At 38.0% G+C, this 125,239-nt stretch overlaps 1 protein-coding gene across 3 annotated transcripts; it reads left to right on the top strand.

The window, feature by feature from the left end:
- Positions 1-34,833: 34,833 nt before the first annotated feature.
- RET (ret proto-oncogene) lies at positions 34,834-120,093 on the top strand. Of its 3 annotated transcripts, none has more exons than XM_065843248.2 (21): positions 34,834-34,908; positions 36,577-36,919; positions 81,290-81,541; positions 83,135-83,428; positions 83,909-84,150; positions 85,882-86,083; positions 86,543-86,742; positions 91,077-91,335; positions 92,785-92,910; positions 93,805-93,915; positions 97,666-97,785; positions 99,349-99,605; positions 100,736-100,883; positions 104,014-104,121; positions 105,644-105,858; positions 105,967-106,089; positions 108,981-109,051; positions 113,055-113,192; positions 114,875-114,974; positions 116,472-116,619; positions 118,533-120,093. In XM_065843248.2, the coding sequence occupies exons 2-21, from the start codon at positions 36,874-36,876 to the stop codon at positions 118,688-118,690; spliced, it is 3,318 nt and encodes a 1,105-aa protein (XP_065699320.1). In that variant the 5' UTR covers positions 34,834-34,908; positions 36,577-36,873; the 3' UTR covers positions 118,691-120,093. The 3 variants fall into 3 exon arrangements, with proteins under 3 accessions (XP_065699320.1, XP_071667848.1, XP_071667849.1); XM_071811747.1 differs by lacking the exon at positions 34,834-34,908 and adding an exon at positions 36,126-36,140; XM_071811748.1 differs by lacking the exons at positions 34,834-34,908; positions 93,805-93,915 and having other exon boundaries at positions 36,467-36,919.
- Positions 120,094-125,239: the final 5,146 nt, after the last annotated feature.

The following is a 125,239-nucleotide window of genomic DNA, read 5'->3' on the forward strand; positions in this document are numbered from 1 at the left end:
GAAATTGTAATACCGCAGTCTCTTCTCTACCTATGGAGGAGAAAGTGATGGCTGGTCAGACACTGTCTGCACTTTTATGTTTTTGCAATCCTCTTCAAGTTTGGGAGGTTATCTTTTGTATTACATGCTGCTCTTCTACCATAGCCATTTAGAAAATGAAGTTCAACATTTTAGTGCTTAACCAGGGCACACTAAAACCAGTTTCTCAAGCATTGGGCCAATGCAGTTTGTGTCTAAAGTTTGGTCTCAAAAGCAAATATTGCTGTTTCATTAAAATTAAGAATTTTTTTTAATTAAAAAAAAAAAAAAAAGACATTAGGGAAAAAGTTGAGAAAATATCCTTTAAATATACTCATTCAACTACAGAATTTCTGTTTTAATGTATGTTAAATTAAGAAAAGGAGAAAGACTCTTTGGTGAGGAAAGTTGTGATGTTTCCTTCCTTACATTGAGTATCAGTTGTACTTGTACTATTTTACACATGGAGGGAGAAAGACTGTGGTTCCAAATCGATTTACTGCAGATAGAAAATCAACTAGATACCAAAGGAATTCCTTATAATTATTTTATTTAAACTCTATCTTCTAACTTTTTTTTTATATCTAAGCTGAAACTTATTTGTGCACATTTCTAGCCTGTAGCCTTCAGTGCTCCCATACAGATTAGTTTTAGTATTATCTCTGTGTTTACAGTATTGCTGTTCACATGGCAATTTATGCTTTTTATAAATGACATAATTTTATTACAGATAAGTAGATTTGCCTGGATATTAAAATGTTCAAATGTTGCTAGAGAAGTTAAGAGATCATAGTAATTTTTATTATTTATCCACTTCTCAAGAATTATCAGATATTTTGCAGATGCAGAGTAAAACTGCTCCTTGCCTCAAATATCTTATAACTTGGGTGACTTTGTTTCCAGATGTAAGCTTCTCTAGAAAACGTTGACATTGTTTTTCCAAGACAAAGTATTTTAAACTTGTGTTGCAAATTCAGCTAAGGGCTTTCTCAGAGCTAGCTCATTTCTAACACTAAAAAGAAGAGGCAGCACAGGAACACGTTCAGCTTTTGTGTGTGTTTTATCATATTATCTATCTGAATAACACTTCTGTTCAGATGGTTAACAGGACCTGTTGAGGCTTTATTGATGGTTTAATATATGTATTTATTGTATCCTCCTTGTATCCCATGGGGTTTCTCCTTGAAGGGCAGAGGGAGTCAAATTCCAGCAATTTTACATGAAGAGCATCTAATATACGTGAGAAGTCAGATAGAGGAGAGAGGCATGGGGGACCCTCACTAAGATACTCATTTTTTGTTGTTGCGATGATTCATAGATCTGTGCGATCTCGTCCTTCTAGAGTACATGTCATTAATGAACATTGTCATGACACAAAATCAAAACTAATTTCATTTTGTAAGAGACACCCAGCTGTGACTCTTGCTGTAAATATGATCATGTTGTTTTTCTGTCATAATGATGAGTAGATGTGTGTAATGTTAATAAGATAGTTAGCATTTCTAGCAATGATATGCGAGAAAAAGTTCAAGCTGTATTGTGTAAAGCTAGGAGTTGATATAAATAGACTGATAGAGATATTTTTAGTTATTCATATTAAGACAGTTCACAAATCAGGTGCAGTGTTCTCTGCTTAATTTGAAACTGTTGGATTCACTATTTAAAAAACCTAAAATCAATATTATAGATCATTAAGAAAGCCTACTATAAAGCTTTTCTACATGTAGAAGGACATGTAGAGTAGGAGGACAGCTCTGGAACGAAAGTTCTGCACAAGATTTACCAGTTCACATCAGTTATTTTTTCAGTACTGTTGTAAAATAAAGACAGTGCTCTCTGATTGCCATCTGTCACAATGGCAGGACAAGCAACTGAAAGGTTTAGAGGGACAAATCTCATATCGCCTACTACACTTGCATAAAATCACCAGTGAAATATGATAAAGCTAATTTATCCCCCCAGTTCTCAAGGCATTTTGCCCATTTCTGAAATCTGCTGTCATCAATGGACATATTATTATGTCATAGTGTAGACTATGGAGACACAGAAAGTTAAAAATGAGCGACTGCTCCCAGGAAACCACAGTCACAGCTGGCCATCACTTTTTTGTTTGTTTTGGTTTGGTTTTTTTGTGATAAATCTACATGGGAAAATCTTGTTGTTGCTGTGCAAAACTTGTTCTCACATGCTGCATGACAGTTGTTAATAGTAACTAAGTAATTTAGAGATTAATATAACACAGTCAAATCTGAATCTCTCTGTTCTTTCACTGTTGCTTTTTGATGACTAGTCTTGAACTCATACCTAAATTAGGCTATTTGGACATACATTTTTCCTGCTTGTTTCCTTGAAGATGATGACTTTATTAATTTTTGGGGGTATTATTTTAATTGTTCTTTTTGGTTTTATTATTGTGATATATACTTCTGGCCCTGCAAATCAATGGCTTGGCACGTAGATAGGTCAGCTGTTAACTTTGCATTGTTTTGAATGTGTGTGCATTGCTGGCATATCCACACAGTACTCAGCCAAGTCAGAAAGATTTTTTTTGTTCACTCAAGCACCTTATGGCTTTGTGCCATGATATTTCATTTTTTTAATAACAATACCGGCACTAGCTGAGCTATTCCATATTGTACCTCTAGAGTAATTCAGTTTGTCCCTGTGATGTGATCTCAAGTTTCAGTTTAGGAAGGCATGATCAGGAGTTTGCTCTGTATTTAAATATTTAATTTTTAACCAAATTGTGACCTACATACTAAGAGCGTAATGCATTGAGAACCACATTTAGCCTACTTGAATATTACATGTTTCTACTAAAAATAAGGTCATTTTCAGAAAGATTTTTTTTCCATATTAGAAAAGAGCTTACTTTAATTGACATTTAAAAATAAAGAATAATAGCAGGGGGAGGGGAAGCCAAAAAAGAACCCCCAAAACAACCCAACAGCAGCAAAGAAAACCCTCATTTTACCTCTTCAGTAAATTAGTCACCTTTTTGGTCCTTATGTGCTTTCTCATTTGCAGGTTTGTTTCTGTTCATTATCTAATTACAGAACATTTGTCCTCTTCCCTTAGTTGCATTCCACCCAAAAGGTTTAATTTCAAAACCATTGTAACCATTCTCAGAACATGAAAATATGTCATTTCAACAGGCCAGTATCAGCCGTTTCAATCACAACCCCTTCATATTTTCAGGCTATTGATGCAAATAAAAACTAGCAATGGTCTTCCCCGCCCCCACCCCCATAAAAAAGAAAAAAAATACTGGAAAGGAAAATTTTTATTGCATTTTCCTGAAACTGGTAAAGTTTAGAATTCTGTAATATAATAGAAGCAATCATTAAGGTCTTTTATCTAGACCTCATAACATGGTTTTGTTGAGCAGTTTCACTTTCTCTTGAATGTGCTATGATGATCTTATTGACAAACAGGCTGCTGACTACCAGGATTTAAGAGAAACAAAGTAACTATTCAACTTCCAATATAAATAGGCTGCAATTATCCAGTAAGTTTGTGAGATCTGAAAATTAACATTAACGCAAATGTTCTGGATCTGAGATTGTCATGTTAGTGTCAATTAAAACGCACTCTTGATCTTTAAGTTCTTAAGAATTGGTTTTATAAGTCTAAGCTTTCAAATATGCCTAACAAATCACAGAGTAGGAAGAAAGAATGATAAGCTAATGAGTGGCAGGCAAAATGGTGTACAGAATTCTTAAACTTTCAAAATCAAGTTTAAAAGTATGGTAGATGATGAAATGTGGAGGTAGAGTAACGTGTAACTTTTTCAGCTCTGTACTGACCCTGTTCTATTAGACTGGCTTCTGGAAACTCTTAAATTTGAAGCCTGACTCCAATCATTATTATTGTTCATCTCAGGATAGATGCATTACCTGTCTTCACATGTTGCTGCCTATAAACCACAAGGATGCAGACTGGGCAGCTGGGAAGCACAGTATAGTTACCATGTCCAGGCACCTCAGTGGAAAAAGAGATGCTTATCTCCTCCCACAGCTTGATCATTATTATTGTCCATGCACTACACAACCACTGAGCAGCATTCTCAGTAAAATAAGGGTGGTTTTCTATGCCTTTTATTGTCTTTAGTAGTTAGTGTTTGGGCAGATGCTCCTGAGAATGTTTAATATATTACCACTGTTTATCCTCATTTCCAAGGCCAGCTTTTAGTGAGAAGGGGAGATAAGTCCCAACCTTCTAGTGGACTCAACCCGTACTCTACGGGAATCACTCCCATTTGTCAGAGCATGGTATCTAGATATGGGCATTTTGCAGATTCCCTGGTCTTTCTTTCCCATCTGATTCATGTTTTGGAGATTACCTTTGCTACTCATCAGAGACTGATAGCAATTTTCAGAGAGAATTGAAAAAACCTTAAATCCAGCAAAGCATGTGGAAAGATTAGTATTGCCTTCAGCACACTTTTGGGTGAGACTACAAGTTGCTACAAATCAACCCAATTTGATACTTAAGCATTACTGTCCCTCCCCAGGACAGGGAGCAACAGCACGCTGGCTTCCTCTGACGAGGATAATAAACATCTCTCTGCATTCTGCCAGTTTTTTTCCCTGGGAACCTGAAGATGAAAGTAGAGACCAAGAGCTGCCTATCACTCTCCCGTTTTCCCACATTGCTGTGTCATGACCTAAGGAATAAAGCGTGGAGCAAAGCAGCTCTGGCAGTTTCCAGCAAGCTGCCAGCGCCTCTGCCTGCAGTGTGCAGCCCCGTCTGCAGCAAAATCGCTTGTGCGGGCTCCTGGCCACAGTGGCCATCCTGCTCCTGGGAGCCTGGCTGGCAGCCCCATCTTACGCAAAGCTACAAATTGTTCCTGAAACAGTGCCCAAGTCACTCCTGTTTTCATTCGGGACATATTGGCTATTCAAAATTATTTTAATTTAGTATTTTCTTTTCCTCCTTGTTCGCTTTGCGTGGTGTAAAGGTGAATGAAGAAGTTTCAGTTCTAGCTAGCCTCAAGCACGTAGTGCTCTGTTTGAGGTGCTGCCTGCTCTGAGCCAAATGCACATTGCTTGTTGGTACTGGAGCTTGAACTTCAGAGGAAACAATTACCCTTGTTAAAAGAACTCTGTTTAATGTACAGTGCATAATGGGAGGACAACAGGGAGGATCATTTCACTTGTTAATGGACTACAATTAAAGCCAATTTTTGTCCTCACTTCAACCAGTCTAATACAGGCCAGGATTTTACTCCTATGAATGAGCGAAATGTGAAAGGTACAGTTCTGCAGCTGCTTTGTTTTCGTGGGAAGTTTCCTCACAGTGAAGTACTGTGCAAGAAGCAGCTGCAGAATCAGGCCCTTTGCACTTGTAGTGATCTTAAAAGAAATAGAATAGGACCAGCAAAATGGCACTTGAGCTCAAAGAAAAATCCAGCGTCTTCCATCTGCTCCCTATTCTTGCAGCTGCAGTGAATTATGATGTGCTGTCACATTTATAGGGTGATTTCATCAACAGATTTATTTAATTAATTTAGATTTAACATTGTACAAAGGGAACGTGATAAAGTGGTGTAACTCTTTCCTCAGCCGCTGCATCAGTCAAGATTTATTTTAAGTATCCTCTGCCTCACTGTGTCCTCCCTTGTTCTTTTCAAGCTGCAGCCAAGAGGGAGTTTGAAATAGCTGATTGGATCTAAACCTGGTAACTACCAGTGCTGCCATGGAGCAGAACTGGCAACTTCAATCTTGCGTTGCGATGCTAGAGTTAAAACAGCCATATATTCTCTCAACCAAAAGAAATCTATCGTATTGATGCGTCCCTAGTGACCCGTGAATCTGCACAATGTTTCATGTAGAAGTATGGATGCATCTGTGGTCAAATTGTTATGTGGGGTGTTAAAAATTTTAAGAATATGCTTCTTGAATACCCTTCTTAGATATGAACTTGAAATGACATAGACCATTCTCTTTTACTTTGTGTGGAACAATGAAGTCTGTGGGTACTAATAGATAAAACTGATAATAATACAAATCCACACTTGTCTTGTGATTCAGTATCATGCTAGTTGCAAAAATAAGAAGCTCTTTCCGGGTGATGGTTTCAATAATAATAGTAAATTTGCATTATGCTAATATATAGTGCCAAAACAGGAAAATTAGGGCCTGTTTTTTGGTAGCAGCTGTATGCAGTCATGATTCTTGTGGTGAAAAACTCCATATCAAATAGATAAGACAAGTTAATAGAACAGAAGCATTGCAAATGGAATATATTCTAATATATATATATGTGTGTGCACATGACAAAAAGTGCAAGAGAAAGATGTTTAATTATGCTTCTTGGCTGAGTGGACATAACTCTGAGAATCCAGAGGAAGTCACAGTTTCAAACTTTTTTCTCTTTATGTTTCTCCAGGGCTTGCTTAAAATGGAGGCAAGGGTTATATTAAGCAAATCCCAGTGAAAGACCAAGCACAGTTTAAGTAAGTCAATGTAAAATATCTACATTTGCAATGCTTACTTTGTAGTGTTGATCATGCCACAGTTAGGAGCCATAAGAATTTGGTGATTCTTGTTTATGAGGAAATAAAAACAATTATTTTCAGTGGAAGAGAGAATGCAAGCAGTCAAAAAAGACTGAATATTTATTACAATGTGTACAGAGAAGTGATCTGACAATCTTTTGTATGCCCTTCGATAATGGACTAGGCTTTATGAAGCCAGAGATGGTGGAAATATTTTCTGTGTTTAATTTTTGTTCATCTTGCTGTGTTTTTCATAGTTCTGAAAAACATTCAGTCTTCTGAACTGTATTTTCTTGTTTTACTATCCACTAAATAAATATTTACTAAAAACATAGCCTGTTTCTATGGAGTGAGACCACAGAAATATAAGGTTTTTCGCTAGTAGCAAAAATAAAAGCTCCGTTAAAAATACATGTGCTTTATCTGAAGAGCTTCAATGTTCTATACTGTTGGCTACTCTAATTTTCACAATAATGAATAAAATCAATACAATGGGAAAAACGTTATTACAGAGACTAGGCTATTATTGTGATCCTAGAATTCCAGGCAACATTTGAAAAACCAAAAATTAAGCAAAATTCCATAATTTAATGTGTTAGATAACCATAAAAGGAATATTCACATGGTAGTTTGGAAAAAAATAAACAGTCAAGAAAGCATAGGAACTATCTTAATTTCAAAAGCAACTTAGGTAATTAGAAGCTGAAAATATCATTGAGATACAGGCTCACTTAGGCTTTTTGGTAGTTTATTAACTTCAGAATCAAAAGATAGAGACAGGAGGGGAAAACAGCATATACTGTTCAGTAGTACAGGATCATGGGCAAAGATTAAATTACACAGAAGATCTGTTTTTGTAATAACACCCATTTCTAAATAATTTTTACCTAATGTCTACAGCTAAATATACATATTTGTGCCACAATCAAATAAGATTTGCTTTCTACATTAGTGTAGTTTGTTTATCTGATTTGAGTAAAATTTCCCCACAAAGAGAGTTTTTGTAATTCTTATGTTGCAATAGAACCACATCTAAAACCAGAGTTGGTTCCTTGTCAATACTCTGTAGATTAACTGCTGTTCTTGTTGAGCAATTCACCTTTCAATTACCCAATAAGAACACTTACAGCTTGGTATGCATGCTGGTGCCTTCCTTCTTCCCTCACTGTTTTCTGTGGCTTCTACACTAGATATTGCTTGTCATGGACCTATGTTCTGGTTCTCCTCCCTAAGGGGATCATTTTGGCTACCCTAGCTGCGTGCATGTGAAGTCAAGGGTTCATTGTTGTCAAAAAAAAGATTTGTAAGTGCTCCCAAATCCAAAGCAGCATGCATGTGAGTTAACAGTTACGAGTAAATATAGTAGAAAATATTACATTTAGCGAGACATTGCATCTATTAGTATTGAATGGGGGTTGATTTTTCTGATCATATCATGTTTACCAGATTCCTTCAGGGCTGTGTTTAGTCTTTTTTTCAGTTTTGTGGGGTGTTGTTGTTGTGGGTTTGGTGGGGTTTTGTTTGTTGGGGGGGGGAGGGGGCGGGGATGGGGGTTGGTGTGTTTGTTTGTTTGTTTTCCCTTTTCTTGTTCCTGCTGATGTTAAAGTTGAAAAGTAGCACCACCCACATCAATCCCAGACAAAACTGTGGTTTGCCTAGGAAGTGAAAATGAAATGCTTCTGAATCAGAAGTCTGATCTCCATATGAATTCTCTCAACATTACTAAGAAGCTAACAAAAAATTATCCCCTCCTGTCAAAATTGGAATGTTCATAACCACTTTTTAGCTAGAGAAACATACACGAACTTGTGAGAACACACTATTCACACACGTCAAGCTAATCCATCAGAGGCCTAACAAATAAACCTTTAAAAATAGACTCAATACTATCCTTTAGTCTCTAACGAACTTTATATGATTATAAATTTATTATTACTGTGCTTTTACCACTAGCAAGAATAGTAAACTGATATGTCTTCATCAAACTGGACATGATTTGGTTGATGAGGTAATGGTGTGAAATACATTATTGCCCCTTGCCAGCAGAAAAGAAAGTGGCTAAATATTGTTTATTTATGCAATTCAAAATGGTCATGAGGCTTCTTGTGGACAAATCAAAAGTTCTCTGTTAGACATGTTTACAGATTCCAGTTTTTTTATACTAAACCACTGGAGGACCTTACAGAGAAAAACTCCTTCAAAGATTTCTCTATAGGGTTCATTGCTTACCGTTTGATGGGGAAGGAATAATAAATTGCTTCCGCTTCAAACCGGAATGTTAGTGTAGCTATTCCAGCAGAAGACTAGACATACACATAGCTAAGAAAAATATCTAGAATTACTGCAGTGAATATTACTGAGAATCAGAAAATGTTTTAAACCACTGCTCATTCATGAGTGTCAGCATCTAATTAGGTGGCAGATTGAGACCTTGGTCACAGTAAGATCTAAGTTGAAGTAAATGACGCAATGTGTGCATACTATGTAACTTCTTGCCACCCTCCTCCAAAGCACATGTTGAAGAAAATGTTCTTGTGGATTACTGCTTGAGCCCTCTACTTCGCCTTTTCTAGTAGTACTTATCTCTTCAGAATCATTGTTTGTGGTCATTCTCAACACCTGGGTTAGATTCCTTTTTCTACTACCAGAATTTTACTGTCTCGGGTAGTGTTTATCATGGTCTTTCTACACCTCCTGCATTTTATGCCCCATAGCTTTCTCTTCAGTGTTTGCCCCTGCATTGTCTGATCATTCCATTTTCTTTCTGTGCTCAAAAATCTCATCTCCTGTGCCATACATTTTAATTCCATATCTGGTTATACATCAGTGGTGAAGGGGCTATCATCTTCCCTGAGAAAAGTACAGCTTTAATGCCCTGTGGCCATCTGAAATAGTAATATCCTTCTGTGCACTTGCCTAGGCTGTATGCATGCTGTACTTAAGCAAAAGGAGTCTGTGCAACACATGGATAACAGAAGCTTGCACTAACGATTTTGGTCATTTGAAGCAGATGAACAGGAGACCACAAGCAAAAATGCCCCTTAACCAAAGTCTAGAGTAAATGCTGTGAAAATTGCAAACTATACATTATTGGTAACTCTTGAACTTTCCAGCTGTATAAATCCTTGTACTTGTTTTTTAAAAGTTTTTGTTTCTAGTGATTCATGCAGTCTTTGTCTTCCTTTACTTTCCCTGGCCTTCCTTTGACTTTTGTGTTTGAACCTTTGGAAGAGTACAGAATAAAAGTCATCCAAAATTGTTAAGATTTGCCTGGTTTCACATTAAATGATACAAAACTTTTGAGTTCAGCATCATTTCCACTCAAAATCATAAATCTGCTCACAGTCACTCAGCCTGGGATCATGGAGAAAGATCTTAAAGAGCCCAAGTGTAGGTTTCATATTAAAACCTGTCAGCAGGTTTGGATTCCATTACAAACAATCTGTATGTTTTTTCTTTGTTTTGTTTGTGTGGGGTTTTTGTTTTTTTGTTTGTATGTTTTTCCAAAAGCATGCATGAAACTGGGAAACTAGCTAAAAGATAAATCATAACTGAATCATGAAGTCACCAGAATAAGGACCTGAATTTTGCCACTGATCATAGAAAAAAAATACATGTAATGTTCACCACTGTTCTTTTTTTGGGCAGAGCAAGTCATCTTGTGGCGCTCAAGGTTAGAATTATAGCAGTCTACATAGTCTATCAATACAAAAAAAGTAGACAATTTCAAAGCTTTCAGAAAGTAACCAAATACACACGGTATATTGTAATGTAAAAAGTTGCCTAGTCTGCCAGGTGGTCAGAAATGCACCATGAGATATCAAATCAGGAGCCGTTGCCTGATAACTGAAAGAAGGTAGCAGGTTAATGTTGTGTGTTGGAGAAATACCCACCTATAGAATTATTAGAAGGCATAAAAGCTGGAGTTCTTCTGTCTGAATGTTCATGTCTCTCAGATCAGTATTGAGATAAGCATTAAAGAAAGCATAACTCTAAAGATTTCTGTTTGCTAAGAGTCATGCTGTCATTTTTAAAAATTAACTTTTTAATAAAATGACAGGACTCTGAAGGCCAAAATAGCTGATACCTTTTAAAAATGGGGAAAATATTAAACCCATGAATAGAATTTGAGAAATTGTCATGAAACTACAGCATTCTTACAGACATATGATCCATGCTCAAGATATATGACAGGACTCTGGGCACCTATGTGTAATATATCTTAAATGGCTTGATAGAAAGGTCTTGCTAAAAATACTGCTGTCTGTCTTCATAATTGAATGGTTCTAATATGTGCCTTTTAAAATGCTTATGTCCAGAAATTGTAGTAAGGCTACTGTACTTTTACAAGTTCCTTAAATGAGAAAAAAAATCAACTATTTTTAAGTGATATTGATTATAACATGATATATTAATTCACAATGTCCTCCAGAATTTTTACTTCTTTAATTAATAAAGGGGATTTCATTTAAGATATTGAATTTATTTTATATTCTTTATGAAACATAAGGGAATGCATTTCTTTTAATGGAGAGTTAACTAGTCTTAAGATTTTATGAGTTTATTTGCAAAACTGTGTGTCTATGGACTATCTTCCAGTCCTTTATACTGGGTGTTTAAGAAAAATATTGGAAGAAGCTGGTTTTAAAGGTGAAGCAAAAATCAATAGGCAGCTACTTAGAGTATTGCAGTATGCAGATAAGCAACTTCGCTAAGGCTGAACTTTGCACACCAACATCAATACAACTTGTAGAACAATGAACTTCAATACAAATGCTGTGGAGGGAGAGAGGAAAAATACTCCTTATAAACGAAGCAGTAAAAGGTGTTAATGCGTGTTGACAAGAAACTGATTGAGTTATTTACTGCATTCAAATACTTTGCAAATGAATTCCTAGCAATAACTGCTTCAGAGAAGTAAGGAATTGATGTGGTCTGTTTGTGAGAAATGCAAACTTCTACCAACACAAAACGAAGATGTTGTGGAAGGCTTCATTTCCACATGCTGTATCAAGACAATAATAGATTATTATTTTTTTAATTGTATAGAACCTAAATGTCTGCATACAAATAAATATTTTTACATGTGTATAAATAATATTGAAATGTAAAATATTTGAAATATTTTGTGCATCATAGTTTCTTCAGTGTGCACTATTAGGATTATGTTGGCATGTGTCCTGAATAACTGCATTACACTTTTGAGTGCTGAAGGCATGAATAAGTTATTGGTTATACTAAAGAAAGGATGTGGTGAGGTGTAAGAGTTTTAAGCACCCACTCCTTATGCCTCAAGAAAATAATTCATTGCATACCTGGCTATTTATTCAGCTTTCTAAAATGGAGTGGTGATAACGATCTAGCCTTCAGATTTTCCAAGAACTGAGTGGGGCCTAAATCGTAATTCCAGATGTAAAAGACAAATGCTTTTGTGAAAATCCTGGCTTTTCTGGGAAGACTGCCTTCTAGCAAGTTCTTGGGCAATCCTTTGAAGAACTACAAGTGATTGTCTTTATGCCTGTGTCTATGAGGTCTAATAGTCTGCCAGACTTCTGGTTTCTTATTTTTCAGGAGTATCTGATTGCTGCCTTACTGAGTTTTTCCTGTCTCTTAACATGCATATGGAGGATGTATATAATGCTGGAGACTGATCTGGGTCAGTCAAAAAAAGTTGTTAACATAACCAGTGGCCCCTGAACCAGTTGTCCAAAAATTTGTCTTCAAAAAACCTTTTAGGGTCCTTGTGGCTGCTGCCTCCTTTTTCTGCACCTTGGACTGCATGTGTGGTGTTAGGTGGGTGCTACAGGAGTTGTTGGTTTGACCTTCCCTAATGCATACATTGAAGATTTATTTTTAGTAACAGCTGCCCACAAAGGTTTAGGTCCATACACTGAGGCACCTCTTAATAATAAGATTTCTCCTTGTCCCCACATTCTCCTGCTGCTTTATAACACAAGTACACATTAAGCATCCAGTTTCAAAATCAAATGAGAAATCAGCCACAGCTTATAATTACAAAAATGTATTTAGATCATAGGAAATCCTGGACATTTTGGTAATGATGACATTTAAAATGTATAACTAGAAAATCTAAGGGAAAAAGTTAGAATCATGAAACAGACAATATAAGCATGGGAAGCAATTACCTGGAGAGTACACATCTTGCTTTGATTCCCAAAGTATTACAGACCCTAAAAGAGAAAATGTACCTTCTCAACTGTTACCTAGATCAATTACAAGCAGAAGAATTACATGTGTTCTTTTCCCTGAAAATGTAACAGTTGAATGTTTTTGCTGTTTATCAATTTCTACCTTTTAAGACTGTGAATACTACAGCAATGGGGAAAAAGTCAAATTGAATGTTCTTTTAACTAAAAACATAATGAAAAGTGACACTTCATTTTGGCATGAACAATTTCAGATACTCACATTTAAATGTTCAGAACAATTTAATCTAATATCTCATTTATAGATAATTGTAACTTTCTAAAGATTGCAGAATTTCATGCATTCATCTTGGCCCAGAACAGGAAAAAATCTTTTAGCAAGTAGTCTTCAGTATACAAGAGAAAACAAAAGGCTATGTTGCTGTAAGAAGCCTGAGATCACCTTTGTCAGTCCTTGCAGATCCTATAATGTCCCACGGCCTCAGAGAGCATGACAGACTTAGGGCTTTGTGTCCTGGTGCCTCCTGAATGTCACCTGAAAGTTGTGCTTTGCCCAAAGTACTTTAATTATGCAAGCCCCAATCCAAAATAGTGGGTTTTTTTTCTTCTTTTATTGTCTGGAACAATTCCACATAAGACCTTTAAGATAACATGACAACATTACAAAACAGCCAGCTACAATTTCAGGTATATATTTTGGGAAATGATTAGAATACTGTGATGCTTCTGAATCCCACACATTAATCCTGCATGAAAGTCAGCAAGAATCGAACTGTTCTTGTTGCCGTTCTGCCTTTGGTGGATACTGAAATGTCTGTCCAAACTTCAATGTATTGAAGCTTACCTTGTTTTGTGATTGTGTATAAAATTATGGACTTATCAAGATCTGAAAGATCTGATATGGTTAAAATAGGCACCAAATTCCCTCCTGCATTGGAAAAAGTAAATCTAGAAGTTCACTGTAAATGGCTGTGGCTTATCAGCATTTTCTGCTATCAATCCGATGGGATTTTTTTTTGTTGTTTGTCATATCTCTGCCCCCTGTGACTAAAGTGATTTGTTTATTTTCTGTCCTTCTGAGACTAATGTTATATGATGTTGATTTGAAAAACAAGTGGAGTGGCCAGCCTTTCATTTACCTCAGGAAGGATGCTGGTACTAAATCGTTACTCTGTTGTTGAAGTAAAGGAATTATGCAGGAGTTGCTCAGCAGTGAGGATTCTAAACTTGTTCCCAGAACAGTTTGGTTTACTGAAAAATAACTAACTGCTGCGTGAATAACCCCTGTTCCTCATCTAATATGCCACAATATCTACCCAAATAAGCGAAAGGCTGTTCTTTGGTGTATTTTAAGCGCTTATTAACACGAACCACTTAGAGAATAGGTTGTAGATTTCCAAGGGAAGTCAGGAATAAATCACTCATCATTTTTGCTTAACCCAAAATCTCCTCTGGACACACTTGGAAAAACTCTACTTAATTGTATATTTGTTCAGGGATATCAACTTGTAATTTATGAAGCTGGGATGCCAAATGTGCTGTTTCTGCAGTAGATCATAACTCAAGACTCTGAGTACACAGCAGCGTATACTGTCAATGCTCAGCCCCAAGAGAGGGAGTGGGCAAAACATTTGCAAATCTGATTTCCGGGACAGATTTCAGCAAAGAGGAATTACAATAATCTATCAGTTTTCACGTCTTTTACAATAAGGATTTCTTCCCTTTTAATTCCCATATTCCTACAAGGGAAATGGGGCTTTATCTGCAAATTGCTGTGTTCCATCCTTTCAAATTTCAATTTCTAAAGATATTTTTCCTTTCAGATTTTTCATCTATGATGTTTGCATCTGCAAAGTGGTTGATTTTCGTAGTTTTAAGGTATGAATGTTGTTGTTTTGGGGCATCTACTTAACTTTTGACTAGCAAATGAAATTTCCAAACTTTACATGCTCAACTCCTCTTTCTAAACTTACTGGGCAAATCTCTCTCAAATGCAGTTATATTTTGAATAACTACTTCACCCTACAGGTGAGAATAAACAGCAAATACCCAATGATTTATTTTGCCTTATTAGGCTTTAGTGTTTGAAACCATTTGCTGTATGGAAACAATGACTCAGGTAATGTAACAGGAATTGCTAGTGGGTTATAGATGATGGTAAGCTCTTTTTATTCTATATTAATAAGAACTCAAATGACCTGTGAGGCCTTTAACAAATGTATAAGCACAAGTTTAATGCTCTTAGCTTCATGAAGAGTGGTCATTCGCATTTCACATATGAAGAAAACATTGAAATTGGGGGTTTCAGTGTCAGAGGATTAAAATTACTGCTTTTAATCGTGGAATATCTCCTCAGCTGTTTGGAAAATGGAAATATAAATATCTTAAATGTATTTTAAATACGTGGTGCACATATTGAAAAGATGTGTTGTACAGTTTTATAATTAAATGCAAACCTAATACACAGACTTGGTTCACAAATATTGGTTTTTGTATATATCATCAAGCTGAGTCAGATTTTGGAGAGATTTAACTAATTTATGCTTACATGTTTGAGGTTTTGAGGGTTGGTTTGGGGGAAGGAGTCAGAATATACTATCTGTTCATTCTGTTACAATATGTGGTTTGAATACTTAAAATGTTTTAGGATGTAGGGCAAGTAATTTTAATTTTACTTTACAGATTGCACTAAATGGCCTTTTCCATACCGTATTTGCTAAGTAAATTCTATCTGTGGTAAATGTAGGCAACGTGGAATGGAAAAATGCTCAGAATTTGAAACTTGTTCTGCAGTGATTTCCCACCTAATCACCATTATGTTTTTTTTGAGAACTGTCTCTAAAATGGAACTCCCTATATAGACAATCACTCATATGCAAGACTAACTCTTATGTTACTTGTTTTCTGTGATTTTTGCAAGATAAGCAACTGGGGCAGGGCCATTGATGCTTGAATTTTATTCAAACCAATCAGGAGACAAAATGAAGGCATTATTAACATTCAAACTACATTTTCACTGCCCACAGAAATGTTTTTTATTATTATAGCTAACTGTGTCAGCAGTCAGACTAGACATAGACTCATTGCCAATTAATATAAAAATCCCTTTATTTGATTTACTAGGAGAGATTGAGGGAACAGAATTGTTTTATTTCATGCATTTCCTTTACCCAGGCTTCACCTGATTGAGGTATTGGCTCTCTGTGGGTCCCTGTACTTTAAAGTTATTAATTATTTTGCTTCAATCTATAACACTTAATTAAAGCTTAAAACAAAAATAAATTGGTTGTGTTTGGTAATAATGTTGTCAGCCAGATGGGATTTTAGCAACATAATAGAGCCAATACGTTTATTTTGTTCGTAGCGATACTGGATGACCTTGAAGTGTTCGTCTGGCCAATGTGGACTCTTTAAGATAAGAACCCAATCTCTTTTCTTCTCTTTACCTAGGTTAGGATTAACAGTTTGCATTATCAAAAGGATATTGGTACATGACAAGCCTACAGATATTTCTTACATTATTTTGCTTGCTGTCACTTGGAGCCAGCATGAAAGCACTGTCAGCAGAACTCGGGCATATTTTACTGCAGCTCTGGCTGTACAGAGAAGAACATAGCTTTATATTCACCCTCCAAGATTTGCTGTTGCATTTCTTAAAGTCTCCTTTTGTGATTGAGCAAAGAACACTGTTGTTTTGTTGTTCTGAGAGGCAGAATTTAGAAATGGAAGAGTTATTAGATTGGAAGAGCCATTTCCTTGCATCCTTAGAACAGAAAGCAACTAGATTAAGAGCTAGGTATTAAACTCTTCCAACCCTTCTCTCCTTTGCTGGAATGATTAAAGTCCAAAGGACTTTGGTATCATTTAAAACCAGCTGGGCAAGAAAAGCCTTTTCAAAATGCCACAAAATATTCTGCCCTACTCCAGACATCAGTGATAGCTGCTCTGCTGTTTCTATACTTTTCAGTTGCCAGTCAGGACTAGCAGCACGTGTTCTTTCCATAATAAAACCAAAAATCTTTTCAGTAATTAACTCTTGCATTTTTATCCCAGATTTCACATGTATGCAACATACCATGATGCCCTCGCTTACATCCAGCTATTTCTTTAAGATCAATTATCTGTTAAAAGAACCCGCTTTTGATATCCTAGAGAGTTTTTTTTTTACACCTTTTAAATAACATAGATGCTCTATTTTCTTTTGAATAACAACTGTGGCCTTGTGAGGTGCCTCCTCCCATCGTTCTCCCTTCTGTACTACAAAGGCACTCCTTTAAAGGCAGCAGCTGGGCTGAAGTTTTCTCCCACTTATATGAAACCAAATGTTAAAAATGAATTTTAAAAAGGTCATTGTATAGGCTATGAGTGCCAATCTGATATAGATGTTACTCAAAACTGAATATAGACAAGTGCCCTTTTGGCTAGGATCAAATTTAGCTCTGGTTTGATATCTGATATATTTTACATCTAGCATTTTCAAGGGTCATGCTTTAAAAAAATGGTATGTAATTTCCATTAACTTTTTGTTTTGCAATTGTATACTCTTAAAGACATAGGATCCCATTTTTGTAATGTCTTTAGGTGTCCTTATTCACTGGAAGTGGGACACTTTTACAGTACACTCAAAATTTTGCCCCAAACTACTCCAGCAGTCATCAGTCCTTAAAAAGTTGCTTAGTAATATAGTTTGCTATCCTGCCGACTCTGAAAGACAAACCTTCTCCTTCTACCTTGCTATTTTCAGTGTGTATAATCTTCACACCCAGAGCACTGTGAAGATTTGGATTGTCAATATGTACTTTGCTGGTTGGAAAATGCTGTCTCCTGTTTCCTGGGATTGCTGATGCTCAGGAAGCAGGCTGAGCTGAGGTGCTAATAGGCACAGAGGAAATAAAAGGGAATAACAGGAGTTTAAAGAGGAAATGTACAGAGAGACAGAAAATGCATTAAAAACTCTTCTCATCCTCCAAGTCTCATGCTTCTGTCATGTGGAGCCTTTGCTGCGTGGATTTGGCAGCCCCTTTAGTGGAACCTGTAGCTATCTGGAGAGAGGCATAACATCGATTTATCTCAGTCAAAAAAAGAACCAGAGTTTACTGATGCATGAATTTGCAGTGTACCTGAAAGGGTAGGCATCGATATACAAGCAGAATTTCATGTTTATATTCCCATCGCATAAGAGAGATTTTCACGAAATTTTTTCTTGGATATTTTTTTCTACAAACAATGTAATATTCAGCAGACATTATTAACATGGTGAAGACCTACACAAGGAATGCAAGTCCATGCCTTCCTTGAACACCTGGCTAAGTTACTGAATATTAAATCTTGTCTGTGTACAAGGAAGCACTGAGAGAAGATGCACAGAGGAACATAAACTTAGATACACATTTTTTGCTTCTGCAAATTTTTGTTCGGGGCTGAGTATGCAGTCAGCTTCATTTTTCTAGAAAATACAAAGTTGGGAAATAATATAAACATCATATACAAATCAAAGACAAACAGCATGCAGCCAGTCTAGAAAAATGAAACTCCTGATAATGATCATTTTTTTTTAATTGAGATATTTGTGGTGGTTTAGCCTGTGCAAAATAGATCAACAAATTGAAAAGATGTTGTTCAGAGAAAGCTTAATCAGGTCAGATTTGCAATTGCCTTTGACTCTATAGTTACATAACTCTGGATCCCTTCTCCCTGTTACATCCCCTCACAATTACTTTATTTCCCTTTAGTGTCACCATGTCATATCTTAAATTAGTTGATAATGACTTTTGTAGGGTCATATCTTGCATTTTATTACCTGGTACCGATTTTGCATCGCAAGTGTGGACGTCATGGTACTGTGTAACGTTAATAAATTCACTTTGAATTTAGAATCTTTAGCTGTTGAATACTTGGCTTAAACAAAAGAGGAATTGCTGATCTGTTGGTTAGACTATGCTGCTCTTCTTGACTGTCATAACCTGAGTCATGAGGTAGCAGCAAAACAGATACTGAGGCTATAAATAACTTGGTTTTGTTTAACATCTTGAATGCTTTTTTTTTTAATTATTTGATGCAAGATCTTTCCAACAGCTTACTTTAATATGCACGTAGGTGAATTTTCTTAGTTGTATTCATTTTCCCCATGTCCATGCAGACAGTATTTTAACTTTCAAATACACCTCAACCAGGGAAAGAGCGATAAGCTAATGGAGAATATTATCCTCAGCCCATCTGAGAGTAGCAGAGGGCTTTGGTTATTTTAAGCCAATACTTTTGTTTGGAAATATTAAACCTGCTGTGAGAAAGTTGGTTATTCCAGCAACTGAATGCCAGCACAGTGGCCAGCAATGTGGATCAAGGTGTCAGCAGAGCTACATGACCAATTGCTACCGGTGTGACCGGAGCCCAGCGGCAGTGCTGCGGCTGACCGACAGCTCGGGCTGACGCTGATGTTACTCGTATTCTGGTTCCTGGCACTATACATCACACTGTATCGACAGAGGGATCAGTCCTCTGAAGGTGTTATCATACAATAGGGGATGCTGACATTATCGGTGTTCCCCTAGCAGAAGGCAATATGTGGGTGTGAAGAAGGCTTAGAGAACATAAGCTTTGTACAAACATCGTGCTCTTTCTGCAGGTTAATCAGGTCTTTAATAAAAGACCATGGAAATGTCAGCACTCTGAACAAATAAACCAGAATTGTAACTGAATGGTCATTCAAACAAAGAAATATAAACCTTTTTTTTATTAATGTTCTTCATACAGAGATGAAATGGATTAGAATTATAATTAGGAAACATATATTCTTCTAAATATTGCCTATAAGATTCAGTACATACTTGAATATGCATTATACTTTAATCTTACAGATGTGATCACACTTCAAGGCCTGCAGTCCAAATTTTTTTAAATGAAAAATGCTGCTTGGTAAATAGATTAAATAAATGGAAGAATTAACTAATTAAGCAACCCTTTCTATTGGATTAATTAAGATATGATAATGACAGGAAGAAATAAAATATATTTTTCGTATCAAGGCAAAAAGCCAATCATGTGCCACTTTGGTCAGAAATATAAAATGCTCTTTACCAAACCTTTTCTTGCAGATAGTGGTGAAATACATCTATCTAGGGAAATATATTTTTCTGAATACTGGATGATGAGACTGAAGGACGACTAATAATATCTGCTCTTGAAGATCCCATTATTGTATCTTGAATCCTAGATTAGATATAACCTATTATCTTTCTGGGTTGTATTATTCCTATGACAACCTCGAGGAGGGTTGGGGGGAGGCGGGTTATCTGTGTTGGGTTTTGTGGGGATTTTTAAACTTGAAAACTGCTGACGAGTTGGTTTGCTTACTCGCTCTTCTGATTACAGTTCTCTCTCTACTCTTAAAATACTGAAGTAAATTTTTCTCTGTTCTTTTTACCTGCAAAATACGTTCAAAATAATGACAGATCTCCTAATCAGCGCAATGTAGATACTATACAAAGGAAAACTGTACCTTTTGCCTACTGCAGGTAAGTGTGAATACAGTTGGTAAAGCAAGACAGATGAAGCTGCATCAAGGAAAATTTATATTTGGTGTGAGGAAAAAAAGTCTTCTGTCTTCCAGTATTGAGGATATAAAACATTGGAACAGAAAGCCTAGCCAGGTTCTGGAATTTCAATTTTTAAAGGAATAGTTAGTTAGAAATGATAGTCATGTCTGATCTTTCTCTGAAACAGGGGAACAGACTGCGTAACCTTTGTAGAAGAATGAGTGTGGAAGGAATTGTGCATTACCTATGAAAAAGACTGATGAGAAAGTCAGTATGCACCTCATCCTTTTTCACTATATGGAATAGTTTCTGCATTTTTTTTTTCCTCTTTTGTTTCATTGTTTCCAGGTGAAATGGAACAGGTTTTCCTGAAAGCATACCATGGGTTTTGCCAACATTTGATCATCATACCTGCAGAACCATGACCGCAGCCTTTGGATCCTCCCTGTACTCTCAGATTTGTGGTTCCCAGCTGGAGAGAAGGTTAAAATAAAGATTTATACTTAGTGATGCAAGGTAAATTCTAGCTGACATTTAGTTTTGGCGAGGTTTCTCCTCTCTCTTATGCTGAGCAATAAACTCTGGTGTTTGGGCAGTTTTTGATGCAGGTGTGGAGCAATGTCATCGTGTGGATTCAGGATAGGTAGAGGGAGGAGATAAGCTTGAAAGATAAAATAGGTGTGGGGCAGGTGTGCAGGTAGTTCACATCACCACAGCCAGAGAAATCAAGCTGTTGCTCCAGATTATCAGCTTCTATACAGTCAGTCCTCCAGATTTCTTGGATACTGAACATCATTTAATCCAGACATTTGAAGAAGTAATAAAAGTATTTAATTGTAATCCAATTTTTGTTTTCACAAGCAAAACAATAGTAAAGAACAAAGCTGACTGCATTCTTCTCTTTTCCTAGATGCCTTTTTTTTTCTTGTTTATCTATCGTGCTTATTGCAAATGCCAGTGCATGTTGGTCTACTTGCAAGAAATTTTTGGTCTAACCATGGTAGTCATCTAACTAAGCTCAGTAGCAAGAGTAGTGTTGATGATGCCGCGACAGTGGAATCCATAATGGGATAGAAAAATACAGATACACAGAACAAACTGTAGTATGAATATGGCTATGGCCGTAGGACTATAAACTGTTGTATATATGGAAGAAACTAAAGCTGTAGTGAGGCTTTTCAAGGAGTCATCCAAACTAGACCATATTTTGGAGTCACTACTAAAGAGAAATACATAGATGAGATCACCAAGTGGGATCTGAATTAAAATATAATGTGATGTATGGTGTTGCAATTGCCCATAGAAGACAAATACTTTATTGTTTGCTATGTAGAAAATAATAGTGCGTATTTTGAAAATATGTAATGAGTAAAAATAATAATTTGGATTTCATGCCAAAACAGATTAAAACCCCATAATGACTACATTGTTGGAACGGTATTTTACTATTGGGTAGCTGATCCAGCTTACCGATTTTAGACTAAAGCTTATTGAGCAGCATAAGAAAACTTTCATCATCATTAGTCTTTGCAGAAAGGTGTTAGTGTCTAACAGAGTTCCTACTGGTTACTGTCCTTGTCGCTGAACATATTATCCAGACATTAATGCTGATAGCTTTGCCAGTGTGTTTATGAGAAAGGCCAAAATCTGAAGAGGCACAGACTAAACTAAATCCTTCCTTCCTTCCTTCCTTGTCAAGGCCTTGATACTGTATGTGGATAGGAAACCTAATATTACCTCTGCAGTGCCTGTCTCATGGATTAATAGCAGAATTTAGTCTCCCTGCATGTTAACATGCACTATTCTCTCAGCAGCAATAAATTCACACAAAAATATCAGCAGTTCACCAAAAACATTGAGTTCTGTGCTCTCTTGATTCACCTCAGGTGCACTATGCCTGAGATTTCACATGAGTAAGTCTGCTTGATGACTAGTGCATGAGAAAAAGTATATTATTGCTTTAATTACTTATAACGAAGGATCATGGGATGGTGATGTCATCATTTTAAGACTTGCTACATCTAAGTGCACTGCCAGGAAAAGGAAAGATAAATTATGATTTATGTACCTTGGACAAAATTCAGATAAGAACCACTTCAAAAATGTTAATTATTTGAGGTCATTTTCTATTACATAGGATCTGTTCTTTAGAATTTCTTACAGGTTAATAGAGATGATTCAGGAGTGTTCACCCTGAGTTGGTTTGACAAGAAAAAGCAGCAACTGTGTGGGGGAGGGAAAAGAAAGAGACAAAGAGTGTGATTTATCGATGTGCACTTTGCTATTTGTGACTAACAAAGAGATGGTTCACAAATGTCTTAAGACTCAAAGCTGTGATCTGTCAGAACTGCTGAGCTCGGGAAAGACTACCACTAAGTAAAAACACATTGGTCAGCAGTTCCAGACTTATCTGTAAGCAGGTCACCCCATGCTATCTATGTGCAACAGACAGATCATTTTGCTGGGTTAGGAGTAAGATAACTTTGTTTCAGTGTTGTCTGTTATCAGTCAATGGTTTTAATTATTTACATGATTGACTAATAAAAATCCTCACTGATTTTTTTAACCTGCTAACACTTTATTACGAGGTGATTTTTCATTTGAACTAAAAAGTTTATTATCAAAACGCAGAGGGTTTTTATAATTTCTGAGAGAGTGAAGGAGTAAAAGGGTGCAGAGGGAAAAAAGATATTAAAGGTACTACTGATAACATGATAAAAATTATTTGGAGGCTCTGTGAAATAGGTGTGAGGGTCCACACATTTCTTTGAAACCTACAGCCATTTGCCACAAAGCAACATTTTTGTAATGATGAAAGAGATAAGGTTTAATATTATAATGCTTCTCTTATGCTTATGTAATAACACTGATCGTGTCATCATCCATACTCTTATGTGTACTAAATAATAATGCTAGCGCTTATTTACAGTTTTCTTAGCACCTCAACTCAAACAGTTATACATACGCACAAACATTCTCGCTGTTTTGAATAGGTGAATTGTGTTATCGAGGGTAGTTATGTGCATGTGAATTTGCACATATTCTATCTGAGGCAGGCTTTGCTGCAGCTAGCAGGACCCATCACAGTGAAGAACTGATGACACTGACTTGGCCCACAAGATCCTGATTAACCACACATGTATGTCATATCTTGTGGCAGTGTATGGAGTGTCAAGTACATGTATATATATACATATATAGATGTGTGTGTATATATATTTATATTTATATCTATCTCAGAAACAAGTTTGCAGAATGCCTGGAAATACTGAAAGAGCAACAACCCATCTTGTATGGAGTAGTTAAGGTGCCATTAATATTAGCAATCTAAATGCATACTTAGAAAGTAACCTGTTAAACTAAGCCTTCCAGAGGGAAGGGATTGAGCTGTGCTACATGTAGACTTGTAGCACTCTTGGATGGTAGGCTTTAAAGAGCGAGCCTTGAATAAAACAGAATCTAAGTAAATCAGATAAGCAAAGCAGTTTCTCCTGGCATATGGACCAGGATTCAATCTTATTTTTCTTCATCTCGGTGGCTTATGCTGTTCTAACATTGAACACCTTTTTATTTTATATTCCAGTGCCTGTCACTGGCCATGTTAGATGTTCCTTGTGATTGAGAAAATGATCATGCTTACTTGTTTCTGTCTTGAGACATGCATTTTATTAGACTAGTGACCCAGACCATTAACACAGTAATTGTGACTGAGGTCCTCTAAAGATTATTGTCAGTTCATTCACAGGCCTAGCAATTTGATTAACTCCTGCAGCATCAGAAGGAATTACATCTTTATGATTTTCAAGGGAAGGAGGCTTAAGGAGAAGACATCAAACTGACTCAAGATGAAGCAGCCTGATAACTGATTTTCAGCCATATCGAGTAGTGGGTGATTTTTGAGGACTGTAAGTCGCAGGGAAGGAGGAATGTAGACAGCAAACTTAACCTGGGGCTCCCTGCCACCTTCCAGCAGACAGGTGAAAGTTTCCTTTGTCTCCTCCTGCCTGCCAAATACTGTGGTCTACTCAACAGGTCTGTAGATAGTGACTTTGAGCTCTGTTCCCAGCTATGCTACTGAGTCTGGGCAACTCATTTTATATCACAGTCCTCCTTTGTGGTTTCTAATAGTAAATGTCTTTTTGACTGAATCCATTTTGAGGTGGGAATATAATTCTGTGAAGAGTAATGTGGTTAATGTTCATGAAACACTAAAAGCAATGGACATGTGAGTTATTTCCATGAAAAATACTGTATTTGTATTACAGAAAGATAAATTATACGCTTTTTCACTTAGTAACAAAAGCAAAATACGTTGTTCTAATACCTGTAGTGAGCTCTTTTTCTGGCATCTAGATAGGAAGTAGTAGAAATGTTTTTGCCACAGCAACTATGTAAATGAGAAGTACTCTGCCCTTGCTAAAGCATTTGAACAGGTGAAACCTTCTGTTTGGGAAACAAATTTCTTGACTCTGTTTCCTTTGTGTTTAAACTTGATTGTCACTCCTATCCCAAGTGCTGCAGGCTCTAACACCTGTGGCTGGTTTTAGATCCTGATTATGTGGATTGCAGGCTGATGTGAGCCATATGTGAGCTGCTTGCCAATTTGTACTGGGACAGGGATGGCAGCAAAACCACTTTCCCTGGCTTGCTGAGCAGCTTGGAGCAATAAGGCCACTCTTGTGGGCTCTGTCAGCAGGCTCTGGGCTGCTCTGTCACAGCTCTGTGACTTGCAGTTGGTCTGTAGCCACCCAGTTCTACAGTCCAGGAGACAACTTGGACTTGGGACTCTAACTTATCAGGATGGCGGGCCCTATCAGGAAAGAAGCCTTAAGTCAGTCCTGATGTTTCACTCAAAATTGGTGCTAGGAATGTGGCTGTTGGACAGGATGTTGGCAAGGACCGAGCTCATCCAGTTGAATGACGTTCACCATTTCATTATTCCACAGTGCATATCCTTAGTTCAGGTCCTTTCATTGTGCCTCACATCAGCCTTAGTGGCCTTGTGTTTGTGGTATGCAGTTCTCAGGCAAGCATTTGAACAGTTGTTAGCAGAAGACTCATAAAGTGAAGAGGTACAATAACATGTAGACAAGCAGAAAGAGTATCTTGAAGTTCAGGGAGGAAGCTGGGAGTATGAAAAAGAAAAGTTCAGAGGACAATCTTTTAGTGTGATCACACAGTAGAGATATTTTGAATTCCTATTCATGTAGGCTTTCCTAGCGACATTAAGTCACACTGCCAAAGCTAAGGCCTGAATCATCTTTATGAAGTCACTGCAGGTTTCCCACGGCAGTAATCAATAGAAACTTATTTTCAGTCTTGTTTCAAGCATTTCCTGGGGAGAAAACTATTCTCAGGAGTTTTATCTTATATGTATTCACAGAAAGTTGAAAGGCATAGACATGTTTCTGACCCAGGGACAATGGCATTTCAGGATGTATTTAAAAAGACTGGATTGGATTCACAATGAATACAGAGCACACAATAACTTTGTCTGAAAACATCTAGTAGATAGTTTGATTCTTATTCTAGAGCAAGACTCCTAAACTAACACAAATTCAGGATCTGTGGAACACTATTAAGTGATGTTAAAGCCTTGAAATCCAAGATGGAAGATATTCAAGGCAGTAGATCTTTTAAGATGATTTCTGGTTTGTGATTTTGTTGTTGTTGTTTTAATAGCTTAGAAGAAGCTATTAAACAGAAACTCATCAGCGCCGAATATTATGTACCTCATGCTCTGATAGTATGGTTCCAGTTCATTTGTGCTAGAGCTTTTTGTCATTTTCTGTCTATTTAAACTTCTTCAAGTCCCCAGTGACTTGGAAATTACTTCTGACAGAGCAGGCATTTTTGTTTTCAGTTTTCTGCTTAACAAAATGTCAGCAGGTAACAACCGGTGTTACCATCGTGTAGTTAACAAGGTCAAAGGGTCTTAATCTATGGCCTTTTCTTGTGAATGTCTTATTATTCTGTTTCCTACTAGCCTCTCAGACAGTGGGTATTGAGGACTCTCAGCTTCATGTCTAATGTTCTACTTCTATGGGAACTGCTTAGTTTTGTGTCTTCTTATCTGTGGAATCTCCTGAAGAATTATTGTGAATTATTGTGTTAAAATAACAAAAGTGGATTCACCAAAGGCATTTTCCCATTTGTCTCCTTAGAAGATCCTATCAAGCCAGTCTCAGGTGCACTAGCCCGTGCTCTTCTGTGTTTCCTGGCCAACGGTATAGAAAGGCATGTAAGCTTTGTTTCAGATTGGTAGTTTTTCTGCGTGCCATCGATATGTAATATTTTGTTTAATTTGGTTTGACATTAAGCATCTTTTCAATATAGACATACAGTATCCTTTGAAAAAAAGCAAGTACAACACCTCTACAATTTTCCTGATAGAACTGGGATTGTGGTCAGCAGAGTGCAATTAAAACTCCATTCAAAAAAATATTAAAATAGTTACTACTATACAGGGAGTCAATCTGTATTATATAGGGAGTCCTTGTCAGTTCAGGCTGCTTCTGTGGCCCCACTGCAACTTGGGGCCTCCCCCAGAAGAAGGAGCCTGCCAGTGTGACAGGGTTTGCATTCCCCGTCTGCCAAAGTCTACATTCTGCATGTCAACATACCTACAACTCTGCTCTAGGATTTTATTTCTTACAGTTTCCATCATCAGTAATTAAAGGGATTGCAGCTTTTTCTTTTGTAAACCAGACATCCCTCTCATTCAGAGATGCCTTATGCAAAGCATTTGCTGAGGAACCAACATAAAAAAAAATTAAGACAAAACCACCTTCCCCATGGGAGCACTTCCTCAGTACATGTTGATGAAACATGTCAAGACTCTCTAAATTGACTTCTTAGGTTCACTGAATGGTTTCTCTTTCAATTGCAATCTTGTCCTGTCTATGCCTTAGTTGTACATATTGTGTTACTCCTTCAACAATTGATTTATTGGGGGAGAGACCAGCTGTGGCTAGTTTACATGAGATGTATTGTAGGAGGGCTGAAAAGGTCTGGTTTAACTTAGAAATATTAGAGCTGTAAAAATGTTGATTGCAAGTTGATAGAGGATTGATTTACCTGATTTCTGTTTACCTGGATCAGTCAAACCAGTTTCTCCCAGGTGTTAACTGAGTAATGTTCCAGTGTGGTAAGTGTAATGGAAAAAAAAAAGATAATTTCAGATCGTAACTCATTAATTTTGTTTGTTAGAGTTTAAGGAACTATAGCCAATATTCAAAAAATTTCTCTTCCAATTAATGAGTGGTGCGCCTGCTCCATAACTATTGTGCTGCATCAAACACCGCATGTGTGGCCTCATTCGTGTTCACTGAGCTCTTAGTTAAATGTTGCTGTGCCTGGTGTGTTGATTGCTCTGAGTTACCATGTAGTTGTGAGGTAGAAACAAGAAACTATTTCCTTCGTATATGCCGCTTCAGTGTCATTCCGAGCAAGGCAAATTTCTCTGACCTAAAATACAGGATGGTCCACAGCCCAAACAAATAGACTTTAAGTAGATGGACTGACTGTGCTAACTAACAAAGAGAAGCTGCCTAACCATTGATAATAGGAAACATATATGACTGTCATCTCATCTTGTAATATGCATAAATTAAAAATGTGAAGGTAACCTACTTTTGGTTATCTGCTTTAGGCATTGAAAGTTCCTCTTGTCTGTCTCCCCTGGGCTCTGATTCCTGCTCTTTAAGTTCACGGAAGTCAAGACACAAAGGAATAGTAGAATGAACTTCTAAGGGCTTACATTATTTCTACACATGTGTGTAAAGGTAGGCATAATTTCACTAAACCAGGAACATTTTCTATCTGAAAACAGGAAGAATAAATGTGAAACTGTCCTCGGTGATTTGATTTGCAACACCAAGACAAAAATACTTACAGTTTTATAATATTTTTATCATACATGTATTACAGACAGAGTCTAGTTTAAAGTTATCTTGTGCTGTTGCTGCTGTTTGTACTAGAGAAACTGCAGTCAGAGCCTTGTGCTAGATAATGGGTCACTGTGATGAAGACCCTGTCAAAACCACAACTTGGGCAGTATTTTGTACTATTATATACATGTGGCTTTTCTAAAAGAAATGGTATTAAATGCTCTTCCAGTAAATACTCTGAAAACCTATCATGACTTGGCATTTTGAGTAGGGACCTGAGGGAAGAGAGGACTGGGTTTTTCTCATGTCCTTGAAAATCAATCCACATCTGCCTGTATGTTAAGCCTCTAACTAAAGGAACTTGCACACTCAGCACTTTCTGAAGACTTTCTGCTAAAATCCCAGAGTGGTCCATTTGTCTGTAATGTGTTCTTCACTCTACAGAGCCTTAGGGACATGCAGGATGTCAGAGGGTCAGGGACCTCTTGTCTTGAGGTGAATCTCTACTGGGCTGGCCATGACTTGGCATCTGTTTCTCCTTTCATTGGTCACGATGATTTTAAGAACTTTCTAGTCCTTTTTAAGCTCAAATTATGATCAAATTCCAAAGTTCAGTGGCAGACATAAATCATAGCACTTTCTTGTTCCTTTTATGGTAGTTGTTGTTTTGGGGGCTACTTTGTTTTTAAGGAAAGCTAGGTTATACTAATATACTCAGCATATTGCATATTCATAATATGGAATGTTTAGCTACAGTAACTGGTCCAACAGATGGCTATTTTCCTTTGAAATGGTTGTTTTCAGCCATTTAAACCCTTGTAGTAACTTACACAGCACTCAGTGTGGCTTATATGATGCAATCCTGGAACTTTGATTTTTAAAAAATATTTTAGGAAATTACATACTGCAAAAGATTGAACTCAAAGACAGTGTTGCAGTATTAAGCACTCAAAATAGGAACAAAACTTAACTTTTCAATCTGAGTTCACCACCTTTGTGCAAAGTATTTGTTAGAGTATGTGTCATTGTATATTATTGCATTTACAGGATTCAGGCCCTACTCAGTGCACAGGAAAACCAAAGCAGAGTCCTCCATTCATCACTGGTATATTATTTTGAGGTTACATCTTTGGGTTGGACCACAGGAATTTACAAGTTCCGGCACTACTTCTGACGCTGATTTCTAGCTGTTCCTGAATGAGACTGAGAAGGCATATTAGTGAGCAAATAAAAAATGTATGGGGCAATCTCCCTTCTCACATTTCCTCACAGGCAAGATCTTGATTTCATTTTTAATGTAATGTTCTTTAAATGTACAGACTGTGTACACTGTAATAGAAAAATACATCCTGTTAGATCGATAGAATGCAGGGGCCAACGTGCCTCTATAAACCATGGTGTGAATGAAGATGTGTGACCTGATTATCTGAGTGCTTTCTTTTATGACTGTGATACCATATATTTAAAGATACATTTTAGTATTAATCCAGATCTCTTGAATTAGCCTAAGATCATATTTCCTGGTTTCTAATTATTACAATTTAGTAACATATGGTGCTGAAAGTAAATCAGATTATGTAGATCATTTAACCCAATACAGGTTAACTTAGAGGTGAAGTCCCTTATAAGTCCTGAATCTGATATTTTTATACTAATTCCTATAGTGACAAAATTAATTGTTATTCCATTGAATGTGATGTTCTCTTCATTAACTTTATTGTGCCTTCATGCTTATATTCATAACTGAATAATGATCGTGAATTGTCATCTCTTCTCTGGCAGAATTAGACCTGATGATGTAAGAGACTGAAAACTAGCAGGTCACTGTTCCTCCTTGCAGTATTGGGGCAAATCCCCAAGTAACCTAAGTTATTGTAGCTTTACTCTGAACCTCTGAATGTTTACAACAACGGAGGACCTTACCTGTGATTACCATATAAAAGATGTGCCTTTTTAATTTTTTTTTTTTCTTCTGATCATACATAGGAACAGCAGAGTCTAGCACTTCTGCTGCCAGTGGCTTCTTTTGTGGAAGACAGAATGATTTGAGCATACATGCCTCGCACCCTTGGCCCTGGGCTCTGTAGAAGCTCTGTCATGGATTTTGTTCAATTTGTATGGGAACTCTGTAAGGTGCTGAGCCAGCAGCCACCATGCTTTTCCAAGCGTCTGGTTCACACTGGTGTATCCTGTGAGGACTGAAGAATGCTGACTCTTGCAGAACCCCATCTGTGACTGCGGGTGACATTGCCAATGGCGCTGTGGCATGTACCAAAACCTACTGTGGGTTGCAGGAAGAGTAGCATGGCTAGAAACTCTCTCTTAACTCCCCCATGCAGAGATGTCTATGCAAGGAGGGTGAGGCCTCTTCTCAGGAGCAGTGTGGTAAGTGTAAAACTGAAAAGATTTCAGAGGTTTGTTAATGAACTTAAAGCAAATCAGATTTTATACTGCTCAAGGAAGGTATGGTTTTGTCAGTCCATTTTAATTACATTTCATATTGAACTCCAATAATTTGCATATTTTGGGATAGTTTTTCTACATTATTAGTTATTTTATAAATTATCGCATTTGAAACTCCTTGGATTTGTTTTTCAGGTTTTAAACCTTTAGGGCATGCTGTGGTCATATTTTCAAGTTCTCAGCAGGCAAGTGCACTATTTAATGAAGAAATTAAAAAAAGCTGAGGTTCACAAATATTTATGGACATTTAGAAAGTTATCATAGCTTTATCTGGCTGTTACTATTTTTATTCAAGTTGGTAATGGAGTATTTTTTAGGGTCATTTACATACTTCAGACATGGTTTTGGTGAGCTGTAAAACATGGTGGGTGGATCTGACTGTACATATAACAGAATCACTCTCTAACACATTCACATCCCACAGGTCACTGTAGGGGTACTTTAGCCAGGCAGTGAGCAGGAAGCCTTGGCTGTGTAAGTTCTTTATGAATAAGTAGGGAATTGAGGTTTCACATCTCTCAGGTGGACTATTATATTTGACACCAAATTCTAAGAAACAAGGATGAAAATAACCTTTTTATCATTATGATCATAGTAGTACATTATCTACTGGAAATGGACCTGGAGAAGAGTCAACAAAGGATGTTTTATATTTTGTTAGCTGGTTTTAATTTATCAGCTGCCAGTTTCAATATAATTCTCTAACTAGTTGTACTGTAACTTCTGGAAAAATATCTACCCCCTACCACTCCAGTTCTGATGGGGGATGTGTAAACGTGCTTGTGTGTGTTCATAATGTTTCCAGGCAGATTCAAAATGTTTGTTTAAAAGCTAGAAAAATCTGGTCTTCAAAGTTCAGAAGAACTGTACTGCTCATACTGATGTGGAGAGATTTATCATACGCATGTCTGTTAATACCTCAGGGAAATTATTGCTTCTTGAATAATGGAATAAATATTGAGCCTCAATGCCAAGGTGCCTGTTGGTTACAACTGTTGGGATTATATTATAGTATGGGTCCAGGCAAAAAGGATTGTCTGTGCAAATGAGTTAGTACTGAGTCATCAGCCCTGATGCTGTCCCTGATGCTAGCTGGGGGACATTCCTGCAGTGACGGAATGGCAGCAGCTGGCATAGCTCTGATGGATGCCTTGCACCATGCACATCACCCTGGCGATGCTGTGGGCTCTCTTGCATGGGGCAGCGCACATCATTGCAGTGAGAAGTTCACATCCTGTTTTAATCACACTCCTGTAACCCAGCTGGTCCACAACAGTATACAAAATGAAGATCTGGATTTGTCTCTGAGTTTGGAAACTTATGGCTACCGGAAGTACAACAGTTGAGCGTCAGCGTGTATCATGGCGAACACATAATCTACATGCCTTTTAATGGGGAGCATCCACGGCACTCCCAGGACTACCCTTAGAACAATGATAAAAGAACTGAGCTGTAGTTCTTAGTCAGTTTTGAGGGCTAAAGTAAACAGACAGGTGCAAGACAACATGACCTTCTTAGTGGAAATGAAACAAGAAAACACCTGCTGTTCCCGAGTATTGGGAGAACTTGTTTCCTCTTTGCATGGAAACATTCTAGCATTGTCATCCCATGCTTCACATCAACCTGAAGCAATAAAATCAAGCAGGTGAAAATTTCAGATAGATCAATGATTTGATGGTATCAGTCATGGAGGTCTGTTCTGCCCCCCAAAAAACAGATAATTATAATTTACGATTTCATGATGGTTTTGATACTTAAGTTTACGCTTTCAGTGAAATAATCCAATGGCCATTAATCAGGCGTTGCCTGGATTAATATATTTTCAAAAGCTCTGTATTATACTTTACAGTGACACAAGCTACCCTTTTTTGGAGGAACTTAGAATCTTATTGCCAAGAAGCAGCACTGGGTCTGATGAGGGCAGTACCTGTGGCAGTCGCCTCACAGGAGGGGCAGATTTGCCAGGTCGTCAAAGGATTTTGGTTCTTCCTGGTCTTGCCTTGGCTCGTGATCTGCTGTTCTGCTTTCCCTTGCACAGCATCTTCACTTATGTCAGTTCCTTGTCACTGTTATTGCAGTAATCCTGTTTTTGCCATGGATTCTATGTATTGGACAATGCTGAGCCCTTGTTCAAACTTATTGTGATCAGGACATTTAGTGGCATTCTTTCTCCACAAGAATGATTTATTTCCTCCTGACATGAAAGCAATATCTTCTTGGTTCTCTTATCTTGGTGCTGTGATGTAGATGTCCCTAACATAGTTTTGCTGCTTTCTCATAGTAACAGGTGTTTCTGACCATTTCATAGCACTTTTGGACGAGTAATTCAGGAAAACATGCTGCTCTTAGCTCTTTCAATGCTCTCAAATGGACAAAAATTAAATAGATTATGTGGATATTGTGCAGTTTAAATGTTAGCTTGTATGTAACAAGCAGGGAAGAAAGGAGCAGCCAAAAGGATAAGAAAATAAAGCCCATGGGTTGTGGAAAACCATGTATATAACAACTTGAATCAAGTATGCCAAACACATAAATTCTCTGTAATTGTCTTTGATCAGTCCTTCTACCATTAGATCTACCTCAGAAAGAATATCTATTCAGTGTCATCCTAGTCATAACTATGACTCGACAATTTGATCACAAAGTAGTGTTAAGTGTTAATAAGCAATTTTTATGATTTTAAAATCAATTTTCCTAACGTGATCATCAATAGCACTTCAGATTCTGAGACTCTATGACAACCAGTCTCATAGCATGCAGAAAAAAGTGTGTAAGTCCTGGACTGATCAACAATTGGATTTCAATCACAATGTTCTAGGAGGAGTTTTATCTATGAAAATATTTTAGCATTCGTGTGTGAATGTCTGGAAAACATGGGAAGGTGAAACAGTCCTTAAGTGTCCTGCCCTGATGCTAAATTAGCATGACCTAAGACTTCTGATGAAACCAAGAAACATTTATCAATTAGCATCAGTTTCAGGAAGCATTATCATATCAAGACATCTCACGGTGCGTTTATAAAAGAGAAAAAATACAATAATTTAATAGCTCAGTCTGCTGTGCCAAATGAATGACTCAAAGCAGAAAAAAAAAAAAAGAAAAAAAAAGAAAAAAAAAGAGTATGAGCTATAGCTTCACAATTGCACCAGCCTACAGGAAAGCGTCAATTAATTTCTAAAGCATTTTGCTAGGAGAGTGATGGGACATGTCACCACAAAGCTTGAACTTGTCTGGAGAATTAAGGACACCTAGTTTTTTTTTCCCCATTTACTAGCACTGATTTTCATTCAGTTTTCAGAAGGCCTTCACACAAAGAAACCAAGTGAATGACATGAGCATGTGTTTTATGCGTATTGGAGCAGAAGTTAGCTGTTGGAAAGAGGAGGTGGTAGTAGGCTTGTATTCCTCTAGTAACTCAAGGGCAGATGCTTCACAGTCTGTGTGAGGCCTCTTTAGGGGTGTGGAACAGGGCAGGAAGTGTTTCTGGTTTTCCCCCTAAATTTTGAATTCTGAATGAAAATTTGAAATATCTCCATTTTTATTGGCTTTTGTGGGGTTTCATGAGATGCTGCAGTTATTTTTGTCTTCCGTATGGTAGGCTATGTTCCTGTATGAACAACATTTCCTCAGTATACCATCACTTTTCCTTCGTGAAGGCTTACAGTACACTGGAGACTATAAAGGAGAACAGCTTCAGGAAGGATGGTGACTACATTAACATTAGAGTGATGATCAGAGCAGCTGGAACACCAAAGACACCAGTATTTAGTTCCTTTCCCATCCAAGTTGGCAACTTTTTTCCATGTGTGCTGTGCATAAGCTATAATCCCCTGAAAACATATAAATCTGCTTAACTTAAAAGCCAGGAAATCAAATGAAAAAAATTATTCTGGTGACCTTACTTCTGCTCCTTGTATGATGAACACGATGGCATCTAAAACCAGTTTTAATGCACTGGAGCAGAGCCTGAAGTTGGCAGAAGAGTACAGCTTTGGCTTCAGTTCTTGAGATGCCAGAAGAGATTGGAAGTCCTTGAAATTCTTCCAAGAAGTCACTTTGTCCTGGATGGAAACTGGCATTTATCAGTGCAGATGATAGTGGTGTATAGATGGCATCAATATTGATTTGTATACTGTGCGAGCTTTTAAATATGATTTAAGCTAAAGCTCAGCTTAACGTTAAGACATTTCTCCACACAGCATTGATTTAATGTTAATGTTTTTTATGTTCCTTTCTTTGCTGTAGCCTTTCCCTTGGTTTATGGAGACATCCCAAATATGCGTCTCGGTTCTCTCTATTATCAGGCATTTGTGAAAGCCCCACAAACACTTGTGAATGTAAGTATTCAAACGTTTAATTTATATTATCTGTCAGGCAGCTTCAAACGCAGTCAGTTTATGGTGGTTGCTAGTGTTCATCTCAAATTCATTATTACCCCTTCAGGTGCTTGCACTTGGCTTATTGTTTTCCTAAGCCTGATGAAGAACATAGGAATGCTTGATGGAGATCTAACAGAAAAGTTAAAACAGCCTGGCTCTTTTTATCAGTTCTGTAAGGTCACTTCTTTTATGTTGCCTCTTACAGTGTTGGGTATTTTAAGCGGAGTACTTACTGGACTAGAGAGAGAATTTCCTATTTGATCTGTATTGAAGTAATCTATGGCAGTTCTTGCTAAGTGAACTTGCACTGAGTATCATTCTACTGTGTGTGTCTCCTTGCTCTCGCTTGGGCGTTTCAAAGTGGCTGAGCAAGATCAGAGCTGTAGCTGCTGATCTGTGTCTGAATCCTGACGTCCAGATCGCCAGAGCAGCGCGGCTGTGTGGAGGTGACACCTGCTTTGGGGAGGGAGGGGGAGCAACTACATCCCTAGCAGGTCGAAGTGGCCTGGGAAGAGAGGTGAAGAGAGGGGTACAGGGTTTTCCCTCAGCGGAGAGGTCGGTGTGCCCCCGCGGGCGGGCGGAGGCCGCTGTCTGGCGCTGGGCAGCGCGGAGCTTGCGCGGGCGCGGTGGCGGCGGGGGCTGGGGGGCTGTGCCCGCCCCGTCCCGGGGCTTCGCGGCGGGGTCCTCCCGGCGGCTGCGGCCGGGCAGAGCGGAGCTGGGGAACGCGGCGAGGGGCGAGTGCCGGCCCTGCGGCGAGGGTTTGCCGGGCGGAGGCAGGTCCGGCAGCGCCGCACCAAATGCACTGGGCGGTGTTTGTTAGCGGCGGCTTTTTCGGACGGCTTTTCTCAGCGAGCCTGACCTGTTGTTAAAGCGTAGTTTTGGTCTGCCTTGGTTAGATTGCTATATTTCTCTTTTTTTTTTTTTAAATATTTTTTTTATTTTCTTCCCCTGCTTGCGGTTTAGAAGTGGCGCTTCGCGCTAAGCGGGATGCTTGCGTTCCGGGTTACTTTGGTTGCTTGCCAGGTAGAGCTCATCTCTTACAGCATCCTCCTACCATCAAGCAAAAATCGTCTCCTCTCCCAAGGATTAATTATTCAACACGTTTAATGTGTTTGGGGCGGGGGGGCGGAGGAGGCCACTTGGATACATCCTGGTGCCGCAGCGCCTGTTCCTGCTTTGTCTCGCACCTGGTGTGTTTGCGCGGCTCGCGGGTCTTCCTTCCCCCCAGCCGCCTCCTCCTCCTCCTCCCGCCCGCACCCCGCTACCTCCCTGCGGGGGCTGGGGGACTCGGGCCGCTGCACCGGCACCCCGCTGGAGGTGGCTCCGCGCTGGTGCTCCGAGCCGCCCGGCGTCCCGCACCTTGTCCGCCGGGATGCTCGGGGCGGAGCCGCCGCCGCGCCCCCTCCGCTCCCCTGCGCGGCGGCTTTGCGGGCGGGGCGGGGGCTGCCGCCGGGCGGGGCGGCCCCGAGTGGCCCGGGTAGCGCGCACCGGCGGCCGGGCGCGGAGGAGGGGCCGGGGGCTGGCCCGAGCCGGGTGGTGCCGCCGCCCGGGTAGCGCGGGGGGCTTAGCGGCAGGCGCGGCGCGGCAGAGCGGGGCTTCGCCTGTGACTTCGGCTTCTCCCCGCAGAGCCCGAGGGGCGCCGGCACCGCTGAGAGCACAAGGGCGCGTTCTCCCGGCCGGTGGCAACGGGGCGGGACCTGGGAGGACCGACGGAAGAAGCGGGCGGAGCGGCATCCCGAAGAAGCATCCCGGCGCCGTCCGTCCCGTCCCTGCTCGGTGTGGTGCGTCCCATCGCGGCCCGCTGCCGCCGCCCTGGGCCATGGGCCGGCCTGACTGAGAGCCCGCTGGACCCGCAGCGCGCCCGGTGCTGCCCGAAGAGCCGGCGGCCGAGGCGGGGCCGCAGGAGTCCCGGCGCGGGGGAAGATGCCCTCGGCGGGGCGGGCGGCGGGATTTCTCCTCCTCTGCGGGGGTAAGTACCGCCGACACCGGCCTTGCGGGACATTTGCCGGGCTTCGGTGATCGATGGCACCGGCGGCTGGGTCCGGCTTCGAAAACCTTTCTCAAAACACAAACAAGATATAAATAACCTTAATACTTTTTCTTTGCTTTTTAAGTTCTAAGGTTAAGTCAGAACAGATGTGAGTTTCCTTGTTCTTTAAATTTATGATGTGAAAGGGAAGACTACATTCAAGCGTATTCCTATTTTAAGTTTCTAAAACATTATTCCTTCTCCGTTGTCCCCCTCCCAGAGATTTTTGTATCATCAAATTAAATGGGGTCTGGATTGATAAATGAAAATGACCAAAAATATGAAAAGTTATTGGATCATAACTTAGATGATGCTATCCACAGATGTCAAGTTTCTAAAGCAAACAGAAAATCCATTCTATCTCTTTCTTCCATATGGCTTTGTTTGCCAATGCATTTCTGATGTTTACATGAATAAATCAAAGTTGTTGTTTGCTTGAGAATGCAGTACAACCTTGCACGCCAAAAATGTATTTATGAAAAAAGCAAGTCCCAAACCAGTCCAGTAGTTCATTAGTTTGTATAAGAGTAAAGTGCAATATTAATTCTGTACTCACGGTTCTCTGTAGACAGTGCAACTTGTTCCTTCTCGTTATTGTTTCAATTTAATTGTTATTAGTTCACACTGGCTTAAACTACTCTCTAAGTTGCAGAGACTATAAAGCGTCTAATACAATAGTGTTTTTTCTTTAGTATGCTAAAATACTTCAAGTTGCCCTTATTGTTTCTCTTCCCCGTACATTATTGTTAAGGCCTGATCTTCATTAAAACTCACTGGTACTCAAACCTAGGATGTTTGAGAATAAAATATGTGGATTATACTACATCTAACCATTTATTTAAAAAACAAGCAAACAAAACTCCCCAAACAACAAAAACAACAAAAAACGAACACACAAAACCCATAATGCATTGTATCCCAGTTCATTTCACTGTCCAGAAGAATTAGCCATACTTTTATTGCTAATGGATGATCTATCACACCTACTTTGCTTTTATCTTTGGCAAATCCATTTCCTTTAATGTTTTTGGCAGAATTGGGAGAAATGTAATTTACCTAAGTTCTTCAGTTTGAGGATTATGTTTTCATTAGCCCAAATGAGTCACATGCATTTGCTTGAAAATTATTTTCAGTGATTTCCATTTAAGCTGGACAGATGCTTACTGCTATTAATGCTGTGATGCCCCAGAATATTGTGTGTACTGAAGTAACGGGTGCTTGGAAATCCTGAGCAGCTTTCTTGTACTTTTTTTCCTTCATTGTTTCTGTTTCAGTTGGACTATTATTTGATTTTACTTTTAATTGTACAACTTTATATGAATTCCACTCTGAAAGTAATGTATGGGAAAGGGAATTGTCTGTGTGTTCTCCCCACTCAAGATAGGTATCTATCTAAAGCCTCCTTCTTTAAGTATCAGACCTGGGCAGTTGGAAATCAGTTTGAAAGACTTTTTATTATTAAATGTGACCATAAATTGTTAACTCTTGGATCTGTCCATAGCTTGGAGGAATATTATAGAAGTTGATTTATTTGAGCAGCATAGACTGCCAAGTAGACTTTTATTTTTTTTTTAATACCACTTGCTTATACTTATAATTGCAAATAGTAATTTTGTTTATGTTCTCAGCTTTGACTGGTGAGCTTAACATTTGATTTCCTTTAATTTTTACTAAAACTATGGGGAAGAAAAGTTGTATACATTTAGGATCACACTTTAGGGTAATTGTATTCATAGTTATTTCAAGAAGTCTAGCGTATTAACAATGTCATATGGGTGACTGTTGCTGGAGAATCACTGTTTCACATTGTTTAGATGTGTGATACTAATTCCTATTTATGTAATAAAAGCTGAGTTGATAACAGGGGTAAGGTGAGTCATTATGTCTTGGAGGTACTAGCAAAATCCCAGCGTGCTTAGAGTCCCTGTTTAGAAACAGAACTACCTGATGTGTGATGCTGCGGTGCGCTGGCAGGAGGAGGAACGCAGTGAAACTTCAGTGGGGCTCCATCCCAGGGGAAAGCCAGAGATTGTTCAATGGGAACTGTGTCAAGCTCTTGCTGGGTGTTGTGAAGGAGTCTCTCACACCCGGGCAAGACCTTGCCATAGAGGATTCACCACTCGAAGTTAACATGCAGTGATATGCTCCTGTTGGTTGATTTATCTAATGGTGGGTTTTGAAAGCTTAAAATTGCAGTGGTTCTTGAAACACGTGCTCAGAACTAACCCAAATGTTATCTCTAACTTAGAAAGAGATTGCCTTTTACCAAGTGAGCTGTGTTAATCAATCTTGTGAGTGTGCTGTTAGCTCAAGGGGTTAGATCTGGTTCTTTTGTATTGGTAGGCTTCCAAAAGCACACTGGAGCATTTGTTCTGGAGCAGAAAGGCTGCAGTCTTGCTGCTTTTGCACCATAAGCAGTGCATGAATCTCCTGCAGGCACTGGTATCAACATGCTGCAACCTAGAAATAGAGAAAGTAAAAGGAATGTTTCTTCTCAAATGAAACATTATTTTTCATTAATATCAATTAAAAGAAATGCAGATTTTTATTATGGAGTGTGCACATGTATTTTCCAAAAGTTTTGCATCTTGTCAGTTGTAGAGATTCAGGGTGTTTACTTGCACTCCATGCTGCATGGCTGTTTGACACTGGAGTTTTGATTCATTTCTGAAAGCTCATTGGTATAGGAGAACAACATTGTTCAGTTAAGTATAGAAAAGCATGCCTATGGGAAAAAATTGGGAGGATTGTCTTATCTGGAAAGTAATTTTTGTTATTAAAGGGAATACTTTTGAAGAGATAATAGATTTTCAGTTAATAAAATAAATTTTATAAGTATCACAGCATGCATATTTTGTAAAATCAGAGAGAAACCTGCTTCTACATGGAAATAATAAGAGATGCTACTTTAACAAATGTGCTCTTGAATATAGACTATTCAAACCACCTTCTTTTTTTATTGGCTGTGGCATGAAACTAGTGATGAACATAGTAGTTCTGATATTCATTTAAGCAGGGTATCAATTCTTACGGTGCATTTTCCTGCTGCTATGGTTACTGTTAATATTTTATTTTCACTAGTTACAATTTACAAGTCCTGGCTCAACTCATGCATCCAGATCAAAGACAGAGTTCAGAAACCAACTGTGTAAATATTAACATTCTTCTCAAAGTTTATGTATTTTGTGTAATATTTGTATTTCGTGATAGAAAATGGATGTTTTCCCTAGGAAAAGAACACCTATGTGATTCTTCCAAAAAAAGATCCCCTGTACAAAAACGTCTTTAGATTAAAACAGTGCTAATGAGATCAAATGGTGGGGCACAGACCATTGACTTGAGTCAGGGACCTGGCTAAAGACAGACATAATTTTTTTGTGTTTACCTGTCATTTTGGCAGCATTCTGGTTCCACAACAAGTGATTTTCATTTTATTTCATTAGATTATAACCCTGGCTGTAGGGCAAGGGCAAAGGGAATCTGTGGAGACACGTGAGAGGCACTTCATTAGATCCAATGTGTCTTGTTTAGGGAGGGTCTGAGTGTTATTCTGAGGTAAAATTGAAATCTCACTGCTCCTATTGGTCGTAAAAAGAGTATTAATTACGACAGTTTGGTTCTGTCCTACGTTGTTGGTTTTCTCTGCCCAGAGGTTCAGCATCTCATGCACTGGCTCTTCCCCAGGCAGCTCACAGCCCTGCTGGGGCCAGCGCTTTCCCTCGCACCGCCCACCTGCTCCCTCCTGGACTGGGACGCAGCCGCTCTACTGGTGCAGACCCATCACGGGGCTCATCCCAGCGCTCCTGCAAACTCCTAGGGAAGGTGCCTGGACCCTCTGGGGCCCTCCAGGCTCATTGTCTCTCCTCACTTTATTCCTATTCCCAGGTCCTTCCCCTTCCAGTTCCTCAACAAATGAACTTTTGTACTGAAGTTCACAACCTGCAGCGTTTTCCATTTCACAAAAAGTAATGTACCATGTTGGGTTTTCTTAACTTGTGCCCATAGCATCTGTATTTGTGTTATATTTAATTCCCTTTACTTCTCATCGTTATTTTTGCTGTATCTTCCATATCTTGGATGCCTGTATTTGCCTGTCTGCCTGTCTTCTCAGGGTATGTGTCAGGGCAGTGCTCAGTATTGGCTTGATTAGTTCTGCCAGTCAGTTTGTTGGTCTTCAGCTTCATTCAGGGGTTTTGTTACTATCGTACATTATAAAGGAAATTTATATGAAGATTACAAAAAGCCAGCATTTTAATGCTTAAAAATGCATGCATTAGGCTTTGATTAATAGACAAGATTTCTTGTAATATTAACATAAGCAGTCAGTTTGTATGACAGCATTGGTTCAGCACCTGTAAACAAGATGTACATTCGGTAGCATGCCAATGTTTAGTTTTCCATCTATATGTCATATTATAGTTTTTGAGTGTTTCGTTTTTTTATTTTTTTTAACGTAACTGAAACAACAGACATGAGTAGTGTGAAAACCTGTATTTTATTAATCTCAGTTTCTTCCCCTCTCCCCCACTTTGGCCCCTGGCAGGAGGGAGAGGATTTCCTTGCTTGCTGCTGTACTTGCATTCTTGGCACCGCCGCTCAGGCTGGTAACGAGGCGAGTACTAATTCTGGGCTTTTTAGAATTTGAACTGAGGTAACTGGTTTGAAGGAAACCAAATAGTATCTCTCTCCTCAGTACCTCATTTGGTAACTGTGCTGTTTCATGCATGCTGTGTATTTAAAGGAGATATACTAACAGTAAACAAGAATTCATAGCTCCTGCTCTTTCTAGGTTGCTGTCTTCCCCATGATGCAAACTAGCAAACACAAATATGCCATGGGTTGGCAAAAATCCATGCTATAGGAGCTCAGTGATTTTTAGAGAGCCTTTTTGTGTAAAGGTCACTTAGAGCCCGTCTGCGGTGAGAAGGTTTGCTTTATTCACGCGTTGGCATCCTTCAGCTTTCCCGCAGAACTGAGAGTGGTGCCAGCGGGTGATTGACTGGAATTGTCTCTTGATTTTGAAATGTAATGAACTGCCCGACACTTCTTATTGGTGTCTGTGTTTCTGTTAGTGATGTTTCAAAACTTTACCACAAGTGCTGATTCTGTATCTGAACAAGGCGTATGTTAAGAACATGCCCATTCGGGACTGAGGCACGTTCATGGTGCAGAGTCTGTTCTTGGCTCTTTTTACTTTTGCTTGGTTTGGCAGAAGCAGAGCTTAAAAATTCACCAAATTATTCAAAAGAAACTTTGGAATTGTTTATTCTCCAGATGATTTTTTTTTAACTGTCTATTACATTTTTGGAAAGCGAACAACTGAAGCATTGCAAGGATAAATAAAGCAATTACTACAGGAGAAGGATAGATTTGAGGCTTGCATATTAGTTTGGTTAGATCAGGATTCAAGTTCAGTTAACAGCTGTGCTACAGATTTGCTCACTGTCTCACACTCTCTCTTAGTTTTCTGTAAAATAGTACCATCAGGAACATTCTCCTTTGCATGTCATATGTTGGTTGCATATCACATAACCCCATACTGGAGCCGACACAAAGTGGGAAAATACACTGGAAAACTTTACCGAATCTCTAGAGTGATGACACATCAAGAAAAAAACCAATCATCAGAGAAGCTGTAGGTAGCTGTAGAACAAGGTCTGTTTACAGGCTTTATTTTTCCAATGGTATCTTGCCCTTCATCAGTAAGAGATATTGGCCACTTCCACAATGTTTTGACAACTTTTATGTAGATATGTTGCTACTTTATAACATTATTAAGAAATTTTATGTTAATAAAATAGTCAGATGAATTTTGCTCCTTTTGGAGCTCTGTTGTTTTTAAAAGGACAAAAAGGGTACCTAAAGCCATCTTATTCATCAGATGTTTTATCTTCCCCCCGCCTCCCGCCCAGGAGAACACAAAGCTTCTCTTAAAGATTACTTCATAAAAACAACTGAATAGTTTCAGATTTCTGGATCTTGACGTGGGACCATAAATATAGCAGGCACATTTTTACCTAAAAGAGGTGCTCTGTAAATCTGCGGAAATGAAGGTGATCATCAGCGCTTTAGAGCTTACGGGAAAATTACAGCGATCGCAGTGAAAAAGGGAAATTGGAAACTTTACTGGGATAAGACTGCCAAAAATGTTTTTTGACTGAATTACATTAGAAATTTGCCTAACAAAATCAGGTGATTGTAAAAAGAAAATGGGTATATTACTCCTAATGGTTGTCTAATGGTTTTTCTGTGTATGCTTTTAGGAAACTAATTAAACATTATATTTAACTGGTATATACAAAGTTGCTTGTGTTGCTGTAATGGGTGGTTTGTTTTTTTTTTTTTTCGTGTCCATGATGGCTTTCTTCTAAGTGAGACAAATCTATCTCTCAGATAATAAAATTAAATCTAGGTTTTTCTCCTAATTCAGAGACACCGAGTTTTCTGATATGGACAATTCCATTATCTGTTCTTTTCATGTGCCACTGAATTAGAGCAGGCATCCCCTAGTCCTGTCAGTGCATTCCAAAGCTGACCTGGAGATGAGACTAAATCTCCTGGGGGCTTAAAGACACAGGGAAGTTTCTCTGTTTTTGTGAGGAATAGATGCATAGTTTTGGGTAGTTCTTTGCCCCACTGTTCCTACATCGAGAGCTGAGACTTTCAGATTGTTCCCTCTAATGAGGATGTTGTTGAGCAGCTCCCTCAAGAGGGTCCTCCTGCACTGATTAGCTTATAGATTTTTTCGCCGTTGTTGGTATGGTGGCCTTCCATGTTCTATTATCTAAAGTAGGCATTGAAAAGTATTTTTGTGCAGAGAGAAAGGAGGATGTAAGAAATAGGAATAGTTTACAAAGTGTTAGTGAGAATGGATTTGATTGTCTTCTCCACGCCCACCTCTGTGTTCCCCAAAAATTACCTATCAGGTTGAAAGTAGCTCTTTGTGTTGCTGCTGTGTGTGGAAGACACTGACCACCAATGTGCCTGCAGTTCTGCAGAGAAGTGGCGAGGGGAGGGGAGAAAGAATTCGGATTAATACAGATAAAATGGGACGAAGTCAAAGGCTATGGCTTACTGAAATTGAGTCCACAACAGTCATCTATGGCTTTAAACAGCTGACTTTTTCTGTTAAATGAATTAAGTCTATTTGGATGGGAATACCCGCTACAGAATAATTGATACATACATTTATGACAGTTGATAATCTGAAAGGAGGAGAGGCTTTGAAATGTGCATGTACTCTAGGGCTGAAATCAAGCTTTCTTTTTCAAAGACTAAAATCGGACACCGGCAAATTCTATGAAAATATTTCTAAATTATATTGCCGTTTCTTTGCGGTCTGCGAGACAAAAGGGTGCTGTTAGTGAAATCTAAATAACAGCAAGACGAAAGGAGAGGATACAAAATCTCATCAGGGAAAGGTTTAAAGTTTTTATTTTTCTAGGAAGAGGAGAAGTAAAAATTCTGATTAGGAGTAGGAGAATGAGAGTGGATTTGAGTAGAGGTTTTTGGCTGCTTTGATGCTGTCATGTGAAATCACACTGTGATAATAGAGAAGTTCTGATAGGACCTTTGGAGAAAGAATCCAATGCTCGTTATTAACAACAAAACAGTGCTGCTTTAGTGCCTCCAGTATGAAGAGCATAACTTTGTAAAGCACTTTAGTGGAGCTTTCTCACATCTCTGAGTACTTAGGCATATGCTTAGGTTTATCCCGTATTAGCAAAGAATTTTAGGCAGGGACGGCAGAGTCAAAGCACTGTAAAGAATCATGCACAAGTTCCTAAAGTAAAAGCTATTGTCAGTACATTCAGGTGGCAAATTTCTCTGTTACTCTTTGTTGTGAAATTCCCCTTTCCCGGTGTGTATCCAGACTAACGATTGTCGTGGCTCCAAAATATGGGTTGTGCTGTTGTGTGAGAAACACGTTACAAGTAAGTGTAACATCTCAAACTTTTTTTGCTGCCTGCAGAACACAAAGATCCAGCTAATTTGGAGGCAGCATATTTTATTGTTCAGAGGTAGGTGAGATTAGCTTGCCTTGAGTAATACACCCATTTGAGATGGGTGTATTCACTGACAGCATGAACAAAGTTCTCTCTAGGAGTGTGTGTATGTATTTATTTATTTAACTGGATGGTTTTACTGAGAAGCCTTCGTAATTGTCTAAATAACTTCCCTGAGTTAGACCACTAAGAGCTGCCTTAAACCTTTCTATAGGTCTGTAGTTTCCTTGAACTAAAGACGTTTGGCAACAGTTTCTGGTGCTCTTGTACCTGGGATCACTTGGGCTGCTTTTGAGCTGCGAGTTATATGCTGGGTATCCCATTTGTATTTTGGTAGTCACAGTGTCTTTGGAAGGAAATACAGTAACAAATATAAAGAAATCATGATTGCCTCTTACTGCTTTAGAGCAATTCAGAGTAGAGGTTTCTCTGGCTGAGCCTGTGGATGTCATTGAAATAAAAAGGAATAAGGAGGATTATTTCTGTACAGTGGCTCATCCCAGTCCCAATTATGAAAAAAAAAAAGAAGCAATGAAAATGTTTAAATTTGGGGTTTGAACATAGAAGTTTTAAAGTAATGAGGGGGGAACAATATGGCTGTAATATAAATTTTATTGCACATTTCAATGCAGCATTGCTGACATGCTCTGAATGAGAAAGCATTTTAAACAATTTTATTGGTTTGATAAACTTGTGCCTTTGTGAAGATCAGACTTATCTTAAATTGCTTTGCTAAGGATTTTTTTGATAGTGAGCAAGTTTAAAATATTAATTTTCCAGATTATTTTCTATTAAAAAAAAAAGAGAAAATAATCCAAATATTTTAAATTAATTTCTCTAAATTCAACAGCAAGCAAGATCATCTCAAGAGACTGGGGAAAGTCACCCACAAAACCTCTGTAAGAAGGGAAACATTTATAAAACTACTTTTGTCTCATACTATTGAGGCATTTAAGTGAGCTTGTTGTTGTTGGGGAAAGGGTCTTTAACTCTTTCTCTTAGATTTTAGTCTAAAATAAAATTTTAAATGAAGATTGAAGCAAAAGTTTCAGGGCAGAAAATGCCTAAAGAAAATAATTAAGGATAGAAAGCTCTAGGTTTTACTTCTTTTTTTTTTTTTTTTTTAAATTATTTGGCTGCCATAGACTCTGTTTTTGTTTGTATTTTTACAAATTTTCCAATACTTCATTAAAGCCTTGTCTCTTGGTGTCATGCAGTTAGGTGGGATTTTTTCACTTAATTAAAACAATTCTGTCCTTTGTCTCGGCACAGGAAATCTTGCCATTATGGCATAGACATCTTAAGTACCTGACAATTAGAAGAAGCTATACAAACCTCTACTTTAGCCTTTCAGAATTTGTTTGTCCACAACACAACTTCTAGGAGACAATAAGGGAAAGACACGTTATTTAAATGTTTATGTGGGTAATCACAAGCTGAAATTAGCTTGAATGTAATAGTTACATATGGCAAAGTAATAAGGAGACTAGTAACAAGGACTTGACAAAATATGTTAGTGTGTTTTGTTTGTTGCTGTTGTTTTGTTCCTTCTGTTAATCCTTGGTGGTAGTGATAATGTAAGAATTACTACATGGATTCACACTAAAAGTCCATCTGGCCTAGTAGCCTGTTTCTTGATAACTGAGAGTATCCAGTTCTGAATGGTGCATTTTAGCCTTCGTAACTCTTGGTATGAGAAGGATAATAACAAGAAGTTTAGGAAATGCTGTTTTTAAAGAAAAATAGAAATGTTTGGCAATATTTATTCATAAAGAAAACTGAGAAAGCACAGTTCAAATTTTTTTGTTTATGCAGAAGTATTGTAAAGATGGATGTAATAGTGAAAATGGAGTAATGGTGGAAACAACACACCTGAGACTTGTATCACAGCAAGTAAGATTCAGGCAGCGTTTTGGTAACAGAGCTACAGAAATCAGTTGTGTGCCATCACTGTGGGATTTCTATCACTGGAAGTAGCTGAAGAACAGCTGGGACAGCAGTATATTTGTGTGGGTTATGTATAATCGGCCCTACCTTCAGTGAGTTAGATGACCTGTGTTGGAAACCTTTGACTTCATCTTCGTATGGTTTTGTGCTTAGTGTGCAAGAAATAGGACAAATGGAGCCTTTGTATGTCTGCTGAAGTTAATGCTTGCTGTTTGATCATCAGGGCTCTTTAAAAGATCGTGATGATGAGTCTGTGGTCAATGCAACTTGAAAGTTGATATCAAAATACTTACATTGTTAGTCATCAACAGCTGAATAGACAGGAGCTAGATGCCTTTGATGTCAAGATGAGCTTCTGGAGTTTCTGGTTTCCAGAGTGTCCCTGGGGATATATTTGCTATATGGTAGTCTTTGTCTTTTAAAAAATCAAGTTTTAATACCACGCTCAACATTCTCAAGTCACGGGCAATGAATTGGGGACCTCACACTGGCACTGAGCATTTCCAATTAGGACCTTGAAAAAGTCTATGTATGTATGGCCTGACCTTGTCACCCAGAAGAATAGAGACAGTGCTGTTTTATTCAGACAGAAAGGGAAATGCATTGGAGGGATAATATTTATTGAAGTAGACACAGGATTTGAGGATCCATTTTCTTAAGACTTAAACTGGATTTATAGTTTGGTAGGCAGTTCTTATTAAATGAGAATTTAATGACAGAAGAAAGACCATGAAAAAATCAGCACTGGGATTATAACTCTGCTGTCAGTCTTTTCCACCATGAATCCTAAATTGTAGTTGCCAGGACCATTTATCTGTCTTTGACTTCTGCTGCTGATAGCTCTCCTCTAGTTTTCTTTTTTATCAATGCAATGCTTTGTTAGATTTTAATCTTGGAAGAACTGTAGCTTGCATTTCTTCATTGTTGGTTTTGCTTCACAGTTAGTATCTTTCACTGCAATAATGCTTTCATTGTAATTCCACAACATTTTCATAAGTGTTTATGTTTAAATGTGCTTAAAGTGGGGTTTAAGGCATGAGTTACTTAACTGCTGTTGGTTTGCAGCACTGATCTCATGGAAGGAACTGATAAGTTGTTTTACAGATAAAACTGTGGGGGAAAGCACTGCAATCCTATAATGTTATCCTATTTCTTATTTGGTGGAGAACATTTTCCATTTCCCTGTATGTGCCAGGATGGCATGACAATAGGTTGTATCCCATTCTGAATGCAAGATAGAGGTAGGAAATCACTATGAAGAAGAAACAGACTATTATTCCTCCTTTCCAAAGACTGAATTCAACCTTGGTTAGTCTTGATTTAAAGCAGAATTGTTACCTTATCACTTTTTCTGCCATTTGGACAGAAACCTTCAAACGTGTGGAACTACTATTGAAAATGAAATTGCATTGGGCTACCTGATCACCTTTCCAAACATCCTGAAAAAGAGTGCAGACAGTATCACAGCATCTGTGACTCTTTAGACATGTGATTTTTGTCTGGGAGGAATGTTTTGTTTGGATTTTTTTTTTTTTCACATCTCACTTTTGAATAGCTTGTGAGTACCATCAGTCTCACAATAGAAAGAAAACCTTAAACCTTAACTATTTTTTCATTAATTAAAAAGATAGGAAGGTGCATTATCATTACAGACTTGACTTGGAGAAACTGCAGAACACCTCATCTTTCCCTTTTCACAACAGATATACCTCCTTTTAGCAACACTGATTATGACTGCTCTTAGATAGCCCTGGATAATAGATGCAGATACTGCCATATATCATCGAGTATATTGCCTAAACTGTTAACAACACTGAATTTATTTGTGCAAAGATCCACCTGTACCTTTTTTTTAATTAGAAGTCCATATGTAGCTGGGGTTGACCAGAGCCCCCAAATGTAGTGCTGCTTAGAAAGAATGAGCTTTAAAAAAACTAAGTTGTCAATGAAATAAGAAATTTAAAATGAAGGAAAAAAAAACCCACATAAATTAATTCAGGTACCACACTCCAGCTTCTGCATCTGTCTTACTAGCTTGGAAACATTCCAGCAAAGTTAGTGTTAAAATGCGTGTTTTTTTTCTTTTGCTAATGTCAGATCTACTTAATGAGGGAAAACAGACCAAACTGTAGAGGAAATTGGGAAACTGTCAATGCAGCAGAACAGACAAGATTTTACTATTATGGTTCTCCAGTGTATTTAATGGGGTCATAGTCTTTTCTAGCTTCACTTAAAGAAGAATGTTTTTTCTCCTAGATTTCAGGTAACCTGTGGACTGCAAAATAATTAAGACAAGAATGAAATTGCCAGTATTAATTATAGTGTTGTGTTTTTTGTGTTTTGCTTTGCTTTGTTTGTTTTTGTTTTGTTTTGTTTTTCCATTTCAACTTGCTGTAGTTGCTCCTGAAGAGCACATTGAGACTAGTTTCCATTCCTTCTGCCGGGGTAACTTTTCCCATCATCAAGTGATGAAAGCCAAATTCAATTCGGTGACAACTTCCAGAGTTTGCACATTACTTTGGAATAAAAGCTGTAAAAGGGGAGGGTTTGCTCAGTTTATGTCAATGAGACATTAACACTGAAGACTTAAAAAGCCATTTAAATGTGGCCATTGGCAGCTCTCTCATTGCTGATTGTTTTAGCAGAACTGTCTGGATAAACAAGTTATCCATTTGGATTGTTGTAGGAAACAAATGGCCAGAGTTAGGTGCATATTTAGCAGGGTCTTCAAGCCCCTGGCAAAGACCATCTAGCAATCATATCAATGGAGTACGACACAGAAATTTTGCCGTGTCTCTTTTAAATACCTGTGGTTGTTTTTCAATAACAAGATGTGTGGTAATAGATGAAGTGGGAGGTTGCAGACTGACATGAAATGAGTACACTAGAAATTAAATACAGCACATGGACTGTTTTGCTGATTTTATCACACTAAATGATGTTACTGCTATTTTGAAAATGCTGGAGGAGAATCAGGTACATTTAAGGTGCTTTACATTTGGAGGAGTCTGGATTTCTCATTATAAAATTGTCAACTTGTTGTCGAGTACATGGAGAAATATCTGTGAGTTTATTTGGTTTTCCTGTTTCTTAAGTTATGGTTTAGTTCAATACCTGATCCAGAGATGTTGGTGGTCTTTCTGTCAGTGTTCTGTGTAGTGCCTCAAGCAGCTGGATGTCCATGGGAAAATGTGTTACATTTTTATCACTGGTTCTTGACTTGTGGGCTCCATCCTACTGATGGTCTGTCAACCATAGTAAAGATCCAAGGAGCCATATTAAACTACTATTTTTGTAGCGCTTGCAATTAAATCCTTGATGATAAACATGCGTATTGTTGTAAAAGAGAGGATGAGGATTGAGGGACATATAGGGATACAAAATGGGTTTCCAGCATTTTATAGGTGATGACATTACATTACAAAATTTTTGATAGTTTTGAATGCAGAGCTGCCCCTCCTCTTTTTTGTTGTTGTTTTGTTTTTTGTTTTGTGGGGGGATAGTGCTGGTTTTGTGCAGAAAAAATTTAAGTGTACATATTTAAGATTAAGAATAACAAGCTAATTGAAGAAAAAAAATTCAAAGCAAACAATAACTTGTGACTATCAAATTATTTGAGGGCATTTGCTGCTATTCTTAAGGCACACAAAAAGGGCTGTAAAGTAACTTTCTGAAACAACTGGCATTTTCATTATAGGAGGCTTAAAATATATTTTAAAATAAATTTAGAATCAAGCTTTCTTCCAAATAGTAAAGGTTTGTCTGGCCTACCTGTAACTGTCAGGTTACTTGTTTTGTTTAAATAGGAAATCTGTAAAGTAAGGATTCATCGAATTGATCTGCAAGGTGAGGATATCCTCTTTGTACTCTTAGGCCTGTCAGATCTGGGCCAGGACAGTTCTGGGCACTGATGTCATACATAATATTTTAACAATGGTTGATTAACACCTATCCATGTCAGCAAAGCTGGATACATTTGTCCAGTGAGAAAGTGAGAAACCACCGTTTCTCATCATACTGTCACATCTCCCAACAGTTGTGGTATTAAGCCCCGCTTCACTTGATATGCTGAATGAGTGAGGCTGTTTTAATGTCTTCTGTTTTTATAGTTAACTGGACTTTGAAATTGTCTCCTAAATCATCCTTGCCAATAGCATTAACTACCCCTTTGCTGGTAGTCAGAGATTATTCCACAGTAAGTTAAAGGGTAACTCATCTTCTTTTGTGATGACAGGAAACATGGAGGGATGTAAAAGATAATGGCTAATTCGAAGCAGATCCCTCTGCTTCTGGAAATCCATCAACTCTGTTCAAACACAGATCTGAAATTTTTGCAACAAACTTTGAAAGCATTTCCCTTTCGCTGCTTCAGTAAATTGTTATCTGGGGGAGGATGATGCAGATGCCTTTAATTACGAAGTGGGGAATTGCACATTAGCCTGGCATTCAGAAGCCTGAAGGATTCAGCCACTGTGCTTTTGCTGCTTCAAAAAAGGCAAAGGAGGGAGGCAAACAAAGTAAGTGATGTGGTATTAAGGAAAGGTCTTTATCCTTCCTTCTCCTTTTGCAGAAACAAACCCCAGAAAATACATCATTTAACAATGTACTCGTGCAGAGATGAGTCATCCCAGCTGAACGGCTGGACCAGGTAGTGAGGCGACAGGGGCAGGTGGAGCTGCGGAACAACAGGTGAATTGATCCTTGAGTAAACACCTGTGTTTGCTTTTTTTAAATTTTTTTTTTTTTTAGAGACAGCTGCTGTGAAGGAACAAGAAAATCTAATGTAATAACAAGCCATAGAAGGATATTTCAGAGAAGTAATTTCTTTAGAAACAAGCTGTATCTAGCTCTCTTCATCTGACAGTTCCATCCATACTTCCTTGTTCATCACCTGGGGTTGCTTATGATCTGCAGAGGCTGGTTGTTTTGTTTGACAGCCAGATTATTGCTGTTGTCATTAGCTGCTTCAGAGAAATGATGTTATTTACTGCAGATGTGGGGGTAGATCAAGAAAACTTTCCTGCTAAGTTTGGACCCGATCTAGATCAAGAGCATTACCCCTTGGTTTACTGTGCCTTTCTGAAGCAAGGCACCTTGCAAGACCTAGAGTGCAGAGTGTGAAAATTGAGAATCAGACTGTTTGCTCATGGGGAAGCATAGTGGTGAAAAGAGTGCTTTTAGACAGGAGCAACCCACTCTAAACACTCCTAAGAACCTTGGAAACCCTAAGAAGACCCACCTGTTCTGAAAGGCTCTGTTTAAAGACAGGCAAAAACCAGATTCCTCTTTTGCAGCCACTCTTAATCTTTGAGTATAGAAGTAATTTACTTAGGTAGCTTTTAGGTATAACAGTCACGAACAATATAAAAATTATGAAATAGATTGTTTTTGCTAGGTTATGATTCTAATTACTCACAACTCTTGATATGTATTGTACTGTGAACCATTTTTAATTTCCTGAGAACAGTGCAACTTAAGATACATTTCTTCATCAGGCTGTTTGATTGATTAGCAAACTGCTAGATCCCTGTATTGAAAACTCTGTTAATAATTGTTGTGTATCATCCCCACTGTGGAAAAGTGAAAAATGTAGTAGCTTGTGTGTGTTAAAATATGAATGTACATTTTAACATGCTATATATCTCTATCAGCTTTGTCAAAGATAAACAAAGCAAATTTTCAGTGCCATTCCTCCATAGTCATTGTAAAGCAGAGTAGGAGTTGTCTTACTAAAGTGATCTTTCTTCCAATGCTACCGCACGCAAAAGAGATTTATTGAAAATAGAGAAAAAAACACTAATGAAATAAACAGATGTACAGTGAAAACCATTATCACAATATAGCTACACTGTTTAAGAAACGCCTTATGGAAAACAACACAAATATGCCAGCAAAGCTGCTTTCATTTTCCAGTATTTTATTTACATGCTATTCAACAGTGTTCTTGATAAAATTAATCTTGTTATGATAGATGTATTTCTATTGCAAGTAAATTTTCCTAAATGAATTAATTTGTTTTACTTATTCCTTACAAAGTCAATATGTTACTTGAGAATCAGGAGGTTCTTTGATGCCTCAATGTTAAATGATAAGGAACAAATAAATAAATGAACTAGTAGTAAATACGATACCCATCCACCAAAAAGAGGTTTTTTCCAAATATTGTGACAGGCTCTGCTGCCTTTCAAGGGCTTGGATCCATCCTTATGACTCACCTGACCCCCCAAAAGAAAACCTGAATGTTTTCATCCACAAACTTACAATCTGTTTTATGATTAATCAGGAAAGGATATTTTTCACAAATTGGCTATTGTCTGAAAAGTTTGTAGCTGTTTCATAAAACAAGTAAATGGTATATTTTTGTTGAAGGCTGTACTTGTTTTTTTCCAGATAGTACGCTTGCATGCATCTGACTTGTAGTATGGTTCAGACCTCTTTTATTGGCAGCTTTTGTGATTTATGGCTTGCTGAGTGACATTTTATTTCTTATTCAAGGTAGTAACAGCTCAGATACTTCAATTAATCAATTTTATAAGTAAAAGTGATGTACTGGATATTTATAGAGCAATTTTCAGTCCAGGGTCTTTGAGATATTCAAATTAACACGAAAACCATGTGGACAAACACAACCTGGTGCATGCAGATACGTATGACTCAGAGAAGATTAAAGAATGAGGCTGTAGCTGTAATGTCTAGACTAGCATTCGTGACTTCTAATACACTGCTAATATGGGCCTGTTTTTTCAAACAAAGGTGTTCAAAGGGAACTTAAGGTCTGTTATGAATTTTTCCCTTGTGATAGAAATGAAATAACTTTGGATAGGATCAAGCTTTGTGTATTTCAGCCGCAAAACTCTCATTAAGTTCAGTTTCACCTTTTGTGTTGGTTTTGAGACCCTGTCAGAATTTCATTTGGCACAGAGCGAGTAGTAAATTCATTGAGGAAATACAGGGTTTTAGAAACCATTATTGCTTTTGTTGTCCCATGTATGCAACCTGGCAGGACAAGCATCTGTGCCCAGAGACACTGTAGTTCATATGCCTGTGTTCGTGATTAGATTTAATTTCTTAACAAAGACATTAAGTGTGGTTTAGGGAAAACACTGTGATGTCAGATGATTAGTGGTGGAATGAAAAGACATGCTCTTACTGGAAATCAAGTGCTTTCGTCTGATTTTAAGGCATACCATGATGAATATGATGCTGCTAATTTGCATTTTTCACTCTTAGCCTTTAGAAGAAGAGGAACACTTAAGAGCCATGTGAATATAAATGCCTTAGAAAGAACAGACATAGGTATCTGAAAGGAGGTTTGTTCATAAGAACATTATTGTCAGAGCTTTTGCGTATCAGGGTTCTTTATGTGGAAAAGAATAACCTATGTGATCTCATGGGATTCTTGCTGCTGAGGGGGCATCACACTGCCTTGTCAAAAAGTACTTGAAAGGCTGCAGTGGACCAAATGTTAGATAAGGAGTTAGGAAAAACGGTTTCCTTGTCATTTCAGTTCTTGGCCAGATCTCTTCCATTTCACCCTTTATTTCCCCCTCCAATTTATGGCAATAGAGGTCCAATATTGTAGAAGCTCTCTGTGGTCTGCGAATGGAAAAGTACTCTTAGTTCTAGTAACTAAATATTATAGTTTTCTTGTTTGCTATTTGCAAGCATTGTTGTCAATTTTTAACCATTTCAGCATGCAGCTTAGTGGAAAACCTTGTCTTTGTTTCTCTTACAGAGATATTTCTTATAGTTTTCATTATGTGAGAGACTGCAACATTGTGGGAATGGTGGAAAAAGATAAATGCTGTTAATTCACTCCTTGGTTGGTTTAAGTAGGATTCTCTCTTGGGTATTTCTTCCATTCGGAAGAATCAGGCAATACTTGTGTCTGTTGTAATGCAATGTTTGTTTAAAGGCAGAATTCCAAATACATTTGTTGGCTTTTCTCCTGAAACATGACTAACAAGGACATGGATACCTTAGAGAGCTAAATATCCTGCAGTCTGGTTTGCTACTGATGTGCGTACATAATTTCCACTGACAGTAATGGGAGTTACATGTGTATTGAAAGCAAAACAGACCCTTAAAAAATGTTGGTCAAGTAATAAAAGGTAGTTTAAAGAGAGTGTGGAAGTAGGGAGTGGGAGGGTGACTTTTTTTTAAACTTGTCTTCTCTTTAACTTATCCTCACTCAAATGATGTTAGTTTAATATTATTTTTATGGATCCACTCCTGATTTATTATGGTGTGAGAGGTAAGATGAGATCCATGTGGAATAGGTAAGCAGAAGATGACTTTAAAATATACTTTTTCTAAAGAGAATGAGACGGAAAACTAAAGAGGCTGGAAAAGGTTTCCCCTTCCCTGCTCCCAAAAGAATTACAAGTTTTCCCATGTAGCGGTTATACTGTAGAAGAGTCTGCCATGCTGGTGCACTGCTGAATGTCTTTTTCGCAGCAGCAAATAGCGGTGCTGGGTCCGTAGTGCTGAGGCTCTGTGCGTAGCCGGGCTGCACGGAGCCCCCGCAGCCCCGGGATGCTGGCACCGGTGTTGCCAGCCTGACCGCAGGGAAGGAGCGTGAGCATCCTTGGGCACCTGGCTGTGCGCCTCGCTCCAGGACAGGGCCTTGCTCTGCCTCTCTAAGTCACGGATGAAAACTTAAAGTAACATTCAGCATCCAAAATGTAAAACTGTCTATCCTGGTGTATTATTGTGAGCTTTATTGTACTTTGCGCAGTAGATGCTATTTTGAACTCTAAACAAGAAACGTAACTGCAATGGATGCTGTCAGGATTTTGAGTGTTTCCCTCGCACTTCAAATGTGAAGGGAGAAGCAAATTCCTGGATAGTTAGACCTGGCAATCTGTGGTATATCCCCTAATTAAATTCTCTTCTACCAGTGTGTTTTCATTGTTAATCAATGGACATTTGTCCTCAGAGGAAACTGACCCTGGAGAGAGTAAGAAAGAATAAAACTGTTAAGAAATCTAAATGTTATACAAAAGGCATAAAAATCAAATTGTCCTTTTTCAAAATAGCTGAACACCATGGCATCTTAATAAAGGGAGTGCTAGAATATGTTCTCCTAATAAACCTCAGTAAAACTTCTAAAAATAACTACACAGTTATATTCTAAGTTGATTAGCAGTAATTGAACTGACTTAATGTAGTTGGATGATGTCATGTATAATATTCCTCTAAAGTAATTTCTGTAGACAAGCCATTTGAAGTCCTCTTGCAGCCAGCATAAACATCTTCATGTTGCTAAACTGAGCGCTCAGACCAAGGCACTCAGCGGGAGAGCTCTGACATCTGCCTGGTTTATCTCGTTTCTTTGAGCTACTGTGGCTTGCCTGTAAGAAGCAGCTTCGCAGTGACAAATATCTTGTCCTTGTTTTAGTGAAAATGTGGAAACTACATAGTTGTACAAAAATTTAGACCTGTTAGTTGTAGAGTAACAATAGAATAATAAATATTAAAGATGGAAAGGACTTTTGGAAGTGTCTGGTCTCAAAGTTTCCTTACAGTATGCATTTCCACCATTCTGTCCAAATTGGTTCAACCTGTCCCAGTGATGGGGTTCTGTTCCACAGTCTAATTCATCTCACTAGAAGGAAGCTTGGAAAATGATTTTCCTAAGTTTTAGTCTTGTTTTTTACATCTGCTTATACATTTTCTTCTGTATCTGCTCTTGTATTTTTACAAGCTTTAAAAGCTTGTAGTTGGTTAATGCAGGTGGTATCTTATTCCAGAATGTTTGTGGCTTGGATTGTTGCTTTTGTGGAAATGGTTTTGTAGGGTTGTGAGGGGTTTTTGTTTGGTTGTTTTGATTTGTTTTGTGAGGGTTGAGACATCCATAACTGATTTAATTATTCAGTGTGTGGTACAGGGTATAAATGTAGTTTATACAGAAGGAAATTGCTGGGTCCTTGCTCTGAGCTTTTGCTGTTTACTGACATAGATTGCTTTAATTTAGAAGCACCTCTAAGTTTTTCTTCATCAGCTCTCTGTGTTATTGACAGTTTTCTCCTTTCTGCCATGGGGTATCAGTCATTATGATTGGGGCACCAGTATGTCAGTTATTGAATATTCGTTTTGCTGATACGGTGGAGAAATTCAATTATCTGAGATTTGTAGCCGTTGCTCTGCCCTTTACCACATCTAAAGGTCAGGACCAATACCTCGTGAGAAAATTTCATAATTTTGCTGATTTATTTCTGAAATCACAGAATTTGTTTGGTTTTGGTTTTTGTTTTGTTTTTTTTTGTTTGTTTGGTTGTTTTTTTTTTTCCAAGAATGATTGGTCAGTGATTCAGTAAAGCATCAATGTGCAAATCCTGTCAGAAATTTGCACTAACCTCCTGCAACTGTCCAAGTGCCAAAGGCACTGTTACTTACAATGCTGCCCTTAATCAAGAAGCCTGGTAAGGCCAGGACTGTAGCTTCTGTTCTTGTATTACTAAATATCAACAGCTAATAGCGTGCTTAGTTAGTACTAGTTGATTCTTTGAATGATAGCTTCTAGGAGAAAAACACATCCTGTGGATGAGGGGAAGAGTCATTAACTTCCTCTCAATTAATGACATATTAGGAGCAGGCTGCAGCATGCCCGTATTTTGCCCCCTTCCCTGTTAGCCTGGGAGGGGAGAACATTTCCTTTTACTCTCATACATGTTTTGCCAACTGTCCTGGGTTGTCTGCCCAGAGCACTGAGCAGTTCAGTGTTCCCAGAGGGTTTGCAACATGTTTTTCTGGCTCCTGCTGGGGCAAGGACATCGCTGGCTGGAAAGGTATCCTTTGTAAAACCTCTGTTCTCTGTGCACTTGAGTGACATGTCGGTTGTGACCATGTACAGAATCAGATTAATGTCTTCTAGGTTTGAGAGTTGCTGGTGAAAGCTGTTGTCTTCCTAGGAGTGGAATGTAAGCAGGACAAGGACTGATAGATTTTGGAGTTTTTCTGTCTCTTAAAGACAAGTCTTGATCATATAAATCAGAATCAAACCTATAGCATTTTCAGAGAGGCTAACAATGCCATTTTTATTTGCAACAGTGCACTCTCTATTCATCAAGGAAATGACCGCAGAAATGTGTACCCAGCTGTCTCCATATCAGTAGCATCTATGCATAGCAGCTGCTGATGTTTGCAATGATCATTTCCAATCAGATCCTTCTTATTTTGCTGGATAAGCATCAAAAAAATCAGTTAAGATCTTGGAACTCAAGGACACCTAAGAGCCAAACTGAAAACTGTTTCAGTTACACCACTGCTGCCTTCCCTTAATCCATGAAAGGCAGTATTGGATGATGTTCCCTACATGATAGGGAGCTGAGCAATATGTCGTGCAGTCCTTGTCCTTGAGTATCTCCTGCCATAGCCCTGGTCTTAGGCCACAAAGACCAAAGGAGCACCTGGGGCCCCTCAGCAGCCTGCAGACCAGGTTACTTCCATGCACTGAGTGGGAACAGGGTGCTCACATCTCCAGCTTCTCAGGAGGCGGCTGCAGTGCTCAGGGCAGAATGTGCCTTGGCCATTAGCAGATATCATCTGAGCAAAGTTCTGCTCTAATGCTCTGATTTTTTGTTAGTTTAAAATATTTTTATCTGCTTTCATAAAGAGACTTTAGAAAAAAAAAACAATACTTTTCATACAATTTTACAAGAATCACAGCAAGAGAAGAGATGATATTGTGGCCAGGGCTTTAATCTATAATTTATTAGTCCTCAGTTAAATGAGCTGCCTGTGACAAAGCAGGGTGTGTGGTTTTGGTTAAGTCCCATGGGTCCACTGATATGCAGTATATTAGGACTGTCAATGCAGAGTACTTTTAGAGAGGAACTTTGTATTTGGATCATAACCCCCCTTACTACTTCCAGCTCCTCTTTGCAAAGGAAATTATATCCTTAAAGGCACAGATGTAGATGGATTAGGTCTATACTGAAAACACATCTGTGTTAGAGATTTTAACTGATGGATATAGTTTTGCCAGCACACCTTATTTAGATATGGTCCTTAAGCTCTCTGTGCCCCAGTTCTCCAGGTGTAAAATGGAGATATTCTTGACAACTCAAGGAGGGAGTGGGAATACATTTAAACGTGGTGAGACCACTTAGTACTACAGTGGCAGGGAGGGATTCTCTAATGAGGAGGTGTTATTTCACATTTCTGTTTTTAAGGGCTTGGGAACACTAATCCACACAGAAACCACACTCTGTAATTTGTGTTCATTATTCTATGAAAACCTTCTGCAAGGAAGAAACCTTTTGCATCTTAGAATAGCTTATAGCTGTTGTAGAACTGCACATTCAAACTGTCCTGTGCTTTTCTGTTTGAGCAAGTAAATATTTATCAACCTAGTGTGGGAAATGCTTTCTCTTGTCCTAAATCAGATGTTCTGAAAAGAGTGTAAGGTCTGTAAAAAGGGATGAAAGAAATATGTTTGGGATTTTAAAACTCTGTTTACACTAGCAAACAAACATGAATGCATAAACAAACATGGCGACTTTCTTTCTTACTGTTCATGTGTTATTAAACCATAGGAGTACTCATCCAGTTGGCATGAAAAGTATTTGATGATTTTATGCTGTTGAGGGTCAGGAAGGAGGAAATGTGGACTGGGTGATCTTGGACAGTGAGATCTTTTGTCGATGTTTTGGTCCTCCAAGTGGCAGTACCCTATCAGACACTTGCAGAAACCTTATTCTTTCATAAACCTGAAAGCCATCTTTCAATGAATGCTGCTTCTTTGAGAACAGAACTAACATACTGAATACTTACAGGAGATTCTCATGCCAGGAATGACATTTAAGCTCAGATTTACCTTTTTTCCAAACACCTGACAATGCACACAACCAAAGGAGATGGAAATTATCTAGCTGACAGTTTGGAATGATCCAGGAGGCCCCTCTAAGTGGGTGGTTTTTCAACCAGTTTTTAGAGCTTCTGGTCCAGGCTTTGCTTCACCAGCTGTTGAAGCCTCGTCTGTTAGATCAGTGATGTGGAACAGTGATCAGTGCAGTGGGCTTCTCATTTGCGTGGTTTCTTGGCAGGAGATAGATTCCTTTATTTCTAAGTGCTGATAAAATCAGGACTCCATTGCTGGGCTCCCAGCCTGCATCCTGTGACAGCCGCGTATTAGTGGGACACCTTCATTTTCTAAGGTGTTCTTAGGCTGGCACTAGAATGTGTCCAGTGAACCTCACATTTCTTCTTGACAAAAATCCTAATAAACTACTCATTTACTTTGACCCTTTCCCCCCCTCGCCCCATTATTAATATCTAACCAATAGCAACGGATGATGTTAGTAATTCAGTTTCGCTGTTGGTTGGTTTTGTTGTTTTGTTTTGGCATTTTTTCCCCCAGTTCTGTGAACAACTGTAATATTTGTCCTTACGTGGAAAAATCGCAAATTTGTAGTCATTACAAATTTAGTTCAGTGATCAAAACCTAACAAAAGGGAAAAGTTCAGCATCTCATGTTTTTAAGAATGTATAGGAAAATACAGAAAGAGAAATTGGGGAACAGTTATATTGAAGTAGTACATACTAATTAGACAGAAAGACACTTTTCTATTTATGTGGACTAAGTGATGATTTGTATTTGCAACCGCCTAACAGTACAGCAGTATCTTTTGTATGATACCCTGCTAAAACTGTGATCTTTGCAGCCACCTAAAAGGTTTAAGGAAGGAGCAAATTCATTGAGTAGCGTGCAGAATATAGCACTTGCCTGTGCAATCTGATATTGTAGTATAATTGAAGATTGATTTAATGGTATTTTCCTCGTAAGAAACATTCAGGAAAGCAGTTTCCCATTTTTTCCTAGTTTGTTGTCCAGGAAAACAGAATTGGAATGAATTCTGTTAAAGTTACTGGAAAAATCAGGACTGCTCTCCTCCTGGAAAAAATAATGGCAAATTTCATTGGGACATCTGTTTGGTTATTTGAAAAAAAAAAAAAAGGCATCAAGTTCACTTGATTTTTTTTCAGCATGGTTATTTAAAATATTATTTGATTGAAAATAAGTATTTTGGAGTTTAATTAAAAATACATCCAGTGCTTTTCTGGGTGCACATGTACATGCAGGGTAATAAGAGGTCATGGTTGTCTTACTTAGCTGTTCCTTTGTGACACAGTTTTATTCCATTCATGGGAGAAGAAATAGAGAAAATGTAATAATAAATCAAACCTTATTGTGGTTAATGCCTTAAACATTGGAAATAATCTGGAATCTGTGATCAAATTACCAACCCACTATTATCATTATTTTACGTACCCATTTGCTGTTTCCATGTAAATAATGATGAGCAATAGGGAACCGGTATGTTACTTAGCACGTTTGTTAGCAGTTTTTCCTTTCACTATGGCTAAAAAAAAAGTGTGTGTGGGGGAGGAGTTGAATGTCTGGATGTAATACTGACTTGGGTTAAGTTAATAATGATATTTCCATTTGGAGTGTTCCAAGGAGTGAACTACAGACCCAAACTAAACTATATGTAAATTCAGCCTTTTTTAAGGCTGAAGCAAAACAGGGTTAAGATTTTTTCATTTGTCTCTCTTGAATTGTGGTAATTTCATGAAATCGCTCTGCAGCTGATCTGGGCAGGAAACCAAACCTCTTAGTCTGAAGTCTGATCCAGATCTGTAACTTTCAGAGCAAGTTTGTGTGCATGAAGTCAGTATCACCTCTTCACTCACTCCAAACATTTTTAATTAAGGCATCTTTTTTAGCTCACTTGTAATTTCAGAATCTTATTCCTACTAGTTTGCTAATCTGCCTCCGTAGCTTGCCTTTACCAGATTTTTGTAGCAAATTACGCTCAATATAAAAATGTACTAGGTCATTTGAAGTATTATAAATTTCACATAATCTGACCAACCAGAATAATTTTAGATTCTTAGAACATGTTTTCAAAAACTGCTTCACAAAAAATCCCCTAACAATCTCCAAACTTGTGATACATTGGAGCAGAGGTCTCTGTATTTTGTAGTGTTATCGGACTGTCATACAGATAGTTCTGTAATACAGAAATTATAAGAGTACAGTCAAGCTACTGAAATATTCTGTGAATTCCTCCTTAGAGGTTTGCTGAACACTTCTGCTTTAGGGTGAGAAAGGTGTGCGGTAGCTGTGTAGCCTGACTTTTGAACAGCCTGGGGTTGCGATTTCCCTGAACGAATTTCTGCTTTTCAAGGCTCATTGTTGTGGTTGAGTTTGTTTTAGAAGAACAACTAGTTTAAATTTTTAAATAATCATGATGGACAATTTACATTATACTCGGATAAGGCTTTCCATTGTTATTTTTATGCTAAAAGTTTTAACCTTATTTCTCTAGCTGTGCACACCCCGTTGTTGTATGTGCTTCATCTTGCTTTACTAGTTTCCAGTATTTTGTTGTCTTGTAGTTTGTGATGACTTCTGTTGAGTTATCCATTAATACATCTTTGACATAAAAGCACATTCATAGTTTTTCAGTGCAGTTGACTGGTTAAATGTTCCATTTCCTCCATGTGCTGCTTTGTAGGTATCCAAACAGACTGCAGAGTAGAGGATTTGGGTATTTTGTCTTGTTGTTTGAAGTACAAGAGCTGTACTTTGTTCATTAGGAGCGTGAGGCTCGGGGTTGCAGATTAACCAGCTGCACTGCCTCCATTCATGTGGTCACAACCTTCCAAATTCACCCCATCATGAGAGGAAGAATTAATTATAGTCCTAATTGACTGTTTCCTTGGATATAAGCAGGAAGGAACTGCTAGGAGGCAAAGTGATTAATCAGTTAAACTAGTTACATCAATCAAATGTGTGAGAAAGTTCATCATCCCAAAGGCAGAACAAAGTAATGTCACAATGCAGAAGCCATCAACCTGTGTTTTGCTGTGTGGTTTTTTTTTTTTTTTTGTTAGTTTTCGGAGGAATTGCAAAAAAAAAAAAAAAAAACAAAAAAACCATGCAGTTGACCCAGCCTGTGCTCGGCAATCTGTCTGGATTATCATGGAAAAGGTAATGCAGCAATCTGTTCTCTTATCAGACATTGCATGTAGTCCTCATTAGAAGACCACAGCATACGTTTTCCATGCAGATGGCCAAGTCACATGTAGCTCCCAAACAAATAACTCGGTGCTGCTATCTCATCGACTCTGTCAGTTGTGCCAACAAACTGGAGTCTCTTAGTTGCTGCTGCAGGGAAGTGCTGCCCAGAGAGCCTGAGCCTGGGAAACCGTAAAGCATGAACTCGCAGCTGGCAGGGCCTCGTAGTGCTCCGTGTGCTTCCCGCAGCTGCTGGCCTGGCCTGTCCCAGGGAACATGTGGCAACTGAAAAACTTCTGGAAAATCCCCTTGAACCATGATCATCTTCAGTTCAGGATATTTTGGCTTATTGTACTATAATAGGCTGGGTTGTAGACAGGAGTTTGGAAAGAAGAGTTGTTTTCCTGGCTTTGGCTAGGGAGAAAAGGAAGGATGGGTAACCGCTGTTCTCACTTGTGCTGTAGCGCCTTGGTCCAGGGCTGGGCACCACACAGCTGGTTGTCCGTACAACTTTTCTTCCGGGCAGAGTTGATTTAAACCCAGCTTGCTCCTTTAGTTATACACCATTCCGCAACGCATTGGCACAGCTGAGCTGGCGGTGTGGGAGGGAAAAAGACGAAGTGTGGGTAAGAACTGCTTTTGCTGGGGTTGTCAATAGCAGCACAGGTCTATGGCACTGAGTTCCCAGAACCTTGAGGCGCAAGCTCAACACAGAGCATCTCAGTAACTTTCTTGACGTCAGAGGAGCCAGTCGTGCCTACATTTGGCCACATGAACTGTGTTTCCAGGACTGGAAACTTTGCAGTGGTGCATTGTTTTGGGAAACAATCCAGTTTCACTCACTTTTATCCGTCGATAACTAGAAGCCCAGTTCAGATGGAAATAGAAGGCTTTCTACTTGCATGAGCTCTGGAACACTGCAGGTGTTGATCTTGTGCCAATTCAAAGAAAACATGGGAAGTCATGGAGGAGTTTAGGAGTGGTATGAAACTACGAGAAAAATAAGGCTTCTATAAAGTTAACATTGGAAAAACTAATTATGATTTTATAAGGTTCACTGGATGTAGTTGTGTATTCAGATATAAAACCTGTTCACACTAAATGAATGCTCTATCTAAAACCAGCATATGAGCAGTTATGCTCAACAGCTCTTGATTGAAGCCAAAAGACTAGGGTTCAAAGTCTGTGTGTATCTGTATTATGACTTTTGTTTGATTTTGCCAGATGTGTATTCATGCTTATGAATGAACATGTACTAATACGTAGTCTAGTCTGTGAGTAACCAATATGAAATCTAAGTGTGAGATAGAAATTGTTTAAATCAGAATAGAAATATGAGCAGTATCAGTCTTGTCCTTGCTTTGTTTCCATAATTTACATGTTGGACTATGTACTGATTGATGTGCTGAATGTTAGCCAGCAGCTTCATTTATGAACTTTCCAGGGTAAATTAATTGTTTTAGAAAACAGAGTATTCTGCATAAGTAAGAAGAAACAGATTTAATCCAGACTGCTCCAGGAAAAACATGATTACAGTTTAAAGAAGCAATTTAATTTTTTTTTTTTCTGATTATAATTAAGATCTATGCATTGCTGTTTGTATTAGCATATCTATTTATTAAGTGTGGAATTTTTTTTATATATGTCTGCTTTTATAAATATCAAATCCATAGCTGCATTACGAAGTTGCTACTTCTAATCTTTTAGCATGATGCTACTGCATCTTTGCAGATGGTTCTCATTTTGTAAAATGAAACATTTCCAGGAAGGTCATCTTTCACTTGTGTACAACTTTTAAAATTTTCTTGAATCAAAAGTAGAATCTAGGAAATAATAATACTGAGACTGTAAATGCCTGTGATTAAAATGTCTTTGGGCTAGCATTCTTTTGGTTTCAGCATAAAATAAATTATCTTAAGTAACAGGGCAAACTGGCTTGGGTGGTCCTGCTTGAGCAAGGGGTTTGGCCCAGATGATCTCCAGAGGTCCCTTTCAACCTCAACCATTCTGTGATTCTGTTGTGCTGTACTGCACTGTTTTTCAAAAATCTATAGCAGAAGAGAACAATTTCTGAATAAGTGCCATCTGTTTGTGCCTTCTCAATTTTCCTTTAAAAGTGGAAAAAATATTGATAATTGGATATGCTTGAGAGACAGACAAGGTGTCTCAAAAATTGAACCATCTACCATGACTGGGGTAGTGCTGAAGAAACAGAAATATAGTCTGCAGGTGAGGAAGCCACTTTACTCTGGATCCGAGCCCTGTGGCTACGGAAGTTGTCCAGTCTATTTTGGACCTCAGCCTTATGACCGTAGAGGTCTGCTGTATAACTCTACTCGTGGTCTGTTGCTCCAGAAGAGAGTTATATTTTGCTCATACAGCTGTATAAGTTGATTTACTCTGCCTTTATTCAGAGAAAAGTGAATTAAACCCATAATGAATAAATCTAATTTTAAAATTACATTGTTGATCATCACCGCAGCAGCATGTGAGATCCTTTCTGAGGTTTGCCAATCCAATGCACGAAGTGCAATACAAAATAAAAGATATGCAGCTAGTCATTCCCATTTTGAGAAAGCAATGTGATCTTTGTAAAAAGTTGTATTTTAGCAAAATTGGGTCAGCCAAAGAGCTTCAGGTTGGATAGGTCCATAACGTCCTTATGGCATCCAATAAAAAATAGTGGGTTTAGTGATATGTAGACTGACTGACTCCACTGAGCTTTTTGGTGAAGTAGCATTCATTGAAATGGATGAGGATCATTGAAGAATTACAGTCGATATGCTGCATTAATTTTGGTTTAAAAGGGAATATTGTCCAACCTTAAAAACAAAATATTACTGAATTACAGCTACAGAGAAACACATTAAACACATTAAACTCTTAGGATAGTACTGATAGTCTGAATACTATTTTGAACCTAAATTCTGGACAAAGACGTTTAAAGCAACATACGACATTGCTCAGGGCGTAGGCACTGAGACTTTTAAATATATTTTACTTGGTATAAGTTCTTGAAATGTAGCACTTTCTCATTCTTCATTTTTTCATTTTCTCATGGACTGAACATTTTTATGCAGAAGTCCCCAAGCATACATCTTTCTTTCCTTATGTGTAACCCATACTCTCACACATTTATGTCTTTGTGAATACACTAAAATTTGTCTTATGCTGTCTGCAACTACTTGCAAAGTGTTGCCCCTGGTCTCAAACCTGGTGAAGTTTATGGGGTTCTTGACCTCAGCCGGTTCACATAAGGCCAGTTATTGTATTAAAAATACATATTTTTGCAATGTGTGCTTGCACTTTCAGTTGATCTGAGTCTGTAGTCTGGTACAGGCTCAGCATTATTTACAGATGTGCATTTAACCTGCGGTGTCCGAGGAGGAGAGCTGAAGGGCTCTCTGTCCAGGCTTTGTGCTGCCGGGTTTGGGCAGGCTCGGCACAGCAGTGCCAGCAGTGCCATCTCCCAGCCTTCCACCCAGCCCTTCGCAGACTGTTTCCAATCTAAGAGCCAAGACTGCTGACGAAAGCTCCAAGTATTTAAGGCAACTTGTGAGCCCACTATGCATCCTTTAATGAGACAGTCAGCAGCCTGTGTTTTCAAGGTTCTCCTCTTCCAGCAAGACTACTGAGATAGTGGGCTTGAAAGTTAGTCAAAAGCGTTGGCAAATAGCAGGTCTAATTTTAGGATTATTATTACTCTTATATATTGTTACCCAAATTTCCATCCTCAGTTCAACACTAACTATAGCCTACGTAACTAAGCAGCTGATGTCTGCTAGTTGTTTTTTGTCTTTCTGAAACACCCTGTTCTGTACGCAAGTATATAAGCGTATGTGGAGGGCCACGCAGTCAGTGGGGGAGGTAAATTGCATTTGTATCACAGGGAATGGGACTACAGGCTGAGTGCTCCCAGCGCTCTTGACTTTTCACAGTATAAAAATGTTGTGTGTGTGATGCCATCCCTAACAATATTAGTAGGGAGGACACCTTTGGAGCAGATCAGATAGTCTTCACCTAAATTGCTTCCCACAATTGTCTCATCTCAGTGCACTACTGTATATGCAGCATTAAATGGAACTGATAGGCTGAAATACTTGGACCCATGTTGAGTACCTCCAGAGGGGCGTGAGGGTGCCCAGTTTCACTGGCAGTTACTTTGTACCAGAAACCAAGGGGTTTTTTAACTGTGCATTGTGTTCCAATTGCACAAGTCAATTGAGGTAGCTAGCTGAGGAAAGTCTTCTCCAGTGTGTGGAAAAATATGGTAGGTCAGACCCTTTCTAATAAGACATAAAAAACAGGGAATAATGACTGGAAACAACAGTGCCTTCAGACCAGTTCATGCAAGCCTAAAGCCAGAATCTTATCTCGTTCCTTGAAATCAATGTTTATTAAATTGGTAATTGCTTTAGAAGCGGCGAAATATGCTGGGGACTGATACTTATTTATTTTCCTCCTGACCACTTTCAACCTTGCCAGCCAGTGTATGGGAACTCACAGCGAGTGCCAGCGGAACTTGTCAATATTAATTTCAGACCAGAGCAACAGGAAAGCCACAAAGTATTATATTTTTAAGCACTTCTGCCATCACTTTTCTCACACTGAAGTCTCATTAGAAAAGTGAGCAGTTGTCCAGTACATTTTGCTGTGCTTCAGTCAGAAAAATGTTAGTGCATCAGCAAAAGGAGTGTGCAACAAATTTATGTAAAAACTGGCACCTGTGGTTGGTTAATGGTCTGGGAAGTAGCATTAGTGTTCATCAGAGAACCTCTGAGACATGAAGACTGGTTTATACACTGGACCTCTTATCCTGCAGCCTGAAACTAGGAGAATAATATTCAATGAAGTTCTTGAGTACCTGGCTTAGTCGATAGTTATATGCATTTTGCATCATACATGTAGCAGTAGTGTTTAGAGTCAATGTGGATCCATGTTAAAACTGAATTTCTTATTTTCAGTAAGTTTTGGGTTAGCAAACAATTCTTTAGGTCACTTTTTCTTTTTTTCAAAAAGAATAATCTCTGGAGTTTTGTTCAGGTTTGAATACAAAGATATACAGATAACATGTTGTTATGGACATTTCATTATGTTACAGAGATCATGTTGTAGTCTCTTTTTATTTTTTTTTTATTTTTTTTTTTAATTGCAACTGCAAATTGGAACATTGATCTGTAATTTCCTAATCCAGCCTTTTTTAATGCCATGTAGCATGAGAATCCCAGGAGTTTAGTCCAGCGAGCTGGTTTGTTTTACATTTCTTTCTGTCACACTGACTGCACAAACTCTAGGAAAGTTAACTACAGTCTTGAGTCCTGAACCTGTCAGCAGAGAAGGTTTATGAAAGGAAGAGTACACGCTACTGTGAGTATTTTATTGTCAGCTGTAGCATAGAAAGCAATCTGACAGTTATAAAGGTTTGTATGTTGTGGTCTCTTTTCGGCATGAAATGCAGTATTGATCATTAATGATAAACTGGGAATAAATAAGTGTACGCCTTAAGTTTGAGCTCTGTTAAGTTTTTACAACAAAAAAATACTAAGCCAGACAGCTATTTATTACTGCTCCAGGGAAGCTCTATTTCATGAATAGCACTCATGGAAAAGTCAATGCACTTGAGTCTTAGCTATGACATAAACCCCTGCTTAGTTTCTTGGCGCCAGTGTGTTAGCGGTGGTGGTTTTCTTTGTTTGTTTGTTTTTAAGGCACAGGTAAGAGTTTCTGAGCAGAGACACTAAGCCTAAAATTTTGAATTTACATTTCTGTGGTATTAAATTAAAATCTGAACTTCTATTTTCATTATGCATTATAGTCTTTTCGCCTGTGAATATTACTGCCTCGATAAGGAAAGAGGGGAAGCAGCGGAAATGAGGTTTTTTGCTGACACTTGGATTTAAAACCTGAGGTCTTGGTGAAATGATGCAGCAAGCACCTTTGTGGAGGAGCTGAAAAATCAAAATGCTTTGATAAAATGTGCATGGAGATAGTGTGCTGGAGCAAGACCTGATTACTTTGCAACTGGAGATGGTACTGGAGGTGTTTTCAGCTCATAAACAGAGCAGAAAGCATCAGCGAGGAAACATCAATTTCACTGTCTGAGAAAAATGTAAATGTATAAACTTTGTACTTTGATATTCTTTTGGGGCTGGGTTGCCCAGGGGCTAGTTACTGCACAAGGACAATACTTTGACTCTGGGACTGTCACACTTTGTTGATACATCAAAAACGTGTGATCGGAATGGCTCCTCTGGTAGTCTTCCAATTCAGAATAAATGACAACATCAAGGACTATTTGTGTGCACCAGTGCAACCCAGGACTCAGTACAGACCTCGATGTAGTAGAAATTGCTAGCAATTAAAGGCAGTAGATGATCAGAAGTTACCCAACAGAAATGCTGCTGCTTTCTGATTAGTGAAACCTTTATCAAAAGTGACTGACTGAGAGATCTGAAGGAATTGCCCTCTCTTCTATTGGCAGTAGAGGATATAAACAGAGGGCAAAGATTTAACTTTCTCGTAAAAACATATTTAAAGTGTTGAAATAGCTATGAAATATGTTTAACAAATTCAGTCTTTAATAATCCGAGAAGGATTGTTTTGTATCTGTGGTTGTTTGATGTGCCCTGTAGCCAGGGACTGGGCCAGAACCCAGAAGTTCGCTTAAAGGAAATAAAACTTTTGTGAACTCCTGTTATGGCCCCTGCTATTCCAGGTTTTATTGCTGCCTTTATTACTATTTCTTTTTGACTGCTCTAGTTCATTCTTATAGCTTGTCAGTAGTACAATATAGTTCATGTCTGTCTTAAAGCTAGTGGGGAAGAGCTGTCTAGAAAAGCTGTCAGTGTCAAATGCATATCATTAGTCTTATGTCAGCCTGTTCCCAAGCCTTGTCAATACAATATCTGCCATTTTGCTGACAACATTTATGCTTGAAGACAACACCATAATGAGTAGCTACTGTGCAGTAATGACTAAAAGTCCCCAAAGGAAAAGCTCTTCTGTTTTATTAAACAACGATGTTCACAGCTGGGATGGGGGGTTTCTTGTCTTTTTCTTTTTTTAAATGATGGCAGGTGTAATATAGATTTTTATGAAAATATTTTAAAAGCAGATCTGTATTGTAAGAGCACTTAAGAAAACGCATCATTTGCCAGGGCGTCTTAAGGAATTAGAGGTTCAAATGCAGATGTGTTACAATAGTATTTTAGGTCTTCTCATAGATTTTGATTTGAAGCATATACATATATTTCTTAGGAGATGAATAAATTTTCAAAACAAACAAACAACCCCCCCCACCAAAATAGCAGGACCTTATCTCCTTCATAGATCCCACAAAATATAATAAACTGCACCTTAAATATAACAATCTAAACCAAAACGCTTTGCTAATTCACGACAAAACTTTAAAGAAACAAATAAGCTCACAATTTTACTGAGATTTCAATTCCTGGATTGAAAAATTGAATTGCAGGCTCATAGCTCCCTTGAGTGTTTGGAAAGAGAATAGCAGCTCTTAATAATAGAGCACTTTCCTGTTAGAGGTGGATGTTCATGTCATTATCATTTTTCTGGCAAATTTTCAACCACCAGCGGCAAAAGTTTTCATTGATTGCCTCCTACTGTAAGGCGGTAATGATACTGCTGTCTCTTTCTTTCATGAACTGCAGGAACTGGAGAAAATGAGGGAAGCTGGAGATAACAGATACAGATAAAAAACAATTCAGGCTGAGCTATTTACTGTGTTGCTATGCAAGGTCTAGCAGGTTAATTTTTACACATCTGCAGTAAATATAGAAAATAGGTTTTCCAGTGCAACAGTAGAGGATACAAAATGAAAATTGATGAAGATGCACTAAAGTCATCCACTCCCTAGAAAACGCCAAGGTGCCACTTTTGCCGTTTCTCTGAAAGTCAGACTCCTCTTGCCATGACTCGGGTAGAAAAACTGCTCTTGTTCATCAAGAAGGATTAGACATTGTACAATTATTCCAAACTGATACTGTGTTACCACTTGGCCAAGGGTTACCATTTTGTTAATTTTTGCAGTCTGATGCTGATGAGAGGGACAAAAAGCTATTTGTGAGAAATATTGGTACATATTTAACCTGAGTGTGTTTGCCCTATGAAGATGGGTTAGGCATAGGAAATCGATGCAGGTGTTTGTGGTCATTAGCATCAGAATTGCACTGAGCTGTCAGAAAGTGATCCCTGATGTCTGACTCTGTCTGCTTATAATTGACAGGAATGCTCATGCTTGTTTTAATGATGCAGAATCAAGTGCAGCTGGAGCAAAGGAAATAAGGAAACTTGAGCTAAAGTAGTAATGGAACACAGGAGTTTGTGTATATACAAATCTTTGTCATATATCAACAATTAATTGTTTTCCATTTATTTTCATGACTTGAGATTGTGAAATTTTAGAACTTTATATTTATTAGGGAAGCAGCACGCTGATCTAAATCCGCATCTTAATGTACAAAATGCATTGTGATGCTGATGTCCCTTTGACTAAGATAATGAATTTAAGCTTGTCTTTACCTTTAAAGATCCTTTCATCTTATCAAGTATGCTGAACAATTTCCATAGATGAGTGTCTCATGATTTTTTTTTTTGTGAGATTTAAATATATTTAGTTGCCAAAACTTTGTTCTCCAAATCACTGCTATAATGTTTAGCTTGCATATGAGCTCAGCAGTGTTGGAGTAAATATATGTGAAAGCTAATTGAAGTATAACAAGAGTTTAGAGCACTTGTATGTCACTATTAATTGAGGATTTTATGGTTTGAGATTTACAACTAGTGTGTCAGTTTTAGCACAGAACAGTGATAGACACATTGCTGGTCTTCTCTGGTTTCTCATGTATCACAGTTTCTGCATATACATAATATATAAATATTCTACAATAAAGCACAGAGAAAGTGTACACAGAGGGTGAATAGAAAAATAGGTTTTAATTTAAAAATTAGAAATAAAACAGCAGACTGAGTCCACTTTTTTGCGTTGGCATCCCTTGTCATAAAATGTAGAAAAATTCCACTTGCCAGTGGTATGTGCAGCACAAATGTACCTCAACTGTGCAGGGTTGTCAGGGTTCATTGAAACTAGCGAAAGCAAAAGAAAATGACTAAAAAGAAATGGTAGATGAGGGTGACCCAGCGGTTGCAGAGCTGGTCTGCGACAGAGTGGGAAGTTTTATAAATGTGGTTTTGCCTTTTTTTCTTGATAATCTCAGCCCCTTTGTACAAACCTCTATACGTTTAAAACGTAAGATGAAGCTTTGATTACTTGAATCTCTTATTTGTATGTCTTCATCAGTGCTAGGTTAGCTCCTAGCCCTATTTGGTTCCTGTTGAAGGGGATATGTTGAGAGAATACATGTTGTGAACCATTATTATTCCAATTTACCTTTAAAAAATAATGAAAAATGGTACACAGAATTGTACAAGATGTTTCCGGTGATATGGACATACTTATATTTATCACTTTAGAAATGCTTCCTGGTTTCTGATGCTGAAACTACTGAAACTTTTGTCTATCTCCAAGGATTTAGCTACTATTTTAAAAAATAAATTTCATTTATTCCTAATGTTCCTTTTGCTTTAGACGGATTCGCACTGAATAAGGTGCTATTTAGTTAGAAAAATGTGTTTTAGAATATCTCATGTAAAAATAAAAAATAATTGTTAAATATTTCCGATCAACCTTCCATATTAAGGTTGGAAAAGGCTACATAGTTTGTGCATGAAAACACAATTTGAACCTATAATTAATCCTGTTTCTTTTTTTGTTTGTATAATTTTTTGACATTTACATAGATACTACTTCAGGATCAGGTAATACAAGAAATAAAGTCTTGACATTATAGATTTGTGAATCAATATTTATTTTATGTTTACAACCATTGGCTTCATGATGCTGCAGATGACTGTTGAGCTGAGATGTATGGAAAGCCTCTTACATATGGACATTGTAGTGTAACTTTTTCCTTTTGCTTCTGCATAAACAGCCCAGGTAGTCCTGATGGTTGTTTTAGCTGCACTATTTAAAGAAATTCCTGAAAATGCAGTTCTATGTCTATGTATTTTCACAAATTCATAATCCAGCTGGGTTTTTTTTAGCATCGTATTTTAATCTTCATACATACATAGGGGTGTATGAGTACACACACACCCTTTCTGCCTTCACAGGTTTTAAGTGAAGATTTTTACTTGTCAGCTACTGTAAGCAATCCCGAACAAAGCCTCAAGCTTTGTAGCTTTTAGCATGGGCTCTGTAAGATCATTTCTCTGATGTTTGTAAACTCAGGATTAGTTGTCAAAGCAAAATACAGAAGTATGGAACATGATCAATTGTGTCTGTACAGAGCTGAATTGGAGTGGCATAAAGATGAAACATCATGTCATCTTTTGTTGTTGTTGTTGTATGCTCCCTTGTAAACACCCTGCATTTGGCCCAGATGTAGATTAATTCTATTACACATAGATTAGTGTACTTTGTGCTGCAATACAATAGTCAATCCATTTCCTTGTCTTACATTTCAGCTCCGTACTCATACAAAGCAAAATTATGTCCAGTTATTCTCAAGCATTAAGCCTTACTTTGAAAGTGAAGGAGTATTTAATCACACAAATCTGGAGGAGGGACACAATCAGGATCTGAAGAATTTGCAGAAACTCCTGCAATCTCTTACAGAAGCTTTCTGTGCACATTATGTTCTATGAAGGATGGCTTAAGTTTTAGTGACACTACTGTTTTGAACAATGAAGCCTCAAAAAATTAACTTCTTGCTAAAATTAAAAAAAAAAAAAAATCGTAAGAAAGCAAGAAAAAGGAAGCTGCTAGCCTTTTTGGACTTACAGAAGTTCAAAAGTGAGTTTGTACAGTTAACTGGAAGTACAGACTCTGAAAGTGTAGGCATAGGTTTGGCCTGGTTCTGAACTGGGCATCAGTGAACTAGCAGTAGAGCTTTAGTAGGAGCTTTGTCCCATTCTCTGGTAGGTACCGTGCTGCACAGATTTTTCCATTCTTGAATTGAGAGAAAAATGAAAATCTTGAGAGTTCTCACAAATACTATTTTTTTAACTTACAAATTTAGGTTCTGTCTTTGATCTTGACTTTTTAAAAATTAATCTTCAAAATGCCTGATACAGGAAGCTAACTTTCTTTTTGTCTGATCCATCTTTTGGCTTTGCCAGGTCTGTCTTACTAATGTCTTCTGGAATTCATTCTCATTTTCCTTAATAGCAGGTTAATACAGGTTGTTGACTGAGATTTTTGTCTGATATTTGTATCTACTTAGTTTCTGTGTTTTCAGTCTAAAAATCAGGATTGTTTTCAATGTGAGCATTGGAATCTGATGAGGAAAATCGCAAGAGAGGCAATTAACTTAAAGCAGACTAGTTTAACAGGTCTGGAACCTATTCTCGTTAAATATTGTTTCTGCTTACCATCACTTTGTAAGGACCTGTTCCCTCTGGAAGTGTCATATTCTGTAAAACACATGTATTCCACTGACACTGCTGCTATTGAAATTCATTCTCTAACAATGGTGCTACGTTTAAATGTACACAAGAGGTGAAACTTAGTAATTATCCAGCTTCATAAAGTCTGAGCATACTTTCAGAAAATCCTGTATGAATCTCTACAGTGATCCTACCCCAGTCCACTCTAACCTAGGGTCCAGAGGAGCAGCTTTATAAAATAAAGAATTAATTTAATTTTCATTTCAATACAGTTTCTTATCACATCTGTTACAATTTCTGTAATGATCAGCTTAAAAATAACACACCTAAAAAGAAATGTCATGCTGCTGAGTCGTGTTAATGGCTTGCCAGTTACTTAAGTGTATGCCAGTTACTTCTATTTGTCATTGTTCTGGTGACTCTGAAACTCACTGGGAGTTATACCCAGGGCACTGATGCTGCAGCCTGACCTGGATGAGCTGATGGCAGAATTTGACTCAACTTCTCTGTATAAAACCAGGAGAAATTTCGTTCTCCCCAGCGCAGGGGCTGTGCACCCAGCATGGTCGGGGGCTGGCACACCCCAATGCCAGGCTGTGCAGACACCAGGATGGGAGCACAGCAGAGCCGGGCTCCCTCCAGCGCTGGTGTCCCCGTCTGGCACAGGCTGTCTCCTGGTGCGACCAGCCGAGCGCCATGGAGAGAGGTGACAGGTGAGTGATGCTTCCTGGCACCAGTTCTTCTCCAGCCTGCAGTTTCTGATATGGATTTCTCACCCTGGCTTAAAACAGGAACGTGTCATCTTGAGCTCTGCTGTGAGCCATGGGCACCAGCTGAGCCCAGAGCAGTTCCTCATTGAGGGGTCCCTTTCAGAGATGTTCAAGTAGCTTTTCAGCCTGCTTTGTTTAATCCGTGCTTTGCCCTGGTGCGTATTAGTTCTTTGAATGGTTATTTCTGGTGATGTGCAGCCAGGTCTATTGGAAATGGTTCTTCTTCTGTGATTACCTTTTAAATGAGTCCCAGTGTAATGATGGATAGTGCAGTGAGGAGTTCTTCATTTAAAATCCTGCTGCTGAACCGAAGGAGAGGTTGGAGCGACTCCCTGTGTAATGTAGAGATTGTTCTCGCTGTTAACTTGTCTCTGACTGAAGAAACATTAATCTAAATGCTAGAAAGAACATTTTTATGCTTATGGGATGGATCAGCCGATGTTAGATGGTGGATATTGTCTTAAGTACCTTGCAGGGTGTTGAATCCACATAGTGTTGTTTCCAGCTATGCTGTTCTATTCCACCTTTCCATTAAGTGGCAGTGTTATTTCTAAATTACTGACTTTTCGGTTTATGAGGGTGAGTTTATTTCTTAATTCTGTAGGGCCTAGAAGGGCATTAAGTGGGCAAGTCCTTTAATTTAAAATATACAAGTGCATTGCTGCTCTTGCTCTCTGATGAGTCATACATTGGCTATATTAATACTAGTAATGGAACATAATGGCTACTCATCAAAAGTAAAGATAATTATTTCAGGAACACAAAATTAACCTTGGCAGATAAATTCTTGTTGAAATCTGATGCCGTGCAACAAATGGGAGATTATTAACAGCAGACTCCCATGTTTGTCTCCTATGTCATTAAATCCTACATGTTACAATGATAGGGCTATCGTTGCATTAAAAACAGACCCTTTTTCTCGGAGATCAATGTCAAATCTTGATTAAGGATTTTGGTTACATGAGGGCTGTTCTATTCATAATAAATTGTTGTGTTGTCCTTCAAAATTCTAGGGAGCTCTGAGCAAATTTTGTCAGATGTGGGTTAGTTAGATGTGTATTACTTGCTGAATGAAAAACAACCCTCATTCCATTTCTATTTTGCTGATTTTTTTTAATTGTGTTTTCTTAAAAACACAAACCAGTCCTTGTGTTTTTGAATGCATGTTCACCCAGCAGGCACGATGCGATCTGTGAAGTCTTTCATCTACTGGAAAAAAAGTGTAACTTATAACATAAAGTGGTAAAAAGAAGGTGGAAGGTAGCAAATGCATTCAGGCTGGAGAGACAATTTTCAGGTTACTTGAGTAATGAAACCCAAAATAACTTCAAAGAGATATGTTAGATTTCAGTTATTTATAAGACTTTAAATCAAGAGTGAGCCTTTTGTTCAAATCCATGATGTAACTTATGCCACGCAATGGTCATTTAAGCTTTGAATTTTCATTATGAACTACTTAAGACACCTGCTTACTTAGCTTGAGGCAAATGGTTTGGCTGAAGGGAGAGCCTTGAACTGGAACAGTGCTCCGCTTTCACTGTTTCCCCAGGTTTAGCTATTAGGTTCTTGTTCCTGGGTTCAAGAGCGAGCGAGCTGCTGTGTTCTGCTGACTGGCAGCTCACTGGCTGCTGCAATCTACACCGGCTCCTCTTCAGAAGAGGATGTTGTGGATGGGTCTCTTGTCTTGTTCTCTCTTCTCCCCATCTCCGATGTGCTTTGAGACTCTGCAAGTGATCCACGTAGAGCTGAGCTGGTTTTCCAGTTATCTAAGCACATCCTTTCCCCAAGCAAATCTCGGGACTGGGATAATTCACTTCAAAACAGGTTTTCTAAAGTCTGCAGTTCTACCTTGAAAGATAGTTGTAAACATGGTTTGAAAGAATTTCTTACAGTGAAGTCTTCTTCTACACTAATAAAAATTGTCATGCCATTTCATTTTGTGACTAAAACTTTAAAATATGTTTTTCATCACTGTGGTTCATGGTAAGAGTATGATGTTGCTATAGTCAGTTCAACATTTTCCATCAGGAGTCCACCAATGCCTCTCACCAATGCTACTCAAGATGGTAGTGGCAAGCTTAAAAAGCACTAAAACCATGTAAAGTTTTCTGCAACAAATTTTGGAAAAAAAAAAAAAATCAGATTCTGTCAAAAAAGGCATTATTTACCCAATCACTCATGACCGAAAAATGCCACATGAAAAATTACCTTATTTCAAAAGGCAATCATGAAGACTCCAAAGTATATATAATCTCATTTCTCCACTCTCATTTTATCTGCTTTCTCTCCCTGAACTGGAAAACTGCTGTCATAACTGTATCTATTTCCTTTGGGAGCTATTAGTCGGTGGCATTACATCCGCTTAAACGTGATCACTTTTCTCTTTTATATGTTACTGATATGCTATTATCACATAATATTGCTCATGGATCAGAGATTGCCGTGTTTTCTGTGCTGGTTGTAGAACAGAGGAAAGCTGAAGTGTCTTCCAAAAAAAAAAAATTCAGAAATTCAAAAATATTTCAATACCTCTCTCTCTGTATGTAATATGTGTATTATGTTACTCTTGTATGTTACAGAGCACAACCTTCTTGTGGTGTATTTCAAGATTGTAATGTGAAATGTTTCTCTGCTTTTAATTTCTAAGCAAAAGCACTTTAACCATCAGTTTTGAGCATAACCATCTCAATTCTTCTTTATTTAAATGGCAGATTCAATAAAAACTCCATCTGGCTTCCATAGGAAGCTCGCACAAGTCTTTGGAAATTGATTTTTCTTTTTTTTTCCAGGACACAAAGAACTGTGGCCAGGATTAGAACCTCTTCCTCCTGCAGCATACTTGCCAGATGGCAACTTTATTGAATCTGGTTTTAACTTACTAGGGCTTAAAGGAATGAACGCAGCTCAGAGAAGTGGGTGCTACGTTTCTACTTCAAAGGTCTCCTTCAAAATCAGCCTCCAGAGATTTATATGCAGAGTGTGGTTGTGACCTGGCCAGTCTGTTGCCTACCTCTCATCTCATTCAGTGCTTGAAATGGAGTTAGAGAGTGACACAAAGCACTTTACAAAATAACAGTAATTTGAAGATCAGCCCTGTTGGGTGAATCTTGTTACATGGCTGAAGCAAATATATATAGATTTTTTTTTTTTTTAATTTTAACTTCTAGTTTTCTACAATGTTGTACAGTCTCTTCGCTTGAATACTTGTCTCAGTAAAGCATGAAAGTATGTCATATCCACTGGTGTTGCATAAAACTGTCCTTAGGTGTTGCGCGTAATACAGAAGTATGCTCTGAAATAAAAACTTAATGCTTTTGATGGACAGAATTCCTTTTCATCAGCTTTTACAATTGAGTCAGGGAGAAAAAGGTCATGCTTCTACTTAAATTTCTTAGAGCAGCTTTCTCTAATTTTTTAAAGTGGCTTTTGTATTTGTGAAGAACATTTCAGGCTAATTAGCAATGCAAAGTCTAAATTATTTTACGAAGGAATCCTTCTGTTTTCAAAACACAAAGCATTGTTTTGCATTTCTGTTATCTACAGAGAAATAAAATTCTTATATTACAGGTTTGTGGGGTTTTTTTTCTGAGAATGGACGACTGTTCCTGTGAACTGATGCCAAAGGATTTCAGAGTCTGTAGCATAAATAGAATCTTTTTCTTTTTTCAAATGCAGAGCGGTTAGGATGCTGACCTCTGCTGAGGTGTAGTTACATGCAAAGTTTCAGACATTTGGCAATGTACATAATAATTATTTATGTGTTTTGTTAAACGTGACTGTGTATATACTGACACGCAGTGTGGGCTCAGATTTGTAAAGCAAAAAGCATAAAAGATTAACGCATTTGTTTAAGACAAGGAAATACATAATTACAATTCAAAATACCCTGTTATTCCTTTTCTTTTCCTATTTCACACTTTATACATTCATACTGTTTAGATATACTCTACTTTCTATATGCTCCTTTTACTGGAGGTGATTTAATGTCTGTGCTATGGTGCTGGTTCTTGCACTGTGTGATGTGTTGGTGATGCTGAACACACAGCATCACTCACATTAGAACTATTCACCCTGGTCGTGGAAATAAGTAAATATTCTTCTGTCCTGTCGCTAATGTTGTATAAGCCTCATTTGTATGCATCAGCGGGTTAAAAGTCATTTTTTGACCTTAAGTAGTAAATTTTCAGTGTTGAATTTCTCATGAGGAAGTTTTCATAATCTAGAATCAAGATTTTACAGAGAATACCTCAAGGAAATCTATTTGCTTGCACTGGGACTGGTCTTGCTATTTGGATATCACCTTATCCCTCTTGTTAATGGACCAGTTTGTTAGGACTTCTAGTGATGCATTTTAACCTGCATGTTCAGGTTTTCCTGCACTACAAAAAAGACAGAGACATTGGAAAAATGTTTGAAGTTTATTACTAATGTTCAGGAATCTAACTTACAAAAAAAAGATGATGATAGCACCAGAGTCAGAAGTAATAGTTTTCTTCCAGACAGAGGACAGACATCAGGAGTTAATGCTTTTCTAAAACTCTAAAAAAAATTATTGTTGGCTTCCCTTAGAATTAATTACTTTGTGGCAAATTCACCTACTGTTACTTTACCACTTTATATATTTCAAAGTGTATGTATGAAAAATAATGGGCCTCTTTAAATTTCATGGCTGGAATTGCATCCAGGGGTACTGCTGATGTCATGAATTATTGCAAGGTACAGTGGTTTCTGTGGTATTTCCAAATTAACTTAGAGGTCCCCTGTTTACAGTTTGTTTGCGGTCCTCTCTATTCAATAGAACAGTGTATGGATCCAATAATAAAAATAAATAAATGTGTGCTATAGCCTGATGCTATTTTAAAGATGTTTTGGCATTATATCTCTAATTTTACTGCTGTATTACCATCCTTTCCATTTGTATCTGGCCTGATTTAAGCTAAGATAGTCTTGTATTAGTAACATAGGGAAATCATTATTTTCTCATTTGTTCAGCAGATGTGTGGGCCTTTTGTATGCCTTAGTCCTCATCAAATTAGATTAAATGATGCAAAATTCTGCAATATGCAAGTATTCTTTTGTATGAGATCAGCCTCTGGCTGTCAGTACCGGTGAAGTGCAAGAGTGACAGTTCGAGTATTCCAGTGTGTGTGCAAAGAGCATCACTTTGTACCTTCCATGGTTATTGACCATTCCACTGTGATCATGTTTGCAAACAGTAGAATTGGAAGGGATGAAGTGGGAAAAGTTAGAGAGGCCATTGCAAAGTGACCGGGTAAGGTGAGATCAGCAGAAGAAACAGGTGTGAAGGGGCAATTGAGTCCTGCTAAATGTAAATGTCTGTATTGTCAGAGGGAGAAAAGATTGAAGAACAATGGGTTAGTCACAGCCATTGTATTAAAAAGAAATGTACATGTTCCTCCTCACTTCAGACAAGTCAATTCTCAGCTTTCCCATCTGTCATATTTAAAATACTTACAAGACTTTCATATCAGTTTTGTTCAAACAACTCTCATTTTCTGTACTAAAAGTATCATGCAGGCCTGTTTAGAAAGGAAGGGAGCCACCAAAGACTTCTATGTAAGAGAGGTTTTACGTAATCCAAGGAAAAGTGTGTGAGCCATTAATTTCTGTGTTTTCTCACAACGGAGAGTGTGTTTAGGCTTTTAAAGTGTGTGATTTCATCAAAGGTTTTTTCCTTCTTTGTATATCATCCGTGAGACAATGGAATCACAGCTGAGAGCTCCAGATATGAGCTTAACTAAAATCTGGCAAGCAGAGCTTCACTAAGTGTTCTGCTTAAGCTGGGCCATGTTTACAGCAAAATAGTTTTGCTTTCAAAAAGAAGATGATTTTGTAACTTGAACATAAATTATAGGCCAAATTTTTGGTGGCTCTGTCCCTGGCTTGAGTGCAGTAAAACCACATTTATATCCACCAGATGAGGGATCTGCCTTTTTTCCACATATTTTTTAATGCTTCTTTAATCCTTAGAGAATGAAGCCTTTTCTTCTTTGGAAATGCATCTCTTAAGAAAATGCCAGTGAAAAATAATTTAACTGGGAGCACCTCTCCCCTTGTGTGCCTTCCTTTGCAGTGGCCTTTGGCCTCTACTTCCCCAGGAAAGACTACTCGGAGAACGTCTATGTTGATCAGCCGGCGGGCACGCCGCTCCTGCGCATCCACGCCTTGAGGGATTCACATGGGGAAGTGGCCCACTTCCATTTGTGCCAGAATCTCATCATTTCTCGAGCAAGATCCCACGAAAATAACTGGTTTCAAATCAGAGAAAAAACAGGACTTCTCTACCTCAGCAAAAGTCTGGACAGAGAAGACTTTAATATGCTGTGTAAGTATGAGAAGACTAGCTTTTCTTGTTGAAGTGTCTGTTGTTAAAACAAAGTATATTCATATAATGAGATTTACCCATCAGCATATGAGCATCAAATTTAGAAAAAACCCCACATCTACCCTTTTAAAACAAGAAACCAGACCCAACAAAACACACAGCAAATGAAGGGACCCGTATGCCAAAGCAGACACTGGCCTGGAACAGATCCACACGCTCACCCTGTGGACTTCAATGCAGTGGGGCAGTTGCATTACTTGAAATGTTTTTCTTCTTTTGTATTTCACAGCTGTATAAGTCACAGCTTTACATTGAGATTTGCATTTTGTTCATCTACTGATGCAAATTAAAGCAATTCTGCTGTGTTAATGCTGGGTGCTTAGTGCCCAGACCAATGCAGTTAGATTAGTTCAAACTTTATATAAATGATCCTTAAACTCTGGTAATGTGGATTCACAAAGTACATTTGTATTGTAACACCAAACAGCTCTTGGAAGAAATGGTTAAGTGTACCTCTCACCCTCTCTTGAGATTTGGCTTTGTTAGAGAAGCTTACTATTCAAGTACAGAAATGAATTATCACAGGTTTTTTTCCTCTTCTTTTATGATCTAACAGTAAATTGGTTTTGGTGATTTTGATCTATGAGGAAATTAGGTATCATTAGATGGTGGAGGAGGAAATGGGTGAGGAGTTAATGGCATACCGCTGTGATCAGTTGCAGAAATTCTGCTGTTGGAGAGTCTGTAGTAACTGTCTTGGATTTGTAAGAGCCATATATCAACACTACCCTTTGACTTGGGTGCCTTGATGTTTGAATGTTCAACTTCAGACACTCTGCTTTATTTTTTTAAGTACTGAGTCCTTGATATCTCACCCATTTTTGCTGCATTTTGGGTAGTCTCTGTTCATGAATATCAGATAGCTATTCTTTCTTTGTTCAGTTACAAATAGCTATCAAGAACTTGAGAGTCTTGTTTTGTTCATGCGGATCAAAGTGACCTAGAGCATCTTTTCAAGTGAATTAGATCTATTACAGAGATGCTATCATTCTCTCTGTAGTCAAACCAAGGTAATCAAGATAATTAAGGCTTGAGGCTGTATTAGTAGATGCCACAGGTTGATTTTAACTTCTGTGTTATCTTTTGAGCAGCTCTTTATATTTTGAAATGAAGCAATTTGTCCTCTAAATGCAAATAATTTGGCTTGTGTTCTCCACTGGTATAAACTACCGGAATGCTGTGACTTAAATGACAGTTAGTAGTTGTTGTGATACTGTCCTGAATATTTGTTGCTATTTTCTGCACTCTTTTTCCCTGCTGCCACCGTACTTCAGTCTCTCCAAAAAACGGTCCTATCAAGAAGCTGATTACTAACAGTGGCCTATTTTATGTTAATATCTTACAGACAGAATGTTGATATTGTTCTGTGAGGTTCTACAATGTAAAGTTCCTGGTAACACCTACAGTTTTTTGGCCTAATAGGGTTATTAGGATTATATGTGGTTGTTTTGTGGAATAACAGACTGGAGCACAAAAGGGGTAAAAGCTTGTCTTCTATAAAATATTTATTCTGGCTTGTTTTTTATTCTGAAGCTGTAGGAAACTGGATGCCATTATCAAAGGTGATGCTGTATGTCTTCCTTTCATCCCACCCTTTCCAAGAGAAGGAATGTGACTCTGCTACGCGTGCCACAGTTTTCCTCTCCTTAATCAATGCTACTGCCCCAGCTTGCAGTTCCCTGACAGCAAGGCAGCTTTGCTTCACAGAAATGGATCTCTCCTTTCACATCAAAGAGAATAAACCACCTGGCACATTTCATCAGCTCCAGTTGCCCTCTGTTCATCATCTGTGTCAGAATCTCAGCATTTCCTATAAACTGCTGGCAGGTAAAACTGGAGCTGAACCACTCGTGTACCAACAATAAACAGTTGCACTGTTAATATCTCTTGTGTAGTAGAACTTCTAAACTGATCCTATGAAGGGATTTCTCTTGCAAATGTGAACTGAGCCTGAAGATTTTTACCTTTGAGATATACAGAGAGGATGGGAAGAAGGACTATCTCCTTCCCTAAGGAAAAGATCTGTTTTAAAAGTCTGCACCTGCTAATAGGAGATTGGGAGTATCCTGAGCTTTAAATTGTGCTGCTTCTAGACTGTAGATTCTTCCCACCAGTTCCATGTTTTTTTGTCTACCCTAATATAGCCCCACAACTTTCTTCTGTTTCACTTCTGAGTCTGCCTTTTATCATGCAGTCATGATGTCCAAATGGATTTACTTGATTGCAAAAGAGTATTCAAGTAAAAAACCTACCAGAGTCCTGTAATGGGAGGTGACTGCCCCTTTTTATACTGTGTCTGTTTTTCAGCTGAAGGTATGCCCTTTCGCTACAACGAGAACACCACTGGCGTGAGTGTGACTCAACGCTTGGATCGAGAAGAGAGAGAGAGATACGAGCTGATTGCCAAATGTACAGTGAGAGAGGGCTTCAGGGAAATGCAGGTGGAGGTGCCCTTCCTGGTGAATGTGTTAGATGAAGATGACTCTCCTCCCTTCCTTCCCAATGGCACTGATACTGCAGATGCTGTTGTGGAGTTCAACAGAAAAGAGGTAACGTTCTCCTTTATCTAGTCCCTGAAGCAGGAGCGCAGCGGTGGGAGGCATGATGACTGGGAAGCACAACGCTCTGGGTAATGGGTCATGGCATCAAGCACATGGCCACACGGTGCCCTTCAGAGCTGTGATTGTAAAATGTTGAGTATGTAGAATTCCTTCTGCTGCCGCATTCTATCTTATTCAGACTCCGAATTAACAAGAGTTTGGGTCAGGAATTCAACAGTGTAAGGAAATGCGAGCATTTCCTGAGGTCAGGATGGACCATTGCTGAGACTGTGGTCTCACTGTAACTCCCCATATCTCCCCATCCACCGTATTTGTTACAGGTTTGCTTTCCCCAGCTGACTAAAATTACATGTTATTAGAGCAAATGTATGTGTGTATCCTTCCCATATGTGCAAATATATAAGATATCAGAACTACATACAGAACATTTATTAGGATGCTGTAGCAGTAACAGAAAGTTAGGAGAAGTGGTTGTCTTCTGCCAACAAACATTGTACCTGCAAAGGTGTTTAAGTTTCCAGTGTCAGCCTGTTAAGGGACTGCTCCAGGGTCTTGCTTTCATGATGCCCTCCCACTTTTCTCTTACTGCCCCAAGGTGATCTGTCAAGAGGTCTGAACCTCTGGGTGTCTTTGTGTGAGATCCCTGCACACGTGCACCCCTTGCTTTGGAAACCAAGTACACAGGTGGGCTCTTGGCTCTTCCCACCAGAGCAACAACCCTTTATAAGACAATGGTATAGAGAAGACACTGTTTTGGGGGCTTAATGATGCATTTTTCGTGAGAGTACTTCTGTTTCATAACAGCAACATCCTTTTTTTTTTGATAGTAAAATTTCCCTTTAAATAATAGTTTGCTCATTTTTGTGTCTGGAAGGGAAAAGAATTATTTTGGGAGTTTGCTGCCACCTCCCGACTGGAACGAGTATTGACAAGACACCTGTGAACACCAGAATTGCCTAGGCATAAAGGAATTCCTTTTTACTTTTGAAAATTTTGACATTTTGGAGTTTGTTTAGCTCTGGATGATAGAAAATTAATGTCTCATAAAACTGTATAAAGTAAAAGATTTCCTTTGAAATTACATGCCTGCAAAGCATTCAGAACATAGTGAATTTTGCTTCCATTTTCCAGTGTAAAAAAAAGCATTACATTTGGAAACTTTGTCTTTTCTAGTAAACGAACAAACTTGAAACAACCAAATGGCTAATAAAAATCTTAAAGGCCTTGTGGCTTCAGTGTACAGGTACAGAACAGCAATCTAAGCAGAAGACAGACAACCTGGCCACTTCTGTCATTTTGGTAACAAATTTGACCCATCTGAATGTACTTCTTGGCTTCCGAGTGCACATATTATTTATCTGCTTTTTTAGTAGTGTTGTAGAATAACATCGATTTTAAAAAATGAAAAAAAAAAAATCTAGCACTATGCATGTGCACTCATTTCCTACTTCAAAAGTATAGCATAGTATAGTATTTAGATATAGACTCAAATTATTATATGGCAAGTTCTTTTTCACTGCCATCTTCTTTTGAGCTTCTAACTCAGATTCAGAGAGCTGTGAAATTGTGGTAACCTGAAGCTTAAAATGAATTTGAATGCAAGCGGGTTTGAGTGAAAGTTGTGAGGTTTTATATGACCAATATTTCAATCTCCCAAGCACATATCAGAGGAAGAATGCTTCAGGTCATTCAGCAATGTCATTTAATATTTCCTTCTAGGGGACTGTCCTTGCAACGCTAACTGTATATGATGCAGACACGACACCTATTTATCCCCTTGAAAGCAGCAGAAAGAAATACACAGGAACCATCATTACCGATGATCCCTGGATAAGTGAAACATTTCGGGTAGAGCACATCTTTGATGAAATCCACTTCAGCCCAAATGGCAGCCAAGTGAGGGGAACTCAACATGAATACAGTAAGGTCACTTTCTTCAAGTAAAGGAGAAGTTGCTTGTTAGTAATTGACCAGTACGCTCTTGAACTTTTCCCAACATTTTGTAAATATTGTTCCAAAGAAAGCTGAGATATTTCAAGTTAAACAAATGCTGAGTTTTAAACATGAACTGGAAAATTGGAGTTTGTGGCATCTCTGGGATAGGGACTGTACAGGATGATGTTGTGTATACTGATAAGAGGTTCTGATGGTGAGGTTCTCAGCACGGTAGGTAGAAGGGAAGAAGACCTCTCCAAACATCTTGACTTAGAGCATAACTCCATAGGAGCACGTTCTCATATTTAACTCATCTTCTGTTTCCTGTTGGGAATAACTTCGTTACATATAAACTTAATATGTATAATTTTGTTGGGATTGCAGTATCAAAATATACATTTGCAGATAGCATGGGTCATTAATAGAGTAATCTTCTCCTTTGCAGAACTGGTACTGAATAAAAGTATTTCAGTCACAGAGCATCGTTCCTTCCAGTTGGATGTTTTGGTGAATGACACAGAATTTCATGGCCCAGAAAGATCGGTGATGCTTCATTTCAATGTCTCCATCCTGCCTGTCAGCATTCAGTTTCCAAACATGACTTACCAGTTCACAGTGAACAGAAACGCTGAACGTTTTGCACAAGTAAGAACTGTATTAATTATACTTTCACAGTCTGTTAGAGACAGAACCTAGTAGATAGGTCACTGGGGAGAGATGTGGTAAAGGATTTGTGGTTGCTGGTTTAAGTAGAATCAATGAAAAATGTGATATCAATATGGCTCTTGCTGGATGCAGTGGATAGCAGGTAGACTGGACACTAGCTCTCCCATCAGATAATAAAAGAAGAGGAGCTACACATGGAAGTACTAATAGAAATAGAGACTGGAGGACTTGCAACCAGGAGTTGCTTGGGCATAAGTAACTGAAAAAATATTAAGGGCAAAAAAAAGAAATTTGTTCCAGATATTGGAGTCCCAGCTCTACAAATTCCAGCATGTTAATGGATTTTCTCTAGATAATGGCTAGTTAGTAATTAATGTGTTTCCTAATTTAACCTTCGTTTTAGCTTAATCACTACCATTGCCATTAATAATGCCTTCCAGAAACACTTTTCCAACAGGTTGACATTAATCAGGAGAAAATTACAATGTAATTCCTTCAGAACACGTACGTTAATAAGGAACTAGTTCAATATAATTAATGTTATGAAAGTGAATATTAAAAACATCAGTGATGAGGCATTTTGGGAGAGCTGCTGGAAAGTATACTTCATAACTAAATAAAGCTATAAAACTGCCACTGTATTTGTAGCAGAGAGGACTGAGACTAAAATATGATCATCTCAATTGCAGACAAAATCAATTCATTAGAAGACTTCTAAGGAAGAATTCAGTTTTATTAATCTTTAGGCCTCTGGCTAATTGTAAAAAGAAAGTAAAAGGGAAGTTAGATATATTGCATGTTCCTATATTTAATCTGATGAAATGCACTGTGGCCTGATAGCTCTTCAGAGTATGGAACAGGCCTCACACAAACAATAAAAATGCTACTATATAGTCAGGGGTCATTTTACGCTTAGTCTGCACTGAATATCATAAATAAATAATAAAAAGACACCAAATGTGCTCACACAGCGGGCTCTCTACAAAAAGCTACTTCACATTTTTGTGATGCCTTGTGGCTGCAGCTTTGAAATTTGCAGACCATTAGATACTTTGGAACACATTCTGTGCCTTTTGTGCAGATCACAATATTTTTTGATGTTAGGTTTGGATTTTTTTATAGCACCACATTGTGAAAGCTCTGTTCTCAGTGGTGTAAAAACCTCATGCCTGGAGATAGGGTGAAATCAGTGGGCTTCCCCCTTAAAGTAGTAACAGCACAGGTATGCAAGATACTCATAGTCTATCTCTTACTATCTAGAAACAGTCCCTAACTGTATTTATGTCACAACATTACTGTAACTGTAAAAGTGTGGAAACATAACTGTTAGGTGTGTATGAATATATATGATTTTTTTTTGTGCGTGTATATATATATATATATATGTATATATATACACAAAGATTTTACATATGGATGTATGCATGTAATAATATTATGAACTAATCAATTAATTCCAAATTAAATTGGGTTAAACCATGTTTATCTGTGCATATGCTGGATTGCCTGAATGCATTTGTTTGAAGTCTGGGAGTATCTAGTTTTCTAGTTCCAGAATGCAAAACCAAAACAAAACCAAACAAAAAATAGTTAGCTTTTAAACAATTTTGCATCTTGTCAGGACAGTCAAACATCTGAAAGGGAATTTTAGGGTTTCTGGAAACAATGACACTTCCTACTAACGATACAGTTTCACTGGGTGGCAGTAGTAGCAGGGAAAACTGTTCTGGCAAGAACAACTCCAAGTCTGTGGGAAGAGATCTCTCTTTGTGCTGCCTAAACACAAATTCACAAAGAGATTTTGTTCTGGTTCTTGACCAGCAAAATGCAAAACTCAGACTGGCTCTGGAGCTGGTCTCGATCAGTTGGTGTCATCCACTTACTTCTGAGGCTGAGTTTGAATTTACAGTGTGGTCAGGTTGGAACACAAGTCAGTGGAAGGAGCTTAGTCCTCAGCACTTCACATTATTAAAGTCGTTGCATAATTAGCTGTGATGTGCCAGAGCAGTGAGGAAAAGTACTGGGCCAAATCAATATGAATGCTGAACTGTCTCTTGCTGTAAGGAAAACACAAGAACGTGAAGAAATTATTAACTGCTGGGCTGATGCCATTTGTCTATTTGAGCAGCTAAATGAATTGAACAACAGAAGCATGGCCTGATGGTAAAGGCTTGCCCAGTGGCATTTAGCTTATCAAAGGACTTAAAGGTCTATTGACATTTGCTGAGACAAATGATGAATAACATTGGCTGAGATTTTTAGAGAGGTTATATGTCCAAATGTCCCTGGAATTCAGTGAAGAGGAACATTATCATTATCCAGACTTTATTAAACTCTGGAGCTCAAAAGATGGATTTTTCCGTTCTTATTTCTGATGATGGTTTTTCTGTGTTAACTATAGCGTGTCTTGCAAAAAGCACCCTTGTAGGTTCCTCCTGTGTATGTTGATGTTAATCCTGATTACCAGCCTCTTTTTCACCCTCCTCATGAGAAAGAGGAGCTGGCTCCTTCTCTGACCTTGCCCTGGTGCTGTGCTCTGCTACCTCCCAGAGCTGTGCTGGCTCCAGAGCCTGCGGTGCAGAGCCAAGTTACAAGCTTGGGCTTCACCTGGTGGAATCAGCCAAAAAGAGAAAGCCCATCTTTCTTGTAGAAACTTCTTGAGGGGGGGATTTTTAGCTTCTCCCCAAATTATGCAGAGAAAACAGAACTGGCCCATGTGCTTCTCTAAGGATAATCTGTTGTTTAGGGACCCTGAATTTATGGGGAATTCTCCATCCCCTTTGGAGGAAATTTCTGTTGATCAAAAAGGTGCCTGGAAAAAGCAGTTACGACAGAGTAGGCAGACAGGATAGTTTAATCTAGTGTGTATAAAGGCTAATGCCATGGAACATCATTATGTTATCCTCCTGCCTCAAAGAAACACCGTTGAAGCAGTTACAAAACACTGCCAGTTGCAACACAGCACCCAAGCTAAGATGACGTGGTTCTGGAAGGGGCCTGTCTAGACCTTGTGTCTAGACAGAGTTTGTGAACAGTTGAACTCTTTATTTTTATTCCTGCCAGTCCCAGCATGCTGTGGAGAGGAGACAGCATGGAAGAAATGGCCTAGTTTCTGATTGCTTTAATAGTCTTTGCATGTTATCCTGCCACCAAAATCTCACCAAAAAACCCCAGGAAATGGTGCCAAGTGACCAGTCAATGATGTCAATGGGAATAAGTTAGATGAAGCGGGACTATGCTATGACAAAGTACGCTTCTAGGACTGCAAAAGCTTCCTTTCTGATTTTATATAATCCAGGTTCACAGGAAGAGGTCTTAGTGCAAATAAACTTTTTGGGTTTTTTAACATTATTTAATAAGAATGCTAGACCAAGATGCACAGATATGCTTTTACGAGCAGTGGTGTTGCTTGAAAACACATCTTAGCTGCAGCATTTGAAAAGAATTCATCACCAAGTTCCCAAAATAACACTCCACCCTTCACATTGTGGTTTTCCCTGCAAGGAAAGCCAATGCCTCTGGACCTCATCCGAATCCCACTCTTGTAAATGGAAAAAACAAAGTGAGCTTTGGATCAGTTCCTATAGGAGCTGGACAGGAGACAGGGCTTTACATTCCCATGCTTCGTAAATAAATTGTTTCAGACTGAAGAATGCTCTAGCATACATATTTTAGCAGGCAAAAGTTAAATATGACAAACCAAGATATTGTCATTTTTAGATTAAAATGTTCAAAGAATTGCTAATGGAAAACAATGAGGTTCTTGTTTCTTTTAAGACTTTCAGAGAACTCTGCTGGCCAGAAACTTTTCAACTGTATTATTTTGAAAATTATGTATTAGCAATTTCTATTTCTGTCTTATTTGAAAAGAGTCTCAGCTTTGTTCACACTGAGCTGTTTGCTTTCTCCAGCAAAACCAAAGTTTTTCTCACTGATCAGCCTGGGACAGAGCAGGGACTGAACTCAGACTTTCTCAAATCACAGAGCCTTGTTCTCACACTGCTGACCATCCACAGTAGGTACCAAGAATCACTGAGTCTCTGGGTCAAGGCTTCTTGCATATTTCCACTGTTAGACTGAAGACAATAGTAATGCTTTCCCTCTCATTGTTCCTGAGAATAAATCCCATTTGAAGCATTCATGTACTGCATTAGTAGTTCAGCATCAACTCTGCAAACCCAAGATAAATGCTGGACTCTGGGAGACGTAATATGCTCAATTTTCCTTCAGACATTTTTGGGAAGCACCGAATATTTGTGATGTATGGTTTTGTTTCTGTTGTCTGTGATTTCTTTGTTGGTGTTTGAGCCTAGATAGGAAAAATCTGCATCGAAAACTGTATGAAATTCCGTGGTGTGAACATCTCCTACAAGTTACAGTCCCACAATACAAGCTGCTATGCTGTTGGCATACTTCAAGGCCGAGAAGATAAATATGGAAGCCTTTATGTGAATGACTCCTCTGTGCTACGCAGACCCGAATGCAAGGAAATACAATACACCATTCAAGCTACAGACAAGCAGAGCAGGAAACACACCAAAACCCTCCTCACTATTGTGTTGGAAGGAACTCGTAAGTGCCTGAGTCAACTAAAGCTATTTACTATTTAAAACTGTTACTGGTATTAGATGATGCATTAGTAGGGTGATCTATGAAAGGATGGCATTAACAATGAAAATGAACTTGAGCTACAAGATAGAGATTGCAAAGATTGCATTTTGAGTTCTGATTCAGACCTGCCTGAAGCAGATATTTATTTGAAGAATTAATGCACAGAGAGGTGGTGTATCATGTGCAATTCCTAATGACCATGATGACATTTGATGTAGATGAATCTTTTTTGGGTGTCTGTGTGACTTTTATTTTCTATTTCACATATTCTTATCGGGGAGAAGAACCCCATATATATATATATATATATATATATATATATATATATATATATTTATGAAACCACAAGTCTCTGGCTTAAGTATAGTTATTCAATCATTTTTCTCCTCACCTCCCTCTCCAATTTTTACTTTTTAAAAAAAATTATTTTGTTTAACATTCACGTAGCAATTGCATTGATTTCATTTTATGGGAAAGTTCACACGGGCAGAATGTAAGAAATATTCTATGACAGCCACAGCAGAGGAGGATTACACTGGAAACATAATCATTTCTCTCCAAACCATATCACACTTTGTGAAGAATCTTACAATTCTACCTGACATTTGCCTCCCTTTCCCTCTATCGGATCACAGCTCCTATGCCAAGAGCCAACAGGTTGAGGAAGAAGAAACACAAGTCTGCAGTGGACTTTGCTTCTTGCAAGAGCCTTGTGCTGTCTGAAACCACACATTTCTAGCTGTTGCTCTTTGGGCTACTGTCACATTAGCCCAAATACTAAGTGTTTTCCCTTAATTAAAAGTTTTTTATGAAGCTGTAAGTACTTAAGGTCCCCATTTTTCTGTTACCGGTATGTTAGCAGGTTTCTACAGTTCTAGGCATTGAAAGTATGCTATCAAGCAGAGAGAACTTGTATCATCGTGTTTATATTTTATTTAGAATCACAGAATGTCAGGGATTGGAAGGGATGTCAAAAGATCATCCAGTCCAATCCCCCTGCTGGAGCAGGAACACCCAGATGAGGTTACACAGGAATGTGTCCAGGCGGGTTTTGAATGTCTCCAGAGTAGGAACCTCCACAACCCCCCTGGGCAGCCTGTTCCAGTGTCTGTCACCCTCACTGAGAAGAAGTTTCTTCTCAAGTTTAAGTGGAACCTCTTGTGTTCCAGTTTAAACCCATTACCCCTTGTCCTACCATTGTTTGTCACAGAAGAGAAACACCTGGACTTCTCTTTAATTGTTATTTAAGTTTCCTGATAATTGGGTCAGTTAGTGTTCAGTCCTTTCTCTCCTTTCTTCGTCTTTCCCCCATCTACCCCTAAGAACAAAGTTTTCCTTCTGATTAGAGCTGAGTTGCTTGTGTATTCATCTCTCTTGCCCTGAACTGATGGCAAACACTCTTCCCAACAGTTTTAAAGAAAGAGGAGGACTGCCCTGACTCATGTGCTGTGAGTAAGCACCATGCTGAATGCGAGGAGTGTGGTGGCCTGGGAGTGCTGACAGGACGATGCCAGTGGAGACAGGGCAGTGGAAAAGGTACCTTTCTGTTGTGTGAAACCAAGCCTTCTGCTTAGTCATCATTGTGCATTTGACTTCCATGGATATAAGATGATTTATTCTGGTTGGACAATGGTATTGTAAACTACACAGAAGATATGGCTAAAACAAGTTGATCATAATACCCAAATGAAGTGTGCATTAGGAAGGAAAATGCTGTTAAGTTGGGATGGTCATTCTTGATCTTGTCCCTGGTGATCTTGAACATGGATATATAAAATGCAAGGTGCTGAATTGGTTTTGCACCAGTGTAACTGGAACAGTTGATTTATGGCTTGCAGGATAATCTCTGTGATCATGAATTGAGTTTGAAATGTACCAATGAGGCACTGAGCAGGTATACCCCAGCAGACTGTGAGCGCAGATGCAGTGTCTGTTGTATCTGTTTCCTGTGGTCTGTAGCACAGATCTGGTGGGTGACAGTAGTCTTAACTCTTCCAGAACAATGCATCTGTGTTCATGCTTTATCCCTTCAAACTGCATGAGTATCACAAATTATCTTTGCCTACTTGTAATTTCATATTCAAATATGTGTGAAATTGTGTAGAGGTATCCTTAGTTGTGAAAGCCACTCTTGAGACTGAAAGTGGTCAAATAGCTGTTTTTCAAGTAATACACACTGTAACTGCAAGTGACATGCCCAAAAGGCTGTCAAAGACACAAAGCAGAAAACATAGTGAAAAATATAGTCCTTCCAGTTGCTTTTAGCTGTTTCCCTGCCTGTTAGTTCAGCAGATTGTATTTATAGATATTCATAAGTGCTTATTTTAAAAAGAAAAGCAACCAGTTTTCGGTGTGTGAACATACACATGCAGTTAGCTTTCCTTCAAAGCCTTGTGGTGTCTGTGCAGCTGTCTGTGCCTGTGTTCACAGGGATCACCACAAACTATTCGACGTGCACCCCGAGTATCAAGACTTGTCCGGATGGCACCTGTGATGTGATTGAGAGCAAAGACCCAGCCGTGTGCCCCCAAGACTGCACAAGTACGGAAGTGTTTTAGGATTGCCTTTTTTGTGTCACCACTGATGGCTGTTCGAGTTACACTTTCTTGATCCCAAATAATTTTACAGGCTCAACATATTTACCATCTCTGCAATTGCCATACCGGTGTTTGAATCACGCAAGAGAGTTAAGGTTACAGGGACTAATCTCGTTCTTTATTAAGCTAGTCAGCCAACAACTCTTGGCTGACAGTGGTGGAAAGATAACATTTTCTCAGTAATTTTTCTTCTGCTCCCTGTGTTAATTGAGCTTTTCATTGGAGGTATTGCTTTTCAGCAGGTAGTGCTTTTCAGTGGAGGTATTTACTCAAACAAGTATAGGTTTTAAACAAGTTAATGCCATATTTCCAAATTTGAGTACAATATGATGGAAACCATGCCTATTTGAACTGAAATTTAAATAAATAAAAAGAAACAAATTTCAATTTAAAATAAATGTGCTTGCAAAGGATCATTTTGGGAAATGCACCTGGCCTTATTTGACAGGTGACCACCAAAATGATCCAATGCCTTACCTATTTGAAGACACAGGCAGAGATTCATATGAACAGCATCTATGAAGGAAGAATTGAAATGCATTTGTGTGTTTTCATGAGCACATCTATCTACATTCCATTCACTCATACCTGCAAGTTCACAAATCACCCTAGAACATAAAAAGGTTAGAAAAACAGCATATTGCACTTGGGCAATTTCAGTCTTCTATGAGACAGCAAGTTTTGATTGGATGTCTTTATATGGCATCCAGTATCTAATTCAGGAACAAGGGCATAGACATTTCTTGAATAATTCTCCTGGGTCTGGCATTCTATACTCCAAGTTTACATTTTGAAATTGAGTCTTAGAGGAACGAGGTTATTCTTACAGGCTAGGACTTATGTTCCTCTATAAAAGGAATGAATTAAAGAGGTTTTTTTTTTTTATTTCTTACATGCAAGAATGAGATTGTGTATTGTAAATTACTTTTATCACAAAGCTAATTATTTCATTAGAGTGCATAAAAAAGCAGTCAAAGTGGCAGAAATGCTAGAAGTGAATGCAAATAACTTCTCTAATCATCTGGAAATAATTCTTTATTGGTAATAACCAGAATCAGTTGTCATTCTAAAAGTGGAAATATTTGTGCCAGAGGCTGCAATGCTAAAACACGTAATACGCAACATGTGCAGCATCAGATGTTTTGCTCAACAGAAGTCTGAAAGAAATATTGTCTTATTAGATAATAGAAGCAGGCAAGTAAGACAAGCTTTCAAGATGTTATGTATGCCTTTTTAATGCCAGAGTTGGATAATTTTATACGTGATTTGATGCAATTCAGAACGTGGGCTGATGCCCGAAAACAGTATACTTAGAGACAAAGAAATGAGTGTGTTTTGGGAGCTCAGAGGTGCAGGAGTACAATTATATTGGCTTTTACTGGCAGGGGACATTTCTTTGGCAATGGAAAGCAATACATAGAAAAAACCCAGATGTGTTAAGTTCAAGGATATTCTTTAAGTACAAACAGTTGCTGAAATACTTATTTTTATGGTTAATCTATCATTATGATGGCTACGTACTTGAGTTCCAGAATTGCTTTCTCACACTAAGATTATGAATATTGCATTTAAGGGCACGCAGCTGAAACAGTTGTGGCTGTGACTGTCAAATAGAGGCAACCTAACTGCATTCTAAGCAAGAGACTTTCTTTTAGCAAGTAACTGCTGCTTCAGCTCTGTTGGCAGTGTGAGAATCTAGCTAAACATTTGTAAATGAGCTTTGTAGGTTCCTCTGAACTTTGGCTTTCTGATAATGGAAAAAAAAAAGCCCCCATACTGCTTCTCCCTTGCTTTGCATGTCATTGTTTTCAGTGGTAGTTGGACATGATATTTAGTTTTGTCCAACAGCCAGTGTTTTTACTTTCTGAATTTTGATGTGATACGGGATATGGCCTCTGTTTTTCCTTTTTCCAAACGGTCTTGAAACAGGGAAAGATCTTTCCCACCACAGGGCAATGGAAACAGCTGATGATTTAAAGCAGGAGCATGTAAAAGACCACATAATTCAAACCAATATTGATAGCTCTTGGAATTTCCCTACCAGCAATGCATTGGCAAAAATTACATTTCTGAGTCTCTGGGATGTGTACAGGAAGCTCTTCGTTTCTAATGTACACCTGCAGTAATGTGTACTCCTTCTTTCCATGCTGTGTAAAAACCCTTTGTGCCCAAATCCCTCCCTTGTGAACAGTTTAGATAGGACCTGCTCATCCCCCACATCCCCCTTCTTCCAGGTCCTCAAACATATCCAGATATACATAAATACATATGATATTTCTGAGGCTAATGGAAACTTCATTTCTTCACCTCGTCACGATAGACAGAGTTGGCTGGTGAGGGGAAAAGCAAGAATTTTTGGGAATACTCACGCTTCTTCAAACACGTGTCAGCTCAGAGAGCACTGCTCAGCACAGTCCCTTCCAAAATTTACCATCCAAGCTGCACATAGTTTAGTAGATATGGCCTCTCTGGAGAGATGATCAAGTCTGTCTATTTTGCATAAATACTCAAGTCCCCATTTCACTTCTTCTAAAAAAGGATGTTTGCCTTGCTGTTGTCAAAAATACCCTCTTCCACAATTCATGTTAGACATCCAAAGAAATGTAAAAGAAATGGTCGTTCACTCCGTTACTAAATTAGATAAAATGGAGGAAAATTAGTTGAAATAAAAAGAAGACTATATTGAAAATAACTCATTCGTCTTTTGAGTCCCTTCATGGTTTAGGCAATTTTTCTGAAAGGCAGCTAAGCTTGCAGAACTTGGTTGGTTTCTGTCTATACAATGCTGCTTGTGATAAAAGGCTGTTTATGAATGGAAAATGTCACAACTAATGGTCATTTTTATAATATATATGCAGAAAAAAAAGTGACTTACTTGGAAACACAGTTGCAGTCACTCTGCATGAAGAACTCCTGCTTGAAATCAAGAGTAGTTCTGTATGAGTTGCTGCACTTTTTTCCCAACATTAGATTCATTTTTTATCACTTACACTTGGCACTTACTCTTAGTACTTTTGCTAGACTGTCCTGTGGCATTTTAGAGATGTGATTAAGTATAGTTATCTGCATTGGACTTTTCCAAGGTAAGAGGAAATTGGCATTGATACCAGGAATAGAATTGAAGTCTGTAGACCGCAGGTCAATACAACTGGTACATCACCTCATGTGTAAAAACATACATAAGACGATGGTAGAGAGAAACTAAAATACAGAAGATATTTTACAGAGAATTTTAAAACATAAGACCTCAAGTGATATAGAATCATAAAGCTTTATGATCAAACTGAACCATGACAGCCATGAGATGATAATTTGAGGTAGATGTTTGGCATAAATAATGGCATTCTATAGAAGGTTCTAATGGGTATGTTAAATAAGGAAAGTATCTCAACTATGTGTTGCAAGGAGAACAATTATATTTTTAGTATAGATATATTTTAATCCAGAGTTTGCTATAATGGGAATAGCTGCTAAACAAATCTAATGTTCAAGCATTCCAAGATCCCCTCACCTCAGGATCTCAGAAATTCCAGAATTTAGATACTCCCCTAATTCTCAGGAATCCCTGTCATTATCACTGTGCTGCTCTGTCAAATTTCAGATGTATACTAGGATGAACACATGGAAGTCTTTGAGCCCTTTTTTTCCCTTTGACTACATGTGAGAATCTTGGCTTGTGTCTGTGTTTGATTAGGTGCAAACATTATTGGTGGTCATGGGAAAGGCACTGGAAATCTTGGAATTAGGTCAGGACATGGGATTTGTTACTGCTTCCCAAGACAGAACTGTTATTGTGAGAAAGATGATATCCAGGGTAAGTCTAAACATTATCTGCTGTTCTCATATTAGTCTTTTCCTCTGTTCCTATCTACCTTCTGTATGCATACAATGATTTAAATGTGTAAGCGTGTTAATAAGCAATACTTTTGGTCAGACACTGCTAATATTAAATTAATTAAGAACTGGCACCTTCTACTATGGAACCTGAAAATCTCCAGAGGGAGGTTATTTCTATCTTTGATTAAAGAATCCTTTTTATCCGTTACTACATGACAAACAGGTTGGTCGTCCTTTGCTTTCCAGCAGCACATTTGCATTTTAGTGAGATTCACCTGGTGTTTACAAAGACAGCTAGCAGAATTAGAATAATGACTTCTATTACTTTCAGGTAATTCCAGCCTCCTAATCATTTCTGAAAATCTCAGCTTCCAAATGTCAGAGACAGCCAGCAGCCATTGTGTTAGGAGGAGGTGTGGATTAGTGGATTACTTTTCTCATGGACCTTTTCTTGAACAGAAAAGCTCTATACATTTGTATAAAAAAGATTGATGTGGATTAAATACTAGTGGTTTGTTTGTTTTCTTTTGTTTTTTAATAAATTTTATTATTGCTTATAATATAACATGAAATATTTCACATCAACTGAATTGTTTGGTATATATCTCAGTTTACTCTTTCGAGTAAATTTTCGGTAGGCATAAGAAGAAAAAGAGGAAGCATAATGCTTCTTGCTTTTGCCTTTCTTTTTTTTTTTTTAAATTGTGGAGGGATATTGTGCTGTTTCTACTTCCAAGGTACAGGTTGCAGATGTAGCTAAGTTAGCTATGGATCCGAAGTCAGGATTGTCTTATGAACAGTGCAAGGACTGTATTTTAGATCTCTCAGTGTCTTCAGGAAGTGACTCCCTAGGAATGCTCTCTAGTGGCACACAGACTTAAATAAACTCAGTTTCCAAAGCAAGACACTCAAAGTGCTTCTGCAAAAGGTGAAGTAGGAAATGGGGAGGAAAAGACTGCATATTGCTTTAGAAGCAGCTGCAGCATTAGGCAGTGTTTTCAGAAATTATTATGTTCTTAAATACAAAGCAGAAATATTCAAAGTCTCCTAATCTAAAAAGTTGAAGAGAAATGTTATTTAATGTCTAATAAGTGGAATAATGAAGTAAATTCACATAAGAAGATTTTATTTGATGAGTTGGATGACTCTAGCATAAACTGTTGTCCGCAAGAAAAATTCAGTCACATGTCTCCAGAGATGTAAGTGGCATCAAAAGATCAATATATGGTAGGCTGGGTCTTAAAAAATAGTGTCAGAAGTAGCTTACGTCTACAAAGGTCAGGAATATGGGGTCAAGCTACCTGCGCTTACATTTAAACAGTTAGGCAAACAATTACCTGTTGGTGTCCAAAATTGGTACATGCAGTGAGCATATTTGCAAATTCTGAGATGTCATTGAGAATTAGCTATTAGGGTTTCCTAAGTTTGTAAATGATTTTGAGTTCTGTTTCTGTCGCACCTATGTGTGTGTCATGTGTGCTACCAAATCGGAAGTAGGAGGCAACAAGCAAAGTTCTAAGAAGTTCTTCTTGGTCCACAGAGCAACTGTGTGATGATGTGTGCAAGACTGTGATAGCAGGGGCAGTGCTGCTGTCCTTCATCATCTCCGTGCTGCTTTCTTCCTATTTCATCCATCGGTACCACAAGAATTCTCCGAAGCCACCTATTGCCTCTGCAGAAATGACGTTCCGACGCCCAGCCCAGTCCTACCCCATCAGTTATTCTTCCACTAATGTCCGCCGGTCTTCTTTAGATTCCATGGAGAACCAGGTGTCTGTAGACACCTTTAAAATACCAGTAAGTCTGACGTCATTTTGCACGCTCTTTTTCCATGTCCTTATTGTGCCTGAAGAATATTTATTCATACAGAAAATCTTACAGAAATGCAATCTATTCAAAGAAATACCTGATTCAACTAACTATAATAAACCGGAAGCCATGTGTACAGGCAGGGAAGTGAAGATAATTAATGAGTAATTGTATAAACCATGTATTTTTGTTATGTTTTAATACAATATAGCATCTTAGGCCTAATTTGAGCCTTTTTTTTTTTTTTACTAAATGTAACTCTACATTTGCCAGTAGTGTGGTTTTACTTTGTCCAATTAAATACTAGTAATCCATAGGTTTGTAGTGTCTGTGATGAGCCATAGTATCACAACAAAGGTAAGTTTAAAACAAAACAGGCTGTAGGTGTTGTTTGAAGTGTAAGTCTTACCCACATCTTGAGGATCCTTTGCCAGTCATGCTATCACACCTTTAATCTATCACATATTATCCAGGATGCCTGCTGGCTGGCGCATTTTCATGGACTGACATGGTACAGAAACAGTGCCAGTTTATGAGACATGTGGCAACATCAAATCTGTTTGGATATTAGATATGGAAGTCTTCACAGACCTTATGCTCTGTTTGCTTTCATTTCTTGTCTTGTTTGGCCACCTGTCATCATTTTTGCAACTGTAAGGCTTAATAACACTAATTCCATAAGAGAAGGATTCTTCTCTCTGATGAATTCTTAAGGGAAATCCTTATTCTGTGAGTAAAACTGATATACTTCTTTGTGAAGTCCAAGGTCACATATTCGTAGTTATTCTGAAAGCAAGCATTTCTCCTTTATTGTTTCATTTTTCATCTGTATCCGATTTTTCCAGACCTGTAAATATAATCCATTATCCATAGATTATGTGTACAGCTTGTTTTGAAGTAGATGATTTCAAGGTAATGGAAAAATACGTTCAAAATACCTAGATATTCAGAAGCTTTTGTAGGAATACACTGATGCTGATCAAAAAAGCAACCATGCATTGTACACCAAACTGTACGGATTCCTGAAGAATGTTTTCCTATTGAACATTAACACTTTGGGTGCAGCTAGCCGCTCTTTTTCTTGCTTTGTCTTATAGGGTTCTTTTTCTCTCCTGCAGGAAGATCCAAAGTGGGAATTCCCTCGGAAGAACCTGGTTTTGGGCAAGACTCTTGGAGAAGGAGAATTTGGAAAGGTTGTCAAGGCAACAGCATTCCGACTCAAGGGAAGAGCTGGCTATACCACTGTGGCAGTAAAAATGCTAAAAGGTACATTCACATTTGGGTCCGAAACAATTTGAAAACTAGTTCTTGTAACCTCTGAATGGATTTTAAGAGGGGCTCACATGGAAGTAAGAGGTCAGCTAAACCAACCATTGTCACAACCTCCATTTTTTTTCAGCATTCTGTTATATTCTGACAGATTTTTTGCTTTAGGAGCGAGCATCACATTTATCCATATAAGTAATTTCCACAAATTGTAATTAATTATGTGTGAGGAGACCCTAACTTAACATAAAAAAATGTATTTAATTTTGTTTGGCATTGATACGAATATTGAAATGGCTTGTTAAAACTTTCTGATTTTTTTTTCCTTTTTCCTCTACCCAGTTTTCTTTGACAAAGCTTTTTAAATGAAACTTTTTAAATGAAAGTGATAATGTCAAGATACATAGTAGAACTGTTAATTTATTTTTCTGATTGAGAATTCCATCTACTTTTATACTTTCTGATCTGCTTTTCAATTACTAGGAGCTCTGCCAAATTGGCTTGAATAGCCCATTGCAGTCTCCTGGTCTTCAGTTTTTCCTAAGACTTTAAAGCCAGGGAAAAAAAAAATATGCCTACATAATGTTGAGATGATAACATTGAGACCTTGACCGTTTGTTCCTGTTTTTTTTAGTAGTTTCAGCCCCAAATATACCTGCTGCTTTCCCATATAGAAAACAAATTATTCTGAAAGAAAACCATGAAGAAATCAATGTTTTTGCTTGGTCTCTGAGTAGGTAGTCTCCAGTATTACTGCACATTTCAGGTGGACGCTGTTGTAATGCATGGCTTTTGCCACCTTTACAATTATATATGTGAGTATAGATTTTACATATCTAATATCTGAGCTTGGTTTCTAATAAAGACTTCACTAGACATGCAAGGATAGTGAAAGAGGTCAGTGCTTAAATCGGTTTCTTCAGAAGGCCATTTATTCACCACAGCCTGAAAGATGAAATAGGTATGAAAAGAAAATTGTGTGCTTCTCTACCATCTTGTGTACTCATTCATATGAGCATGTAGTCCCTACATATCAGGCACCTAGAGATACATGAGATAGAATAGAGAAACAAGCTTCAGAAAGGCTTGCTGCTTGCGAGCAAAGATGCTGCCCATCTAATTATTTTACCACAGAAATAAATGCATTATGAAGTGCATACCTGCATTGCAAGAGGTTCAGTGGAGAATAGGTCATGTGGAGGAAATCCAGGAACTTAGTCTGTTCAGAAGTGAAGACTAGTTAACTTGTAATACTCAAGTAATGACCTGTATACCATTATCAATAGAATAGTCTTAGTAATAATTTCATTTCATATTTATTTGTGTATCTGTGTCACTGATTTTTCTAACGCATTTTCATTAACAACACGTGACTGAGTTAAAATTCCAAGATGCGGTGGTGAAAACGTTGCTTTTACTTGCAGATAATTTAACATTCAGCTTCCCCTAGCTCTTAAGAAGGAAAGAGTTGACAGAATTGATAATGCGAAGGAGTAACCCTTTATTTTAAGCACCTTATTTAATAAATTGATCTGACATTTACAATAATACTTCAGGCTCTAATGAATCCCTTTGTAATGTAAATTTCATTGCAGATAGTCACCTGCAATTCTATTTTCCAACTTGGCTGGGGAGAACGTTTGTCATTCTGCATATATTTATCTGTTGCTATCAGTTTAACTTTACTGTTATAACAGCTAAGTATAAGAAATGCGTTAGTCCACAGTGGTCTGACCTCCTGTATGATATGAATGCCCTCATTACAATAAAGTTAAAGGGGAAGACAGCAACCTATATGTAAACAGAGACTATTCAAAATTTGTAAAAACAAGAGGCATAAAGCTTTAGAGCTAATTGTCTCCCTTTGTGCACTAGCAAAGTTATTTTTTTCATCAAACAGGTATGGTACATGGGGAACTTTGTTCTGTTGTTGCACATGCTACACAGTTTCAGAGCTAGAAAAATAGGACTTCCTCACAGGCATTAAGTTGATGTTCATTTTTGTTTTACCTAAATGGGTATTTTTGGTAGTCACTATCAGTAGTGAGAGACCATTCCATCTTGCATTCCCTAGGGTAGAAGACTCTGAGTGAAGGTTCACACTATAAATAATATATGGCAGATACAAACATATATTACTAATACAAACATATAATAGAACAGAATAAAAAATATCATGACTAGGGCAAACTATTAGCACATGTATTTTAAATGGATATGTAAATAAATCATGTGGTGCTTATAGCTTTTATGGAAAAACATACAGAGTGGTACCAGAGATCAGAATCTGAACTTGTTTTTTATTAGCTTTAAGTAAAGGTGACCACATACTTGTCAACTGTCCCTTAATAGCACTCTGTAGGAACTATCCAGAGAGGTTCCAGTGTCAGAGAGATTAAGAATGAGGTAGAAAAGGGGTTTTCTCTGACCTTTGGTGTCTTTATGACTGAAGGTCTTCAAGCCCCAGTGCGTTCAAAGAGGAAGTTTGTTAGTCAGAATTCTGCAAAACCAAAATGCCTGAAAGGCTGAGAAAACCTCTAGGGGATATACAGTCACACGATTCCACTGACATCAGCAAAGTCTGCATACATGTCTCCCAGTAAAAACAACCTGAACTGTATGCTTAGCTTCTAGATCTGGATGTGTGCTACAAGTGTAAACCAGCAGATTAGTGGATTTTTATTCTGTCAGAAAAAGTATTCAGGAGGAGGAGGGAGTTAACTGAGCAAGTCTTTTTTTGTTTGATAAATGTAAAATCTTGGCTTTTTATGCTTCTGAAGCTTTCACTGCACTGATTCACCCTAAAAAGTTACTCTAGAAGACTAGAAAAGGTCTGTAATTATTTCATGGCATCTTCAAGACGTTACAGACTCTGGTCTTGGTTCTCAGTTGACCTGCTCCTCCTGTAGTCATTTGTATCAGGGCAGAGCGATGATTAGAGCAGGTGACCGAGCCGGAGCAGCAGCAGCCCCAGTCGCTTGGTTCCAATGTGAATGACTGCAGGAGAGAGGAGGTGGGGAACTGTCTCTCTTCCAGGAGAAATGGTTGATTTTGTACTTCAGGCGGTACATAGAGAGCTCTTGAGTAATGCTTTCCTAACCACAACTGTGTGTTTGGACACTTTCTGCAGAAAATGCTTCCCAGAGTGAACTGCGAGATCTGCTTTCGGAGTTCAACCTTCTGAAACAGGTGAACCATCCTCACGTCATCAAACTTTATGGAGCCTGCAGTCAAGATGGTAAATATTAGAAGCTTGTTATTAAGATGAAAATATCAACCAAAGAAATAAAAAGCAGGTCATTGAGTTTGGACCACTGCTTAATAATTGCTGAGTATCTTTTAAATCTGCTGCTGGCTGAAAAAATGAGGGACATATAAGAAAAGCAGTGTTTAAAGTGAAAGAGAAATGCAGTTCAGTGTAACTAAACATTCTTCCTGTGATTTTCTTCAATATAGATTTTGATTCTGAAGCCATTTAAAATGTAACCAGTCTACTACCAATTCTCTTCCAATCAATATTTATTTTTATATTGTTATTTATATGTACAATATTGTTTCCAAATGTGGGTTATATTTAAAGATTAATGGGGTTTTCATTATTATTGTTCTTCATACTAAAACAATGCTTTGAGGCCCGAACCAGGGACTGAGATCTCCCTTTGAAAAAAAAAAAGGAAAAAAGAAAAGACAACTACAGATCCTTTTGTTAAAATATAGCTGGATGTTAGATTGATATTCAGTTCTCCTCCTCTGTCACAAAACCATTGTCTCCCTGTTGTTGTGAAATATTTGCTAAAAGCCACAGATATTGAAACGTTTATTTCAAGGTGGGAGATTTTCAGACGTGTATTATAAACTGTCAGGTTTTTTCGTTGTTGTGCATAGGAATTGATCTGAATAATTTCTGTTCATATTAAATGAAGTTGCATAGCAACATCCTCTTCCTTTTGCATCTGTAATTATGCAGCCTGAAGTCACAGTATGCATGTTGTGACCTTGGGCAAAGGTCTGCCGCCTTTGCCCAGCCAGTGCTGTTCCAAGCTGTAGTCAGAAAATATAACTCAGGACTGAGTCATCTCTGAGTCTCAGTAAAGTAATGAACCAGTGGGGCAGGATGTATTTTTTTTTCCTTTCAGTACAATGTATTTTTCCATCTCAAAGGAAGTGAATTGTTTCTGAGTCATAGGCTTTTAATAAATATCAAGTTAATTCATTAGCGTATGGGGTAGGAGGGCTTTGATACGGCAGACAAATGTATTTAGCATTAAAAGCACTGAGTGGATATTATTCATGTGGGTAATGGGGAAAAGAAACTAATGGATTGAAATGTCAGAATGTTTCTTAGTGCTATGAAAAGGCATCTTACGTACAACACTGGAATTAGCAGATGATTTGTGAGCTCAGTATCGCGTACTCCAGAAAAGTATTTTCATTTTTTTTTTCTTAAGTTTCTCTAAGTTGGGTTGTTTCACAAATCTGATTTGTAAGAAGGCTGTCTCTTTTATAGTCGCAAATTATCTAGGTGAGAGCATATATAAGAGCCCGAGTTCTGCTTTGATTTAGGCTGAAATTCGCATAGAGGATGTAAGCTAAAAATATTCTATGATTCCATGTCTGATTCAGTGCCTTTTATGTAGAGGCCAGAGGTGTCTGGAGCCTCTGACTGTTCAAAGCAATGTGTTGATTAGAAGAGACTTTTTTGAAAATAAGTAAATTATTATCTATTAATTGTTTACTTATCCATGCGTTTGTTATTTCAGGCCCACTGTATTTAATTGTGGAATATGCTAAATACGGCTCCTTGCGCAGTTTTCTCAGGGAAAGTCGAAAAGTAGGACCAAGCTATGTGGGTAGTGATGGCAACAGAAATTCAAGTTATTTGGACAATCCTGATGAGAGAGCCTTAACAATGGGAGATCTGATATCATTTGCATGGCAGATATCCCGAGGAATGCAGTACCTTGCAGAAATGAAGGTAGGGCAGTATAACAGTGATCTGAGCATGTCCTTGAGATAGATGGATGTGTCAGCAGTTGGTCCCTCCACAAGAAGTATAAGCACTATTGTTGGTTTCTTCCTAAAGCTCGTCCATCGAGATTTAGCAGCCAGAAATGTATTGGTGGCAGAAGGGCGCAAAATGAAGATTTCAGATTTTGGCCTCTCCCGTGATGTATATGAAGAAGATTCATATGTCAAGAGGAGCAAGGTACAGTGCATATTAAATACCATAGTGGGAATTATTACCTAATTAAAAGAATTCATTTATACTGAAACATCGAGCATAGAAGAAAAAAATAAAAAATATAAAAAATTAGAAAAGATAGCTATTTTTATTAATTTAGAATGATACTCTGTTTTAAAGAAATAGAAGTCAAGATGAAGCAAAATTATGAGCTTTATCAGTGGGACAGTAATACATTTATGTGTTAAAAATATATCATATTTAAGTCATGACTACCTCTTCCATCTCTTTTTGTTGACTCATCAACAAAACTAATTTATTTCTAATATGTAAAAGTTAATAAAAGTAAAAGAAGGGTCACTATGATGATTAAGGCCTTAGAGCATCTGACACACAAGGAGAAGCTGACAGAACTGTGTTTGTTGAGCCTGGAGAAAAGAAGGCTGGGGGGGAACTTACTGATATACCTGGTGGAAGGGAATAAAGCCACCAGAGCAGGGCTCTTCTCATTGTGGCCCCGTGACAGGACCAGAAGCAATGGACACTATTTTGAATACGAAAAATTCCATTTACAGAAAAGGAAAAACGTTTTTACCCTCACAGTGATTGAACACTGGAACAGGCTGCCCAGAGAATCTCTGTCCCTGGAGATATTCAAAACCTGGCTGGAAATGATCTCAAGAAACCTGCTGTGGCTGCCCCTGCTCTGAGCTGAGGGGTGAGGTTCCTGCCCACCTTGACAGCTCTGTGATCATGTCAAAAGTCTCAAGACAATATTTAAAGAATAGGATGAGACCTGCTGTTTTTTAAAAACAATATGTCAAATAGCCTGTAATAAATTATTTCTTTTTCTTAAGGCTAGAGAGTTCACACAGGATGCTTAAAAATAGCATGTGTTTTGTTAATGTAAATACAGAAGAATGACACCTTTTTCATTGATGGAGCTTTTAACTATTAACCTTTTTACAGGTAGAGGGCAGCCAATTTTTAAACAAGGTGGGCCCTCTCATTTATCCAGTTCTTTGTCAACCTGCTTGAAAACACAAAAAAAACCCCACAACATCAGTTTTCTCTGTCCTTTCTCCTATTTATAATTAAAAATTTAAAAAAATCCCAAGGAGTTGAAAAAAATGCAATTTCTATAAAGATCCTTATTTCAGGAGTGATCACATCTATGTAGAAAACTTGAAGCAAAGGCCTCCTACAAATACTTCCAAAATGAAAGATACCAAATCTTCATCAAAAGGTCAGGGTAGATTAGGAGCTAATGCCACCTACTGCAGGTTATTTAAAGCAATTCTGTTTTCCCTGCCCCAGTAAATTATTGTCAGGTGCCTGGATCCAGTTCTGTCTGCTCGCAGTGCTCATGCAGGATTCAGCATATGGTAACATTTCAGCTGTAGGACTTTACAAAGGAAATTTGATAAAAAGATGAGTTGTTGAGTCACATCAGTACTTCCCTGAGAAGAAACGCTTCAGCATAATAAGTTTGAGACTAAGAAGACAAATTAAGGCTTGTCTTTTATTTATGCTTGTAAAAAATATTACCAACTACAGCAAGCCAAATCCTGCTTTCTGCCTGTTTGCATCCACCTGTCACTGACCTCAGCAGAACTTATACAAGTCAATCCCAGGCCAGACTGTGACGTTCACTGACACAGCTTTCAATTGACTCTTTCTAAGATGGGCAGTGTTGGTTCACTTCCCTCTATGACTTAATGTGAAAGAGTTGCCAGCAGAATTTTTTGCATGTGAAAATTTTAGAATTTTTGAAAAGTTTTCCATTAATAGTGAGAATTTTAAAGTTTAGTTTTCCCTGTTTTTTCAGGCCAGTTTGTGTGAATGTTTCTTAAGTCAAAATAAGTTGCAAAGAAAAAAAAAAAGCCATTTTGGAAGACATGATCATATGTAAAAGGGGTTTGCCACATTCATTTATTTATCTTTTGATATATCTGTTTTACATGGATCAATACCAGTTGCTCTGTATTTCAAGTATGATGCATTTACATAAAGGCAGTTTAATTTTATTTGACAGGGTGTTGATGTACTGAATGGATGTTTTCTCTTTACTTCTGAGACACTAGTCACTGTAGTATTATTTATTCAGAGCCTAACAAGCATCTCTCTGCTTGCATAGGGAAACAGGGAAAACAAGAAATTGAGAGGAAGGAAGAAGGATAAGTTTCAAATCCTACTGAAACAGTTGTTGCATATATATGTGAGATTTATCAGAAGAAGAAATAACGCATATGATATTCTGAAGGTTATGAAACATCTAAGAAATTTTGCAAAGCTAGATTTTCATGAGTATCGGGGGCAAATTTCTCAGATTATATCAGTGAATTTCTCCTACTGAGAAGTAGCAACTTGTAGATTCAATTTAGTAACCAGTAACCAAATATGACTGTCCAGGTACAGTTCTGAAACCAAAGACATCTTAACATCTAGGTCCTTCCATTTATGCAACGTCCCTGATACAAATGCGATAGCTCTTTCTTTTAATCACCATTCTCCATTGGTTTTTCATTTGCACATTTCCCAACAGCAATGGGAAGACAGGCATTCATGTCTGAAGAATATAACTCTTTGGATGAAACTCTTTGTTAAGAGGAGAGTTGAGTTTATCTGACTTAAAATTGTGACCATCTGGAAAAAAACTATACCACCTTATTATACATAATTCGACTGATGAAGTGTGTGGAATGAAATGAATGAGAGATTTTAAACACTCCTACAATTTTTCTCCTTGCTGTTTTTCTTATGAAATGCCAAATCATTCAGTCCATTGGAAAATACTAGAGTATGGATAGAGTATCTGTTACGGTTTTGAAGACAAATAGCTTGCTTTTCCACTTGGAAACATTATTTTCTGACCAGTAATTATTAATATTTTTGTGGGGTTTTTTTTCTCCTAGGGCCGGATACCTGTTAAATGGATGGCCATAGAGTCCCTATTTGATCATATCTATACAACACAAAGTGATGTGTAAGTATGAAATCTTTCATTCTTTATGTTTATGTATTCGTGTAAGGAGATAAGGGATGAAGCACAACAAGGTATCCAAAGCTGTTAGTCTTACAGAGGGATGTGAAGAACACAGCCTGGATGGCACCATCAGCTGGCAATGATACATAAGATTTTTTTACTGTTGAATTAAATCTGAATAAAAGGTTATCAGAGGTATTTAAGCACATAATTTCTGTTGTAATCAACAAGGGTTGGTTCTGTTGATGTGACATGGTTGCCTTTCAATATATATACAGAAATATATAGACAGAAATTGTTGGTCTTTGCTAAAGATAATGGTTATACCCAAACTTCCCAGTCCCTGTTCATCAATTGTCTGTAACACTTGCTGGAAGATGAGGGATGGGGTGGGAAGAGGGAAAGAAGAATTTACCTTTTGGCCTCGCTACTATTGAAATAAATTACAAAACTCCAATTAATTTTAATGACAGTCAGCTCAAACCTTAGGCCGTAGTCCAGTTCCAGTGCCAAGATGCGAGTTAATTTGTACGATTAGGGAAACAGAGATCCTGAAGATGGAGATGCTTCTTCCCCACCTGGGATGATTAGGTGCCAAAGCAACCAGAGCTAAGGTGCTTTCATGGCTGATCAGCAGCGAACCAGGCAGAGAAGTGTCTATATACATTTAACTGAGGAATCAGATACTTTAATTTCTTTCTCTCTGAGCTGAATGATGCTTGTAACTAGTCACCAGGCAGACAATGTAAAACTAAGTATTTTTTATTTAGGAAAAAAAACCTCTAAGGAACTGCAAAAGCGGTAGTACTTATGCCTGATTGTCTGCTAGGTAGCATTTTGGGTAGCATCTTGATATCTTCCAGGTTTCCCTTGAAAAAGAATCTGAGTAACATAATGTTTTCATTAAACTCAAATGAGTAAAACGTACTAATCTCAATGACATTTCACTTTGGAGGAAAACACTTTGATAATAGCTGTATGTGCAAATAGGGACCTTTCAATTTGTACTTCTAAAATTAATTTACTTTTTATTCTCTCTACGAGTTCGAGCAGTTTTAGTGAAGTAAAATATTTTACTTGCCTTGGAAATTCCTTACAAAATGAATTTCCAAAATAGGTTCATTTACTTTGCTTCATTTGGTGTAAGAAAACAAAAAAAGATTGGGGTGGTTCTTGGGAGAATGTCACTTCTACTTAGGTCTGTTTACAGGTTTTTCTGGGCCTTGCTTATCCTCCTCAAAGTATTTGTTGTGCTAACTCACTTCCCTATGACTTTTTCCCAGAGAATTATTAAAATTCTTTTAAAAACTTCATAGCACATTTTTAATTTCTTCGTTTTCAGCAAAACAGATTTGTAACTATGGTTTGGGGCCAGAACAGATTGTGTTGTCATGTAACTGCCTGTTCTTTGATTGTTGATTGCTCTTCTGGATCCACCACTGTTCCTCCCCGTGTGTTTCCTGACGTGCTGCTATTAAGCCGTCTCTGGTGCACCTGCTGTGATGCCCAGCAGAGGTTGCACAGCTGGCCTCTGGCAGCAGCCTCAGTGCAGCAGCAGCACGCTAGCGCTGCGCAGTGTTGCTGTTCCCAGAGAGGGTCGGTGTCTCCGTGCAGAGCTGTGCTGCTTTACCAGCTTTCCCCGAGGTGCATCAAGTGCTCTTACCAGAGCACCGCACTGTGCTTCGTAGGTCTGCTCCAGCACAGTGGCATAAAAGGTCTAAATATCTGCCAGACTTATTCAGTGCCTTTGACTCACTGGTGAGGTCACCTTCACTATTCACGTCATTCCACATGAAGTAACCTAAGAGTGTTATATAGCCTAATTTAGCCAAGTCCCTGCAGAACAATACTGAGACATACAGAGTTGCAGAGCAAACCCTCTCCAGTGCTGTTCCATGAATGCCATTCCAACAGCACCACACAGATAAATGAAATACTTTTTTACAGCGCTGATGGTTATTTTAGATACTTACAGTCGCTGAAAATACTATTTTGTGAATAGTCCTTGTTGTTTATGGTAATGCAATTACATTTTAAGTGAAAATATATATTAAAATACTCAACAACCATTCCAATATGCTCATTTTTTTTCCTGACAATGTTTTTTCTGTTTTCCAGCTTCTTCCTTCTAAAGCCTTTCTATATAGTTAGGGGGTAGCAGTGCTCAATAGCAGTACTACTTGCTAGCATTCACAAAATTCCTTTTTGCTTCAGAGGTTGATGACATCAGAGGACAGCTAACCTACTCTTCCTCTGTAGAGTACATTTTTTTTTTCCTGGCTTTTTCTGATCAGATTTTTATTCAAGAATAAACATGGCACAATGTGAAATTTTCCATCTCCTGTTTCTCCTCCCATAGTACTTAATTTGTATAATGATTTGAAAGCATTGCAGCATTCTACAGCATTCTATTCTAATATGCTCATTTACTGAACAACTTTAATGAAGAAATTACTCATCTGATCGCTCCTTCCATATTCTGTAAAATAAGCGAGTTTTAAGCAGAAGAGGTGGATTTTAAAAATAAAACCAGCCACACTACAAAGTTTATTTGAATTAATCATGGATAGAATTACAACCTGATGGCAGAGCATAATTGGCTTCAAAAAGGGTCTGAGGAGGTATATTAATAAAGTATATGAAAATGTTATAAATATTAATTAGCTTTCAAGAATGTGCAGAGTGATTAAAAATTAATTCAGTGAATGGCATCAGGAAGAAAAACTGCAGCATACTGCTTAGGACTGCATGAGACCCATTTTGGAAGTTTTATTGCCGTACTTTTGGGGTTACAATTGTTGTTTAACATGTGAGAAGCACGGGTGGAATGTAATCAGAAAGGAGGTGAGGTTTGTGACTAACATTTTGAGATGGAATTTTCAAAGGGAATTATACACTGCTGTTTGTTTTGGCATTAGATGTGTAACACTTCCTAAAATCTTAAAAGTGGAGTTTTCACAGAAATTACTCAATGGCGAGAGCACAGAAACTAACATTTGTCATGAATTGTATGCATTTTTGCTTCCAGATGCCTCCCTTTGAGTATCCCCTTGGAGTGAAACAGTGTTGGCTGGTTTCCTTCATTTTGAACATCCAAATTTTGGCAGTTCTGTCAGTTGAGCAGATTCAGAGTAATTTGTAGCTTCTTTATGTGTCAAAAAAAAACCTGCCACTAGGGAAAGAAAAACATTTTTGTCTCTTTTCTCCTGGCCTCCCCTCCAAAAATGGACTAATTTAATCTATCTAAATATTTCCAACCTGTTGAGCAAGGTCTTTTTGTTTGATAACAAATCAATAAAAGTAGGTTAAAAAAGTCACCATTTCTTCTGTTCATTTCAGGAAACAGTTTTTTCCTGTCATCTGTTAAACCATATTTTAGGCTCTTGGCATTTCCAGAATAAATTCTTTCCTCTTCTTTCATCAACTCTAAGAAGAAAATTAAGTCCTGAATTGCTGAAATGGCCCAACAGACCAGCTGAATTCAAAGGTGTAGCTTATGATTGAAATAAACACATGGTACATATAAAGAAACACAACCTCATAGTCAAGAGAGCAGACCAGTCCCTTGGTTGAGCTAGCCTGTGTAAATTTAGACAATTATTTCTGAATAGGACTGCAAGGGCTAATTAGGAGGTTAGACTCCCTCTGTAGCCAAAGGAACAAGAGAGGAGCACTGCACAAGAGGAACAAGCCTTTGGGCTGGGCCATCATAGGAAGGACTTTCTCCTTCTGCTGTTTAAAGAAGATGGGCCTTCCCGGGATACAACTGGCTTTTGCTAGTGGATAAAAGAGGGCCATCCTTATCTCTACTGACTTGGTTGCTGATCTTTATTAATGAACAGTATTTGGTAACGAGGATGGCCTTACATGCATCTGTATGGCCCGTCTGGCTGAGCAAGTTCTTGAATTTGGTTGGGTTCTCAAAACACTAGAAAGAGATTCATCAGGTGAAAGCCAAAGTTCCTGAAACATACCACTCAAAAGCTTGTTTTCTCTTTTTCAGATGGTCATTTGGAGTTCTGCTATGGGAGATTGTAACTTTGGGAGGCAATCCCTACCCAGGTATTGCTCCTGAAAGACTCTTTAACCTCCTAAAAACAGGCTATAGAATGGAGAGACCAGAAAACTGCAGTGAAGAAATGTAAGTAGCTCTTGATCTGATTACATTCATAAAACATTTGTTGAAAAAATACATTAAAAAAAGGTTTAAATAAATACCACATAGATACTATTCTATGTTTCTCAGACGTATAATCAAAGTAGGTAGTACTCAAAAGAATGTAATGTAATTAGTGAACAGTAAAGTGCAGGAAAAGCTTGCAGGTCTATCCAAAATATTTGTGGATATCGAATAACACAGATACCAAACAATTAAAAGAGTTTGAATATTTAAAACTTTTGAGGGTAGGGTGAGGAGGAGAATTTCTTAAAACAGTGGTAGCTAAAATATTCAAGAAAATGTTTCAGTACTTTTCTCCAAATGAGAGAGGTGTTACATCCACAGTCATTGTCTGTTAGTTTTCCTGGCATTACAAAGGAGAAAGGATACCTTGATCCAGAAACACACTCTAGAAGACACAGATTTTCTGTGACTTGATTGACATCTTTTCAATTTGGAGACAGTTCATATTTTATTGGCTGATTTATTAAAATGCCCTCAATGTGAAGTATCTTCTCTGTGTGGTTCCTCCACAGCATTTGGAGATGATGCATGATTTTTATGTTCAGCCTATAAATCTGGTCATGGTCAGTTTTTTTTCAGAAAGTTATCAGGCTACAATCACTGTGACGGCTCTTTTGACTGATTTTTAATATGAAGGATGCTTTGGCCACATCCGGGCTGAGAAAACAGAGTATAAACAATATAATTTGTTTTGTTTTTGTTTTTTTTTTTTTAATACCATATACAGAGGAAAAAACATCAAGGGTTTACAAGTGTCACTGGCAAATATCCTCTACGAAATACTTTGTTTGTTTGTTTGTTTGATCTCAAGAAGCAATAAGACTTCATTCCTCAAACACATGTTATATCATTGATAATTATTAGGTTAGGCAAACTGACCATGTCTGAGTTTCTTTTTTGTATTAACGACACATTGTGGCTTTCTGACTGGTTTAGATTTTCTTCCATTTTGCTCAGAAATTTTTGTGACAGCCTTTGATAGCCAGCACTTTAAGGACCATTTTTCTTAAATTGCATTCTCCAGTCAAGGAAGAGATGGGTCATAGATGAGGGAAAAAATGCAGTGGTTTTAATAGGTTGCTGTAGTTCTTGTAGCCAACTGTTTACACAACTAAAGCACTTTGTGCTGAAAAACACTTGAGCTAGAAAAAATAACATGAACAGCACAGGTTGCAGAGTTACACATCCAGAGCTTTGCCAATGTCTGTCTGATGATAGTCACTTAACTATAGAACTTCAATTCTGCTCTCTTTCGTTTCAACAATATGTACTATAGAAAGCAGTTAAAGACAGAATAAGACTAGATATAGTCAAAATAACAATAACAGAAGTAATCAAAAGAATGTTAGTTTCTGCAAATAGTCTTAGTTTAGGCGTCACTTTGAATAAAAGTTTACAGAAACTTTTCAGAATTTGTACAAATAAAGAACAAAATCCTACTTTCTGATATAACAGCAGAGTTTTACAGATTTAAAGCCCATTCTCGTGAATGTTTATCAGAACACACGACAAAATGATGGATGTACTTGTGGATGGCCTTCATGCCGCAGCTCAGCTTCAGTACTATACATTATTTGAGCAGAAGCATGACCCACTTTTAACAATTTTATTTTCTTTTTCGCCCTGGTGGTGGGTGACAGGTACAACCTGATGTTGCGCTGTTGGAAGCAAGAACCGGATAAAAGACCAACATTTGCTGAGATCAGCAAGGAACTAGAAAAAATGATGGTGAAGAGTAGGGTAAGTGTGGGAAAGCATGAGTTTTTGAAGGTTTTCATCATAAACTGAGTTTGAATAAACAGAAATTATGTTTTCTTTAAAAAAAGGAAAGTACTTTGCTTTTCATCAAATTTTGACGCATCCAGCTTTTTAAAAACTGTACTATTCAATATAGTGGCTTTGGTGAGTTTGACTCTAAATGCAGATGAGTTATACTTAATCTGCCTAGTTTTCTTAAATTAAAAAATAAAAAAACAAACTGTGAAAAGTTATTCCTAAATTGCACTTCTGAATAAATAACCCTAGTGAGCCTAGAACTAGAAGAATACAGTATTTCCTTGAATCTGATTTAGTTGTATGATGATAGCAACAGATATACAAACTGTATGATTCCACCATTCTGAGTTACTTTAGAACTCTTATAATCCGGTATAGACTTTCTTCAAAGGAATGGATGCATTCTACTTGCATGTAAACACAAATATTAAAAAAAAATGTCTAGTTACAGGAAAGGGAGCAGTTACAAATGAAAAACAGAGGAAATAAAGGGACTATTACCAGATTTGATTAGAGGAGTAATTGTGCCACTGTACACAGCACTGGTGAGGTCCCACCTTGAATCCTGTGTTCAGTTTTGGGTCCCTCATCATAAGAAGGACATGGAAATACTAGAGAGAGTGCAGAGGAGGTGACAAAGCTGGTGAGGGGTCTGGAGCACAAGTCTTGTGAGAAGCAGCTGAGGGAACTGTGGCTGTTCAACCTGGAGAAAAGGAGAATGAGGGGAGACCTTATCACTGTCTACAACTACCTGAAAGGAGGTTGTGGCATGGAGGCTGTTGGTCTCTTCTCCCAAGCAGCAAGTGGTGGGATGAGAGGAAATGGCCTCAAGTTGGACCAGGGGAGGTTTATATGGGATATTAGAAAAAAATTCTTTCCGGAAGGGGTTGTCAGGCATTGGAACAGGCTGTCCAGGGAGGTGGTGGAGACACCATCCCTGGAGCAGTTTAAAAGGCATTTAGATGACATTCTTAGGGACATGGTTTAGTGCTAGAGTTAGGTTATGGTTGGACTTGATAATCCTGAGGGTCTCTTCCAACTGAGATGATTCTATGCTTATGTAATAGCTTTTGTAAAATGATAAGGAGATCTGAGTTTCTTTCTCCTTTAAGCACCTATATATATATTTCAGTCATACATATGTATCAGGCATAAGAGAAACTGAAGGTCAAACAAATCAGCCCTTGAACTTCTTGGTTATTTTACTGATGTGCAGAATTAAGTAAGGAAAGTATTACTATACCTCTAGCATGTCTAGTGTTCTGGCAAATCAGATACTTCCAAAGATGCTATAGCTGCAGAAAGAGAGAGCCTGCTCAGGTGCTGGAGGTACTATCAAAAGAAAAATGCAGTGAGGTCTGTACTTGTTTTAAAGCAAGCAGATGCACATTTAGCCTTTTACACCCAACCAGCAACATTGCCACGTACATTAACCCAGCTTTTTATCTGTTCACTTCTCAGGACTACTTAGATCTCGCAGCTTCCACACCTTCCGATTCCTTACTTTATGATGATGGGCTCTCAGAAGAGGAGACACCACTCGTGGACTGTAATAATGCTCCCCTCCCTCGAACCCTTCCTTCCACATGGATTGAAAACAAACTCTATGGTAGAATTTCACATGCATTTACTAGATTCTAGCAACACACACAAAAAATGATTTTTCTTCTGCACTGTTCTCAGACTCTGTAACCCCATTACAGTGTTTCTTGTCTGAATGAAGCCAACCAAAATTTGCTTGGAAGCTTCTTTTGTTTGTTTTTTTTGTTTGTTTGTTTGTTTGTTTCTTTGTTCTTTTGGTAAATGTCAAGTTTGCATCAGGATCATCCTTTAGTCATTTTGCAGCTGTGTTTAAAATAAATGTTTTTAAAAGGATGTGAAAATAAGTAAAATGACTAGATATCATACAGTAAAAAAAAAAAAAATCAGGGAAGTATTCTCAGGGGAAATATAAAAGGTTAACGAATATCTAATTCAACTACCCTGTTGGGGGGGGCGAGGAACATTTAAAGTATGTTAGAATCTGCATCTCTAATTTAAGCAATAGACTTTTTCTTTTAAAATACTGGTTTTTGCAATAGGTCAATGTAGGACCCATCTGCAAGATTTTTCATTTATCAAGCTGAATTTCTAGATTTCAGCTGCTGTTAATGTGTTCTGGAGGCATAAGCTGAACTGTCTATTTAATGTATCATAGAATTAAACCAGAGTATTATATACAGAAGTTAGAAATACTGTATATAAGTATTATATACAGACTAAATCAACATGTGAAGTTGATTGAATTAAAAATTGAAGTAACAATGGACATTTTGAAAATACACTCAGCTGTTTTCACGTCCTTTGATTTATTATGAAAATGTCAGTACTAAACCTTGATTGAATGATGTAGCAAGTGTTTTTACAAAGAACATATGCTTTCATATTGTTATGGTGAGATGGACAGTAAAAATGGTTCTTGCCAAAACTCCTACATTTTGTCTCCTGATTAAATATTCTACACATTTTTAGATATTTACTAACATCACAGATTTTTTTTTTCCATTCTTCAAGCAGTATGACTTTTGAAAAGTTGGATCTTTTAGCTTAAAAGTTGCCATTACTACATGGCTTCCCGTCTATTTTTGATCTGTATCCTAGCTATAATTTTCTTTAATAGGTTCCCTTAACTCATGTTCACTCTGGGGCACTTAGTGGCCAGATTGTTAGAAGAATGCAGTAATAGAAAAAGTTGCCACTGAGGTCAGTGGCAGATGCTGAAAGTTTAGTAAGCAACAAAATCAGATATCTGGTTTTGAAAATAATTACCCTGGTATGGTTCTCTGCTTGTACAGCACGGTGCTAAGCACTCTCCTTCCATTTTGGTGATCGCTTGTGCCTAAACTGAGAAGCAGTTACTGTACTCAATGCAAATAATTACATGCCTGAAATACATGTTTAAATGCTAATCAAGACAAGAGTGCTGAGGACTTTGTTGAACTTAACTCAGTTGTGCCCCTGGGATTTCCTAAAATATTAAGCAGGGGATCCCTGGTGGGGGTGTGAAAGCATCCCCAAAACCTCACTGAAGACAAAGGAAAGGTGCCCATTTAAGTAAATGGAAATACTCTCAGTCATTGGAATGGACTTTGGATCCTGTCCCAAATAGGTTTATTAAATCTTGGAGCACTTCCTGTACAGCAAGAACTTCTCTTGCAAAGCAATATATTGCTACATGATTGTTACAAAATAAAATTATGGAAAGTTGGAGGCTCATCAAAAATTATTAACTTTTCATTATGCACATGTGTGTGTGCACACACAAGTTTTTTTATCAAGTAAGCACTTTATTTTTTCAGGGTTTTTGCCTGCATCTAAATTTGTGCTTCAGGGAGTTTGAAACATCATTTATATGAATTGATTTGGGACAAAATCCAGTGGACTGGCTTAAAATATTGAAGGGAGTTTTGCCAAGGGCCTTACTGTCTGCACATGAAGTTATGGTTCTTCAGTGCAGAAAAAATTATCTGTTTTCATTTTTAGGCATGTCATACCCGAACTGGCCTGAGGAGAGCCCCGTTCCACTCACAAGATTCGATGGCACTAACTCTGTGTTTTCAAGATATGCAAATGATAGTGTATATGCTAACTGGATGGTTTCACACTCAGCGGCAAAATTTATGGACAAGTTTGATAGCTAAAATTTTCTTTGTGAAAGGTAATGGACTCGTGAGGGGAACCAAGATGCAAAGAATGGACAGTCCATTGGCTCGTTCTTTGTACAATCAACAAGCTTTTAAATTGGCAAACCCGTTTATTGGTAGTTTCTGAAGTGTGTTATTCATGCTGAAAACTATAATCGGTGATTTCCCCTTTCAAAAAACATATCAAGCTGGATAAGAGTTGCAGTTCCAGTACTTCTTTCTATAGATTGCCATTTTGCATATGGTTCCATTCGGCAACTTCTTACTGCAAATGGCCTCGCACTGCATTTTCGCTGGTTTTTAGACTAACCATCCCGTGTTACAGCTTTCTTGGATGGGAAAATGTACTTGAACTGCTACTTTTATAGTGGCTGTTAGTGTACAACCACTTGTTTTAAGCAGAAAGCACAAACAATATATGGAAGGGAGGGGGGAAATAGGCTCCAAAATTACTTGAGGTTGCAATCAAATGAGAAGTGTTATGAGGAGGTTGGCACTAAAGAAGCCTGTATCTTGGTTTGGGAAAAACATTAAGTAACTCAATAGAGGACTTGAGATTCAACATTTGAAGTCTTGGAAAATGTACTGCCTTGTCTTAATGAGAAGAGAGTTTGTTTTATTAGTCTTAACTTCTCTTACCTTTAGCACAATGGAGATCAATTTGATAGAAGATAAGCTGTATAGACTGATGGCAATCAAGAGTGTTCATCTGACCCAATTTACTTTCTATCACCTACATCTTACTAATGTTAAAATGTACAATCTTGTACAATCATAATTCCTATTATGAGTTCAAAATACACTGTATGGGATTTTTAGATTGAATTCAAGTAAAGAGATTTTGTTTGCAGTCACGTTCAGTGGGTTGGAGTCCTCCTCTCAGCTCCAAATTGGATACACTGCCATGCATAGGACACTGCCATGACATAACTCCAAATAAACCTATTACCTTGGAAGTCATGAGTAAGCAACACTTGTACTGCAAAATTGGTCTAAAACTCTACTGTTAATGAAACTATACAAGGAAAATGTCTTTGAAGTTTGTTAAGGTGAAATATAACAATGTTGAGCTTACAACACTGACTGGATATTTGGGAGAGCGATCAGATTGTAGGCCATGTGTTCTACGTGGAAGAGTAAATGATCAGCACTATTTTTGTCTTTATTTGTAATCCAATATGGTTAAAGATAAGTTTTTGTTTGCTACAAATGTTGGGACATAAGTCCCGAGTGACTCGTTGTTAGCCTTGTGATGGTTATTCTAAATAATCCAGTTCTTCTACCAAAGCTTGCTCCTGTCACAATTCAATTTAGCTGTTTTCAGATGTTGTTTTGTGTATCAACTTTATGTTTCCATTAAAGTCTGTGATTTCAGAAACAAGAGAGTCAGACTGCCAAAACCTGGCTGCAGATTTTTATTTTTAAAAAAGTGGGATATAAAGTGCTGCGTTGGAATTCAAACACCTTCACTGTTGGATATCATACATGATCTTGTCCTAGTTTTGGACAAGCACTAAGCAGAGTGACTCTTTCTTTGTACAAACATTTGCTGCGTTGTGTATCACTTATGTACAGTAAACAGATACAGCCATGTACACAGAAGGGGTTCAGTTGTGATATAATGGTGATCTTCACTGGCATGACACAACTGTCAGAATGCACACTTTCAAAATAAATTGCACTGAAAATTAAGCCCATTATATTGGGCTTTTTTTCCTATTGAGAGATCTATGAAAAAAAGGAGAGAAAAAATGGCACTTGTAATAACTTTGTCCAGTCCTTTTCTTATATTTTATGTCTGTAGATGGGAATTCTTTATTTGCCATGAGCAACCAATTCTTCTTCAAATTAAGAATTTCTTTTTGTCAGCTATCTTCAGCACCAGTATTCAACTGGGAGATGCAAAGCCCCCAGTCTCTAACCTGAAAAGCCCTGTGACCACATTGCTGTACAGTAGGTGAGTGGGATAGTAAGTGATGCTGAAATGGCTAGTGGATGCAGAAAGGTATATTTTAGACTTCTAATATGAGTCAATGTTGTTTCAGGCATTAATTCTTGTGAAAAATTTCACTAAGAGTTCATGTCACCTATGTTACCAGGCATAGATTCTGCATACAGAGTTCATAATTATAGTTGCCGTACGCAATTACCTGCATTAAATGCAGCTTGGTGAAACAATCTTCACAAATGTTTCCTATTCTGACTAATTTTGACTCCTTTCCTGTTCATGAATGTTAGTAAAAAAAAAGATTATTGCTTTCAAGTATTCATTCATCATGTGAAAGCTTCTTACGTCTTCTGTGTACACTATGTTTGTAAACATTTCCCGTGAAGTGTTTCCTATTTGTTCTGCGTTGTCACTAGTCAGAATGGTGAGAATCTTGTTTCAGTTCCCCATTAGAGAGTAAGTGTACTTCCCATGTGGGGAAGAAGTAATACTGCACATGATTATTTCCATCAGCGCCAGAAAAACTTATGCACTTGGCTGCCCTGAGGAAAGGGAATCTGAAAGGAACCGATGACTCACCTAAATGGACAGGTTGGAGGAATATTTCTAAAACTTTCTGCTGGCCTTTTCTAAATATCTGTGGAGATGACACAGTTTACCTGGTCTATGCTTTGAGTTGTGACAGACTGGGGAGGGAGTGAATCTCATGTGTCCTTCTAGCCATTACAGCAGAGCAAGGAAGTTATTGTAATATTAATTTCTACAAACTTTTCCGGAGGAATGACACTTAGAAAAATCTACTGTGAGGTTGCAGATTTTAATCTGCAGACATTAGCCTGTGAAATAAAAAAAAACCAAAACCTCTTGTCCTGTGAATATGAGACGTACAATACTTAAGTCATGTGGTTTTATCTACCATTTCTCATGCAAAATGTGCATGAATCTCTGTGGTACACTCAACTGGATCTGTTTTAAGTAATTTCAAAAATGTGCAGTGAAAACAAGTTTCTATTCCTTGTTGTTTTATAATCGATCTTGTATGAATAATATAAGCCTCAAAATATATCTAAAAAGCGTATTTCTACTATAACTTTTGAAAATTAAAAAAAAAAAAAAATCACTTAGAATTTTGAAATGCTTTCCTTCAAACTTCAGGCTACCTAAAAGCCCTGTGTCTCTCACTGCAGCTACAATGGTAAATTTATAACAGAATACTAGAGATGATGTTCAGCAGCATCAGCTCCTAGGTTGCACCAGGCAACATTCCCCTTAAACAAGACGCAGATTGTCCATAGTCAGATGAATGGCTTCTTTTTCAGCCTATGCTGAAATAGAACCCTATGATTCCCTAACACTGTGTGAAAGTATGTAAAATCTCAATAAGAAAACCTAAGTTGTTCAGGTTGACTGCATCTAGCTTCATATAATTTAAGTAGCCCTCTGAATTTAGTGACATCGTTCACAAATAATTTATTCATAACATTTGGCCTAAAACAGAATATCCCAACTGTCTGCTAGCATGAGTACAAAATATATTATCAAAATATGGACAAAGTAGCAATAGCCCAGGTCTGCCCATCACTAGCACAATATTATAACTTGTTAATCTAGAAGCAGTTATTTAGAAGCAGGCACTAGACACTAGAAGACAGGTAAGCATAAATACATCCATCTCTAGTGCATATCTAGAAGAAACAGTGAATTAAATATTTTTCAGTATTTATCGAGTTCTTCAATAAAGATGAGTTGTTCTTGTAAGCTGTGTTTCATATTTGTTTAGTATTTCTAATTTTTTGGGACAGCAACCTGCATCTTCCAGTTACAATACAGATATATCTATATCTGTGTATATATATACTCTTAATGCATTTTGAGAAGATTAACAGCTCCTTTATTTTCATGGTGTGTTTTTTTTGGTTTTACCTGGTTTTATAAAGGGTTGTGTGGTATCTCAGCACAACAAATTGTTTTGAGCTGTTACAAAAGTTAGTTTTGCTGATAACATTCTGAAATGAAATATAGAGGTTTTCCTAGCTGAGTACAGACAAGTACACCTCCCCTTAAGCTCATCTGAAATACTTAGCTCCTTACTTTGGGCTAATCAGGTACATTTCATAATACTCTGACTTGCATCTTGTCTGGAGGCTGTTTCATATGGATTACAGGCCAATCCAAAATGGTATGAACAATTTAAGAACACTGCAGTTGTACTTTCCATGTCAAAAAAAAACTTTCTAAGTTTCTCTATTAGGAAAAAAAAAAAAAAAAAAAAAAAGGTGTGTTAATCTCCAAGGTAGTTAAAAAAACTAGTGACTTTTGAAATCAATGACAATGCAATGAGTGTTGTCATTAGGTATCAGACTGAGAGTTTGATTCTATCCTTGCTGATATAAGGAAATGTGTATTAACATTTCACTGGTTTAAGAGCATTTTTATTTTGCCATGAGAAAAAGCTTTCCATTTAATCAGTTAAGCACAGAAGTTTGTAGAGGTTCAAGCTATTACACTGATAGCAAGTAATGTGCATATTTTAAATAAATAGTGATGTTTGCAGTAGGTGTTTCTGTTTGTTTGGGGTTTTTTATTTTCTCTGTAGTATAAAAATGGATTGGGTTTTCACAAAGCACTCAGCTTTGACCTAGGTCACCTCCCTGATAAACCTCTGCTGATTTTAATTGAGAGAAGGTAGAGCCAATGGGCAAATACTGGCCAAAAATTTCAATACAAAAAGATGCTTATTTTAACACAATATTAATGTAGCGGAAAGAACCACTAGTTGCATGGTCAGAATTATTGAATATGTCTGTATAGATAAGTGTTTTAAAATGTGAGTAGGGTATGAAGGTAAAAGCAGTCACTGTTCTTGCCTAGCTGTTAGGTACCTGCAGAAGTCCCTATGGGAAGTGAGGTTAGCCCAGCATTTTGTGTAAATTTCCTCTTAGATTTACAAGATGACATACAAAGAAAGCATAGATACCTGGGGGGGTTGTGAAGCTGATACATCAGATTCATTTTCTCAACCTCTCTGCAAGACCCTGTTATTAACAGAACCAGATATTACAATTATTTCTTAACTGCACAAATGTATTCGCATGTACCAAAAGAGAAACAGAGGTCTCCTGCTGAAAAGCACATCCATTGTAGCATGCCTAATTTTTTATATATTTCATAATCTCCTCTAAGTGGAGGACAGAAGAGAATGTAAGCCAACATATCTAGGGCCTTAGGTTTAGAATGATGTTTGCAAAATACTTTGTTATTGAACACTGTGAGGACACACGATTTTAATCAGTCACAACACTGGTGCCCAAAGTAGTTGTGGAGTTACTACACACCACACTAGCACTATGTCTGTTGGACAAGGAGTCAACAGGTGACCGCAAAGAGCTTTGGAGCACATATGCATCTCCCTAAGTTTTTGCCTGATGCCAACAGATGTCTCTTAGTACAATTCAAGAAACTTTGGACTGATAGACTTGAACTTTTTAGCGCATGATAGAGCCACAGATTTGAATTCCTGTAGAAACTCAGCCTAGATCCTGGCATCAATCAAACGTGGCAGTTTCCAATCTGATCTTTCTGCATCTCACAGATCGCTTAAGTACTTGTTAAAGCCCTTATATAATTTTTCAACTGCTTAGGGCTTTTTCTCCTGACATGATTGTAGTCGAAGAGTTTAATGTGAGCACTGATTTCCATTTGCAACATGTGTCATTTTTACAGCTCCCTGCCAATGCAATTTCCTGTCTGAATTTACTATGCTTAAGGATGGAAGTATTTTAAATATTTTTAATAAAACTAAATCAAATGAACCTGTATTATAAGCATTTAGTTTACTAAGAATCTTGCTTGCCTATATTTAGGGAAAAATTAATGTTATTTTGGGGATAAAAATAACATTTTCACTTCCTCTTTCAGATTTTTTGAAAAAGTAAGCTATAGCCCAATGAAAATAAAAAAAAATAGTAGGATGCACTAATCCTACCTCTTTACCAAATTGCTACCAAGAACAATAACAGTTTATTCAAGAGTATTTCACACACACACACACACACACGCGCGCGCGTGCGCAAAAAGCCTCAGAGTAACTTCATTGCAACCTTACGTCAGTTGGAAAATGTCAGAAGGGTGGAATCCCAAGTAAGCGGTGGCTGATATGACAGATGAGGAGGCTGCTCAAGAAGGTTGCTCTCATACCTTGAGACAGCTGGTTAAGGGGTAATCTTCTTAACATGATAAAAAAGTTGGGAAGAACATTGTAAAGACTGAGATGTGGGAAAAGCCTATGGAAATATCCAGGAAATAAAGACCAGATTTCTAGTATATGTTTTTAAATGTGTATGCAGCTTTAAGAATCAGCCAGCAAGAAGCAAGCAGAGTTGACTGTTCTCCAATATAGTTTTTGTCTGGTTAGGACTGTCAGTGATTGATTTGACAGCAGGAGACAAGAATGATTCTTTCTGCTACAGGGTATAAATAATTGAGAGAGATTTTAGCCTTGAGTCAAAAAATAGGTCCAGCACTTAATTAACTGGTTTTCCTGTGCAGAGAGGCTTTCTGAACAGTGGCCTGGTCCAGGCATAGCAAATAGAAAGGCA

This window comes from Patagioenas fasciata, chromosome 8 (genome assembly GCF_037038585.1).
Source record: "Patagioenas fasciata isolate bPatFas1 chromosome 8, bPatFas1.hap1, whole genome shotgun sequence".
In the NCBI taxonomy this organism is placed as follows: domain Eukaryota; kingdom Metazoa; phylum Chordata; class Aves; order Columbiformes; family Columbidae; genus Patagioenas; species Patagioenas fasciata.

Coding starts and splice junctions, on each gene's coding strand:
- RET (XM_065843248.2), top strand. CDS start 36,874: ATGCCCTCGGCGGGGCGGGCGGCGGGATTTCTCCTCCTCTGCGGGG. Junction 93,916..97,665: donor GTGCCCCCAAGACTGCACAA/GTACGGAAGTGT, acceptor GTGTTTGATTAG/GTGCAAACATTATTGGTGGT. Junction 105,859..105,966: donor AGTACCTTGCAGAAATGAAG/GTAGGGCAGTAT, acceptor TTCTTCCTAAAG/CTCGTCCATCGAGATTTAGC.